Source organism: Osmerus eperlanus, chromosome 9 (assembly GCF_963692335.1).
Source record: "Osmerus eperlanus chromosome 9, fOsmEpe2.1, whole genome shotgun sequence".
Taxonomy (NCBI): domain Eukaryota; kingdom Metazoa; phylum Chordata; class Actinopteri; order Osmeriformes; family Osmeridae; genus Osmerus; species Osmerus eperlanus.
The window spans coordinates 13,639,863-13,748,494 of record NC_085026.1 but is presented as its reverse complement, the minus strand read 5'-3'; the positions used below and the strand labels follow the sequence as shown (position 1 = coordinate 13,748,494).

Sequence of the window (108,632 nt, the reverse complement as noted above, 5' to 3'; positions counted from 1 at the left end):
TATTTGACGTATGAAGTAAACATAATAACTTGAGCATACTCCACTCAGACCTTTCAGTAGAACTTCTGTTCCGTTTAACCCATGTGGCGACGTGTTGTGTTATCATATATTTAGTTTCTTTCTGAAAGTCTTTCTTTTCCAGCAAACTTGTTTCCTTCAGTTTGATTTGGCTGTGATTGTTAGCAGCAGGACTTTACACAACAAACCAGTAGTGCTGGGATTCATCAGGCTGGCGCCATCTAGGGCGTCCAATTTCTATCTCTCACTCTTTTTAACCCCTCCGTCTTCTCTCTTTCATAGACATTCTTTATTAGGGACTCTGATGGTGCTTCTTGATGTGTGCCTGCCTGTTAGTGTGTTGGTTTCTTGTTTGTTCCTTGTGGAATGCTGATTGTCTGTTGACCCTGTGTGGAAAGAAGGATAAAAACAATGGTGGTTTTGTCAGTTGTAATGGCGGTCACACGGTTGTAGTTCTTACTATGGTCCCCACGTCTGGTCGCCTGTTGTGTTTAATGTAGGAGACACTAAGTTTCATTCAGGATGGTTACCTATACAGTATAAAGAAATCGCATAGGAGCAGCTTCCATGTAAAAGCTAGGCGTCTAAGAAGCACACAGACAAATCTTAGTCCTCATCCATTTAACATGAAGGATTCCTACATTGGAAATGCTGGGTTTAACAGTACAGGTAGCTCTGATTGGATACATTTGCTATAGCACATTCCAGCTCCACATATCAGTTTTCTCGACTACATTGTATACTTTTTGACCATTGTGGCATTTAGCGTTGTCCCGGCTCTTCAACTCCTGAGTCTGGAAACATGATCAGTTGTTATCATAAGAATGCAACCAACCGACTTAACAGATGTGCCCCCTGACCAACTGAAAATCCAACTGTTAAGTTGGATTTTCGTAAAGAGTAAAGAGCGTAAAGAGCACGGTATGTGGTCTGTGTTCTCCAGGAGCTTGAACAAGTTCCATTACACCTCAGCCTGCAGTGTTGGGGGTAGAAGCTTATTTGAGGGGGAGGTGCTCATGTTGCAAGGCAAAATGATTTATGCTCAGGCTCTGACCAGAGGTTGGCAGTTCATGGCTCAGAAGAGGGAGAAACCTAGAGGCCCATGTCTAAAAGAGAAACCATCTCACCAAACCTGTATGCTTTATATTATTGAGGTGCACTTGTCTTATTCGGGGTGCCTACGAGGCCAGGGATGCTGGGATCTTTCCAGTACATTTGCAACTTTTTTTTCTTCTTTAAAAATTTATGGTAATCATTTTCTTTTTAGCAATTCAACATTGCGGTTGTTTGTGGAACAAAAGAGGTCTTTGTTCCATTTAGATGGGTTTTGGCTCTCCAGGCAAATCCAAAACATGCATTCTTACATTTCTGCGCAAAACCCTGGAAGCTTATTAACAATAAATAATAAGAAACTAAGTGTTGGGGACAGTGGAGTCATTATTCGTGAAGTGTCTTCAATTACTCCTCTGCATTGCCAAGTTGTAGTTTAAAGTTTTCCTCTGAAAAACACCCTGGCTTAAAGTTTGACAGTGTTCACAAGGGAAGCAGAATGAGAAACAGCCAGTATCAATGTTTGTTTTACTCTTGATTTTCTTCAGACCCTGTCTAGAGGGGATGGAAGACAGGGAGAGATAGAATGGATTTGATGGCCTAGCTTCTACGGTATAAAAAATACAAATACTACATAGGCTAAGGACACATTTTAATGAGACACTCATGATGATAAAAAAGACTATCAGCCAAAATAATTAACTTGTGTACGGTCGGTCATATCTCGTTATTTTTGTGTCTTGAAGTGTGATAAGACAGCACATGACAGGCTTGACAGAGAGGTGGTCACTCAATCTTGTAGTGCCCCATCTCTTCCAGTAGCAGATGCTGTTTAGGCACTTATCATGCACCAAAGGGTGAAACACTAGGTCAGTAAATCTTGCCTGAGCACCATGGGCCCCAGTGACGCCTGGCCTGGCCTCGTCTAACTAGTCTAGATTAGTGTCAGCAGGTCCTAATGTCATTAGTTGCAGTTGTAATGCCAAGGGAGTGATTCTATTAGCAGGGGGACACGATGCTCCAGAGAGCTCTTCTAACAAAGCTTACATTGACCTGAAACCTCACTTTCTCTCAGACTGGACAACAAGGACAGACGGGGAAGAGAAAGGCATATTTCATGTTTACTACGAGGCCCGTAGCAGGAAGACTAGGCTCCCATGGTTGGTATGCTGAGTGGTATGCTATAATGAGTGTAGAGTGGATCCGAACAGGTAGAGATATTCACTGGTAGAAGAGATTAGTCTGAATATTATTAGAGTTGGATAGCAAGGTAGTCAGTGTTTGTGTGTTCTGGGTGTGTGGGGAAAAGAGTGAGAGAGACAAAGAGAGAAAGCATCCAGTTTCCAGTAACTGAAGCTCTCTCTCTCTCTCTCTCTCTCTCTCTCTCTCTCTCTCTCTCTCTCTCTCTCTCTCTCTCTCTCTCTCTCTCTCTCTCTCTCTCTCTCTCTCTCTCTCTCTCTCTCTCTCTCTCTCTCTCTCTCTCTCTCTCGCTCTCTCGCTCTCTCTCTCTCTCTCGCTCTCTCTCTCTCTCTCGGTCTCTGTGTCCCTCATCCTGTGCCTCTCCCCCCCCCCCCTCAGGTGTTCTCTAAGGAGGAGATGCACCCCCTGCTAACTCTGACTAGGAAAGTGACACTTGCCTGAAACTTACTGTGGTTACTCATACTAGTGCCCTCAGTGTACAGTAAGAATCATTTGATGCTGGGATATACAGAACAGACAATAGAGGGGGGTGCATAATGGTGATTGAGTTATTGTCCAGGAGATGTAACTTAAAGACCCAGCATTTGCCTCTTCAGCTGTGCTGGGTGTTAATTAGGCCAAGCTCACCATAAAAGCATGTATTTAGGCTTAGACAACATTATTGAACTACAGGGACTGTGTTGAAGAGTTACCGATTGACTAAAGATTATAAAATTAAACTCATCTTATATTATTCTTTGAACCCACACAGGCTGCTAAAAACGTGCTTTTTTGTACAGCTGAAAATTTTTCCATTCATGTATTTCTAGAGTGTCGTTAAATACTGTCATTCAAGTTAGGAAAGAAATGTTACAAAGTTTGGGAATGTTAGGACATGTTTGGACAAAACCCAAACTTTGACTTTGAAAAACGGTTACTATTACACACACATTAGGTGAAAATAACAGAAACAATGTATGTTAGTGGTTCACTTAAATTACATTGGTTTATTGATTTCCCAAATGACGTCAATTAAGGAAACTGAGTTGGGAGATCAGCCAAAGTCCTCTCTTTGGATAAACATTTGAGCACTTACTATTATTTTCTGTCACTATGAATGTCTACGCGTCGCTTCAGGCTCTAGCCTAAAAATAACCTCCTTGCGGAGAAACAGAATAACGTAGAATGAATACAGCTATTTTATTACAGCTGATAATTATAGTCTAGATTGTTGTTTGGACTGAGAAGCTATAAAAACAGGTGAACTTGTAGAATTTGTGCTGAGAAAGACACGACACGAGCAGAAGCGGGGGCCCCCTCCCTTTTCTACTGGCCATATTTCGCCACAAAAACTAGAATATTTTATGGATTTTGCAACTGACAAGTCCGGCACCAACCCCTTCTGGCTTGGTGACTCTGATACACTAGTGAAACACTCTTCACCCATCTAAACAGAAGATGCGACAGGCTTCCAACAAGAAGAGCACAAAAAGATTTGAGAAAATGTGTGAAATGTGCCAATGTGTTTAATGAGTCTCAGAGAAGTTGCAAAATGACGCTACCGTCATACCTTTACCCCCTGGTGATAGGGCTTTCTGTTCAACTGGTTGTTTTACGTGTTAACAAAATACTGCTAACAAAATACTGCAGCACTATCATCAGCAGTCTGGTGACCTCAGTCTCTCTGCTACGTCACACGAGCAGGGCTAAGCTCAACAGGGTGGATTGAACAGCCTTTGTGACGCAGGCCCGCTGACAGCTTTGGTTAGGGTTCGGCCTGCCTACTTTTAGCACTGCCTTGTACTCAGACGCAGAAACGATAGCTTCATGCCAGCAAGACTTTGATATGAGCCGGACCTCGGAGAACAGAGAATCAGAGAACCAACAGCATTTTAATGTGGTAAAAAGAGGTAGAGAGTGTCCATGGAGACCTCTGTCTGGTTGTCTTTTTTTAAAATCTATCTATCTCTCTCTCTCTTTCTCTCTATCTCTCTCTCCAGTTCCTCCACTTTGAGGCATGTTCATTATTTATCATCTTGTTAACGAGCACTCTGGTCTTTTCAAGTTGAGGGCCGAGGGGAAGAAAAGGGGGAAAGACAGGAGGGAAGATTGGTGGGGGTGGAGAAGGCGGAGGGGGTAAGAACAAGCTTGAAAGGCCTGCTATTTTCAAATTACTGCTTATTATTAAGATGGTGGTGGTGGACGAGTAATGTTTCATAACATTACTCCACCTCATGATGAGGTGGAGTTTTAGCCTACAGCCACTGGGGAATTCCTTTAGAGAGAGTGGGGCAAAGGGTGCGTAACGTTGGGTTTAAAACTGAATCCTTCATCTTATATAACTTGCTGTACGCAGTTAGCGGATATCTGAAGACTCGACTCATTCCCACCCAAATCCCACCCTCCTAACACACCTCCTAACTAACTCTAACTATTCCCAAGGGCTTACCTACATTTTCCATGCTTGATTCTTTGTTGTTGATACTGACATTCTATGGGAGACAGAATTTGATACGGCTGAGGTATTTCTGTGTATTGAGCAGGCAGCTGTAGGCCTTTTTTGTCATAAATACCCTGATACCTGGACAGGAAGGGACCGAACTGCTATAACATTCTTGTCCACTGGTTCCTGTTCACTCATGCTGTTTCATAGGGGTGTTAAAACAGATCTGTCACTGTTGAGAGAACATCGTAAGCCCACACAGGGGCTTTGTCAAGCCATCTTGTAGATCTGTAGAATGCTTGAGGGACTCAAAAGTTGAAGAATACATCATTTAACAGCACAAAGAATGAACTGAGAACTGAGAACTATCGAGCAGCAATATCTGCATTATCCAGAACAGTTCCTTTTTATGATAAAGCCTTACAGAATTATTTAGTTGCAAGGTTCATTGTCATACTTCCCATGTGTATAGCCAGACCCTAACCCCTGTTTGCCTGTATTGATTTTATGTGGACACATTACACCACTAAAGTCTGCCTGATTGGCCTATTAGTTAGTGATGCATTAAGGCACATTAACATCAAGCTTTTATTATCCACTTATTCACTTACATGCAGCGTTCCAGCCCCAACCCCTACATCCCAGCTCCCCTGCCCCAACCCTCTAGCCCCCACATCCCAGCCCCTCAGCCTACATCCCCCAGCCCCCAGCCTCCAGGGGCCCACAGCAACAACAACATTCAGAAGGAAGGTGGGATACTATGATGATTCTAAGCAGAGTTACAGATGTACTTAGATGTTGTCAATAATTCTGCAGCACTTGTCTCTGAACGAGTGTCAATATTTATACAACCATTAACACAGTCAATACAGGACTGAACATTTGGGTGCACAAGCTTTGTGCTAATTGAATAGTTAATTGAATAATGAACACTATTCAATGTGATTCAGACGTGCAGGCACACACACACACACACACACACAATCCTAACTGACTGCCGCCTCCAGGCAGAAGCTGATTTAGGTTAATGAATGGTGAAACGATAGAGGAGGGAGAGGGGGAGAGAGAAAGGAAGGATGGAGAGAGGGAGGGAGCCTGAGAGGGAGGGCGAGAGGTACAGATCTAACTGAGGCCTGCTGAGTCTCCCTGTGTCCCAGTCATCGATCGTGTGTGTTTGTCAGGCAGGGCTGCTATGGGATCATCAGGCTTCTTTACTTAATGGGCTGTGGTCCCCAATTTGGCCAGGACAAGTTTGGCACAGACAGTGTGTTTCTGTTGCGTCTGTGGTTTTGTGTGTTCACCACTGACCTGTACCAGATACGTCAAAGCGTGAGTACACAATAATTGTATCTGGCTTGAAAACTAGGAGGATTGCATGAATGAAACATTAATAAAATCGAAATGCGTAAAGAATTGTGTGGCCTAAGAATTGTGTGGCCTATGTATAAAATGTCATAAAAACATAAAATAATTACATCTTGTCCACCGTTTTATACTGGACAGATTAATGTATATATCTCTACATCTTAACTGGATTTAAGGAAGGCAATCCAAAATGGCTGTGCTCCAAAAGTACTAGGAACACTTCTGCTTTTGTCTGTCTGTCTTTGTCTCTATCGGTTTGTCACTGTTTATGTATCTCTCTTTCTATCTCTCTTACTTTTTTTCTCAGAGATGAACCTTATAGTTTCACTCCTTTCCCCCAGTGCTGGCTCTAGCCCTATTAGTTCTGGTAACTTATGTCTGCAAAGTTTGCATTCCATCTGTGCATCTTCCCACAGTGCCCATCAGTTCCTCTCGGCAGAGACAATCTCCCATAGAAGACAGCTGGACAATCACAATCAATGCCACTTCTATTGCTATGCTACATGATGCAAGGGATTATCCTGTTAGCTCCACAGCTAACGACACTAAAACCACATAGGCTAGCGGTCTGCCGCTTACACCTGTTGTGGTCTCTCTGGTGTGTGCATGTATATATGTAGACCATCTGTCCAGTCGGGGAAAATAATGGTTTGTTTGGACTTGCTTTACTCCCTGTTTTACTCCCTGGTGCCTTTCGTTAAAACAGGGCTTTCAGACGGTCCAGTTGGACCTGAGCGGGGGTCGCACTGTCCTCCTGTGAGTGAGGGGCACATCATGCTTGTGTTCTACAGATGAATCTGGGAGGCAGGGCCAAATGAAGACAGGGCCAGACTTATATTTCAGCATCAAAGCCATAGGGATGAAATGAAGGTAATTTGTTTGTCCAACTTTCACACTATTCGTTGACAATACCTGAACGACGAAATTACTGGTCTTCCTTGTATGTACTAGACTTGTTCCGGCACATTCAGGGAGCCCTGGAATGCCAGTTTCCCCTGGAGACCCATCATCGACTGATGATTTATCGTCAGATTTCCCTTATCAACTCTCCCCCTGCTCTCTCTCTTCCAAAGTTATTTAAATGTATCCATGAAAACTGAGTTTCATGGCTCTGAGATGGAATAAGAGCTGAGTTGTGATGGAGGGATGCTGAATGGAGGGATTAATTAGTGAAAGTCTACACCTCAGTCCTCTCATATTTCTTGGTTTATCAGTTTAGATCCTGTCTTTCCTTCCAGTCCTGTGTTTGTATTGAAAAACATATCACGCTTGGGGGGGTGATGGGGGGGTGGGGGGTGGGGGGGTGAGGGGGGGTGGGGGTGGTGGTGGGGGACTGGGTGGCTGCTTCAAGGCAACAGTCAGGTTTCTTCTTTCATACTAAATAGGAGAAGCTGCCTAGTAAATATTTAATCATCAAAAAGCAAAGGATGTTGACATCACTCTGTGAAGGCCAAATGGAGCTTTAAAATGAAACTAAATGAAACTAATCCTGAGATAGTGGTTAACATTGTAAACCACATCCAAACAGTACTGACAATACTGTAACAATACTGAAGTCAAGAACAATATCCAGACCAATCTCCAAGACAACTGCAATTTAACCATCAAATCCCTAAAAAAAGAAAACTGGAGGTTAAACAGACCTCAGAAAAGTAAATGTTGTTTTACAACAAAGAATGCACGCACACACACACACGCACGCACACACACACACACACACACACACACACACTCTCTCTCTCTCTCTCTCTCTCTTTCTCTCTCTCTCTCTCTCTCTCTCTCTCTCTCTCTCTCTCTCTCTCTCTCTCTCTCTCTCTCTCTCTCTCTCTCTGTCTCTCTCTGTCTCTCTGTCTCAATCACACACACACACAAACATATGCAATGATTCCTCTGAGGGAGGATAGTTCATTTTGGAAAAAATACACAAACATTTTTATGGGAGCTCATCTGTCGTAGTCTACTGTAATGCCAAGACAAGACTCAGCACTCACTCCCCCACCCCCACCTGCAGCCTTCCCCTTCCTGAAATCAGCCCCCTCCTACAGCCCCCCGCCTCCCTTAACCCACTGCGCCAAAGCCCAAGTGTGTGACTCATGCTGATTCTGCCGTGTCTCTGATTACTTAAGGAAGGAAATCTGAATTTATACTGCTGTTGCTCTGATTTACAGCCAGGAGCTGGACAAGCCACGGAGGTGGAGGACGAGCGGGTCAACTCAGCCACATCTCCACTGAACGGAGGTTAAGAGCAAAGAGCCAGCAGTTGGAGTCAAAACACACTGGGTGTCGTCTAAACACAACACCTGATGTTGGGAAAGGTCAAACATGTATAGACGTTGCCAATGGTCGTCAAACCATTATGGCGTGGACACCAATTACTTTCCACCACATTTCTTGTCAGCATGAAGGGATGACTGTGATTAGCATACTTTTTTAGAATTCTGACCTGAATAAGTTGACCATTTTTCTTCTCTGTTGGTGGAAGGTTTTATGTCAGTGAGAGGCAGAGCTTCCACCATACATAAACCCACGAGGGGAGTCAACAAAGTGTTGGAGAATCAGGAAGATAAATCATTAAGATCTTCTTTCCGTGATGCGGTGTGAGGTTATTGATCTCGTTTGGTTTCCTGTTGTTTTGTGGCTCCTCTTTAGTATCCAGCTGACTAACTAACCATAGCCCTAATGAGCTGGATCTGCAAGCTGTCTGTCAGGCAGGCACTCGATTGATGGCAGCCTGGAGCGTTAGCATTGGCCACATTAGCCCTTACAGGTCACAGAGCAACATGTGGTTTAATGAAGGTGTGGTCAATGACTGGGTCGAAAATGAATGGAAACTTTGGAGACAAACAGAAGGGTCATTAAGTGTTCTTCAACGATGGAGATACCATACGGCTGCCTCCGCTTGTGTTAATTTACCTGATCTCTCTGTTGGAGAATGGGCTGTTAAGGAAGGAGTAAAGCTGAGAAACATTATGACAAGAGGGAGAACCACTCAGACACAAAACCCAGAGCAAGACTTCACCCTGAGAATTCCCAGGTAGCTCATGTTTCTTATTGACCTGGGTTGATTACTATTTGAAAATACCGTCAAGAACTGTACATCAGCATTTTCATCTGTATGGGGTGATCTCGATTATCTTAGTCAGTGAAGGGAACACAATGTACTTGTCTCATAACATTATGTAAATTACGCCTCAAGCACTTCTACCTGGTCAGAGCTTTTTTTAACCTTGAGCTTCAGTCCAGCAGCAGGTGAAATGTACTCATAAATCTTAGATGGAGTTAACGGTTTATTATTGATGAGGAGACAGAGATGATACTATGAAGACAGATAGGAAACAGGTACAGAATGGAATTCTTCTAGTGACATCATCCTGCCACCTCCTGTTAATGCAACGTTAGGAAGACAGATACTGGTCACTGAAGAGCGTGTAGGAGCATTTGCATGCCCTCAGCCTCTATTAGACATAACCAGTTAGGAGCTGACAGTGACAATATGTTAAGAACTGCATTTCCTGGTTCTAAATGTTTAAGGCATATTTTCCGGCACAGATTTGTATTTATTTATAAATAATTAGAAGCTCCCTTTAAGAACACTCTCCATTCGTAGTAATATCAGTGTATCAATCCAAGCACGATCTGGGCCTGGCATCTGCTGTGAATTGTCATAATTTCTCACTTGTCTCATTACTGTAAATGACACAAACTATTCTTCTCCAGTTTATTACTGTCTCTCAGGAATAGCGGCATTTGACTGCGTTCTGACAGACCATTTTTCTTTGTGTAAATGCCTCTTGAATGTCTTTCCCTCTCCGCTGTCCCTGTATGCTGTGCTAAGTGTTTGGATGTGGTCCACCATGCTGCCACCAGGCAGCATGACACGTTATACTCACAGTAATGACTCCTCTAACACTGCTCTTGAGTGTAAGCATCAATCTAGCTGGAGAAAGACATTGAGAGAAGGGGGTATGGGAGGGAGAGAAAGAGGGTGTGTGTGTGTGTGTGTGTGTGAGAGAGAGAGAGAGAGAGAGAGAGAGAGAGAGAGAGAGAGAGAGAGAGAGAGAGAGAGTGTGTGTGTGTGAGAGACAGAGAGAGAGTGTTTATGTGTGTGTGAGAAAGAGAGAGGCAGAGAGGGTGGGGTCATCTATCTTTCTATCTGTCTAACTTTAGCAAACACCATAGCTCATTTAGCCACTGCAATGTGTTTTACAATGGCTCCCCTGATGGCAGTATTGATTAACTCTACACTCAAGTTCTGTTTCTCCTGCGGTGGACATTTGAGATCGGGGAGTCAGGTGGCTGAGCGGTGAAGGAATCGGGCTAGTAATCCGAAGGTTGCCAGTTCGATTCCCGATCATGCCAACTGACGTTGTGTCCTTGGGCAAGGCACTTCACCCTACTTGCCTCGGGGGAATGTCCCTGTACTTACTGTAAGTCGCTCTGGATAAGAGCGTCTACTAAATGTAAATGTAATCATCTACTGAGAGCTCTGAGTTTTACAGTTTTTGCGGCCTAATTGCATTGAGCATTGCATTGCATCATGCAAACATTTCTGAATGTGTGCATGATTTCTCTCCAAAGCACATTCGAGTTTTGACTCTCCCGAAATGGGTAGGCACACTCACACACAAACACACACACACACATCCAACTTCTGCTAAGCTGGTCGGTTGTCTCTGTGTGATCTCTTCCATCCCCAACTGAGCCTTGTTCAATATTTCAGCAGTGACACACTGAGACTGGCGTTTCTAGACCGAGCGGTACAGGACTAAAGTTGGCAAGGAACGACACAAAGGGATCGTATGCGTGTCATAGTCCAACAGAACACAGCTTTTTTGAGTAGTTATGTGTGTATGTGGGTTTGTGTATCTGGGCTGGTGTATACTGTAGATTATGTGTGTGGGTGTGTGTGTTTGTGTGTGTATCGTGCTGCATGGGTGTGAGTCCAGAAATAATGTGGTGATCCAGATCTGACCAGGACGATGACATCAGTAGGACAGAGATGAACAGCAGTTTCTCTAACTCATGGCTAGACCGTAGCCCCTCCCCCTTTCCCTGTTCTACCTTCTCTATCTGCCGTCTCTTTTCCTTTCCTGCTTTCCTACCCCTTACCACTCCATCTCAATTCTCTCTCTGCTTCCTATACCACCTTCTCCCAATGTCCCCTCCTCTCCTCTTTCCTTCCTCCTCCTCGTCCACTTTGTTTCCTAATGATGGATTGCTTTATCCTGCCTGTGCCCGTGCCCACCCTCAACCTCACCCCCCTTGCTTGATGGAAACTGAAACATAAAGCGACATTAATATCTGGCAGAACGACAAACTTGAAGAACTCCCCTTCTTCAGAAATGCATCAAATACGTTCCGGATGAAGAACATTTTTTTTTTTTCACTTAACGAAAGTAGCTTTCTGACCTGGCACAGCATAGGAGCTGATGTCTGTGAGAGACATCCAGGATTAGCCCTCAGACTGACACCATTTGCTTAACGATGACTGAAGACAAAAATGGAAACTTCTTAATTTGCAATCTGTCTGTAGTTAACATGGTCTTGTATTGAAGACCAATGAATGTGCTTGCGTCTAGATGTGTAGAAACGTAAACTGTAGATCACTGGTGTTCCCATTAGTTTGTAATAAACCTTCATCCCTCTGAAGGTTTCATTATAGTGTCCGAATGTTCTCTTCTCTCATTCTGCCAGAGGACTACCTTAGAGTTCGGACAAAAAGCACTGTAAAGAAACAAAGAGATACACACACACAAGAACAAACACACACTCATACTCTTATACACCCTCTAAAACTCTCTTTATACTGTCTCAGTCCTATTTTTTAAACTACTCTCTCTCCATTTCTCTCTCTCTCTGTCTCACTCTGTCTGTATTGCTCTCTCCCCCACTTCCTCTCTCTTTCTCGCTCGATATATTTCTCACTCCCTCTTTCTCTCTCCCTTCCTACCCCCTTTTCTTTCTCCCCCAGATAATTTTGAGTCAGGGCCTGCTGTATGGATTTGGCCCAAGGTGCTGTTCTCTCCACTCTCCAGACCCTTTCAGTCTCCATCTCTTCACATCCCTGTTTTCACTTGCCTCTCCTCACATCATTTTTTCCCCATCTTTCACAGCCGTCTTCAGATACCCTCAGCGTTCTGCCATTTCCCTCGACAGTACTCCATCCTCTGTTTGGGTAAAGTCTCCTCCAGAATTGTGGAAATGGATCATTCCACAGAGATATCCCCATCTAATGGTATAAGCATCCGATGTCTTCGACATTTTCCCTAGGTTAGAGCTTAACAAAGACCAGCAGTGTGTGGCCAAAGGGAAATTAATTCCAGCCATTTTATTTGGCTCAGTTGTTGCCCTCAGAGCAAGACCCACAGTGTTGTCTTAACCCACGCGTTTCCACGACTACCTCTGAGGTTCAAACCCCTACACACACATTTACATTTTACATTTAGCAGACACTCTTATCCAGAGCGACTTACAGTAAGTACAGGGACATTCCCCCCCGAGGCAAGTAGGGTGAAGTGCCTTGCCCAAGGACACAACGTCATTTTACACGGCCGGGAATCGAACCAGCGACCTTCTTATTACAAGCCCGACTCCCTCACTGCTCAGCCACCTGACTCCCCACACATAGACTGGGGTGAGTTTCATGCAGTGAGGTGACCCGTTATATCAGTTGACCTCTTGTTTGTATAATCAGCACAGTGTCATGTGATCTCCACCCTCCATATGTAGTCTCCAGAGGGCCAGTTTAAGAGTGCATGTACAAACAGGAAAACTGATCTGCTTGGCCTTTAGCTACCTGTCAACAGAGTCTACAAAACAAGCTGTTTAACATGACATTATATTCATTTATTCAACGTTATTCATTTATTCAACCTTTATGTTTCACAGAGAAAGAGTGAAAATTGAAATAAAGAGACGTAGGTGGACACAGAGCGAACTTGTGAAAGAGACAGAAATGGGTTGACAGAGAGGCAGAGAAATAAAGTAGGATAGACAGAGAAGATAAACAAGACTATGATATTGGCTTCAGTGAAAGTGTACAAAGCCCCTTTGAAGCATCTCTGTTTGTACAGTGTTGCAGAGTACAGCCTCTCCAGCAACTCACACTCAGGGGGGCCAAGTCTTCACCCCAGAAATATGATAAAGAGGCTGGTGTCATTTGGTCCAATTTATTTCACTCTCACTGATTAATTTGGCTGCTATCTTAAGCTCAAAGCACACAGCAAGGAACAGGCACACAGAGTAGTATTCTGGGACAGTGAAAATCCATTGGAATTTCATAGTTTTGAACAGTGTGAGTCACTGAATAAAAAGAATGCGACGGTTGCTTTGGAAAGTACCCAGAATTTTTTTTTTTATCCATGCTGCCTTTCCAGCCTTTGGTCCTGCATTACCAATCCCAAGAAAACAATGATTTGTTGGTTACATGTGGTTGAGTTGAACATCAGCAACACCGAGTCTGGATGGGAGGAGACAGATACTGGCAGGCCCAAACAAGCCTGTCTGTCTTTAACTCTTATTAAATTAAACATCAATGAAAAAACAGTTTCCTGTTGACAAGGACACTTGTGTAGCCTGACAATGATAATCAAGTCAGTTAAGGGATGTAGAGTGATGCAGGGACAACAGCAGACAGACAGTCTCTAGGATTATTGTGACGTAGGATAGACTATTTCTAACTGGTTCAACTGTATATACTCATATGAAGCACACACTGTACACCTTAATGGATGATTGGCTATTCATTTCGGCACTTCATCACATCATCACAATCCTTTGTTTTGTAAAAACACTTTTGAGGTTCTTGCTGTTTAACTGTAACTTGTCTAACTACATGCTCTTATTGTTCTTCCCTTTGGGACTTATTTGGTTTTCACAATGTATGCATCATGTTTGGCTACCCGCAATGTTTGGGGCTATCTCGTTGTTATGATCAGTGACCTATGCACTTTTGTAAAACTCTCTTGGAAGTCGCTTTAGATAAAAGCGTCTGCTAAATGCATAAATGTAAATGTAAAAAAAAAAAGAAGCCAATTGAGAATTACCTCTGCGCACCGTAATATTCACAACAGAGTTTTTAGCCCAATGTTGGCCCTTTAGGGAAAAACTGTAATTATCAAAATACGTACAAACCTGAAGTTCTACTGTCTGTGAGATCATAGTTGTGTTGAGGTGATGTTATTATGGCCTGTTCCCTTAGGATTCAACACAGTAGACTTCGACCTGAATGATTCTGATTCGACATTATTCTCAATTGGTGAGACAATGGAGCCACTGTAGAGGTGAAAAGACTGGAGTCTGGCAATCAATAATAAGCATGTGAATACAGAAAAACTGTTGTTTTCTATCCATTTCAACGCATTATGTCTTCAGACTGCTTCAGACCAGGCTTAATGAAATAACAGGACTTATTTCCCCTCTCCATACTTAGCCAGATCTGATAGGAAAGTTATGAAGTTGAAAGCCATATGCAGAACTGGGAAGATGCCAGGAACACTGATGTGCTGCTGTTGAGCCTCCATGGCTGTGATAGTTGATGCATGGCTCAACTTTCTGTCAGGGTGTTTGTACAGTGCAATATGTATTTATGTAGGAATGTGAATTGGAAAAGACAAAATGAATGAGAATACTGTATGATATCCAAATGTTATCCAGATTGCTTCCCAATAGAGATGTCCACATCCAAAGTCTTGGATTGACAGGATAGCAAAGTTAAATTACATTTAAGTAGAAACAACGATTCAAAAATATCAACAAAATGCCATACCTCAGTCAACAGTGAGTAATTTTAAATCTCTGAATAATTCAATTGCAATACTATGACAATTGAGCAGATTATTATTATTTCTCTTCACATTCTCAAAGCAAAATTACACTTGTTTAGTTAGACAGATCAGTGGTTGTCATGTTCAACCCATTGATAAATTGATAAATGACTGTCAGTCTTGCTGTCAAAAAATGCTCATCTGCGTCCTGTTGTTGATGGTGTTGGGTCCAGGAACAAGGTGATCCACAGCTTGCAGGGTCGGGCCAGGCCGGTCTCTCATCTCTCTCAGCCACAGTGGAGCTCATTTACAGATGGTGGAGGTGATGCTCTGTACCCTGGATGACGTAACGCAATGGAACATGCTGTGAGTGCTAATGAATGGGAGCCTAGATGTCCTGGGTATGGGAGAGAAGCTTTGTTGTGGTTCTCACCTCCTCATCAGTTCACAACCCATGTGTGAGGGAAGTACAGTGTCTGGATATCATGAATGGGTAAAGGTCTACTCAGCAAATCCCTGTCATCTTCGGAATACAGAATTCTGCATGAGACTAGATGACAATTCAGTAATGCACAAAGGACCACACAAAACCTTTTTGAATTGTTCCATTGTTCCGTCTGTAGATTGTTGGATATAGACAGAGTGGTGAGTCTCACACACACACACACACGTACACACACACACACACAAGTCTCTCACCTTCCCGCTGCAACATTTTCACAGCAGGTTTGTCGCTGTCTTGGGAATCAGTATCAGGCTTCTCAATGAAAACACATTGTAAATCAAACCCGAGATATTGGGTGAATTGAAAAGGTTATCTGGTTGTTGGTGACGGTGGTGATGATATTTGAGGTGGTGATTGTGATGGAGGTGATGATGATGGTGGTGGTTATAATGGCAGCAATGTGAGATAAAGTCTAAGTGTGTTCTCCAGAAAGCACACTTGGTCACTGCACAGAGTTCCTGCAAGGTAGAGATGAGATGGGCCCTCACTATCAGACACATCATGCCTCTTAAATTAAATCATTACAGAGAAACACAGACAAGGTTTCAATACTCAAAGACCTCTTCTGTCATCTTTCGAGCTCTCCTCCTTCTTTTCCTCTCCACTACTTCCTCTTTGTCAGTTTGCAAACAGATAATTTTTTGTTGTCTCTGGTCTGTATGAAATGTCACTTGAAGGCAGGGTCGGTAAGGTTTGCAAACACAACCATTTTTGCTTGGGTTCGAAAGGATTCAAACCAAACTAGACCACTCACTCCCTTCAAAGCCACTCGCCCAAAACACATGAATGTGGTGTTTGACTTCTGCCGGGTGGTAGGTCTGTAGACAGACAGGTATCCCATGCAATCATTGCATTGACGTAAAGGCACACCACAACAACATTACCAACCCTGTCTTTCAGAAATCCGGAGACAAAGCATTAATTCTGAAGCCTACTAAAAGTAATGATGCTGTGGTAATTGAATCCTTTGATTTGATTTGAGATCATCCTGAGATATGGGGGCAGTCATAGGGAGGTCAGGGTGGCACCATAACAGGAGACCCCAGGCAATGGGGTAGAGGCTGAGTGGGAGGGGTGAAAGGAGGCAGTGTGTGGGATATAGGAGGCAGAGTGAGGAGGGAGAAGTGCTGGGTGAGGAGGCAGTAGGGCAGGGGTTGGGGGGAGAAGGGCAAGGTGAGGGGGAGAGTAAGGGATGGGTAGTCCTGATGTGAGGAGGCATTGTGTGGTATGGAGGAGGCAGGGTGAAAAGGGAGAAGAGGCTGGATGAGGGTGGGGAAGAGGCAGGGTGAGGGTGCAGAGGGACTGGGTGAGTGGGCAGAGGGACTGGGTGAGGGGGAGAGGGACTGGGTGAGTGGGCAGAGGGACTGGGTGAGGGGGAGAGGGACTGGGTGAGGGGGGAGAGGGACTGGGTGAGGGGGAGAGGGACTGGGTGAGGGGGAGAGGGACTGGGTGAGGGGGAGAGGGACTGGGTGAGGGGGGAGAGGGACTGGGTGAGTGGGCAGAGGGACTGGGTGAGTGGGCAGAGGGACTAGGTGAGGGGGGAGAGGGACTGGGTGAGTGGGCAGAGGGACTGGGTGAGGGGGGAGAGGGACTGGGTGAGTGGGCAGAGGGACTGGGTGAGTGGGCAGAGGGACTGGGTGAGGGGGCAGAGGGACTGGGTGAGTGGGCAGAGGGACTGGGTGAGTGGGCAGAGGGACTGGGTGAGGGGGCAGAGGGACTGGGTGAGTGGGAGAGGGACTGGGTGAGGGGCAGAGGGACTGGGTGAGTGGGCAGAGGGACTGGGTGAGGGGGGAGAGGGACTGGGTGAGTGGGCAGAGGGACTGGGTGAGGGGGGAGAGGGACTGGGTGAGTGGGCAGAGGGACTGGGTGAGGGGGCAGAGGGACTGGGTGAGGGGGGAGAGGGACTGGGTGAGTGGGCAGAGGGACTGGGTGAGGGGGGAGAGGGACTGGGTGAGTGGGCAGAGGGACTGGGTGAGGGGGAGAGGGACTGGGTGAGGGGGAGAGGGACTGGGTGAGGGGGCAGAGGGACTGGGTGAGTGGGCAGAGGGACTGGGTGAGGGGGCAGAGGGACTGGGTGAGGGGGGAGAGGGACTGGGTGAGTGGGCAGAGGGACTGGGTGAGTGGGCAGAGGGACTGGGTGAGGGGGGAGAGGGACTGGGTGAGGGGGGAGAGGGACTGGGTGAGGGGGAGAAGGAGAGGGACTGGGTGAGGGGCAGAGGGACTGGGTGAGTGGGCAGAGGGACTGGGTGAGAGGCAGAGGGACCTGTTAATGCAACGTTAGGAAGACAGATACTGGTCACTGAAGAGCGTGTAGGAGCATTTGCATGCCCTCAGCCTCTATTAGACATAACCAGTTAGGAGCTGACAGTGACAATATGTTAAGAACTGCATTTCCTGGTTCTAAATGTTTAAGGCATATTTTCCGGCACAGATTTGTATTTATTTATAAATAATTAGAAGCTCCCTTTAAGAACACTCTCCATTCGTAGTAATATCAGTGTATCAATCCAAGCACGATCTGGGCCTGGCATCTGCTGTGAATTGTCATAATTTCTCACTTGTCTCATTACTGTAAATGACACAAACTATTCTTCTCCAGTTTATTACTGTCTCTCAGGAATAGCGGCATTTGACTGCGTTCTGACAGACCATTTTTCTTTGTGTAAATGCCTCTTGAATGTCTTTCCCTCTCCGCTGTCCCTGTATGCTGTGCTAAGTGTTTGGATGTGGTCCACCATGCTGCCACCAGGCAGCATGACACGTTATACTCACAGTAATGACTCCTCTAACACTGCTCTTGAGTGTAAGCATCAATCTAGCTGGAGAAAGACATTGAGAGAAGGGGGTATGGGAGGGAGAGAAAGAGGGTGTGTGTGTGTGTGTGTGTGAGAGAGAGAGAGAGAGAGAGAGAGAGAGAGAGAGAGAGAGAGAGAGAGAGAGAGAGAGAGAGAGAGAGAGAGAGAGAGAGGCTGCAGCTTCAGCATCACTGGAATGCATCACAGCGCCTGGGTCGAGGAGCTGCACTAAACTGCGAGCGCACGTGAAACCAACTGATTCCGAACTGGGAGCGTGTTTCGGTTGTTTCCCCAACTGCATAGATGTGGACGTAAAGGTGGCAGAAGAAGCTTCGTTCCAGGATCCTATGTAGACAAGTCATGGATTATTTTAAACCCAACACTTTGTTTCAAATAGCTTTCAGCGTCTTGATAGGTAAGCAGCTGAAATTACGCAATTTTGCATGAAGTATGATCAACCGAGTCACGAAGGGAATAAAGTCACTTTCTGAAATATTGATGCGGTTTAGCCATTTCTGGTTCATATTTCTGAGTTCAGCACAAACTTTTTAAAAACTTGATGAGAAAGTGAATTTTTTCTTGTGATTATTTTCCTGAAATGGAAGGAATTCCGTCTCATTGTTCTCGCTCCATCAAACTCACGAGTCCCAATTCATTAAGAATCCAGCGTGAAACCAATAACTTGAGGGCCGTGTAATTCACCCAAAATACACCCTTTCCTGCGGGAAATTGCTATCGATTTCAAAACGAATTTCTCTCCTCAAAGATATTTTAGTGCTTGGTCAGTGGGAAAGTGAGAAAAACCATGTCCTACTCGCACCAAACGTAGGACACACAAACAATGTTTACGCTTCAATATATTACATCTAATCTTAATCTAAAAGCCTACACCGATAAAGTAAAAAGGATGTGCCTAAAAAGCAGTTTAAAAGATTTGTCCTTTGAAATGCGCCACTTACACTTCACACATTCTCAGTTGTTGTCTATCATTTCAAATAAATAAAAAGGGATAGTTTAGAATGTTTGGGTGCCAGACTTTAATCACCAAGGATGTGCCTAAAAAGCAGTTTAAAAGATTTGTCCTTTGAAATGCGCCACTTACACTGCACACATTCTCAATTGTTGTCTATCATTTCAAATAAATAAAAAGGGATAGTTTAGAATGTTTGGGTGCCAGACTTTAATCACCAAGGATGTGCCTAAAAAGCAGTTTAAAAGATTTGTCCTTTGAAATGCGCCACTTACACTGCACACATTCTCAATTGTTGTCTATCATTTCAAATAAATAAAAAGGGATAGTTTAGAATGTTTGGGTGCCAGACTTTAATTAAATGTTTTACTTAATTTACTCATTCATGCCTGAAGTTTATTCAATTTAATTGGATCTGAATACAACCATGAACACTGATTTGTTGTCAGCTCGCCTCTGCCGTGCTACGGTTGCCTGGTTGCAGCTGCACGAGCGCTGCCAGCATTGGGCTTCTGTATCTAACGCACTTCCTGCCATTAAATGTATATTTTGACAAACTGTATCAAACTGTCTTGAAAAAAGCTAACAACATCTAATTGGAAAGGATGTAGGCTTATGGAAAGGATGTAGGATGTGACTTAGTTTAAACTAAGTCACATATATGGACAATTAAATGTGAGTTATATACATGTGCATATTGGTTCTATTATGGACACAGTGGTGCTCATATCAACACCTTCACATTCTGAAACATAAATTTGAAGTTGCTATGCATTTAAATATATCAAAGGAAAACACTAAGAAACACTGAATTCAGACATGAAAAAGGACAAACTATGAGCTCAATTGGCTCAAACTCCTCACATGGAATTGATTATCTCCTATCCTTCCTTACATAATTCTAACGTTTAGAGAAGTAGGCTTCCTGTATGAATCTCAGATCTTTAGTATGCAGCCCGGCAACCCCACCATGGCTAGCATAAAACCTGGCAGCAGGAAACTGCTGTGACCACAGACCACCGGTGTTGCCATACAGTACGGGTTTGAGTGAGACTGCTCCTTTGTTTGGGGTCAGACTCTTGCTTTTAGTAAGATTGAAGAAAACCAACACAGCAACGAGGAAGGACCTTACAACCTGATTTGAGGTTACAGTCGAGCGGTAACACAATCATTGATCCATGAGAATACGACTCAGTGGAGATGCTCTTCTTACGTAAAATAATGAAGGGGAAGGATTCAGTGTCTTGGAGTGGATTGTGTTGTAGGCCTCTAAGGGTGTGTAATGGAAGAAAGCAGATAAACTTAGCGAATTGTCATCTCAGCAAGAGTATTTGTATTTGACGAGGGCCCATTTGACCCAAGTCTGGTGTATGTCCATGTCTGATCTAGTGGTGAAACTAGCTGGAATCAGAAAACTACTCAATCACTCAACTCTTTCAAACTGCATTCTCCTTGAGATTTTCATTTTATTTGATCTCTACACCCCCTCTGGTTTGCTGGGTCTCTCTCCCTTTAAGCACTTCTGTGTAAGTGTTCTGTGAAGAGAGAGTACCTGCAATACTACCTTTCACATCCATACACACTTTGAAAGGCCACATTTACATTTAGTCATTTAGCAGACGCTCTTATCCAGAGCGACTTACAGTAAGTACAGGGACATTCTCCCCAAGGCGTTGTGTCCTAAGGACACAACGTCATTGGCACAGCCGGGAATCGAACCGGCTAACTTCTGATTACTAGCCCGATTCCCTAACCGCTCAGCCACCTGACTCTCCATTTAGAAAGATCAAATTAGATTATTTTTCCATTTGTTGAATTCAGTGGAGATAAGATGACCAGTAAAGCAAAGCAAGTCTACTAGGCAGTGTGGCACAACTGTATGATAGTGTTACTTAGAACTTGAGGTCATAGGCCTAGACTAACCCTGCAGTGACTCCAGTCTAAAATGTGGAAAGAGTGGGCTGGTTAATTGATTGCGTTTGGCTAACATGGTATTGATTTTACAGAAGCCCTGAGCTGCTCGTTAGCAGACTTTGTACTAATGCAGTGCGTGATCTTGCCCTAGCACAGTCACATTCTATTGACACTGAAGGTTTGTCGTTTCACTGAAGTGAGGGCTTTTTGGAGAGTGCTGTAGGTGTTTGTGGAGCGTATGAGGTGGCTCTGAGGTTAAGACGTATAAGCCTGACAGTTGCCTCTCCTCCTGGGTTAATGGTACAAACGGTTCTGTGGTTGGAGTTTGGAAGAGCTACCTGCTCCGTGCCTGTTTTGTGGGTTCTAAATGGACATGCCTCATTTAGGGACAGGTCTCCTTCTATGATTAGGTTATCTAAGAATGTCATCTTCTGGGACTCATCAAGGGACTTTCTTGAGTGTGTCTCCCTGTGGGAAACATGTCATTTTCTGGGTATGTCTATTTGGAAGTCACTCTTCCTTTGCAAGGTGTGACTCCTTCTCTTCCTGCTGGACATGTGTTAGATGTTAGATCCAGCTCTAATTTCTGCTCTAATCAGTGTCAGGTCTCTCTTCTGACAGAATGGCCAGCTGGATCACTGCCATGGCCATGATGTGGGCTTCACAGAAGAGTCAGATGAAGAAACAGCTGTGTCTCTGACCCAGCCAAGGATGCTATGTGCTTTAGCCCCAGACCACTAAATTGTGCTAGGTGGCTTTCAGGCTGTGATTGAACTCATTGTGTATTTTATTTTGTCTTATCTGAATCCTTTTGGCACTCTGAGGACACATTACTCAGTGAAATCACAGATGGTCTTTGTTCATCTGAAAAAACTGTCGAACGTTTCATTTCACTGATGTGCTCAATGTAAAACACTATGAGGAATGGAAAACACTTCTTCTTCATTCATCATAGTGAGTTAGGCCTTTTTTTGTTCAGTGTTACATTTACTACAGACAGTACATACATAAGTGTGTTGTAAAATATTTGAGAATATTGTTTTTATACTCAGAACACAGAAATACACGGTAACAAATATATTTTACGTATTTTTCCCAGAAAAACAATGTACACAGTGTACATCCCAACCAACACAAAGTTGCACATACAGTGGTCTACATACAAAACAACAGAATAGTTTACTGTATAGTGTATACAGTTACATTATTATTATTTTTCTTTGTATTTGCCGTAATGTTATGGCGTTATTTTCTAGGACCATGTTCATGATTTCAGTTTCCTGTTCAGGAGACAGAAGACGTTCCCGACCACCTTGCGTTGGTAATCTTTCAGTTCTGCCAAACAAATAGTAAAATACTGTAAATACTGTGTAGGAATACAAAGTAGGAATACATTTTCCAAATACTTGAAACATACTTTATTTTTACAGTCCTACAGAACAGTCCACAGGCAATACTGTACTACTGTACTCATTGAGTACTGTATTGATATGCAGTAGGCCTACTGCAATTTTGTAGTGAGAGTAGATTTCTTACCTATTCTCATTTCGGAAAGTCCGGATGATGGATGCTACAGTGTACCTGCTCAAATTTGTCGGTACTCTTTGCCCAGCCTCCCTCATTGTTAGACCATGGTTGTCTACATGGTCAACCAAAGCGGCTCGGATCTCCTCAGAGATTATGGTCCTTGGCCTTCTTCATCCTCCCCGTCCTCCTCCTCTTACTCTCACTCCTCTGCCTCTGTTTCCAATGTTGGCATCCATTGCTCAAAAACAGAAGAGGTCACCTGTTGCCCTTTTATGCTAAAGCTCTGATTGCTAATTGTAAAACTGTGTGACAGGTGTTTGTGCCAAATGCAGAGAATTGTGTGTAGTGTTTTGAAAAAAGTGTGTTTTAGAACTGCAATTTGAGTGTAAAGCAGGAATTGTGCTTGTAGTTTAGCAGAATTGGTTCATGGGGTTGGTGCATGAGTTACCTGTTGTGGTCATTGTGTCTCAAGTACCAGTATTTGTGTGTAAACAATTGAGAAAAACTGTAATTTAGAGCAATGGAAATAATCAATCTTGATTGGCTTAGCAGAGAGAGTGTAGAGGGAGCAGGGTCTGTTTCATAGCTCAAATATACATCAGCACACCACTGCGGTGGCTATTGCAGTAGAGAAAACAGACCCAGATATCAGAATGTTTTCATTATGACTTGAGGCCAGGATTGTTTGGTGACGACATTGTTCATAAATTCTTTCATAATTTGTGATGATAAGTAAGCAGTATTTGTCTCGCTGCTATCTAAATATACATTTCTTCTCAAAGGACCAGCAGTCAAATTGCCAATACTTAATGAGATTGAGTAGTTAAGTAAACTCTATTGGCACATACTCAGAATGTGTTTGTATGTGTTTGTGCATGTTTTCCTGCACTCATGTGTTGATTCTTAGTTCCAGGCTTGTGTCCCTGCCTCTTTCTCCTGCAGTATGAAACGTCTGTGGTCAATGTTTGGGAAAACAACTGAGGGGTTTAGGGTCCATATAGGCATGAACCTCTTCAGACTGCTTTGTCACATGTGGAGAGCAGAATAGTTTCATAGCAGTTGTCTGGCAGGGAGGCTTGGCTCTGAATGAAAACAGAACGTCTCAATGATGCTGAGGGGACACAGAAAGAACCGAAGTGGATTGTCAAAGAAACCTGTTGACTTTTAGGGAAATTGTGTTTGCAAGTCTGTGCAGCAAATGGTGTATTTTCATATTGATGCATATTGATGCATATTAATGCCTATATTCAACATGCAAATATTTTTTGGGTATTGTCAATTGCAAACATCTATACAAATCTATGTTTGTTTTAAGTGAACTTGAACTACAGAATTTACATTGTGTAGCTGTATAGATGCAAACATCTATACAAATCTATGTTTGTTTTAAGTGAACTTGAACTACAGAATTTACAGTCTGTAGCTGTATAGATGCAAACATCTATACAAATCTATGTTTGTTTCACTTAAAACAAACATAGATTTGTATAGATGTTTGCAACTATACAGCAGCTCAGACCTGATCACAATACAAGAAGAAAAGTCTTCCACCGTGCCATGGGTTCCAAATGTACATGCTATCAATGTAAAGTATCAAGAAGTAATTATCATATAAACATTGAGACAGAAGAAAGCAGACAGACAGACAGACAGACATATAGCAACAGACAGACAGACAGGCAGATAGCGACAGACAGACAGACAGACAGATAGCAACAGACAGACAGACAGGCAGATAGCGACAGACAGACAGCAACAGACACACAGACAGACAGATAGCAACAGACAGACAGACAGACAGACAGACAGATAGACAGACAGACAGAAGGAATTAAAAACATTCATACAGATAGATAGACAGAGACAGGATGTGTGTGAGAGAATGTTGTGGTTTTTCAGCGTAAAAGGAGAAGTACAGCGGCCAAGCAGACCTTAGCGAGCGTATCTCATTTAATCCAGACCAAGCTGCAACCAATTAAATGATAAATTGAATTATAGGGCTTAATTATTTTGGAAATGCCAGGAGCCTGCTTCATGAATGGGCCCTCAGAAGTGTTGCAGTAAAGGAGCAGTGTTTTAGTTTTACAGCAGTTCACATATATAGGCCAGTCTCTGAGTTTCTTCTGGACCATGCTGTTCTGACCAGTGGGGCAGAGAGATACTAGCAGGTGCCACTGTCCTGTTACTTTGTGACAATGGAAAAACCAGGGGCTATACTTGCTTCACCATCCGAGGATGAGCGCATAGTGTGTGTGTGTGTGTATGTGTGTTGGTGTAACAATTCTTGGTAAAACCAAGAGTCCCCACAGGGGACTCACAGGGGACTCACTCTATCCCATAACAGGGGTTATAGGATAGAGGTTAGGGATAACACAATTTTGAATTGGACTGAATTGTGGGTCTTCACAAGACAGAGTAAAAAACGAATGTGTGTGTGTGTTTCTGTAGCGCTAGCTCTATGTGTTCCTGCAGGCCCAGCATATGAGAGGTACAGGTAGAGCTACTAATATCACCAGCCCTACTGAGCGTGACAAACCAGGACAAAACCTATTTCCTCTGAGACTGGATATATCCTGTGTGTCACTGTCCTGTCTGCCCCAATCCCCAGATTGTGATGTCAGATATCTTGTTAGACAGATTGATCTGGTGAACAGCATCAATTTTCACTCTGGACAATGCTGCAGGAGTGTTTCTGCTTGTTGATTGGACGAGGGCAAAGGTGCATTCAGAAGGCACTAAACAAAGATGATTTTTGTGAAATTGAACACGTTCTCCCGAGGCGGCTTCTCAGACTAGTCCGTACCTACTGTGGCCTGTACTTAGTGTGTTCTCTGTTGATGATATCCTAAACAACGGACCAGTAACATTTTCCTGGTCTGAAAGCAGTTCATCTGGAACAAAGACAAAAATAACACCTACAGCATAATTGTGTGTGGTGGCAAGAGACAAGGAGCCAGCTAAATAGACAGGCAGGCAGAGAAAAAACAGACAGACAATTCGAATTCCGGTGGAATTCGTTTTGGAATTCATTCTGTGTTATCATTGGTTGGTCTCTGTTGGTTCAGTCTTCCTTGACTTCCCATCGGCGGCTTGAATGTCTCTGGCAGAGACCCTAACCCCATTCTCAAGCACATACATTGAAAAGGGTTTGTTAGTGTCTCTGCCTTGAGAATTTAGTTGGGGTTAGACCAACAGCATGTTTTTTTCCAACCTGTTATTAGAGCTGGTGCAGTTCTACATTGATGGAAAGGATAAACATAATTTTTGGATTGAAGGATAGAGAGGGTTCCGTAATCAAGCAGCCAATTACATAATCACAGAAAACACTACCATTTGATAAGTTAACTCAAACCAGCGCAATTCAAACACCCTTACGTAGCAAACAATTATCCATGTGTAAGCACTAACAAGCAAATATACTCAACAAGCAATCAGGGGTTTGGAATTAATACAAAGGTAAGCTCATCTGTACTTTGAAATCATGGATGCAAATATCAGAGGAAGAGGCAGAATTGTCAGAATGAGAGGAGGTGGACAAGGGAGAGGAAGAGGCAGAGGAAGAGTAAGAAGAACAACAATCTCAAATGAGATCCATGCCACACCATAACAGAAATCCCTATGACAGAACAACCTTCTCCAAGCCATGGAAGAAGCTTGTGGGGACATTACTCTGGAGTCATGTCAGGCATGGCTCAAGCATTCAAGGGCATTTTCCCTGATGTTTGGCTAGAGAAAACATTGCCTGTGATGTTGAGGAAAATCTCTGGCCTGATCCTGGTCAGAGAGAGGATGCTGACCCAGAATGAACAGTACTGTAGTGTACTCAAGCCCTGTTACCCAGATAAAAATTATTTGTTTATTTCCTTGTTTTTCTTAGCCTTTGTTACCCAAATTACAATTTACAGCAATGAATTTGTGTTGTTGACTACAATAACAGTACTACTATTTGCATAATGTGACCGCTACAGTAACAAGAGCTCAACATGCAATTTCTGTATAATGTAAATAGAAAATAAACAGCCTGTAAGAAGGACAATTGCAGTATTTGTGAGTTTCATGATTTACCTCATGTCAAATTCATGAGGTGGAACATATCTAAAATTCAGGGACACATTATAGTCAATGGTTCTTAAAAAACTTTTTATAATAGTGTTTTCAATTCCTAACATCAGTGTGTAAAGGGTATTCAGAAGCTTGAATTTATTTGAGGGCTTTGTGTGTATTTGAAGTTAGATATATACAACAAATAATATGGTTTTGACGACAGTGTTTGATTTTGGATCAAAAGTCAAGGGTTTGGCCAAAACAGTGTAAGTATGAAGATGTGTGTTTAGAGTTTGGAGAAAACACAGTACACATTCAAGAAATGTGTCTTAGCAACTGAGAAAAACTGTATTCCAAGGTCAAGAGCTGAGGTTTGCTTGGATTAGAAATAACTGTGAAATTAGTATTGCTGCCAAAGTGACGGTCCAGAATACAGTATTTTAACCCATGACACTCCACTCTTCAGAGGATGATTCTACCCTGCTGCTGACCTCTGATTCAACCATGTAACACTCAATTAGACAACAAACAAATGACATGTGAGTGTGTGTGTGTGTGTGTGTGCGAAAGAGTATGAAGCAAGCATAACATACCAGTTGTGTTTAAGAGTTAATGGGTGAGTGTCATTGTAATGGTGAGGCTGCTTCTGGATGATTTGTCAGTCCGCATTTGTCAAAATGGCTAAGGAGCTGCACAGATGTGTATGTGTGTGTAAGAGAGAGAGGTAGAAAGATAAGGTGAAAGGTGCGTGTGTGTGTCCTATGAATCACTCTTTCCTGAGTTCCAATCCTAGCCTGAAAAACCATAGCTGGTTTGTATTCAAGGTCAAACAAGCTACTTTACTCTTAAAACCTGATTGATGCAAAGATGAACACAACAATTATGTGTATATGAAAAAAAGAAGTTATTGTGGTTCCAGCTGAAAACGGCACAAAGGCAATCAGTACAGGGATAAATGTTTCTGTTCAGCTCAACCAGTTGAAGTTGCTGATCTTCTGACAGGTTGGCACAGAAACAACTGTGGGATCAGTATTTTCGAAGAAGCAATTGAACTGTTGATCCAAACTAGCTTCTCTGGACCTGTTAGGCCCTTCCTGATTTGAGTTGTCAAGCTGTCTTTGGAAGACAGAGATCGTCCATCCTCATTGCTCTCCTTTAATTACCCTTGCCTTATCACCAAGGTAACACTCCTCTCTAAAAACTGATGCAGATGTTTCAGTGATGCTGTGTGTGTGCATGTTTGTGTGTGTTTGTGTGTTCATGTATGTTTGTTTTGTAGGCGATGTTGCTGTTGGATGAGCAGGTTCCTACTTGGACCTGGTGCTGAGAGTTCAAAGCTAATGAAGCTGAATCTGAAGCTGCAGACATGCTGGTGATGTTCTTTACTTCAGTGTTAGTGTGGAGGAACTATAAGTTCTCATAAAGGGCCTAAAAAAGGCAAAATAACTCATTATCATAGATTACTCACTACAAGTTTATTGGTTTTGTTTTATGGAGGTGGGACCTTTGTAGTTATGGCGTGCCAAAACATTCCATGTGCTTTCAAAGGGTTCTCAAATAAATGATACCCGATCATTCCGTTCCTGTTGTTTTGTGTTGTATAATTGTATTCTGTTAGGTGTTTTTTTTTCTTTCCTTTTTTTAGCAAAAGTAATCAAGTTATAGCTCTGGGTTTAAGCATCTGCAGCACTCGCCCCCCCCCCCCCCCACCCCCACCCCCAACCCCAACACACACACGCTCGTCTCCCCTAGTGCCCTAGATCTGGTCTAGTGGTCTGATGGTGGTGTTTCTGCGATCCATTTTTCTATCTCTGCCTCTTGTACCATATAATTGTGCCTTTGGGTTTGGAAGATGCTTTTGATTACTTAGAACTGAACATATTTGCGAGTGATTCATATAAAGCACTCTGTTCATCCAGTCCATTATTCGGTCTGGCTATGGCTGCTCATTGAAATACCGAAGAGAGCAAGGAGGACAGGAAGCTAGCTGGAGGGAGGTGTGTTTAACATTTAGGCTGACGTCAGCTGTCGTCATGCCACTGTGCTGCCATCTGTCTCCTAAGCTTAGTCTGTCTTTATTCATCGTCTTCTAAAGAGCGTTGTGTACATCTGGGTGTGAAATGTGCTGTGTAAAAAAAATAGTATTTTCCATCAGCTCTGTCAGTGGGATTTACAGTTTTCTGTACCTTGAAGGAAAACCTAATGTTAGTCTCGATCTGGATGCAGGATGTAGCTCAAAGGGATTTTCAAGGCATCTTTTTTTGCAGAAAGGGTCTAAAGAAAATGAAGAAATAATATTGTGAAGTACATTTAGATTATTTCTAACCTATGGGGTGGGAGTTGTGAGGTTGGGTTCCAATACATGTGTTTACAGTAGTTTTTTTTTTATCAGACCTCCACAAAGTTCATGGAAGGTGTGAGGAAAAACAGCACACATGCTATCAATTAAATACTTTCCAACCCTGAGATGCACTATTATCAAGAGTAAACAATCCCATTGTAACCTGGGGTTCTCTGATCTCTCTGATCTCACCCCTTCAGGCTCTACCTTTGAAGTTTGACTGGATTTGGAGGTTATGCGCAAGTGAGTGTGTCCGTCAGATATGCCATTCTTCTCCACATTCCTCATTCTGAGAGTATTGTATAGACCACAGCTCCATCCAGTCCATATATATAGGTAATTGTCCAAATCAATTTTTTTGTGTGTGTGTGAGCCAGTGTCCTCTCTAGTGGATGAGGCAGTATATGTATCAAACAGGTGCAGTCAAAGGAGATTAAATAGTGAGAGGAGAGGAGGAAACGAGAGGAGAGGAGAGCAAGGATAGGATAGATAGAAGAGCAGTTGCGAAGTGGTGTTGGCTGGTAGGAGCAGTATTGCAAAGAAAGCCCAGCTGTCTTTCTGTCAGACATCTGATGTGCTCCTTTGCCTAAGAGGACCACAACAGCTGCACCTGCAGACAGAAACCAGACACCAGACACCCATGGATTATAACTCACACACACATACTCTGGACCAGTATCAATATTGCTCTAACTGCTCTGCTTAATGAGCCCAATCTTTCTTATCTCAGAGAATCTAATCTTACACTCCTGTAGAGATATTTCACAATGAAATGAAAAGACGTTGCAAAGTGGTCAAATAAGATAAAGACCAGGATTTGACAGAACTTGGTTTGTCACACTTAACTCATTTTGTCAAATAGTTCAGTAACTAAAATATTAAACAAACCAAATGTTTAGCAAATGATAATATGGTCGACATTATCCGATCGAATGAGTTACCAAGACTGATTTCTCATTTAATGTGCAATAGAAGCAAATACTCAAGACTCAATGTAGCTACAATGTACAATACTTAATCCAGAATTGATTGTCAAAATGAACACCCAATCAATAGCTTTCCATTGACATCATGAAGATCACATGCTTTCTTGGGGAGGCTTGCAAGTACATTCTATTCTGGTATCTTGTGTTGATAATTGTCTGTCTCCAGGCTTGGGTCTCAATCTTTTTATAGGCAGCATCACCGTATCCGGATCCCTTAAGAAGGCACCATGTCCTCTTTGTGTTCTGGTGGGCATTCAATCCTCATCAAAGTCTGTTGTTATCAATCAGCCTTCAATAATATCACCACTCCGGCCCCACCCATGTGACCCAGCCGGACACAGCTGACAACAGGCTGCCCATTGTCCTGCTGCCCCTCCTCTGAGATATCGGCATGACGCAGGACCCACGTTGGTGTGTTGATGGTGTCTGTTGTCTTCTGACCCCCTCTTTATGATCTTCCTGTCTTTCCAAAAGAGAGAGAGAGAGAGAGAGAGAGAGAGAGAGAGAGAGAGAGAGAGAGAGAGAGAGAGAGAGAGAGAGAGAGAGAGAGAGAGAGAGAGAGAGAGAGAGAGAGAGAGAGAGAGAGAGAGAAAGGCCCACTAATGGTCAACCACCCCCAGGGTGATGATGATCATCTCATGTTCGGTTTCCGGTCATGAAGACAGTCCTGTTTCTGTGCGACCATGTTTGTCACACTCTCAAGTGAAATGAAGGCGTTTCTAATTCTGTCAGTCTTTTCCATAATTAGCCTTATCAGCTCAGTAGATTTATAAAATAATTATTTCTGCTGATCTCCTTATTTGGGAGCCCAGATGTAAAGTGTACAGAATGTGTAGCCTGGGGCTTTAAAATGATCCGACAGGGATGAGAAAACATGAGTGTGGCTTCATTGAGGTGTTTATAGTTGGTGACATTTTCCTACGCCTCCAGGGCTTTGGGAAACTGCTAACCCTCTCAGCCCAAATATTTTTCCCTGGAGATGAAAATATTCTTTGTTGTGCTTATTCTCAGCTGCCAACTACTTCTGTTCACTTCGGCTTTTTAATAGAAGCAATCTTTTCTTCATAATACTATTATTCTGTTTCTGTTGTGTGTTTTATTATCTTTCAGTGTGTTGATTTATCTGGTTTTAACTAGTCATGCTGACGAAGCCTCCATGGCATCCAGGGTGAAGCTCATTCAATTAAATTCAAGTTCATTGTCATATGTACAGGATACACAAGTATACAAATACAATGAAAAGCTTTGTGCCACTGAGCTACTTACAACAGTGCAGTTTTTAATAATTAAATAGATAGTACCGGACAATAATAACAACAAAAGATAAGATAATAATAATAATTAATTTAAAAAAATACACAATACTCACTGACCAATGTAATGAAACAGTGAGGGTAGGCAGTTGCAAGGTGATTATAATCATCGTATCGTAGTGTCAGATGTAGAGAAATATGACATCCTGAATTTATGTTTGTGTGTGTATCTGGCAACCTGGTGCCAAACATTACATTATAAGCAGTTTGAGGGGTCTTTAGCTTGTCACGAAGTTGCTGACCAGCTTTAAAAGCTGTGGCATTTAATAAATTATTATCATAAATATGTCTTATTCCCTAAAAATGCTCAAGGTAACCCAATAAAGTAAAAAAAGGTTGTTTGAATATCATGTCAATAAATACAGTTTTCCCAAACAATGTATACTCAATTGAACAGGTTTAAACTGGTTTATGAGCCAAGTCATAAACCAATTTCATGCAACTTTAAGGAACAAATACTGAGTTAGCATTACAAACAGCAATGAAGAGGTCTGTCCTCTCAGACAGCATGAAGCTGAACCAGGAGGGTTAAAGGTAAACTAAGCATTGTAAAAATCCTACCCAGTAAATGGAGCAAGTACCCCGCAGGTCTGAGATGTAGATATTCTTCTTCTTTTCAGTGCTTGTGGGTATTGCAGCACAGATGCTCAGCCAGTGATTTAAGGTTGAGCAGCTGTTTGTTAAGTCAGTGACGTCCTAAGTTCAATCTAAATGTACATTTTAACTGAAGCAGCTTTATGCTTATATATCGGGACAGGCCCTATGATGTTCATGGTCTGACTCAGTCTAAATGAGATACAGCAGACCAACAGGTGGCCGACCCTGGAATAGCGCTGACCTTTACGCTGCTGACCATCTGACTGTGCTCCACTGTGCTATCAATACGATTATCATCAACTGCCTTTCTTTTTTCTCTCTGCCCCTCTTTCTCTCTTTCTCCATTCTCTCCCCTTTCTGTTATTTTTGCCAATGTCCCCATCCTCTTTCCTTTTGCTCTCTCTTTTTCCCTCTATTTCCATCTCTCTGTTTGCTTCATTGTCTTTGGTCCACCACTCCCTCCCTCCCCTCCCCTCCCCAGTCAGCAGCTCCTGTCATGCTTTACTGGACCGGTCCTTGGAGGAGAACTTTCCAGACCATTCGCTGCCTCCTCACCTGAACCCAGAGGATGACAGCCACAGTAAGACTAGATACATCTCTATAAAACTCTTTTGGTTTGTGGTACAACCTTTTATAGAGATTAGACCAACATTTAGTTTTTGAAGTTTCTTCCATCATTACAAGGTTTTATGAAACTCTTTTTATTCAGTTCCTACACTCTCCATACTACACTGTTTATATTAGCTTGGCCAGGGTCACTTTAGAGTGTATTGAGAAACACACACTTGTCAAAGTGAGTCAAAGTGTTTCCTCCAAATCGGCAGGCTTTCTATTAGCCTAATGGTGGAGACTAGGGTTGGATGTTTTTAGAGTTACAGTTTCAGATTATGGTGATATGGGTATATAAATATTTCACTCCTGTCTTCAAACAATTATTATACCAACCAAGACCCCATCGTCTGTTTGTTACTGGTTTTAAACCAAAGCAAATACAGTTGTCAGACCGATTACGGCATCATTCAGCGCGGCAATAAAAATGTTTTGGATTACATATTTCACCCAACCACTTCCCATTGACATATTTTTGGTTCCTCCCGCAGACCTTCCTTTGGCTTGCTTATTAATGGCCTCTCCAATTTCAACGTCACATGACAAACCCCCAACATTACCCAAACCCTTTCCTAGCCTCCCATCCCCTGAGGTCAATCCCTGGGTTTGAAAATATTTTTATGGTACGGTATCTAGTTTAATTTGTTACTATTCAGCCTTCTGTTCAAACAGTCTATCCTGCCTTTAACTATTTAAGGTATAGCACACTTCCTTCAGATACCATAGGTTTAATAGTTTAAAGGAATAACATAAATGGACGATTGGATGATGAATGAATTCATCCAGGCGGGAGACTTGGGTTGTGACGGATGAGTGATGGGATCTCAGCCGTGCTTCCCAGAGCTCAACAGAAGGGCCTGGATTTCAATGAGGGAGGTCGAGAGCAGAGGAGGAGATGGGGAGGGGATGTGAAGATAGAAAACATGCTAGTGACAGTAGATCATGGTTGTCTTCATACTGTTGCCTATTGGTATCCATTTTATGGCTTACTAACTAAATGAAATCAAGTGTATTGTACTGTGAACACTGGGCAGTTATCATATTAATCTTAACTCCAGTTGAATTAAATGATGGAAAAATCATGGAGAATGATAACACAAAGAGGATTTATGATCGTCCTGAGATCTTATTTAGTCACTGGTGTGACACAGCCCCTAACCCAGCTCTTTGGCCCCGTCCAGCAGCGACCTCCTGTGATTTTGAGACCCCCTGCGCCTGGACCCTGTCCAATCACAGTGTCCGCAGCGACTGGCGGGTCAAGTCACCACGGCAACAGAGACCAAGTTCGCAGGTGGCCTTGAGGCCGGTCTCCGATCACTCTGAGGACAGCTCTGATGGTGAGAAGGGGAGGAGGAAGGAGGGAAGGAAGGAGTGCCTCATAGTGTCGTTTCCCACATTCTCTCTATTTGTCTTTACTTCCTCCCTCCTTCATGCCCATCACTCGCCTCTCTCCTCTTCTTTTCTTTCCCCCCTGATACTTCCTTTCCCAACTCCCTCCCTCCCTTCTCCCTCTCTCCCTACCTGCCCCCCCCTTTTCCTCATGCACTCTAAGAGGTTAGTTACTGTACACTAACCCTTATCTTTTCAATGTTTCCCTTAGGCCACTTCCTGCTTCTGAGCCCCTCCTCTGCAGCAGAAGCTTCTGGAAGCTGTGAATACCACCTGACCAGTCCAGTGATGCTAGGCAGTGGCCCGCTGTGCTATCTGCATCTGGCACGCTATTGGTCAGGTCCCCGGGTGGGAAACTTGTCTGTCCTGGTTAGGCCTGCCCACTCAGCTTCAATCATCGGCTCCTCTGGCCTAAGGTCCAGAGGACATGATGGTGGCAGGTGAGCATGGCTCAACTTACTTACTCATCCTCTTCATGTCTGTTTACTGGCACTGAAGGCAGAGACACCTTAAGCCGTTCAAAAACCTTTGTAAAGACAAACTCCTGAAACCCCTCTGAACCCCATTGGCCAAGCTTCGTAGCTCATAGCACTCTGATCACGCAAATCCTGCAGGTTATCTTATTATTATAGTAAGAATGATCAAATATAAGGACATGCTATTTTTCTTGGAACTCTTTTGAATTCTGGTAAATCTCCATTGCGGACAAGGCCGAGATCAGAGAGGGTTTGAGTTAGAATCTGTGGTTATGGAGCACTTAGACTAGTAGTAGTCTATCTGTACTTAGTGGAGGTTATTGACTCAGTGTCTGTGACTGTTTCCTATCATCTCTACTGATGGATTGAAGTGGCTGTCTAGCAGTACAGAGGTCCAGCTGTAAGGCTTTTATATGCAGAGCATGTCTTGACATTGGGTTGGCTTGACTAAAGAGATTTGACACAATCTTTATGGGCCGTGGTACTTTGTAGCAAAGGTATTGCATGGATTTCATTTATCCAGTAGCTCAAAATATCTTACTACAAAACTTGACACAGAGATAAGAGCGTCTCCTATATGTACCTATTGTTGGACAAATGTCCTTAATATTGATCTGCTCTAATGTTCAACTTGAAGCACTGCCATTCTGGAACAAGCTAAAAGCATTCATGTTTCTAAAAGGGGACCTTTGAATTGAAAATGAATATAATTGGCCGGGACAGAAGAGAGACGTATACTGGCCAATGAGGTTAGTTTGCTGGTAATAGGAGGAGTAGAGAGCATTAGAGTTTTGGGTGGCAGGAACTGCAGGACTCTGGGCCTGTATTTATCAAGCATCTTAGGGCTGGAGTGATCCACTACTGTTCCTCAGCTGTGACATGCTGCACCTTCTGTAAAAGGTCTGGAGCCTCTAAGGTACTGTACTCCTGGAGCGGCGGGTTTAGCGTTTGTACTGTAGAACCACGAGGTTATCGAGGTTTATCGTCAAGATGATCTGGAGAATCTGGATGGAGAGACTGATTCATCATTTTTCCTCCTGACTTGGGGGCCACATGATAGCTCACATTTGAGAATATCATTTTGTATTATAACTGCCATTACGCTCAAATTATTTTTGGCCCAGATTACAGTCAGCCTTTATTCAACATATAATCATTTCAGCACACCAACTGCTTTTCGAAAGGCCAATGTTACTCGGGGAAAGAGGGGATAATTGTCTTATTAGCAAGGTAACATCTCTGAGCAACAGTGAAAAGCTCTCCTGCAGTTTCCCCCCAGTCATTTGTCTTTGGGTCCAATAGAGCGTAGAGCTTAACTCAGCTTCTTTCAGGCAGGTGTGGGGCATACTTCAGCAGTGTATATAGGCAGAGGTTATTCATTAAAAGGCTTTTTACCAGTTCTAAAGTAATTATATGAGAAGTGCGAACAGAGCATATAGTTCAGTGTCAAACCTGCATTACTGTACTTTACTGTCAAACGTCACTTTTGTCCTGAAGAAGCGATTGGAGATGGACTTTTGCTGTGGTTGAGGTCACACATCCCATTTAGCTCTCTGGACGTATGGTATATCACTTCTTATCTGACTCGGTTCACACTGAATAATGGGCCTTGTGGAGCCTCCTACTCTTCTCAGGGACCATTAATACCCAGCGGTGAGGTTTAGCACTGTTAGTCCTTCCTGACAGACCGACTGATAAAAGGATTGTGGAGTTGAAGGATTTCTCGGTTCCCAGGGAAAATGGTTTAAGACTCTGCTACTCCCACATAAAGAGAGCTCATGCCTTCTACGCTGCCTGTCGCTAGGTTTAGGGAGAATTTAGCTTGGAAGGGGGGTAACTAATATTTTAAATTTGGCACTTTCCTTACACAGTACATTAATAACACTGCTTTTGGTGTGACGCACAATGCAGTAATATGCAATGACCACACACTCTAGACAGTTTCATATTTTAGACCTGATAAACGCTCACAACCTAACATGTAATGCAACAAATCAAAAGAAAGGAAACTAAAATGTAGTTAACTGTCTCTTTAAAACCTCTCTTGTGATTGATTGTGGCAGAGAGCAATGGGAAGAGCTGGAGGCTGAGATTGGACGAGTGGAGGAGCCGTTCCAGGTGACCCTGCTGTACCACTCCTGTCTGGACAGGGAAGTAGCGAGCATGGCCCTCGACTCCCTGGAGCTTAGGGACTGTGAAGTGGGTGAGTTCACTTCCACTCCATTTTATTTAAATAACATTTAAATATGCTTCTTGTCTTCTATGAGACAGGTGTCCGCTGTAATAGATGGGTTAGTTGGGTTAGTCAAGAGCAGTTGAAGCACTCAGTTCCATCAAAAATAAAAATGAAGTATACTAGAATAACTATAATCCTTAGCATCTAACAAAAGGATTGTCTGTGAAATTTCCATAGATTATCTTGTCTTCAATCTTCATGTCATCGTCTAAATTAAAATAGGATCTGCAACTCAGGAACATGGAATAATAAAAGTGCACTGTCTGTCTTTGCCTGTCTGCAGATCACCATGATCTGGATCTGGAGTTGGGCTGTAATGCAAGGTCTTTTCACTGTGATGAAGGAGGCTGTATAGACAAAATGAACGTGTGTGATTTCCACAGTGACTGCCCTCTAGGGGAGGATGAGGGCATTATTTGTGGTGAGTACTGGCTTCGACTTTACAATCTTCCTCAGTACATTTACATTTAGTCATTTAGCAGACGCTCTTATCCAGAGCGACTTACAGTAAGCACAGGGACATTCCCCCGAGGTAAGGAGGGTGAAGTGCCTTGCCCAAGGACACAACATCATTTTGGCACGGCCGGTAATCGAACTGGCAACCTTCAGATTACTAGCCCGATTCACTAACCGCTCAGCCACCTGACTCCTCGCTAGTGTATAGGTGTCCAGCATGTTATAGAACCAGGAAATCTAAATGTCATAATATAAAGTAACCCTCAAAACAAGTAATCTTCACAAAGTTGACCCATGACATTACGTGATATTGTGTTTGAGAAAAACACATTTTGAGGCAAGTAATTCCGCCTTTGCACCATAAATACACATCATCAGCTGATTTACTTGGATGGAATTAGATAATTTTGCCTTTGAGTGAATTAAGTAAATGAATGTGGTGTGGTAATGGGGAGTGCATGAGAGAGAGGTGTGTCAGGCCAGAGGGGAGCAGGCTCTTAGTCTCCCTGACAGGAGGCTTGCTTCATGCATTTTCTGTATTAAAGTTTAAGGCCGTGATAAATTGTTAATCCTTTGACTGGAGGCTGTGGATTAGACCAGCAGAATAAAAAACTTTGCCTGCTTCTGTCATGGTGAGAGGACAGGAAAGGAAAGGAAAGGAAAGGAGAGGAGAGGAGAGGAGAGGAAAGTAGAGGAGAGGAGAGGAGAGGAGGAGAGAATAGAATAGAGCTGTGATTTAGGTTGGAGTTTTCCCAAAATTGGAGTTCTTAGGTTTTTATGTGTTTCTTAATGTTTTACCCAGGTCTCTCTCTCATTAGAGGATAAAACTGAACTCCTGCTGCTTTTAAACAGTGACTCACCTGGATGCCGTGTCGCCTTTCATTTCCTCCTCAGATGCTCTTCCAATTGGTTCCCGCTGTTCGTTTGAGGCGGGGCCCTGTGGGTGGTCAGTGACCAATGAGCTCTCCTCATGGAGGACGGTCACCGGGAGGGAGCTCACGTATAGTGAGGACATGTTGGGAACAACTCTTCACGCTTCACCAGGTTTGTGTGTGTGTGTGTGTGTGTGTGGTGTGAATGCATTCATATGTGTGTTCCTGTGTTGGTGTGTGTGTATTTTGTGAAGAATGCTTTGTTTGATGGAATGACATAGGCTCAAACTATCTTTCCACGTTTGTCATGTTACTCCAATAATGGAACTCCATGTTTTCATATCGGATGAAGCAGGATTTTCATTTGGATCCAGGTTTTTTCCAAACATCAGCAAAGTCAAGGAGCTTAGTCTAGAATGATCCTGGGAGGCTTGCAGGAAATACGACATTCCTGGCGACTCTACATGAACTGTCAATGATTAAGCACCAGTCCGGGACCGTGGCAGTACAGTGCAGCACTGTGCAGCCCAGAGCGAACAAAGCATTGCTATGTGATAACCACTTTCGCTGTTAAATTGATTGCTATATTTTGAGCCCAGGATTTCACTCTCCATCCTGTTGATCTCAGTCCAAATGGGAAAGTGTGGCCGAGACCAAACAGGATTTACTGCTCCACCTCTCAGACCCTCCCACTGTTCCTCTGTGTGAGCCCCATCAGTCATACTCCTTCTGACAGCTGCCCTACGTCTTAATAAGCCCCCCCTCTGTGCTGCGTTTTTTCTGTTCCCCAGGGCACTTCCTCTTATTTCAGGTCAGAGAGAATAGTTCCCAGCTGGAGGCCTTCATCCAGAGCTCATCCTTCCCCCATCCTGTGTCCAGCACCGATTGCCAGGTAAGTGGATTAACCATCAACTTTCCTCAGTGGAAGAGACGCACATCAACATATTTGCTCTTTAAACCCAGAAAGTTTTTTTTCACAATAAATCATTGTGTGTGTTTCCAGCTCCATTTCTCCCTGTACCTCTACGGGGACTTTAATGGCACGGTACAAGTGGCCATCATCGATAATGACACTGCCACCTCGCCTCTTTTGTGGGAGAGATCCGGGCGCTGGAATGACAAATGGCAGGATATCACCCTGCAGCTGCCTGGACTTCACCATGGGTATTTGGAACATAATCATCCGTTTGATAACTAACACGTGAAATTTGATGGACTCTTTAACATCAATTCCTCAAAAATAGCTTTGCAGCTGATCCAGTGGTATTTTGTGACCTGCCTTCTCTGTTTTAACAGGTTCTACATCAAGATGGGTGCCACGTGGGAGCCTGGCTCTCAGGCAGACGTTGCTCTGGATGACGTCACCTTGGGGGCGGCGTGCTTCAACACAGGTACAAACAGCTCTCCTCCATGTAGCAGAGGTGATTCGGAACAGTGGCCGTGACTTTAAAAGCCCACTTGCTTTTGACAAGATGGTGAGAGGTTAGGGTTGTGAAGGTTTGATTCCCCCGTCTGGGACACATGGAACTGACATTTCCCAGATGATGTCTGAGTGGTTCATATCCTTGACTTCAACACCTCCATGAGGTCCATCTGTGGAAAAGGGCAATATTTAGATGGATATCCTTGTCTGATAGTCGGTAAATAGTAATATTGCAGATCTGTAAAAAAAAAAAAAGACAGCAGACTCTTGCTGAAACATCTGAAACCAGATGTAATGTTCAGTGATGCAGATGTTTTCTGATTTTTTCTAACTGGTGAGAAACCAAGTTTGAACATTGCTCTCCTGGGATTTAACCCGCAGCCCACAATTGGCCATAAAACCCTGCATCACCCATACCATTAGCACGCCAGAGGAACATTCTAGAGTTCCCAGCAATCAACAATCACCCATCCATCTATGGAACAAATCAGCAGTTTGATTCAAGAGACCTGACCAAGCTGATATGCAACATATTATATTGCATTTCATAATCAGGGATATAAAGAGGTTTAATTGAGGAATTTTATGATGCATTTATTGGTCAGATAAATACATATCAGTTTGGTGTGCTAGGGAGCAGGGGGTCTAGGATGTTAGTTAGGGTACGTATTTGGTAATAGTGTATTAACGTATAATGATGGCTACAGTTGAGTTTACGCCAGATGAGTTTAAGCTGGATTACAGCTCCTATTAGTCATATCCCTCCAACACTTCCCATATCACTGTCAATGTCCTCTTACTCCTCACATCCCTGTCTCAATAAGATCCCTCTTTTTCTCTCTCTCTACCCCTCCTCTCTCTCTCTCTCTCTCTCTCTCTCTCTCTCTCTCTCTCTCTCTCTCTCTCTCTCTCTCTCTCTCTCTCTCTCTCTCTCTCTCTCTCTCTCTCTCTCTCTCTCTTTGTCGCTCTCCCTCCCTCCTCTTTCTCTCTCTCCCTCTCTCTCTCTCTCTCTCTCTCTCTCTCTCTCTCTCTCTCTCTCTCTCTCTCTCTCTCTCTCTCTCTCTATCTCTCTCTCTCTCTCTCTCTCTCTCTCTCCCTCCTCTCTCTCACTCTCTCACTCTTTCCTCCTCCTCTGTCTATCCTCCTTTCTGGCCCCCTCACTCTTATCTCCTCTCAGCTCATCTTTCTTTTTAACATCTCAGCTCTGGACATTAAGTTACTCCCACAAACTAAAAATGTCTGCTTCAAAATCCACTGACCCATCTCCTTGTCTCTCATCCTCCACCCTTCCTCCTCTGATGTTTTTGAAGACAGTAATGAATAAAAGAGATGAGGAGAAGTGCCTGCATGCATCTAACTTAGTCAACATTTCTTTCTCTCTCACCTCATCTCCTCACAGATCTCAATTCCCTGCTGCTTGGACACAAGTTCTTCCATGACTTTGACCTCATGGGTGATCTGGACTTTTTCAGCCCTCTTCCGGAACCTTCTGCCTCGGGTAGGCCTCAGACTTGGCCTCTGTTTCCTTGAAGAATCTCCTTGTGATCTCTGTCTGTAGCTGTATACTTCTCTCTCTCTCTTTTTTTTTCTCTCTATGCATACCCAAACACACACACACACACTATATCTTATATTTTTTTCCCTATGTGACTGTACATACCAGGTGCAAACATTAATGTAATTTCCTCAGAATTCCCCAGTAGATGTGCTTATATGTCTGTAACTGTGGTTGTAACTGTGGTTGTAGTGTGTAGGACAGGATGTTGAGTCACTGGTGAATGACTCTCACATGTCTGCCTTCTTTCCTTCCTGCCATCCGTTCTTCATTCTCGTTGCTTCCTTCCTTTCTCACTCCTTCCCTCCACTCCCCCTCCTCCACTACCTCTCTGTCCCACAGAGATGTCTCTGATGACGTGGCTTTTTACATCATGTGGGGCCAGTGGCCCCCGGGGGCCGACGCAGGCCCAGTGTGATAGCGCCTACAGGAAGACCAACGTGTCCGTCACACTGGGGAAGGATGGCCCCTTGAGAGGGGTGCAGATGTGGAGGGTTCCCGCCACCAACAGATACATGTAAATCACTTTTCCTTCTATTCCCAAAAGGAAATGAGGTGGTTTGTGATTTGAATATGGAGGCAATGTATCATCTGTAATCATTTATTTTTTAATTGATTTTATTAGATGTAATCAAAACAGATGGAAAGGTTTGACAACCAGGTGTGAGAATGTGCCACAAGTTTAGTGTGTAATTGATTTCCCATGTGGGAAGCTCACAGGAGACTGACTTGTGTCAGGTGTTAACAGAAAGCTGGTCAGTGAAGGTTGATTGAAAAATCCTAACAGCAGACATCCCTGGAATAGAGTGAGCTTACCTCCCTGCAGTTGTTCTATTTGTGTGTGCGTGTGTGCATGTATGTGTGTGTTATACTCAGGCAAAGTAAGAGGTCTATATAAGTTTACCAGTTGCCTGCCTGCTGCCTAGCTTGGCTCTCAACTTAATTTGGAATATCCAGAGATTTAGTAAATCGTTGTTGTAGATAACATGAATTAGCCCCTCCACTTCAGCATCAGCTTCTGCTATCAGAGAGGGGACAGTCACTCGGTTACGCTCATTTTTCTACTTTCTCCACTGTTGTCTTGTACATTATTATTCAAGTTGGGTTTGTAAAGTATGCTTTTTTGTGTTGCCTTCTTGGCTAGTGTCACTTGACAAACGTATCCCAATGTGATCGGACGTTCCCTGTATCCAAACTTATTTGTTCCATACTAGCCTGCAAATTCTTAGTGTTAGGCTTGCCTTCACAGTAGCTTGGGGATAGAATTAGGGCTAGGGTTGAACCCATGGTTAGCAAAACACCACCGTGGCCTCTGGTGGTGCACGCTCCCACTGTGATTTCCCATGTCATTTCCTCCACAGGATCTCGGCCTACGGGGCAGCAGGAGGCAAAGGAGCCAAGAACCACAACAAGCGCTCCCACGGAGTCTTCATCTCCGCCATCTTCCCTCTGGAGAGGGGGGAGATGCTTTACATCCTGGTGGGGCACCAGGGGGAAGACGCCTGCCCAGGGGTGAGGAGGGGGGAAGGGAAGGGGGAGGGATGGGTAAACAGGGGCACAGAGTGGGGCAGAGGAATGGAACATGTTGTTTACATTTGAATTAAACAAAATGAATACATGTAAATGTAAATGTTGTGTTTCTCACTGGATATCTCTCGCCCTCCCCCTCTCTATTATCTTTCTTTGTTCCGTTCTATCTCTCTATCTCCCCCTGGTCTGTAGAGGAACCCCCTGACCCAGAAGATCTGTCTTGAGGAGTCTTCTGTGATTGAGGAGGGCCACACTGGAGACGGCTCAGGCTGGGCGGGGGGAGGAGGGGGAGGTGGGGGAGCCACCTACATCTACAAGGTAAGAGCAAAACCCTTCATGTGAGTGAGGCTAGCAGTTAGTCATACTGGGTGGGGGAGAGACACAGTAAACTGGACGTGCTAAATAGATCAACGGATTACCAATGAAGAATCTTGTGAGAAGAGTTTAGACATCATCGTAGGAATGGTGAACTGCATGAAATGTGCTGCAAACCCTTCTGGAGAGTTCCTCCAGTCCTGCTGGCGCCTATCGACCCATAAAGATGCTAAACAGATAGCCATAGCTTTAGCAGATGTAATTACATGCATCAAAGAATATCTGCGGGGACGCTTAAGGGATTCATCATAGTCTAGTACAGTGGGCTGGTCCTTATATCTAAATATAGAGCTGTGTATCAGAGGTCAGATTTCACGTAAACATTTTGCAGTCATGTGGAAAGATTGAAACACCCTTTAAACTAGTCTTTTCTAACTTCTCACTGTAGGGGAGAGAACTTGAGGTTTTATATGTGTGTGCATGCATCAGTCCTTGTGTTTGTCTGTCTATCTGGTTTGATGGTAAGTGAGATGTCAATAGAATATTATTTGAATGTACACCGGGCATAACCAAAGTTGTGTTTGTGTCAGATGGAGGGTGCGGTGCTGGTGCCCCTGTTGATTGCGGCGGGGGGCGGAGGCAAGGCCTACATGGAGGACCCTGACAGCAGTCTAGACCAAATCCCCCTGGAGCAGTACGAGAACGACACCAGCGCTAGCAGCACCAACGGAATCACCGGGGCGGCAGGTACAGGACCCCTGTCTCTGCTTGCAATGCACCTCACCTGAAGCGTCACCTTTAGCCCTTCTGGTTAGGAGACATGCCCCTGTCTCAGCCAGCAAGGAAGGGATGGGCAGTTGGGAATTCTTCCTGCCAGCTTGTTCTCCAGTGCTCTTTATCTGAGGAGGACATCTGGACACATGGATTAGACCAGGGCTCCCACGGCACTTGGTCTCCAGCAGCCTTTACCCTGCATTCCTGAAATGATACCATGGAACCCTGAGGGGACACCATCACGTGTCTGTAGATCCCTGGTCTCTAAAGGACGCCAAGCATTCTCGGTGTGTCTCTCTGGGTGTGTAGATCTACCTGCTCTCTGAGACAGCTGGTGTTTACCTCCTTGTAAGTTTAGGAGGCCCCCTTCGAGACTACAAGGAGCCTCCTCAGAACAGACGGGGCGGCGGTGCTTCAGAGTCAGACGGGGCGGCGGTGCCACAGGCTCTTCTGTCACCAAGGATACTTGTAGTCTAATGCCGCCTGCCACCTTAACACAGACCAGCAAACACTAACAAAGGCAACTGTCAGAGATATCCCAGGGCTGTTGGTGGATGTGGGCATGAATGTTTTTTTGTTGGTGAACATGCTCAGTGTTGATCGGGTTAGGTATGCGTCTAGGTCGATCGTAATCCTGGCTCCATGAGCCCTAGCTCTGTGCCCGGTCCTGACCCCTGAGAGGAGGACATATATGGCAGTGAAGAGGTAGTCCTAGCCCTGGAGGAGTCTCATGGAACATTCCACCTAAATCCTCCATCACCAGCAGGCTCTGGATATACGTAGCACCTCTATCTGCTCATCTTACTCAAACACGTTTGTTTACTGAGGTGTGTGTGTGTATGGTAAAGTTTCAAAGACGTGTGTGTGCATGCTTATGTGTGTCTATGTGCATCTGTGTGTGCTGCAGGGGGAGGTGGAGGCTTAAAGGACACATCCAGCTACGTGTGGGCTGGAAAGTCTCTCATGGAGGGGGCTGAGGGGGGCTCACCATGCTCCCAGGCCCTGGCTAAGCTGGAGTGGGCCACCTTTGGGGGTTTTGGCGGTGGAGGGGGCCCCTGCACAGCCGGTGGAGGAGGAGGAGGGTACAGAGGTGAGATACTTCAATATTCGTCTTTTGTTTCAGCATTATAACCCTCTGTTTCTCTTTCTCTCTCTCCCTGTCTTTTTCTCCTTCCATCTCTCTTTATCACTTCATCTCTGTTTTTGCTCTCATTTAACTTTCTCTACCCAGCCAGAGCTCCGTGTGTGTGCAGGGCTTATCGGTGAATCTCACAACTCGGCGCTCCTCTCGAGCAGCTACCAATCCGGGAGGGTCAGAGAGTCAGACTCTCACCATCTCTCCTGCTTAGAGCTATAAGCTGAAGTAGAGGCACACTTACTACATACTGACACTATAGTGATTAATAAAGGGGAGCTTGTTTAGATTCTCAACAAAATTAATTATACACCCATTATTTCTTATGTATTTCTTAGAATTATGCTTTATTTAGATAATCTCAGAATGTAACATAATTGGATATGTTAAGTGCTTTAGTATTCACCAGCGATTCTAAACCTGTGGGCCACTAGTGGTCCAACACGGGTGGGCCGCCAAACCAATGAAAACTAAAGTATGAAAAATGAATACATATCTAAATATTTATATATGCTGGTGGTAAATGATTATGAAAATTCTTACCAATTATAAAATGACATTTTGCCTTAAATTCATGACCGTAATGTCATTGGCATTAATTACGCTTGACACGTTGACGAAAGACCAACTGACATTTCCGAATCACTTCCGCATATTGCATAAGCCAAGTCAACAACTTCCTGTAGCGAGCAGTTACAATCAACAATGTACAAAAGAGTCTATGTTGCTGCCCTTTAAGCAAGAGGGAAAAGGGGTTCAAATTGTACGTTTCCAGCTACATTGACAATTACGCATGTAAGGTTTATCTAACTCACACAGTCAAATTAGCTAGCTAGGCTAGCTCTAGCTATCTAGGATTTGAGCAGTAACGTTAGCTTGGCTAGCTAGCTAACAATTTTTGGCTACATTATAATTACCTCAATTATCGGTCATCTTGCTTGCTAGTCATTAATGTTAACTCACATAAATAATTGGTCTGTCATATTTGTTCCCAATGGATAATCTGGGAGAAAAAACATTCTGGAAAACGGGAGAGATCTCCATTAATGAAAGAAAAGTGTGAATGGGACTTTGTGTAGTCACCATACGTCTGACTTGAACGGTTCTTCATCTCAGGTGGAGACGCAGCGCTGACAGATGACATCACATCAGATGGTCAGGATGGAATCTCTTTTGTTCATCCCATGGGGGAGATCTTCCTGCAGCCTTTAGCAGGTGAGATTACACAACCAAGAAACTCAGACCCAAGAGTGGTGTTTCTACCAACAAGGTTCAAACCACACAAAGATACTCAGAAGTCTGTGTGTGTGTGTGTGTGTGGGGGGGGGGGGGGTGTAGCGGGGAGGGGGGGGTGTGGGGTGACCACCTGATTCTCATTATTTAGACAAGGAGGGGAAAGGGGTGGGCTAGTTGCTGTGGACACTGACTTCACTAATTCAGGTCCTCATGGAACTTGTTACCATTGGCGCCACTGTGTCTGTTTATGGGCGGATGTGAATGGATAGACAGCCAATGATTCTTCTTGCCAGCACGACAATATAATTTATTGCACAATTATGAGCTGACAATACTCCTGTGGACTGAAGCACAAAGCCAGGCTGTCTGTGGGGACTCAGACACAGACTAATAGATTTAGATAATGTTGTCTTCAAATTTGTTTGTTTTTTGTTTGCCGTCAAACAATTATGCAGCTGGTTTCTTTCTGTGTTCACATATAAGAAAGCATGGTTGACAAATGAAATTCAGTATGTGTGTGAAAAATAAAGTCTCAAGGTTAAAAATAAAACATTTGAAAAGTAAAAAAAAATAAGTCTTGAAAGGTTAAAAAAAAAAATTTGAATAAAAGTTTTTACAAAACAATATTCCAAAGATAAAAAACTATTTGTGAAAAAAGTGCAAATACTACCTTTTTACTAAAACACTACACACAACAGGTAGTAGTAATGACTACTTTTTACTTAAGTATATGTCAGAGCCTATACTTGTTTACTTTAACTTGAGTGAAAAAGTGTAGTCAGTACTTCAACTTTTACTTAAACATAAGTATCTTACCTTGACCTTGACCTTGAGTATCTGTACTTCTACTTGAGTGAAGGATGGGTGTACTTTTGCCAACTCTGGCAGTGAAACATAAATAACCCAGCCCTGCTTTCCTGTGCTCTGTCTCTCAGCCATGGAGAGCCACGGAGAGTGTGAGATCAAGGTACAGCTCAACTGCAGCCACTGTCAAACTCAGAGCTGCAAGCGGGACGATGACACCAGACTAATCCTCTGTCTCTGCCACAATGAGGAGGTCCTAGCCAGCGACAATGTGACCTGCACAGGTGACTTTGGTTGCACTCAACCTGTAGCTACACAAACCTTTTTTTGCCTTTGGCAGCAACCTTCCTTGGTCAAGTGGTTAAGACTGTAAAATGAGCATTGGCCTTCCTATTACCTGCAGTAGGCCTTGTGACCTCATGCTAACCCTTATGTTACCTCACACTGTATGGGGACTGCACAGTGCACACACATTTATTTTAAACTTGGGTCATTTTCATTTAAATAAAACTTAAATAACAATAGAAAAATGCTGGAACCCTGTCCTCTACTCTTAACATTTTAGCTTTGCCCCCCCCCCCCCAACAGCATCCCAGGGCCCCGCCCCTGACGGCCAGCTATCGCTTTCGCTGATCCTTGCAGTGGTGGCGTCAACCGTGGTGACGGGCATCGTGCTGACCTGCGCCAGCCTCACCCTCAGTAAGAGACTCTTCCAGATGTGTGTCGACTCTGTGCCCTCCACCTTTCATCGCCTCTGACCCCTGAACTCTGACCCTCGGTCTTAGACATAGAGACAGACTGTTACCCCTGACCCTTGGCCTTAGACACACAGATACAGACCTGACCCTTGAAGCTGTTGTATCAAGGGAAAATGTTGACTGACCAAGTTATTTTGAGTATGTACAGAGTAAAAAAAAAAAAAATCAAAGAGGCTCTTTACATTACAAATGTACATTTCACTATACAAGTTGTATTCTGTGGAATAAGGATTTGCAGTGAATTTTTTCAGTTTACATTCCACACCCATTTTTGGTTGTGCACACATATTGAGTATAGTAGGGGCAGGAGAATAATGAGTCTGACAGACTGATGCCTTGTTCTAGTATACTTTGTTAATGTGGGCCATTGTATCAAACTGTTAGCATATACAGTACTAACAGCCTAAAGGGGTGTCTTGGCATAGATAGGTTTATAAGGTGGGGAGTGGATTGTCGTTCTACCATGGGAAAATCCCACTGGACTAGATTTGGTAGGTCAGCATTAAGCAACACAATCACCCTGTGTAACAGACTTCAGCTGGGAAACCTGTGGAGAACAGGAGAGAAACATGGTCTTAGAGTGTCAAAGTGGATGTGCCACTTTTCTGTAGTTCAACATGGAAAGGGCCTCTGTCCCCTGTTCCCCGTGTCCCCACCAGGCGCTATTCTTATCCTGACAAGGGTTTCAACATGGTCTTACTTTCAAACAGTTCCAGAACAATATGGTACTTATATAGAGTCCTGTGGTTCTCAAATTACTGTTTGTTTTTAACTGAGGGTGAAACGATGTTTCATTGTTGGAAAGCTTACTGCTAATAGTTGCACAATAAAACTGGTTTAAGAGGAATGATTAGGGAATAACTTTAACAGACTGCTATTAACCTGTTATTTGTAGATTTTTAGTTCCAAAAAGGAGAGGTCAGCAAGTCTGATAATAATACTAGCCTATAACTTTGTCTTGACAGGGAGAGAAGTCTATAATGAGTGCTGCTATGAATATACACTTTATGTCTGCTTATGTTTAACCAAATACCTTATCTTATTTGTGTGTTTTTTGTAAGACTATAGGACAGTGAGGGATTAGGTGATATTTCTCTTTTGGATGTCCATCAGTTGCTGTGAGAAATGGGAAGTCCTTCACTTCCTTCTCCTCCTCCACCTCCTCCTTTTCCTTGTCATTCCCTTCTGCTCGTCCTCTTATTCCCTCCACCCCTCTAACTCCTCATCCTCTTTCTTCACATCTTGTCCTCTTCTTTCTCCTCTACTTCTCCCCATCCTTCCCTTATCCCCACTAACCCTGCACCCCACCCCCCTACCCTACCCAGGGCTCTCCCTTCCCCTCTTCTGATGCAGGAGTGCTTCAAAGCACCTCTCCCGCCATCTTAGAGTCTTAATAAAGCACAGTTGACTCAGTCCAGGGTGAACTGTACTGTAGAGCCCTATGGAGATGTGAAAATGGCTGACTGGCTGGGAACAAGTCCTCCCACGTCTGGTCTTCAGCACCCATCAGCTGGTAGAACTGGGCTTTGGAGGAGGAGGGAGTCCAGCCTAGAACCTTACAGTATCAGCTTAGCTCTTACTGAACCCAATCAACCAACTTCTAGAATACTGTGATAACATATCGCACATGAGGACAACAATTATGGAATGGTTGTCAGTGTTTGTTGCTGGAGTTGACAGAACCAAGCATAAACCCTTTGCCCATCCATTGCTGGTTTGATATCCAGATATGTAGAGTTTGACTTGAACACTAACTGTACCAAGCTGTGCCACAACTGACTGTGTAACTGTGTATGTTTCCTAATGCTGAATAAAACCCTCCTGTAACACTAAGCTAAATTGCGGAGTGACAGTTCCTCCAGGCAGTGTTGTCAGTACACTACAGGATATGACACGCACACATGGAGTCTGCTCCCAGAAGCATGTTGTAGCTGGAGCTGAAGGGCTTGATGTCTCATTGTGTTTAATCATGTGTCATCAATGACCTTATCATTACCACAGTGTGTAAGTTGTAAAGACATTATAGGGCCCCTGCAAAACAGTAAAACACCCATACATGCAATGTATACACACACACTCTCTAACACTCACACACACATTCCTGGAGGAGGTTAACGGTGTCTCTCCACCTGAGCTCTCCCCCATGCAGGGTGGTAGTCTGTGTCCGGGCGCCCTCCCCTTCCTCCCCCTCCTCCCCCCCCCACCCCACCCCAGTCCCGAGCGTCTGCACCAGCGGCTCGAGCGGTCGGCAGTGGGGACCTCTTACCTGCACGCAGCGCCCCCTCCCCCCTTGCAGACTACCAGCCTGCATTGGGGCTGCGGGCCACCTCCACGGAGGGTGAGTCCTCACTCACTGGAACGGTCACTGGCACTGGCTTAGCTAGTCTCTGGAGCATGGGTCAGGGGCTGGAGGCTAGGATAATCCATTCAGCTCCACACAGCTGCCGAGTTAGAGAGTTGATGCATCAGTGTTTTGGGACGATAAATAAAAAAAACATAGTAACAAGGTTTCCCTTTCCATCTCCTTCTCTCTCTCTCTGGCTTTAATTCTCTCTATTTCCCTCGTCTTTCTCTCTCTTCCTATACCCCCCCCCCCCCCCCCCCAGTCTACTATCGGAAGAAGAACCAGCTCCACGCGGTACGTATGCGTCTGCAGAGTCCGGAGTACAAGCTCAGTAAAATCCGCTCCTCCACCATCATGACGGACTACAACCCCAACTACTGCTTCGCTGGCAAGGCTGCGTCGTTCTCCGAGCTCAAGGAGGTCCCTCGCAAGAACATCACCCTCCTTAGGTACAGACCCATGTGCAAACACACACGCTCACACATACAGTATACACACACACACACATTCACACACAGACAGAATCAGAATCAGAATTTGGTTTACACAAACACGGAATTTACTGTGGCAGGAAGGTGCAAACTTAAACATATACGGATCTTAATACAGACACACATACTTGGAGTTGTGATGGTGATTGTGTCTGTGTTTCAGAGCTCTGGGTCATGGTGCATTTGGGGAGGTGTATGAGGGCCAGGTGCTGGGCATGACAGGAGAGAACACAGCCATGCAGGTGGCCATCAAGGTCAGTCTATCAACTATAGAGCAGGCAATAGCATACTAATAATGTGTTTGTGCGAGTGTGACTGGTGTGAATACATGTTATGGGTTACCTTTCTGCTTCACAGACCCTTCCGGAGATCTGCTCAGAGCAGGATGAAATGGACTTCCTGATGGAGGCGTTGATCATGAGGTGAGCTGGAACGCGCTGGAACGCGCTGGCCCCCCTTCACTCCCCGCAGCTCGCTGTTTAGACACGCGCACTTCATTACTCAATACAACAATACCTGTACAGGACAGATGAGACACGGACGTTCATCACGCTACCACTCACTGGGTCTGTTTACTCTATTCTTCTCCTTATTTTGTTAACGTGTCTCAACTGCTCTTTACTGAGAGAGCAGCTGGTCCTCGGCAGAGCTAACACTGGATTGTTTGCTACTTCAGCTACGCAGATGAGCTGACACTCCAGCGTGAGTTCCATAACTGCATACCGTAGCGAAGCTAATTTCCAAACATGAGCTGTCATAGGTTCCCAACTAAAGGGACCTCGGTAAAAGCAGTCACGACAAGGCCCCCTTTCATGGGGTGAGCACTTACTGAAAAACAAACACTCACCTCAGAACATTAGCTAGCACTCATGGAGTGTGCGGGCAGGCCACAAATCCTGTTAGTAAAGGGTCAGTCTGAACTGTGTGGAACACGAGGAACAGGCGGACAGTCCTGTGACGGGCCCCTGGAGACTCGTATTCCTGACTCAGAGAACTGAATCAGCGCAGCACAGATTTTGGAAGGCATTTGCTAATAGTATCGCTATGGAGCCGTCAGCAAAACGCACACCATTAAATGTGTCCCAGCTCTGGATTCTGGCACACACACTTATGGCCGGATCTTGGTGCACAGCAATGAGCTATGCAATACCTAGAATCCTAAAAGTTTTGTCAAAAAAGAAATCTGTGTAACTGGATATTGTGAAAACTATGTTCTACTTTTATTCAAATTGGCCTATATAACTATTGGCTATAGTTTCCCACTCCTGCTGACAGGAAAATGGCTTGAAAAACTTGAACATGAATGTGCATTGTGACTCCCTGAGATAATCTTTGTCCGTGTATCCACAGTAAGTTCAGCCACCTGAATATTGTGCGTTGCATTGGAGTGAGTCTTCAGATCCTGCCCCGGTTCATCCTGCTGGAGCTGATGACTGGAGGAGACATGAAGAGTTTCCTCAGGCAGAACAGACCCAGAGCTGTACGTCTCCATAATGCCTCTTAATCTTCCATCATTCTGCAACGCAGAGTCTGTGTCTCAATCCAAGTCATCCTCTATAGTGTACATCTCTCTTTGTAGAATATTGTGTCAGGGCAAGGGGTGTGTGTGTCTGTGTGTGTGTGTGTGTGTGTGTGTGTGTGTGTGTGTGTGTGTGTGTGTGTGTGTGTGTGTGTGTGTGTGTGTGTGTGTGTGTGTGTGTGTGTGTGTGTGTGGGGGGGGGGGGCTTGTTTAAAGATGATGGTTATGGTTAAAGTGACGGTTCGGGATTAGAGATAACACGATTTTGAAAGAGACCCACAAGAATAGCAATACCAATTTGTGTGTCTTTGTTTACTATGTGAAACTAATCCTGTGTGTCTGTCTCCAGGGTCAGTCCTCGTCTCTCACCATGTTGGAGCTTCTCCACATGGCCAGAGACATCGCCTTTGGCTGCCGCTACCTGGAGGAGAACCACTTCATACACAGGTTTCAACTCCTCTGCCTTATTACACTTCATCACCATGTTTCATCATTCATTATCAGGAGTCAGGTGGCTGAGCGGTTAGGGAATCGTGCTAGTAATCTGAAGGTTGCCAGTTCGATTCCCGACCTGTACTTACTGTAAGTCGCTCTGGATAAGAGCGTCTGCTAAATGACGTAAATGTAAAAATTATCACCATGATAAAGCATTAGCACACCTCTACCTGGGATTTGGATTGATTCTAAAGCTTGTTTTAAAGTCTGTTTTCTGTGTCCAGAGACATAGCTGCCAGAAACTGTCTGCTGACCTGTCCAGGCCCTGACAGAGTGGCCAAGATAGGGGACTTTGGAATGGCTCGTGACATATACAGGTACTCTAACCTATACCTGTCCATAAACAAACTACGATAACCTGTAATCAATATACGTACAAACACATGCAGCATTTAACAATCTGCACAATGACACCTTGCCACATTGCAATTTGCACTATTTGTATCTTTTGTACTATTTGTATTTTTGTACTATCTGTATTTCTAGATTGTAAATTATGGTTACTTTATATATATATATTTTCTAAATCCCCTTAGTATTAGCTAGACTTTGTTCCTTTTGTATAGTTAGACCACATATTTAAGTTTTAAGATTCCTATATGTTTAATGTATGCACCTTCCTGCCAAAGTAAATTCCTTGTCTGTGCCAACTTTCATGGCGAATAAAACCCTTTCTGATTCTGATTCTGAACAGCACCGCCTCAGCCATGAGACTGTTTTTGTTGTTGGGTGAACCCTGTTTGACAATGTGCTGCCTTGGTGGTGTTAATGCTTCTGTGCAGGGCCAGTTATTACAGAAAGGGTGGACGTGCCATGCTGCCCGTCAAGTGGATGCCTCCTGAAGCCTTCATGGAGGGCATCTTCACCTGCAAGACTGACACATGGTAACCATGATGCTACATAGACATTATAGCATCATGTATTCAGGACTCAGTAAATACTATGTAGAGTATTCCTGATCTCTGACCACCAACAGATTCTTCAAAAGATTCTAAGTTTGTTGAGTGCCCAGCTGGGCTATGAGTATGGTGAAGTCACTGACCTTCGTCTCCCCCTACAGGTCATTTGGAGTACTGCTGTGGGAGATCTTCTCCCTGGGCTACATGCCCTATCCCTGTAAGACCAACCAGGAGGTGCTGGAGTTCGTCACCAGTGGGGGCCGAATGGACCCGCCTAAGAGCTGCCCTGGCCCTGTGTAAGAACAGCTTAGAGCACCATCACAGCACAGCCACAGTATAGGGTAGAGCTATCAGGGGATAGGAATGGATCAATGGCAGAGCATTAGACTGCAGATTAAGAAGTACCAGGTTCCAATCTGCCCTGTTCATTGTTTTGCATAAAAGTGTCTGCCAAATGAATACATTATTATCGCTCGGTAACCGATCAGACACCATATCAGAATTGTGATTGTTTTGTTGTTTATCTGAGATGATGCACAACCATTAATTACAGTGACAAAGTACTTATTCTTAGATAATACAACCGTTCAGAGGTTGCTGTCCATGTCTTAAACATGGGTTAGGGTTAGGCTGAGTGCTCTACATACTGGACTGATAGCAGTTGATGAGGGAAGATTGTGTCTTTCCACCCCCGTCTGTGTTGCAGGTACCGGATCATGACCCAGTGCTGGCAGCACTGCCCCGAACACCGACCCAACTTCTCCACCATCCTGGAGAGAGTCAACTACTGCACTCAGGTACCCTGGTCTTCTCCTAGCGCCGCCCCACTGATAGACAATACAGACACCACCTTTGTTCCCTCTTTACCTTCTCTAACCTTCTGCTCTTCAAACTCCCTTCTTTATTCTTCCCTCCCTTCCTTCCTTTTCTCTCTCCCTCTCCCTACGTCTGTCATCTTACCTACCTTTATTAATTTCTTCCTTGTTTATATTATTTCCTCCTTCTTCACCCATCTGTCCCATCCCCCCATCCGTTATCAACTTTTTCCTCTTCACTCCCTCCCTCTCTCAGGACCCAGATGTGACAACCACGCCCCTGCCAGTAGAGTATGCCCCCACGGTGGAGGAGGATGGGAGCGCAGCACTCCGTCCTGAGACCTCCGGCAGCCTCACTCCTCTTCTAGTCTCTCATTCCTCCTCACAGGATCCCTCCAATCAGCTGGGCGGCCTGGGCCTTGGCACTGCCCCGATGCCCCTCCCCCAGCCCCACAAGCCCCGCCTTCTCCTCCAGCGGCCACAGCAGCTTCCACAGGAAGTGACATCATACCGTGAGGCCTTGGAGCCTTCTTGGGCAGAGCCTGTGCCAGCTATAGGGGCGTGTCAGGGGGCGTGGCTCCACCACCGCCCTTGCTCCAGAAGCTCCTCCTCCTCTGGAAGCCAGAGGCTGAAGAACAAGACCAAGAACCTGTGGAACCCTACTTACGGGTCCTGGGTTCTGGAGAGCTTTGGCAGGGGAAAGAAGGCTCTGGCCCACACCCAGTCCATGCCCCTGTCCACCTCGTCCTCCACGTCCACCCCCCAGTCTGCCACTCCCAACACTGCTTTAGAGTGCCCTGAGCCTGGGTGGGATGGATCCAGCAGCGTTGATGTCTCAAACCCCAGCCCCTCTCCCTCTTGCCAGGCTCTGTCTGCCTCCCAGGCACCTACCAACCTGGCCTCACGGAAATGCCCTACAGGTGGTGCTACTGCAGGCACAGTGGTTGGCATGGACCTGGCCAAGCTCCAGAGCTTCCCCTGTGGGAACGTCAACTATGCGTACGACGAGCAGAGCTACGAGGCTGAAAGCCTGCCCCTAGTGGTGCCCAAAGCCCCAGAGCCCAGCTCCAGCTCCTGTACCAGCACCATTACAGGCTCCGCCCCCAGCTGCTCCTCAGGGTCTGGGCCTGGGTCAGGCTCAGGCCTGGGGTTGTCTCTGGGTCTGGGCACAACTTTGTCCTGTATGCCCAAGCTTCTCCTGAAGCGCCACGCCAGCTACGGACACGAGGACGTGAGAAGGCACACGAAAGCTGAGAAGCCCACCAGGGACAGAGACTCTGGCTTCTCTCTTTCTGAGGACCTCAGTGTCACTCCCGTTTAGAGCACCGGAACATCCCACCTCAGGGGGTAGTAGAACGCTGGAACAGATTCATTCTAGAATATCTGATTACTGGGGAGTTCTAGAACACAGCCATCACTATGGTAGCAGAACACTGAAACACATCCCTTACTGGCGTACTAGAACACTGGAGTAGACCTAAGACTGGTAGCAGAACACTGGAACATGCTGGAATTGGTAGGTCAGGATCCATGGTTCTGCCTCTACCTAACACTGGGGTTTTAGAACATGGAAACATGCTGTAGGTAACACTGGGGTTGTAGAATGAACCCAATACTGTGGTAGCAGAATACTGGAACACACCCTAACACTCCACGCACACACAGTTAAAACCTACAGAAGATGGCAGAAATAGGAACCAAGTGATTTTGGCCCTATTTTTGTCAAATACATTTTCATGTAGCTGTGATGCTCCTGGTTAAAATATGAATTTTGCAGTCATTTTTGTAGATCTGTTTCTCTTTTCTTAGTTGGTGTGTATTATTCATTGAGTACTAACTTTAGGTATTTTTTATTCAAATATAATCATAATAATTTACATTAGTCGTTTAGTTAAGTAAATTCCTAGGTAAACCTGATCGAATTCAATTTGAAATTAGATTAGAATGGATTTTAAACTAAACAGATACCCTAGTTATGTGTGTGTAAATTGGACTAACTCATGACAGTTGTAGTGGTTTTTACTTCATTTCGAGAATAGCTATGTATGGATGTTTTAATGACGATGTCTTATAGTTGATCACTGCCATTGGCTACCGTCTGTCACTCTGCTGCAGGCTGTGCAGTACTTCCTTATACTCAGCAGGGGGCAGCATTTAAATCTGATGCAGTTTACTGTGGATTGCTTCAGGTGTAGACGTGCCGTTTTCTTTTCTTTTTTTTTTGTTTCTTAGTATTTATGTCCATCCTGAACATTATTTTTTTGTTTAAGTTGTACTGTTTGTGTTGATAGTCAATTTTAAGAGGACTTAATGTAATAGAAAAATGAGATGAGGATCGAGAAGATGATGATGGTGATTGGTAACGGTGATGATGATGGTGTAAATTACAGTGATTATGATGATGATTTGGAGGCATGCAAATGTCCACTGTTTAGGACTCAACTTGACGGGCAAGTTGCCTGGGGGATACTTACGGTCAAACAATGTGACCGACTAATCCTGACATACTGGTTTACCTGCTCTGATACGGTCTGATCACAGCCGTACTGGTTCACCTGCTCTGACACGGTCTGATCACAGCCGTAGGTCTTGGTTGGAGGCTCTTTGTGACGCACGCTGGATTCACACTTTCCTACCATTAAGATACAACCTCCTACCTTTATTTGACTTAATTGAATTACACCTCATGTTACTGACTCACTAGTTGAAAGTGGTGTGCCTACATTAGAACAAATGTTATGATATAAACTATGCAATATATTTGTTATGTACCTCACCTCTACCCCAAATAAATAAATATATACAGTAGATCACCTGTGTGTGAATGTGTGTCGGCCTGTAAACAGTACTGTTCAACTTAATGCAGAGAAGAAGCAAATGTTTGTACAGTATATTTTATTATCACAATTCAGTATGTCCCATCAAAGCTATCTCATTGGGATATAAGACGGTAGTGTTTTATTGTGAGGTTATTCATCAATCACCAGAAGACTAAAGACTATCTGATTCACTTTCATTAAGACACAACATGGCCCCTGAAAACCTTTAACTGTCACATTCAGCGTAGGTCTTCTACATGTGGCGAGGGAAGAAATGAAAATATAATCCATATTAGTTTGATTACAGAATTAAAGATCTATCAATCACACCTTGAAAATGTCCTTAAAACCATTATGTTCACATGAGTGTCAAACTCAGGTGCCCTCCACCACACTGACATACAGTACCAGCACTGCAGCAGAGCTAGGATAGCACCACCAGTCATACACTGCATACTTAAACTAGGCTATGTTAAATTTGTTACTTTAATGATTACATCTAAATGACAATTGGGGGTCACATGAAAAAAATCCCAAGGTTAGAGGTTGAGAGAAAGTGAGGAGAATGAGACACGGTAGTGGAAATTGGCATTAAAACAGAGGTGAATACATTTATAGTTTGGATGTTTATTAGGTTTTTAGACCAGTGGTTAAGATCTAGACTTTATGTATTTGTGAATATGAATGTAATCTGGCAGAGGAGCCTTACTCAAAATCAAAGAGTTTGACAGCTGATTAGCTATAGCCTACTATGTACTGACGGGTAGCATTAGCTACTGTACCGTAAGAAAACTAAACTAACAAAAAGCTATCTTTTTACTCAGTTAAACTAGAGGCTATAGTTAAGAGCTTAATTTACCGAAAGAGGATGATTCAAATATTTGGATAGTGGGGCTGACAGTCTTTTAAACTCGATGGAGTTTAGTTTCAGTTTTTTGCTCTTAATTGAGTGAAGCGGCCACATCTGTCAGACCACTACGACCACGGGGAACCAAACAGGCCTGCGTCGTTGATTTATGAATTTTGAACCAGTCAAGTTGGCAATTATTGGTTAAAGGTACAACATTTACTCTTAAGTTGTGAAAGCCAGTGTATTGAATATCAAGGTGATAACATACCTTTTCAACTTATAAACAGCTATACTATTTTCCGTATAGGCATAGGAGTCATAATATAAGGCTACCTGGGCCTATACTCCATACTACTGATAATAAGGGAACCCTTAAATAGATAGAAAGAACAAGAATCCAGGGCTTGGCCATGTTAGAGAAGTTCAGTGGTCAGGGCTCTACAATACAACCGCAACCTCTTTTTTAACCTCACTCCTTCCAGAGGACACAGAGACAAGAGTTGTGCTAGGGCAGATACATACAGTAGTCTGCCAAAGGTTTCAGTCATAGTCACAGTTTTAGATGGATCTGGATGGTTTCTGGTTGGTACAGCTTGATCAGCTTCAGTGGTAGACATGTGCTCTTCCATCCCAGACGTTGTGTTTCACAGGAGTCATCTCTCGTGTCACACTACGTGTCAATTCATGAACTCCACTAGTTCATTCACTAGGCTTTTTTCTTGTAACTAGTATTTTTTACTAGTCACCGATCCCTGAGCGCTGGCGCCCTCCTCCTTGGCACCTGCTGTGTTGACAGAGCCCAGGGTGAGGATAAGGTTGTCCAGTCCCAACAGGTAGCCATCTTCACGGTTGCCTTCCTGCCAGGGAACATGGTGGTTGAGCGTTTGGCCCTCTGGTAGCGCCGTGGTCTTGCCGAAGTCAATAAGCCACACCTGAGCTCGTTCAGTGTGGTCGTGGATAAAGAGTAAAGAACTGCCAATGACCTTGGAGATGGGCAGAGTTGAACGGTTGTCATTGTTGTTATAAATAAAGACATTCTCGAGACGTGTATTGTATTTTATTATACCTATTGTATCTTTGACAACAGACTTCAAGTCAGCCATTTCCTCACCTCATGTTGTTTAAAGAACTCAGATGTCTTCAGAGCTTGCTGAATCTCAGTCAGTCTGCTTAAATATGTGTCCTGTAGAATATTGATATGGAACATGCTGGACGTCATATATTTTAGAGATAGAGACAGTACATAAACTTCTAGATCTATTTTGCATACACTTGAACTTATCAGTTAACACATGCTCATGTTACTGTAATGATGCGTGTACAGTTCTGTGTACCTTGAAAAACAGCTAATTGAATTATTGACAGGTGATCTTAGTTTGCTCATCCAGACCAAACATTTACCAGTTTGTTTGAGATTTGACTATTTGGAAAACTGTTTGTCTAGAGCCTGTCTTAGGTGGCACATGCTAATGAATGCTGTGGAAGCCGACAGATCCCGTATGTGTGTGTGTGTTTTAGAGACAGCATATGTGAGGCTGCAGACGTACACTGATGTGTGTGTTGTCTCCCACAAATTCCCTGAAGACCTTGGTGACGTCCTCCGAAGTCCGCGTCTTTTTGAAGGTGGTGCAGCATGTCCCATCAGCTTTCTGTGAGGGCAAAAAGAAACAAATCAGTGTGTGTGTGTGTGTGTGTGCGTGTGCGTGTGTGTAAGCTTACAGTATGTGGTCCAGCCTACCTTGATACCCTCTATCCTGAAGCCCAGAGTGTGTGTGGAGCTGAGAGTCTCTCTCCACTGCATGTAGCGGGGCTTGGTGACTGCCCTCTGCTGGGCTTCCTGAGAAGTTGGGGCCTCTGGGTCCACCTCCAGCATCTTCTCATACAGGTCCCTCCGTAGCTTGGGGCGCTCCCGCGCTCGCACCAACTCATCCTCCAGGTACGTCCTGGACAGGGAGCGGACAGAGAGAGAGAGAGAGAGAGAGAGAGAGAGAGAGAGAGAGAGAGAGAGAGAGAGAGAGAGAGAGAGAGAGAGAGAGAGAGAGAGAGAGAGAGAGAGAGAGATGGTAGTGAAGACAGGCAGAGGTAGAGGGAATGTAGATATGGAGCAACCTTAAACTGTAGGTATACAGTACAGTATGGGTTAGTATCTTATAATGTATTACGGTACATATATATACATTATAGACTTGAGAAGTGACAGAAGAAAGTCCTGTGAGTGTAGTATGGAGCACACAACACGGCAGAGAATGCTGCTGTTCTGTTTGAGTGTCTGTTTGAGTGTGAGAGAAGTCAGTTCACTCTTTCACTGAACTTCCGCTCTGAAAAAGAAGGAAGCACAGAGGAGACTCCGGGGGACACAGCTTGTGTTTGAGTGTGTGAGTGTGTGTGTGTGTGTGTGTGTGTGTGTGTGTGTGTGTGTGTGTGTGAGTGCAGACGTGCATGCATACATTTGTGCGTGTTTGTGGGATTGTGTGAACGATGTGGAATCCAGATGTGTGTGCAGTGTGAAGTGTTTTTCTTTTTTGCTTTGTGGTCGTTTTCTTTTTTTTTTTTATCTAAGGGGAGCCTCCAGGGACGCCCTATGACTGCACTCATTTGCTTGCTTGTGATTGTGTGTGTAAGTGTTTGTGTGTGTGTTTGTGCGCGCGTGCTTGTGTGGTTCAGCACAGGAAACCTGCGGCTCAGTACATTGTGTGTTTGTATTCACGTATCATAGATCTATAACAACAGGTGCTCGCAAACAGCAGCTAATACTCTGCATGTTCAGACAGTTACCTTATTAAGGCAAACATTCCCTGTGTTATTTAGTAGTCAACTATCTGTTACTACTGTTGTCACACTGTTTGGTGTGTGGCTTATATTATTTTGACAGGAAACACACAGTAGTTATGTGTAATAAAATTTGATAAAGATGACCTTTTAACTTAAAGAAATAGTGTGATGTCTGGATCTGATTAATAGGATTATTTCAGGGATCACGTCATCATACATATTCTTTTAACTGTATCCACATGCATTTAGCTGAGTGCATGGAAGATAAGCTATATAATATAACATATATCACTTTGCAGTTTCATTCCAAATTAAGTTTTAACGAGTTGCAATCATCGTCTTTCTAAACTCTCTGTGTGTCTCTCTCATTGGCATCCTACCTCACTCCTATCTTGCAGTCCATGACGCTGGGAAGGTCGAAGGAGGCCAGCAGGTCGGTCATGTGAAGGAAGGTCTCTCCGTCTTTCATCACCACCCCGCGGTACCCTGGAACAAACGCCTGCAGCACGTCACCACGGAGACGCTCAAAACACAGCTTCTCGTTCTCCGAGAACTTCTTCAGAATGGTGCCGTCGTCGCCAGCCTTGAAACTGCCTGGAGTAGACAAACAAGATCAATTTAATGGGAGTGTTTATGCTATTGATTGCAAACAGTCTGGGACAATCAAGCAGGATGTTTGTGCACGTGTGTTTTATTACCTTTATGTCCAGCTAGCTGCACCCAGGACAGTCGTTTCCTCTGGGAGGCCACTAAGGGCCATTGAACGATGGTCTTTATCTTCCACCATGGTCGGCTGTGCTGAGAAACATGGAGGCCAACAAAAGCGAATATGAACCCCACATCCAGTAGCATCCAGCATAATATCATACACAGGAGGACACAGTTCTCTGACTATTCTTCATCATATAGACTCTGAGGGATTAGGAAAATACTGACATATTTTAATTCGGTCCCATCCATCTCTGGGGTTCTTCAGTTTTAATCTGATGTGTTAGTGATCATGTCTCAGGAGAGACCTCTGTGTTCTTTCCACACTCACTCAACATTTGACTAAATCCCAGTCTTTTGATATCCTTTGAAATCTCCATATCCCTACGGTACCCCCCTGAATGACCAATGTAGCCACTTACACCATGCTGTCAGCAACATGTGTTTTTTACACACGTACACGTACACACACACGTACACACACACACAACTGACAACATGTTTTTTTCACAGACAGAAAAAAAGCACTGAACACCTGCTAAAGAAAAGTACGAAAAGAGTACTTCATCCCTCTCTCATGTACAGGAAAAAGACCGTTACCACGCCAACAAGGCTTCAGTCAGTGGAAAGCAACATGGCCATTTTTAAGTCAGTTTTACCTCTGCTGTCTAATCTTCAACTGAGTATGCATAGGAAACAAAGGAGGCTTATTGCTGTGATTAGCCTAAAACAGGAAGTTGAACCTGTTGCCCAGTGCACTGTAGTGAATACTAATTCCAAACACACACGTAAAAACATACATCACAAACAATACATTTGACAATAACACACAAAACAATAACACTATCACATGCACATGCACACTGACTTAACGGTGACATTCTAAACAAATACCAGGTAGCATTGAAAGGCTAGGCGATATGCTCCACTTGCTGCTGTTCACTCGTGGCACCACTAGCCTCCTGTGTGGGTGTCGCTTCCTTACAGGCCTATAAACAATCTCTCTCTCGCTCTCTCTAAAATACAAAACCATAAACATCATCATCAACATGTTTGAAAAAATTGAGAGTCAAATGTAGAAAAAACTGAAACATCTCCATAGACAAAGCTCAAGCTTCACCCCAGGAACAAAAAAACACTTCATTCCTACGGTACCCCAGTTTCAACACAGAAACGTTGTCCTTTGTACTTATTGTTGACATTACACATGACTTTGAAAGAGAGTATGCATCAGCCACACCTCTCCTACACTACGACAAGATTGGATACAGCACTACAACACCTAATTAACAAACATCTAATAGAGCAGTGCAACACCTCACTAACCAATTTGTATCAAAAACAGCAGTAAAACACATCATTCTTGTGCCAATAATGATTGCTCTGAAAATGTATATTAGTGCTGTAAAATAACTTTAGTAAAAAATGTACAAAAAAAAATTCAAGTGAGTCCTGCCCCAAATCCTTATTTGTGTGTACACACTCACTCAGGCTTAAGACTCAGCCCTTGACAAATATTGAACACATTTACTGTACACAACCACCACAGTCAAACAAAGTATGTTGAACTTGCATTTTACACTTATGTAAAAATTGATGTGTGCATTGTTCCATCCAACCCTGTCCACATGCACTGTCATGGGAACACTTTCCTGTAAGTGTAATTTGTTGAACAAAAAACTGGACAGCAACAGCCTCAAAGAAAAAACAGCCTGTGGTACTTGAACTTTACCAGCCTATAATTACATAACAGTCACACTGCCCGGAATAGGATACTGACAATAATATGATTCACCCAAGCAGTTTGCTTCTCTCTCTATGGAACTATGGAAGCCGAACAGATAATGGATTCTAAACGGATCTGTTAGTGTGATGGTACGTAAGTCTAATGGACTCCCGAAGAGATGGAATGTCATAATGCTTTAGTGATTGTGGAAGCTCTATAGATGGAGGGGTTCTAAGGTCTGCCGTCCTTAGAAGTGTCTGTCTAGACACAAGAAACACTGAGAGCTTTGACACTCCCTATCTCAGTGACACCCAAGTGTGCCACTGCTCAATTTCTCACATTCAATGAATTCATCATCACTTTATTACACATGCATGAGTTTATCAGATTGCTTCTTAGATGACATAATGTGTTATTTATTTCTGTATTCATCTTGATCATTATTAAACATGTTTGGTATTAATGCAGTAGGCTATGTTCAGTTAGGTTAGTTAGAGTTAGGCATGACAACCTTTAATATAGTGGGTCATTGTGACAGTACAGAATCAGGATTTAAAACTGAAATATCATTGTGGTTTCAAAGGGCGTGATGGTGGTGCGTGGGTTGCTTTCTGTGTGTGGGCTGATTGTGCATGACCAGTGACTGAAAAAGTCAGACCCCACATGCCATGTTTTCCATTTCCTTTAACGCTATTTCTACATGGCTAACAGTCAAAGGCAAGAATGAGGTTTCAGGTTTTGATAGCACGATAACCTTGAATTTAATGGGTCTTTGGGACCATACGGAATCAGAAATGTAATTATCTTTGTGGTTTTAAGGGGCATGGTGCAGGTTTTGTGCACACCACGCTCATTTGCTACTTTCTCCATTTGAGCTTAAAAAGTGTTAGACTCCACAAGGCACTTCCTTTTACTCTATTACTGGGTGGCTAACACAGTCAGTAGAGGAGAGGTTTAAGGAGAGTTTAGCTTCCACAGGGCCTCTGTATTGACCCTGAGAGCTGAAGGGGAGAGGGCAGGCAGACCGCTGAACACAGAGTGAAGGAACTGGAGTGTGTACACTGCAGCCCGGTCTGCCTGGCCATGTGTGTTCAGTCTGTTTAAAGGAAACTGACAGCAGCAGACCTTCTATGGAGGTAGCTGAGAGGAGAAGTAGGATTAGAGAAAGGCAGGCCTGCTTCAAACAATTACACTTGAATGTGACTTGAAGCAGGATGTGATGATGGACTGGAAGAAGACAAAGACTATATTGACATGTATCAGACATCACATGCATCACTCTGTGATGTGCCTTAAAGTGATAGTATGTTTTATTATTACCATCAACATGGTAGGTGCTTAAAAGCGGTTTAACAAGTGTCTTACCAATTGTATGTTCTGTGTGTGTGTGTGTGTGTGTGTATTGGCTATTATGCTGTAAGCGCCTGATGCCCCCTCAAGAACTAACTAAGAAACGTTAAATTTGTAAAGACATTTTCCAGGTCCTCACAAGTTCAAGTGCTATTTCTAGCGAAGGGATGGGGGGGGGGGTCAAATAACTTTAACATTAGGGGTTAGTGGCAGGGATAGTTAGGGTTAGTGGCTAAGGTTAGGGTTCAGGTTAGGTTTTTGGGTTAAGGTTAAGTTTAGGGTTAGGGGTTTTGGAAAATGCAAGTGTGAATCCCCACAAGAAACTTGTGTGTGCGTTCTATTTTTGTGGGGGTTTCGAACATGAATACAATTAATTCATGAGTTTTTTGAACAAATTAGTTTTGTATGTTTATGTAAACATTAGATCTTGGTTTTACTTCCACATCAATCACAGCTGGAGTAAAACGCATACCCCGCTTGATAAGAGAATCTTGATCTACAGAATCCTACTGTAGATCACGCCTCCAGTGTATGTAATTGTTACTAAGATATAGAACGTTTATGCCAATGTGAAACGTTCTAGAACGGTCAACAGCTTAATGTTCTGATTCCGAACATCCAATAAATACGTGGAAATCAACAGTAACATAACTGGCCTGGCTACTCTGGTTTCCTCTAGATATGCATCTCTCAAGGAGAGCTATGCATGTCTGAAGATTACCACACAAGAGGAAATGACCTTTTAAATATCTCACATGATCACAAACAAGGCAGAGCGTCCAAACAGCAGCTAAATCTGCCAAATTCTCAGTGTTCACACATCATGAGTAATTAGAAACACAGAAATCTGCTTGTTGTCTCCTCGATGTTTTAATTCTGTGCTACTGCCTGATCATGGATTTCATAATTTCTTGTCTTTTAAATTAAACAAAGGCCATGTCAGACCACACTGTGTTATATTCATTACTGTGTGAGCCATTGTACATATCAGAGATTAAACAGAGGGCTGTTTAGACTTGTGCCTGGTGAGTCATATGTCTAAGGGTGTGGAGGTAGGACACTACAAGCTTATAAAGCATTCCCAGTGTTTTCTCCAACTACCCATCACGGTTTGAGAGCTCTGAGGAGTAGGAAGGGATTGGTGCTAATAATCAAGTATTCCTCTGTAAGAATCAAGCAAGTCCACCAAAGCAGTCTTAATATGTCAGTACTGTACTTTGACAATTTCACCATACAGTCAGTCTGCAGTAAAGAGGCTCTTCGTGCTACAGCTCTTCCACTGTTGATTCTCAGTGAACCACTGAAGCACATCTCAACAGGCTTCATGAAATCGTTGTTCTTAATAATAACTTTGAACTATTTACTCCACAAAATGACTTATGGTCTGCATCTTTTCTCAAGGTTTTGCAACAAAGTTAATATAATAATATCATAGAATTATATTTGCATACAAACTAGTTTTAAAATAGACATATAATAAGTTGAACATGAACACAATACCTCAACATCGAAAACATGAATAAAAGGAGCAACAGGTGTATTATTTCAGCAACTTGATTTATTTGTTGATGTGCGGTCTGACCGTATACATCTTTACTAACTATAGATAATTATCACAGAATACAGTCTACTGTCTACATCATTATGAAGAACTGCAAAACTTGGTAGGCTGCAAGAGCTATACTCACTTCCCCCGTGTCCCCTAGGTGATCAAGCGTGATGATGCCTCTGCTCTTCGTCTCGTTGTCGCTTAGGACATCGTCCTCGGACTCCACCAGTGACGACCCTGTTGAGGAGATGGAGGAGTTGGACATCTTCCGTCGCAGCGGGCCGTCCACGTCCCCCCAGTCCTCTTGCTGCATCTCCCGGGAGCAACCACCTGCCTCCGGTGTGATAGTGACTTGCGGTACTCGGCGCACTTCTATAATCGTCTCATCTTGTGCTGAGCTTAGAAAAGGTAGCTCTGCCGATGGGCCGACCACTTGATCCGCCATCTGAGAGAGTTCATCGCAGATCTCTGTTGATCTGCGGCTGTTTTTGCGCTCGCAATTGATCCCAGCCACAGAAAGTCCAGCCTCTTTGGAGGTCTTTCGCCTCTCCTTCGGCATTTGGTTGTGGTGTGTAAACGTGCGACTTACAGCGCAACAGAATTGGATATTAGTCTACCCAAATAAATCAGTTGAAGCGCTCTCCCTCAAATATAGTCATTTCAAAAGTCTACAGTTGTATTTCTATTTTGTCGTACTAAGTCAAAGTCATAAGCTCTCCTATTCTGCCTAAGCATATTCCTTGAGTTGTACGAGAAAACGCCTCTGACAATCATTGCTGGCCGCTATCAAAATGCTGACGGTAGATGTTGTATGGGGAAACCCTCTCCATGTGTGGCGCGCACATGCGTCAAACGCCTTTCACTATTTAATTACATCCGCATATGGCCCTCAACATATCATCCTGAGTAAAATCAACTGTTTTATTTGGACTTTTTGTCGAGTTACTTCCTTATTCAGTTTCAAACTTCTGCACTCCCCAAACCTATCTGTGCGCGGCTGAGTTTACTTTTACAAATTATGCTTTTATATCGGCCAGAGGACTGTGGTCTTTTGTAAAACAGTATTCTAACGACATATAGGCCTACAATACATCAACTGTCAAAAGTGTTGAAGCCCTCACTCTTGTGCTATGAACATTTTTACAAAAGAGTGAACTTTTAAATACATTATGCCGCCAGAAACGTAATGATAGTGATAGATGATAATTACATTTCAGTTTAAATAATTTAAAAATAGAAATGTATGGACTTTTTGACATGCAAACCAACAACAGCAGTGACTAGCCAACTAAAAGAGATGTTTCCACTCCATAACCACAGAGGGCGTCTTTCGATTGTTAAACCAGGCCAGACCCTGGCCTAATCCCAGTCCTTACAGAAGGTGGCGATGATTCAATATATAAACCTTGCAATCTGCCATCAACGTTAACCGAAGAAGCTGGCTAACAACGTTTGATAGTGGGTAGACCAAGCAAGCTAGTACACTTGTGTAAGGGGGCGACCTTCTAGTTTGGATCTGTTTATCTTCTCCCTGTAGTAGGCTACTGCATTAAACCAGCACAATGTTTGCTGTCAGGAGTGCATTGCGCCTCGGCTTCAGAATAGCTGCGCCCGCGGTGACAAGACGAGGATGCGCTTCATCAGCTATCCCTGTGGACGACATTGTCAACGGTCTTACAGAAGAACAGATTCAGGTAGCTAGCTAGTAACTAGCGTTAGCTCCATACAGTACCCCAGCAAGCAGGGGAAAGTTCATTGGATTCACTAGGTCGAAGTATATTATGTTTTTAGTGATAAACCCTCATGCAATATGCTACAAATGTCAGCTGTATCTTTTGGAAAGGGGATGTTCAATATTAAGTAAGTTGTCAAGGGAAGCATACTTTTAAATCCCACTCACAGTTATGACCATGATGTAACTGAGGCTAGCAAGTCTACCTAGAGCTGCCATGGCTAGTCGAGCTAACTACGCAGCTTGTCTTAACACAGCCAGAAGTTAGCTAGCTCTATATATCAGTATGATGTCAGAGCGAGCATTTTGCTAGCTGGTTTATAGCTGTTTTTACATGTATACTGCTGTCTGTAAAGATGTTTGGTAACGGATACAGACGAGAAGGTATGACATCTGTCGATAGAACAGTTCCAGACAAACATTGACAAGCATGGCCAGACGAAAATAATGGAATGGACAGGATGGAGAGCAGTTGCAGATTAATTGAAGGAATACGGGTTAAATGGGGTCAGGTCCCACATGACATCCTGCGGAGATTGGAGGAAGGTGGTTGCTTTCTGCAGTCTTGTGATTGGTAAACGTTTATGTGACGCGTCTATCTACTAACTGCAATACAATCTAGCATTAATATACACAAGCTCCAATGTCGTTTGTCCCAGTAACTGGGTAGTAGAAGACCACAAACATAAGTTTAATGGATCTCCTTTTGGGACTACGTGTATGGATCATGTTGTCCATTCCTTCCTTGTGCAGCTCAGAGAGCTGGTGAGGAAGTTCTGTCAAGAGAAGATTGCACCTATAGCAGACGAGGTTGATAAGAGCAATGAATTTCCAGGCATGCGAGTAAGTTGATAATGATGCTGTGCTGAACCTGGAATAAAAATATTAATCCTAAATGTAACATTTCTGGATAGTTTTTCTTTAAATACTTGATTTAGGTGTTTAAACATTAGCAACTTCATGTTGATGTCAACTCCAGAATGTATTGTGCTCTATGCCGATGCCCAAGTCGACACTTAGCTTATTCCTCTGCAGACCTTCTGGAGGGAGATGGGTGAACTTGGACTCCTTGGAATCACTGCCCCTAGTGAGAAATCCTACTTTATGGGCTACAGCTATTTCTTTCTTTCCTCAGTAGTTACCATGCTTATCTAGAAGTTGTTTAAGAAATGGTCATTAGATTTTTAAAGATATTATACATAATGTGTTCAAGATTCTGATAGTAGTTTGTTCTCTTGCAGTGGAACTTGGTGGGACAGGGTTGGGCTATCTGGAACATGTGATTGTGTTGGAGGAGATTTCTCGTGTGTCAGCAGCTATTGCCCTCAGCTATGGAGCACACTCAAACCTGTGTGTCAATCAGATGGTGCGCCATGGCAACCAGAAACAGAAGGAGAAGTACATGCCCAAGGTAGGACAGTGGAATTCATAGCACACATTCCAGTCCACCTAATTAATTGTGACTTTGATTAGCCAATTCAATTAAGGGAAAAATTCTTATTTATAACTCGAGTGAATTGAACCTGGACAAATGACTTATGCTATGTAGAGTCTCAGTATTTCCTAATGCGTTACTCAGGTCTTCACAGTACAGTGTCCATTTGCACGTGTGTTGTCATGATTCTGTTCTTATGACAGATTTTGTATCCTGTGTTGTCACCCTGCAGCTTATGACGGGAGAGCATGTAGGAGGCCTGGCAATGAGCGAGACCAATGCCGGCTCTGACGTGGTCAGCATGAAGCTGAGGGCCAAAAAGGAAGGTGAGGGGGCCTCCATTAATCCTAATTGATAGCCCTCTTCCTCTGCACCTCCTCCTTGCTTTAAGTGTTGACCAAACTGCCCACAAGCCTCAGAACATTTAGGAACCTTCAGGTCTATTGGGACAAAATAACATTGTGGTGCTGAATAGTAGTTTTCTAGTATTCAGGTTGTTAAAGATGTTTGAAGGAAAAACATCTTTACTTACAGTCTTTACTCAGCACATATGGCCTACATGGTTGGGAACCCACCCCCTAAAATCCTATTTAACCTACTGCAGATTCCATCTGTGTTTTTCTATTTGTACAGGGGATCACTATGTACTAAATGGAAACAAGTTCTGGATCACCAATGGGCCAGACGCAGACGTTCTGATTGTATATGCCAAGACAGACCCTGAGGCTGTAGCCAGAGGAATCACAGCGTTCATTGTAGAGAAGGCAGGTGTTGTTTAAAGTCCCTGCTTAGACTCTAGAAAGCCTTTTCTCCTTTTAGAATTTAAGTCCTGTGCTAAAGCTGTGTGTGTTTCCTCCAGGGTATGCCAGGGTTTAGCACAGCCCAGAAGCTGGACAAGCTGGGTATGAGGGGCTCCAACACTTGTGAACTGGTTTTTGAAGACTGTAAGATCCCAGGTATGTGTGTTTATTTTGTTTTGTCTGTGTTCATATTTCCGTTGTTCTGTATAACAGTTTAATGTCCCCTCTCTTCAGAGGAGAACGTTCTCGGCCCTCTGAACAAGGGTGTTTATGTGATGATGAGTGGGCTGGACCTGGAGAGATTGGTGCTAGCAGCGGGACCTATCGGGTAACTCAGACATTCATAACCTCTCTGGGCTTCTCAAATTCATAGACTTTAGGTTAGACTAGAGATTTTAGACTATTGGTTATCAATAGAGACCCGAAATGTAAACTTTGTGTGTGTCTACTGACATGGGTATTTTCATCGTAACGGTCTATGTGCAGCATTATGCAGGCGGTGCTGGACTTTTCCATACCCTACCTGCATGTGAGAGAAGCCTTCGGGCAGAAAATTGGACATTTCCAGGTGAATTCAATAAACTGTAGTTAGTTTCAGTTGATTTTAATTCTTAACCCTTGTGCTGCCTTCGGGTCACATGACCCAAAGGTTCATAACGAACCATCGTTGTGTTTACCCAATACAAAAACAAATAAAATTGGCTCACAATGACTGGTGGGTCAGAATGACCCGAAGATAACACAAGGGTTAATCTGACTATTGAGTTGATGTCATGTGTTCCAACTGTCTTTCCTCTCCTTCGCCACCAGTTAATGCAGGGCAAGATGGCAGACATGTATACACGGCTTAGTGCTTGTCGACAGTATGTCTACAATGTGGCTCGAGCCTGTGACAAAGGACACGCCAGCGCTATGGTAAATCTTCTCCCCAGACCAGTCCAGATGGAATAAATCATTATTGATGTGTATCCAACTGGCTTTCACACACACAATCTTTTATAAAGGACACTGATTCTGCATGCTTTTAGTCTGGCCCTGTACTTCTCCTCTGACCAGGTGTTTGTTGCCTGTTGATCTGTTAATCGAACCCTGCTGTCATTGCAGGACTGTGCCGGGGTGATCCTCTACTGTGCTGAGAATGCCACTCAGGTGGCGCTGGACGGTATTCAGTGTTTAGGTGAGTACCAAGCTCACCTGCTCTTACCAAGGAATACCCAGGGAAAACTGACTAGTGTCAGATTAATGTTTACCCTCTTTAGAGCTACATCCACTTTTAGCAATGTTTTGGTTTAGTTTTATCAGATTTGATTGTGTTTGTGGCCAGACTGTTCACTCGGTTTGTAAGGAGGTTTTCTCTATCCTCCTTTCCCTTGTTGTGTCTCCCTGCAGGTGGTAATGGCTACATCAACGACTACCCCATGGGCCGTTTCCTTCGGGATGCCAAGCTGTATGAGATAGGGGCAGGTACTAGCGAAGTGCGAAGACTCATCATTGGTCGCGCCTTCAATGCCATGTATAAGTAGACTGACATTGGCTGGATTGGTTGGCCCTGGGAGAACTCACAGACTGGCAAGACCTCTAGATACAGTACCCAGAGACAGACACACACAAACACACACACACACCCAAAGGCCTTACATGCTTACTGCTGTGTTGATGGATGGGGTTGGGTTTCCTGAAATGTTCAAAGCACTAAGATGATATGATATCCACTGTTATCCTTTAAATGTTAATATCTGAGGCTGTGTATTGTCCATATCCTTATGGAGTTTAATGCACACCTGAAGGGTTCATTTCCTTATGCTTGAGAAGATCCTGCTGAGATGAACCTGAACCCCAGAGGCTAAGTGTTTGAAGGGCTATCTGAATTATTATAATATAACTAGTGAATATTAATAGAAAATATGGTGGAAAATATATGATCATTTCTTTGTGTCTGCGTTTTGTCAGTGTATTCTACTTTGCAGGGACATGTACCTGTTAATGGATGAATCCAGTAATATAAAGGTTTCTGATTGTAAATAATACTGCAGTCTGATCAGCCAGCTTATAACTGTAAAAGGAATAAATTCTAAAAGCTGCTTTTTGAAACACAGTGAATCCCTGTTCAGTTGTCATGTTCAAAATGTGTCTAAAAGAAGTAAGGACTAAATCTGTGATCATTGATATTTAAACACCCACTCTGAGATTCTGCCACTTCTGGTGTGTCTGGGTAAATCAGAGACAAAAATTTAGTACTTGGTCTGTTTCTGACTAATACAATTCATATTCTATAAAATCAGGTTTCTTTGATTTTAGAAGCAAATACTGAAACATTAAAACCATGGAAAACTGCCTTACAATGGAGGGAAGTCCTTGAATCCCACACGTTTTAATCATTCAGAAATAGTTTTTTTTAACCTTGATGTATCTACGAAAGTTTGATTTATTTCTTGTGTAGAATAAAATGATTGCATTTTGTTTGTGTTGTGGATGCATTTGCTTTTTTAGAATATCCCTGAACACCTATCACTATGTCATCACCTCTCACTATGTACAGTGTCACAAAATACATTTTTAATTTTATGCTGGTGTGAAATAGCCTGATATTGACCAGACCAATTTCAAGAGGTGTATTTTGATTTCCTGTGGGCTCAATGGGCACAAACCAAGAACCTCTGCATGCAGTTGGATAGAATTGGATAGATACAGAGCCCCCCAATCTCATCTTGGTTGTTTATGAAAATGCCTCAACAACACTCCTCCTACAGTCATTTTATTAAACCCGCCCCATATCAGATAAACAGTTGTGATTGGCCAGGCAGTTTCTATGCTGGGTTGGAAATCTGTTTGAATGAGGAGGTTGGCCAGACCTATCTTCCAGAGCAAATTAAACATGAGCTTACAGAGATTCATCTGGTTCCCTGTCTAGGTGAGATGAAATGGAGATGTGTTATAGAGCAGCATGCTCACTCATCTGCCCCTTTCCCTCTCTACCATCTCCCTCTTTCACTGAGCTCTTACACTTTTTCTTGCATGATTCCTCACTCCCTCCTTTTCTGTCCTGTTTCCTAGCACTCTCTGTCAGTGCACCCTTCTTTCACTCATGGACCTGCCCAGCCCAGGGTGTCCTTTGTTCCTGACTGCGAGCTGTAGTAGGAAAGTTCACAGGAAAGCTCACTATGCTGAACTCTGCTCCTCACACCAACTTCCTCCTGCAGACCTCATTTATAGACCATTGTGGACTGCAGAAGTCTGATGAATTCCCCTTTTTACTGTAGATGGTGCTATGAATAGGCACTAGGTGGGGAATGAACCATGCAGCATATCGGTCACGTCAATGAAAGCAGCTACCGGAAATCTATGTTTGGTCTGTGACATCTAGTTTTACAAGCAAGAAAAATATAAACCAGTGTTTTCCATGTCTTACTACACATCCATTGCACTTGTCCCAGTCCCAGTTCCACCTGTGGAGTCTGATCTCTGGCCAGTCAACTGATCAATAACTAAAAAGTTGCAGAATCAGTTTTTCAGTACCAATATGCCTCCCCCTATCACGATGTGGACAATATCGCACGCAGGGCAATAAGTCATTCTTGTGATATGGGACTGTAGCCTACACGAGAGGATCATGTCCGTGGCCCTTTAAGAAACTCCTCCATGTTTTCGCTAGCCTACATGTGATGCGTCAACAGTAAAAGCGGACGATGCTGTTATGTAAAAAAAAAAGTGAAGTGTGCGGAGGTCTTTCAAACCGCAGGTAAATTTGCTATTTTTCAAATATATTTTACATAGCAATACTATTCTAACGGAATATGCAAACAGTATTTTCTTTGAATGTAGTTAAAGTGTTCCGTTTTTCGCAATTTCAGACAGCGCTCGAAGCTGGATAGATCGCTACGCAACTCAAACCGAACAGCCCGCTGAATGTTTTCTCGGGACTTGCGGAGCCTCCCTGGTACACCTGACCGAGTGACCGATCACAGTTATTACACATTTAGGACAGTTGTCCTTTCCTTTTTACCCCTTTTCAGTAATAACACATAATCACACCCTGAAGATCTTCTGTGAACTTATGTCATCGTAAACGAAAGAGAATTTACTTAAGGGTGGACTTGGCAGGTGGCTCGCACCTTGGGTGAGTATACTAGCCTGTTGGTTTTACTAGCTCATCACACTATCAATCTAGCCATCACAGTCAACCAATCCTCCACAGTCACCTACATTATTTCATTAAACATTAAGGAAGCTTGTTTTTATTATGATGTAGGCCCCCATCTGATTTCACAGCCTAGTTTGTATGCATTGTAACATTGCAACAAGGTGAATCCATTGTAGAGCTATCTAAATCCGACATCATGCTCTTCCAGTTTAGGATTACTACTCACCTGGACATTACATTTCAATGACAAAAACACGTGTAGTTATACGATTGCACTTTACATAGTCTGAATATAATCAAGTTATGCCAGCTAAGTTTCTTAGTTATCCCTGCTAAATTGCCTACTGTATTGGCAGGTATGAATGAGAAAAAAGAGGCAGGCATTAGGATAAAACCCTCTATACACTAAATCATGGGTGCATTTTGTCTACTCGTCTTGTCCCTTTCTATATCTGCATCTATTTCTCCTCTTATTCCTCGCTATTCTCATCCCTTTCTCCTCGACTCTCCTGGATATGACTGATCAAGTTGTCACTGCTCAGATTCTCTTTAGCAGATATCAAGGACAAGCACTATGAAAGTGCAAATGGGGCTATGCATGTAAAGGTGAAATGGCAGTAGTGGTGAAGTGGTCATGTTTCATAGAGGAAGTAGTTACTTTATAACTGTTGCTTGATTGATCCAGTAGATGACGTGACACGAGAGTCAGTTGTCAGGATTTAGGCCTTTGGTGTGAAGATGGATAAGGAAAAAACGTGCTGGTATTATCTGATATTATTTCCAGTTCAAAGCCACAGGGTTAGTTCAAGGCTGTTCATTACAAACAAACATGGAGAGAGAGAAGCCTGTTTTTGGCCTCACTGAGCTGTTTTCTGACAGTTCTGAACTGTGGTGGAAGGTTAGAAAATACAGAAGAACATCTGTGTCCATAATGTATTCATTACCGGAAGATTTGTTCTGAAGTGACGTACAGGGGGGATTCAAACTTGTTGATCTGCAGTCCAATGCTTTACCACCAAGCTACACCCCGACCCTGATGTTTAACATAACAAAATGATTTGTCAGTCTAGTAGAGAGCTGCCAGTGAGAGAGGGCTCAGCTGTCTGTAGACCCACAGCTGCTGGGGATGTGCAGATTACAGCAGGAGCTCCTTGTCTCTGTTATCACACTGGCGTGTATACGGGTGAAAGGACAGTCAATCTTTTTTATGAGTGAGACAGAGCTCATGCGCTGACAAGACAACATCAAACCTTCGCTGAAGAGCACACAACACATGGCACCAAGTGTCCTTCAGGGTGACAGATGCTAAAAGGATGACTGAAACCAGGCACCTCCCTTGTGGAGAAAATACTGAGGAGTCTGCCACAGTTTTTATGACAGGACCATTGTTCATTTGGATCTCTGAGAGGCTGTGCCTATTAACAGTCTTGTGTTGAGAAGTAATTTAACAAAAACTTTTAGCTTGATGAGATTGAAAGTACTCATTGTATACAGTACGACAAAACGAGACTCTTTAATTGACAATTTCTCTCTGTTGCCTTCAGTCAATTCACTGTTGATGTAAATGATTTATTGATGTGACAAGAAAATAAATTTAAATATTACCCAAGCAAACATATAAATAATAAACCACAATGAAATGACTCTGAATCTAAGACTGAAGAAAAACAATTGTAGAGTGGTAATATTACAATAGTCTAAATTTGTCAGTTTCCCTCTTGGTTTCAATCTCTCTCTCTCTCTCTCTCTCTCTCTCTCTCTCTCTCTCTCTCTCTCTTCTTTATCGCTCACTCCCGCTCTTTTTCTCTCCTTCTCACCCTTTCTGTCAAGTTTCCCTGTCATCTAGCCCAAGTGCCTCCTCTATTTGAGAAGGCAACTAACTAGACTTCCTGTGTCACCTCTGATCTGAGATGCTAAGCTTGTCATCTTCAAACCGGTACTCAGAAGTGTACAAATGTCTACGGTCTATTTGTGTAATAAGACATAAAAAGCAGTGTTTTGGGTGCTATCATGCCTGTGATGATTTTATCATTGTAATATGCCATGCCTCATTAGTGATGGTAACTAATGGTAACCCCAAGATGGTAAAGTCTGTAGGCCCCAATTGCAACTGACCATATTCTAATCCGGTTTGACTGTGTTTAAACATCTTCTCAGGACTGGGCCCACACTGTCAACAGTGTTGTATGCTGTGATGTAGCTGGTCAGGCCCCCAGCAGTGGGTCTACTCAGCTTACAGTGTTTTCACGCCTCATTAAACTCTGCACACAGCCCTTAATTACACTGTAAAGTACCTATTGATGGAGCCAATTAGCATGTTTCAATTTCAGTGTGATTTTACTCAGATGCCAACACATGATTAAAAAAAATTACCAATAGATTTTTGACACGTGGATGTCTAAATGTCAAGCATTTTTTTTTTTGTTAAATGTTAATGCTCAAGCCTGTGTATTATTGCAGTAACGTGCATAATCACAGAATTAAATGCTTCCCGTGTATTATGTCTGTTAGCCACAAGCTGAGTTCTGTAGTTCAAAGCGTCCAGTCTAAATTGTGTCATACCCACTGTGGTTGGTGGGCTTGTGTTGTGTGTGGTGTGGTCACTGGTCACCAGAACTGGTCAGAGAAAATGAGATTTCAGCGAACTCCCAGAACCTGGGTTGAAGCTTGTTTTCTAGACTTGGATCCCTTTCACACCTTGAAGGTGGACAGTTTCAGAATCGAAATGCCGAACTATGAGCAACGAAGGATCTAGATGTGGTTTGGCTGTTAAATCGAGATAGTGATAATTTAAAAAAAGTGTTAGGCTAATTTCTAAGGCATATAGTTGCCTAGATTAATAGTTAATGAACCTTTATGAACTGTCTTTAACACGTTAAAGTTTTTACTCATTTCAATACGAAACGCCTCTGTCTGGACTCGATAGTGTTGCTTGATGTCCCGGCGCAACGGCAGTCTCGCGAATGTGAATACAGCGCATGAATATTATCTCCAGCATGCTACTTCGGAAGTAGGTCACCGTTTTACCGCTGTACAAATGTCTCAGCTGAATGTGGACCACGATTTCTTTATCAATTAATCGACACTCTGATTTTTGGAAGCTTGAACAGAATTAAGCGGAATTCAAAACTATATGAGAAGGCATAGGACGGGGCGTACGGTAGGCTAAATGGGTAATAATATCTTCGTTGCTTGTGGCTGCAGCATCAGTAGGTAGTCTACTAGTGAGGGTGTTGGATTGAAATATTGTGATAACTGTGATTTCATTATGCTTAGAAAGCAATGTTAATACGGGCAGTTTTTAAAACGCCTGATAGTCTGCTTCCAGAGATGCTACATGTAGACCTGTTAATAATTCGATGGTCAACTCCTTGATGAACTGATCTTGACTTATTCTCCTGTATCATACACATCCTGTCCTATTAACCCAGATATAGTATCCAAACCGTTTAGTCGCTAATTGCTTATGAAAATTCAAATTCACTGCGCGCTCACTGGGCCGTTAAAGGACTTAATCAAGTGTTAATGGTCAGTAATTCAGGCTCGCGCAACCTCGTGCTCATGGTGGTCTTGGTGATGATGGTTGAATTAATGGGGTAAACAGTTAACCTAGCTATTGATTCGAAAGATAATTCTGGTTCTGATACGCCCAATGCAAAATTGCAGGGAAAGTCCATGCACCCCTCTTCTCACACACACACACATGGTTATTATCGTATCATGATGAGGGTTGCGGTGTCCTTCTGTTCTCAAGTGTATTATTAGTTCGTACACCAATCATGTATTTGACACAGCAGCCTGGTCGTTCAGCCTAAGAACGCAGCTGTTTCTCAGTCACTCATCCGACTTTTAACAATTGAACTTGATTTCAACATTTGTATGATAGTTCTGGAGCTCTAGTGTGCATATTTATTGGTAGAGGCTATGCCATTACGAGAGTGGGTCCTTCCAAACCACATACGCTACATCCACATAACTTTGACGGCGGGATGATATCTGTTAAATCCAGTCCTGCCAGTTGCTGATAATCGATACTTTTTCTGTTGTGCTGTTTCTCCATTAACACCTCAGGCGAAAGCCTTCTCAGAGAAGTCTCTCTTCTCCTCTTTGTGTTTACAATTCAAACCAAACAACTTGATTTGAAATCCATACATGTCTTTGTGTGCTTCTCCCTCTGTTCTGTCTCTAAATTGTCTCTTTTATGAATGGCCTTTCATGGTTGAGCGAATCAGATGGATATAATGGCTAGTCTACGGTAGTTCTGGAGGAGTCTGCCAGCCAGCTGACCATTATCATGCATATTTCATTTAGGTCAAGAACATAATAGTTCATAACTAAATAACGTTTCCAAAGCTGGAAAGGCTTGCTGATAAGCTAAGTTAATATAAACAAAAACATTCACATACCCAAAGTGCAGGGAATGATTTTCATAGTTCCTCATGGTTTTGTTGTGATTGTGAGTTTGGGGAAATTTTAAGGGATAAGAAGAGGCCTAGTTGATTCACTGTCATCTGTTCATGTTTTGAGTCATAGTCTCTGTTGGCTCATATTGTGAGCATCAGTAAAGGTCTGTTTGGTGTGGACCCAGGCCAGGAAACCAACTGAAGTACAGTACAGGTCACAAGAAAAAAACTCTGATTCAAAAGCTGCCTGGTTCTCCTTTTCTTTTACAAGATGAGGCATTTGACATTACAAGTCTTGTAATGTAACTCAACAAATAAATAGCTGAACCTGTTTCCCTGTATGTGGGAGAACATGAAGATGAACCTTCCATGGTTCATCAGATCTTTAGAATCCCTGACCTGCTTACATTTATGAGGAGCACAATCTCTTTTTGCGAGCTCCTTTAGACTACTTGTCTCTCCTCTTCTCCTTCCCTCCCCTCTCTTCTTCAAAGCACAGAGCAACCTTACGGTGAGACTCCAAGGCTCTCCCAGATTGAGGCGTGTTCACATGGAAACTAAAGAGGCAATACAGTGAGAAGTGTTTACGCTCCCATGGTTAAATGAAGCAGCACAATGAGTCACTTAAGCCTGGTAGAATAGCCTCCAAGTATAAGAAAAAGATGCTTCCTTCTGTTCTTTATACGGTAGCCGACACGACCCGTGCAGGTATAACCACCTTGCAAGGCTGTCAGTTGTTTTGTCAATGAAGAAGAGTGTCTTTCTGAGTTGAAAGCCCCCCCCCCCCCCCGATCTTTTGACAATGAAGAAGCCTTAAACCACTGACCTTGATGCTCATAGAAACACACTTGTTGTTAAAGGGCTTCTAGAGGCATTTAATGTTTAATCCTGTCAGTTCCCAGCTCTGTGGGAAACCACAGCCCTCTGGAGATTAGCTTGGTTTATAACAGTCATAATAGAGTATGTATGGAGACAGACTAATGATATCAATAGGTTTGTATGCAAGCATTTAGGCCTTCCGGGAAGTAAGACTTCAGCTTAGCTGTCCTTGGATCGCATGCTATATAGGCTACGCTGTGTTTACAATGTTATTCTCGTATAACAAGCAAGCCCAAAAATTTGGTAATCATAATGGTCATACATTTTGTATTACAGTCATTAAGCAAATTATTTTCTCAGTCAAAATGTGTCTTCCTTTATGTCTCCACAGGGTGTGTGGTGCTGACTACATTACCCACAATGCCCAGTGTCAGATGGACTTCCTGATCAGCTGTTGCATTCAACCCTGGGAGTAATCGGGCGGGGCCTCTGCCACATGCTAAGGCCATGGGCGGAGCCAACCCTGACATGCCAGCAAAACGAGGGAGGCCTCCGAAGGTGAAGAGAGGCAGGAGGAAAGGGAGTAAGGATATGAGAATGCAAGAGGAGGAGTCAATTAAGGAACCAGGGTTGAGTGAGGGGGAGACCTTAGGCTGTCGTGTCCTTCTCACTCGTCTGGAGGAGAAGCGGGCTGTGGGTGGCAAGGACGGGGGGAGGAGAGGAGGGAGAAAAAAGATTCAGACCAAACCCTCCAAGTCTGTACAAAAGACCTTCACAGCCAATCAGAATGCACCAGAACCCAAAAAAAGCAACCAATCAAATGCCTTATTTCCCACGTTACCTCCTCTGGAGCTACGCAAACGGAGACTGGCCTCTCTCAACGCAGAGGCTGTCAACAGCCTGCTGCTGCATAGACAGGATTCTTCGGGGCCAACGCTCACCAAAAAACGTATAGAGAGACAGGATTCCAAAAACGATCCTAAGACAAAGAAACCACATTCAGGAAGTCCTCAAAAACACAAACGAGCCAAGATGGAGGAAGCGGGCTTTGACCTGGCAAGTTTGACCACCCCCACCCCGCGTCGTCAGGCTGGGCTCATGGCAACAGCGTTGCTCAGGCTCTCCAGCACCCCCCGCAGTGGGAGATGCCGAAGTGTCAAGCGTAGGTGTGAGAAACAAGTCCACTCCAAGCTAGAGAAACAACAGGTCCGACACCAGCCTCTACCCCGAATGATGTTGGTACAACGGTGCTGCGGTCTGTGTGACAGGGAATGCAGCCAGGAGGGGGCCCAGAGGACAGGGCCTTCAGAGGGGCAGGGGTGCCTCCTGCATGGGCCACAGAGTTCTTCTCTCAGGCTTGTGAAGGAGGAACAGGCCGAGATGGACTTGACCCCCACATCCTGCTGCCCCTCCTCCCAGGGAAAGTGCAAGGAGCACTGCCAATGCCTAGCCCTACTGATGGACCACAGGAGTTACCAGGAACCAGAGGAACATTGTCTAACCAAGGGTTACCACCTTCACCTTCACTCCCCCCATGCCTTAGCCTACCCTGCCTTAACCATTGGTCCCCACACTCTTCCACACTCCCACCTTCGTCCCTGCTTTTCTGGTTACTACATCCACCTCACCCACCATAATCCCACCTCACCTCCCCACAGCGCCAACCCACTGCCTTATCCTCCTTCCACCATGTCCTCTATCACACTGTGCCCGGAGGGAGTCCACAGTCAAAGGCTACTGCCCCAGACAGACCCTGAGCCCTGGCTCCAGCCCCAGGCCTCAGGGATCCCCCAGTCTGCCTACTGCCCCTCAGTAGGGGTTTGTTACAGGGAGGCCTGCAGGACTGGTGGCTACACATACACTGCTGTACCAGCCATCCCAAGCAGCGGGTGCTCTCAACACGCAGGCTGTCCCAGCTGCTGCCACCATATCAAAATCGGTGAGTCGAGCTTCATTTTGGAACTTAATATTTCCCACGGTTTACATTCTGTATCATTTTACTCCTATGCGATAGAGTGAAATATTTCAGGACATTGTGCTGATCACGTCGGACATGAGTTTCTGAGGCCTTGGTAACCTTTTAACTTTGAATGACAAACCAGCAACAATGGGCTGAGAATAGTCTTGATTGTTGACCTTTTAATTCTTCTGTTCTGGAATGTTCTGGAAGTTTCTGAAAAATTCCACACAGGCTGATAAGGCAAGGTCACCCTCTGTAGTATTTCAGTTTGTACACACACACGTCTAATGTAAATTCTGTGTTTGTGAGAATGTAGGCAATGCATGTGCTCTGTATATGTATTCAGGTCCACAGCTGAGATGACCTCATTAGGCAGCATGATTACAGGCAGGTGGCGTGGTCTGAGAGCTATTAGCAACAGGAAACAGCTGTTTAGCAGCTTCTGATTGGCTGGTTAGCTGCCTCTGAAGTGACACTATTGAACTCCTGTTAGTCACTACTGGAAAAGTGCAAAGTCAAACTGATAGTCACTACTAGAAAGATGCAGGAGGATTGACCTCCTTTTAGTTAGTTTCCGTATTTCAGTCACGTATATCAGTATGTATTTCAGTCAGTGATTGGTGGGTAGGTTAGTTAGGTTTGTAGGCTGGAAAATATTCTTCAGGTCTCTCATGGAAAGTTTTTTGTTATAGTGTGTAAGTTAGTGTGTCTGGGATAGAGATTCACCAACAACTCTGGCTCACTTTACCCTCTCCACAGAGGACTTCTCTTCATCTTCCCTGGAGGTCTGTAGTGCCCATGCCTGCTCTGCCCACCGGCCCCTCTCTGGCTGCCCCATGCCCACTGTGCCTCCCCCAGCCCAATCAATTCCCCACCTCAAGACACCACTCTCAGACCCCAACCAACCCCAGGCTCCATTGCGGGTGGGGAGGGAGTGTCCTCAGAGTGCCAAAGCACCTAGTGGCTCGCGGTCTGCCGTGCGTGGGGGTGTTTCCCCCACGTGTTGCCCTGAGGTGAGAGACAAGCATCGCTCCAGGCCGGCCAGTGCTAGTGGACATGCCAGACAGGCCAGGGACAGACCAGGCCAGGTCAAGCAAAGCAGAGCAGGCCGACAGAGGGAGACTAATGGCTGGCTGCCTGTGGGGAAGCCCTTCCAGAAGGAGGTCTTTACTGTGGTAGGTGGAGAGGACTGTCTAAGGATATGTACTCATACCTTCACAATACATACAGATACATGGATAACAGCCATGAACAGCAAAACTGCCAAGTCATATGGATGCATTGATAAGAAACAACACAAATTGACACTGTCAACATTCCTAACATACTGATAACTTGCTAGGAAGGAAAACACAATGCTTGCTTGTCAGGAAGCAGTTCTAATGTTCTTTTTCAAATCGTTATCATTTACACCGGTGATACTAGAGTCTCTAGTATTTGATTAGTTAAATGACGACTTCCAGGGGGAAGAGGCTCCTGTTTTGAGGAAGTGTTTCGAGGGCGTCCAGCGGGATGGTGAGGTCATCAGGGTCAGAGACACCGTCCTCTTACGCTCCGGCCCCAGGAACAAGTCCCTCCCCTATGTGGCCAAAATCTCTGCACTCTGGGAGGAGTCTGAGTCAGGTAGGCTCCCCCTCTTCCTGCCTGATACAGCAGCTCTCAGACTGTAGTCGAGTTTTCGTCAAGTCTATGAGACTATCAGAACTGCGTTTGACAGAGTGTGCGTGTGTTCCCCAGGAGAGATGATGATGAGCCTGTTTTGGTACTACCGCCCAGAACACACACAGGGAGGGCACAATCCCAGCATGCATTGTGAGGTAAGTGTTCCTGACCAGGAACCCACCTGGGTTAGAATGTCATTGTGATCTCATTCAGGCCTTTTCACAGAATGTGAGGAAATCTGGAAGAAACCTTCCCCCCTCTATGTTGGTCCGGAACAGACTTCCCCTTGTAAATATTCTGCCGGAAAACAAAATACTTTTGTTCACAGTATGGGATAACAACCAGCCCGGCAAATCAGAAGCTTTAGAGGAGATCACAGCTAAAGCTCTGCTCTGCTAGTCTCCACTCTCTGTCTGTCCGAAAGGATTAAATGAAAATTAAAATATCTGAGAGTTTGATTTCCTAGGACTAGAGGGGAAATACAGAAGCTTTCAGTGATGTTATCAGAAGTGTAGGTTAGCTTTCTGGTTCATTTCTCCATTCATGAATCTCTGTTTTTATACTATGATCTGTCTCTCCTCTCCAGAATGAGATCTTTGCTTCCCGTCACCAGGATGTAAACAGTGTGGCCTGTATTGAAGACAAGTGCTATGTGCTAACGCTAGCCCAGTATTGCAGGTGAGACAAGTGTCATGAACATGCTAACAGATTCTACTCACTAGTAAGCTAGTTATTTTCATAATGAACATGATACAGATCAAATAGCTTTATTGAAATGTGTACTTGTATGTGGTTGCAATGGAGTTGGTGATTATTAAGGGAATAAAAAAAAATCTAAAGCAATATAGATGATTTCCCCAAACCTGTGTTTTGATCCAGATTCCGTGCCTTGGTGGCGAGTCGTGGAGAGGGTCACCCTGGTCACACCTCCCTGGTCCCACCACCCTCCTTCAACCACACTCTTCCCGACCCACGTCCTTTACCCCCGGACGTCAACCCCAACCTTGTGTTTGTCTGTCGTCACGTCTACGACTTCCGCTATGGACGGGTCCTGAAGAACCTGCAGTGACGAGGACGGGTGAGGTCGGAACTAGGATGTACCTGTTGTAGGAAGCAGGTGTGGACAAACTAATGGTAGCTCGGCCCTTCCATGCCTGTGAGAACCCTCCAGTGAATGATGTGACATCCTGCAGCGGTGGAGGTCATAGAACAGCTTGAGGATGTTATGGGAAGCCCAGTGGCTCTTGGATGAACCTGCTGAACTGAGATCTCCATGGGAATAAGAGAGAGATGAGATGTCATCCACCTGACAGAACCTCCAAGGATCTTGGTGGAGCAGAGGAGCGGTATGTGAGATCATCTCCTGATGATCCAGATGAGGTCTGACTCATCAAATTCTGGGTTCAGATACAACAGCCAAGGCACTGATCTCATAACCGATCTCTGCTAAACAGTTTTGGAAGCAAACAGCAGATTCCACTTTAAAACAGTTGTTGGCTGTTGTACAACTGTAGTGTCTGGTGAGGACCACATTGCCACAGAACCAGGGAGATGATTCAGTCAAGAAGGGGAGCCGTGTTCAGCACAAATAACTTGTTCCTGTATAGCCGTTTTGAGAAATTAGGGATTCAATGTGCGACCCATGATTTTGCATAGTCATCTGTATACATTTTGTTGACCAAATTTATTTTGAAAAATGTGTTTCTATTTATGACAGAATGACTCAATTTAGCATTTAGATGAATTATTTACTCACAAGTGATCTTCTCTCTGGCAATGGTAATTATTTATTTCTATAAGGAGAAAAATGTATTTATTTATAAGTGTGTCCTGATTTTGTGGAGACTTTGAGGCAAGTTATCCTTGAGTAGGAGTGGTTCAGGTTAGTACAGTCCTGTTTAAGTGTCAGAGTTGGAAACCAAGGAACCAGTAGTAAGAGAAGCTAAGCCACTGGACCAAATTCCCATGCCCTTGTCCTCCTAAGGTTATCACAAGCCTTTTTAGTTTACCCAACCTGAACTGACCAATACAAGCAGGGTTTTGAACCCATTACCATGCATGCTCTAGCCTTACACCCAGCAGGTAGAGATTATGTTGAGGTCTAGACCACCACCGTCCCCTGTCTGAGTAGCTCTCCAAACCCACCTGTCTCTCATACGTAGGCCTTCTGTATGTATGAAAGGGGCCATGTGTGTTAGGGCAGGGAAGGGGAAAGCCAGGCACAACCCATCAGGTTTCCAGGATGAGACTCACTGGTTGAACTTCTGTGTAGAAGATTGAATCAGGGAGTGAGAGAGATTTCTATTACGCCTGTCTCTGTGCCTGTCTTTACTGGACTGGGAACCAGTAGCCCCGTTTTAGCGCTAAAGTATATCTGACATGCCTTTTCTGGACTGCTATTGATTTACTAGTGTTGATTGGTGTGGTCTCTGAGCATTGCTACGATGTATGTACCAAAAAAAAGTTATGAAGGGGACTAAAGTGTCACAATGAACTCATTCCAAGATTTATACAAATGTTTTTGGTTCGTTTGAGGTTATGGAGGATCTAGGAATCGTTAGAGATATTATTCAGAGCACAAAGTATTTGTATTATTTAATATGGACGTGTGTAATATAAGACCATATTTAATTGGAATAAATAATATATGAGTTGCTTAAGTGATATCATATGTTTTGCTTGAGTCTTCTTACATTCTCGAGATAAAAACTGGAAAGGCTTTTCTAAAACCTGCAGTAATCCCTTTCCATCACATGGTGGCATGCTGTATCCACAGACAGTACTTGTTTAGCAGGTAAGAGGAAGACGCTCAATATATTGAAGGTAATTTAAATTTTTCCACCATGTTAAATTGTCAATATGGAGTTCAAGATACATGAAACAAGAACATTTTATATTTAGTATAATAACCTGAAAGTGTCAACTAGAATGCTCTAGTTAACATATATCTGTATTGGGGTTTTTTTACAAACAAAAATCACTGAGTAACAAAAGCAATACGATTGACATTCATGACAGGCTCACGTGGTGAAAGTCAAGCCAAACTACAGTAGATGGTTTCTACACATCTACCTCTTAATACACAAACGTGTAATTCTCTCACTCCTTCTCCTCTTCAGTTCCTTCTAGAAGATGATAGGAGCCACTCGTGTCATTGAGCTGATTGGCTGAAAGGAGTGAGTGTCCATGTCAGAGACGGAGAGAAAGCAAGAGGGAAAGACAGAAGAGGAGTGTACACCAGGCAACGCAATCATCAGAGCTGTTATGAATATGCATAAGGCTCTCCTCATCATGCAATCAGCTTGGGGGGAGTGTAAATGTCATGGCTACATTTGCATGCCTATCAGCAGGCATGGGGCTAAGAGCCTGCGGAAGTGGAAGTTCTTCAAGTTTTGCTCGTGTGTGTGTTTGTCTCTGATTGTAGCGACTGTGTGTTTGTGTGTCTGATTGTAGCGACTGTGTGTGTGTGTCTCTGATTGTAGCGACTGTGTGTGTTTGTCTCTGATTGTAGCGACTGTGTGTGTGTCTGTCTGATTGTAGCGACTGTGTGTGTGTCTGACTGTAGCGACTGTGTGTTTGTGTGTCTGATTGTAGCGACTGTGTGTGTGTGTGTGTGTGTGTCTGATTGTAGCGACTGTGTGTGTGTCTGACTGTAGCGACTGTGTGTTTGTGTGTCTGATTGTAGCGACTGTGTGTGTGTGTGTGTGTATGTGCGGTTTATCCTCCTGGGACTTTGGTTCCGTCCATATGTCTGTATGTTTATATGTGTGTGTGAGCTGTATCCTGTTTACTACCACCACCTGACTGCTATGGTAATGATAGAATAAAATAGTATACGTTTTCTGGTATCCAGATACATACACAAGCTCTTCCGCACCTGTTTGCAGACTTAACTGCTTTCTCTTGCATTAAAGCATGTCATAGGATAATGTGATTGAAATATTTTTGTACAAATCAAATCTTTCTGATTTGTTTTCTTTGGTGAGTTCTAAGAGTCAAAGCCTCGACTGTCTTGTGATAGCAGCTGTAACTGCGCATCAATTAAATTCTAAGATAACATAGTGTCTCTTTAATAAAATGTGATTAGCTGCAGTGGCTGACAGTAGGTTTGATATAACGTTCTGTTCTTGGGTAGACAAACACCCCAGCTGTCTAATGCACACAGCGGGACAGCAAATTATGCGAAAAGTCTGCAGGCACTCAGAAAACACCTGTGAGGTCACTCTCATCTCAGACTGCAATTTCGATTTCCATGTTCTCTAAGATATTTTTAAAACTCTGGAGTGGAAGAAAATTGGTCTGTGTAGATTGATACATCTGTGTGACTTGAGGTGTGGTCAAAGAGTAATGAACCCTTTAAAACAAAATCAAATTCACAACAAACTTCTCTGTTGAGTGAGAAACTTTTGTTTGCTTGGAATTAAAATCGTAAGGCAGTTGTTATTGTTGCAGTGAGGAAGCTTGTTCTGAGAGCAGAAACCGCTAACCTCAGTATATTGCTCACTGCAGGAGTGAGGGAGGTAGAACATGATGCTGTGAACAACCCTGCCTCTGAATCGAGGCATCAAGAAAACAGTTCAGCTTGCATTAATAATTGTGTTCGTTCGTTCGTTATCTGCCGCTTGTCCGGGGGTCGGGTCGCGGGGGCAGCAACCTAAGCAGGGAGGCCCAGACTTCCCGGCCACTTCCACCAGCTCTTCCTGGGGGACCCCGAGGCGTTCCCAGACCAGCCGAGAGACATAGTCCCTCCAGCGTGTCCTGGGTCTTCCCCGGGGCCTCTTCCCAGTGGGACGTGCCCAGAACACCTCACCAGGGAGGCGTCCAGGAGGCATCCTGATCAGATGCCCGAGCCACCTCAGCTGGCTCCTCTCGATGCGGAGGAGCAGCGTTTCTACTCTGAGCCCCTCCCGGATGACCGAGCTTCTCACCCTATCTCGAAGGGAGAGCCCGGACACCCTGCGGAGAAAGCTCATTTCGGCCACTTGTATTCGCGATCTCGTTCTTTCGGTCACTACCCACAGTTCGTGACCATAGGTGAGGGTAGGAACGTAGATCGACTGGTAAATAGAGAGCTTCGCCTTTCGACTCATCTCCTTCTTCACCACGACGGACCGATGCAGAGCCCGTATCACTGCGGACGCCGCACCGATCCGCCTGTCGATCTCGCGCTCCATTCTTCCCTCACTCGTGAACAAGACCCCGAGATACTTGAACTCCTCCGCTTGGGTCAAGATCTCCTCCCCGACCCGGAGATTGCACTCCACCCTTTTCCGGTCGACAACCATGGCCTCAGATTTGGAGGTGCTGATTCGCATCCCAGCCGCTTCGCATTCGGTTGCGAACCGCTCCAGTGAGAGCTGAAGGTCGTGGCCCGATGAAACCAACAGGACCACATCATCTGCAAAAAGCAGCGACCCAATCCTGAGGTCACCAAACCGGACCCCCTCAACACCCTGGCTGCGCCTAGAAATTCTGTCCATATAAGTTATGAACAGAATTGGTGACAAAGGGCAGCCTTGGCGGAGTCCAACCCTCACCGGGAACAAGTTCGACTTACTACCGGCAATGCGGACCAAACTCTGGCACAGGTCGTACAGGGACCGGACAGCCCCGATCAGGGAATCCGGTACCCCGTACTCTCGGAGCACCCCCCACATGAGCCCCCGAGGGACACGGTCGAACGCCTTTTCCAAATCCACAAAACGTGTGTATACTGGTTGGGCGAACTCCCATGTACCCTCCAGGACTCTGCCGAGGGTATAGGGTTAGGGTTAGTTTTTAGGGTTAGGGGTAGAGGTTCAGATCGGGGGGGCCGTTCCTCCCAATCACGCCCCTCCAGGTCTCACTGTCATTGCCCACATGAGCATTGAAGTCCCCCAGGAGGACGAGGGAATCTCCGGGAGGAGCGCTTTCCAGCACCCCCCCCAGAGACTCCAAAAAGGGTGGGTATTCTGAGCTGCCGTTTGGTGCGTAAGCACAAACAACAGTGAGGACCAGTCCCCCCACCCGAAGGCGGAGGGAGGCTACCCTCTCGTCCACCGGGGTGAACCCCAATGTACAGGCGCCGAACCGAGGGGAAACAAGTATTCCCACCCCAGCTCGACGCCTCTCACCAAGGGCAACTCCAGAGTGGAAGAGAGTCCAGCCCCTCTCAAGGAGACTGGTTCCGGAGCCTATGCTGTGCGTCGAGGCGCGGCCGACTATATCTAGCCGGAATCTCTCTACCTCGCGCACCAGTTCAGGCTCCTTTCCCGCCAGCGAGGTGACGTTCCACGTCCCTAGAGCTAGCTTCTGCAGCCGAGGATCGGACCGCCAAGGCCCCCCTCCTTCGGCCGCCGCCCGTCTCACACTGCACCCGACCCCCATGACCCCTCCTGTAGGTGATGAGCCCGCTGGAAGGGGGTCCCACGTTGCTTCTTCGGGCTGAGCCCGGCCGGGCCCCATGGGAAAAGGCCCGGCCACCAGGCGCTCGCCATCGAGCCCCACCCCCGGGCCTGGCTCCAGGGTGGGGCCCTGGTGACCCGTGTCCGGGCAAGGGCAGCTGGGAACCATTGTTGTTTTTCTTCATGGTGAGTTTTTTGAGCCACGCTTTGTCTGGTCTTTCACCTGGAACCTGTTTGCCTTGGGTGACCCTACCAGGGGCATAAAGCCCCCGACAACATAGTTTCCAGGATCATTAGGACCCGCAAACCCCTCCACCGCGGTAAGGTGGTGACTCAGGGAGGGGTAATAATTTTGTTTTCGCCCAATTTGTTTTCTTTTCAAAGAGGACAGTAAACTTGTCTAAAAAAAATTACATAAATCTGGTCTTCTGTATATATTGTATATATAATGTATACCTCTAGCATACACAATTTACCCTGAGAGTCCTTCAGAAGCCAGTCCATCCCAACATTAGTCTAGCTCTTCTCTGTGAGAGGCCATAAGAAGCAGTCCATTATCCATCCTCCCCACTATTATGTTACTGTGACAAACCTGGTTGAAATGAAACATTAACAGGCCCTTCAGATTAATGAATGATATATCTGGGTTATAATAGATTACTTTCGCCCTCTTTCTCGCTTTCTCTTGCTCTCTCTCCATTTCAGTCCAAATCAACAGTTTTTTCTTCACCTGCATTTAACTCTCTTCCTCAGCTCTCCTCTCAAGCTAACCCCCCCCCCCCCCATCTCCCTCATCTCTGTGCTCTAACTCTGCCTAATCTTGCCCCAGTTTCAGGTCTCTGAAGCTCTCTGCACCTTCTCTTCACCTCTCATTATTTCAGACCTCCCCTCCCCTCCCTGGCCACCACATGAGCATGGCACATGTGGTGGCCAGCTCTGCTCAGTTGCCACCAGTTGATGTTGCCTTGCTTGTAGTTCTCTATTTTTGCTTCATCCACCACTGTCACAGTAGGCATTACAAAGAAACATGATTATGTTGTTTATAGTTTGTTTTGAATGGAGATGACTGTGGAATATGAGACTGCAGAAAACTACAGAAAAGGTTCAGAAATGATTGTGCGATTACAAAACATATGAAAGCATGTGTGTGTGTTTATATTCCACCTAACTCTCCCCCCTGCCAAGTCTTTGTTGTTGTTTCGCACAGGCTGATAATGTGTCTAAAATGTGTTGCGTGGGCCATGAAGGGGGCAAGCACTCAGATATTATTAGATAGGTGACCTTTATTTTTATTTTTATCTCACCTGGGCTGGGACTGACACAGGGCTTTGTCTCTCAGGTCTACTCCACCCACATACACTCTCCTTGAGATGAAGAGGGAGTGAGGACAGGGATCTCATCAGAAAGCTTTTAGCTACAATACAAAAGTATCACTCTGTCTTAATAGATGACCATAGAGCTTTATTTTTATTTAATGTTTGGCCAATACACTGAACAAACAGTGCCAAGATTTAGGTAAACAACACACAAAAACACACACCAATTCAGACCAATACATTTGTAGACCAAGAAGGTTGTGGACCCTGACCTGAGATATACAATGACAAAGACAGTTGTTGTTTCGGATTTCTACCATTTGGGGGGCTTCAGCACCATGGACAGCGCAAGGTAAAAGCAATAATATACTTATTAAAAAAAAGCATAATTCAGTGTTACTGTATTAACAGCTGACTTGGAACACCCATCGACAAATAATGGCATAATGGGTCTTCTAATGTCACAGAGGAGCACTGGATTTGTATACTAGAAATGCGTTATGACCTTTTAGATAAAAAACATTTTTTGCCGTCATCAGTATCACATTGATTCCACGTTGAATGTGATGTGCCCTTCTGCAGCTTTAGTCTCTCTCTCTATTCAGTGAAAAGAAAGATGATTACTGTCTGATTGTAAAGGGGTGATTCACACCCTCCATGTAACAAGCTCTGGTGCTGCTTCACATCCAAGCAAGGTGACCGGTCTGTGCCCTGCACCGTTAACAGCACATTGAGTGGATCACTAGAGACCATTCACAATCTACTCTGTTGTAAAAATGTGCAACGGCGTCAGATGAATATCAAACTCATGTAATGAGCTATTTATTCTGTAACCAGGAGTGGAGATATATATTAAACGTGCGTATAATTTATGGATTGGGAACTTTGAACCTTGAACAAATGTGTACAGAACACATTGTCCACTTGTTGACTGCGTTTTGTTTCCTACAGATGAATCTAATTGGATCCAGTGAAACATTTCTAAAAGATGTGAGAGCTCATTTTATAATTTAAATTACAACCAAGGTTCAGTTTCTGAACGTAATAGCATTGTCTTAGTACCCATACAAACCATGACTGATTTAAAACCTGCATTAGGAGAACGTTTGGGGAGACACCTGGTTGATGATGATTTGCTTCTTGATATCCAGTACTTCAGTATCAGTGCTCAACCATTCTCTGCACTTGGATAAATCTTCAATATCCAGATAGGTATCCCACTCTGGTGTTAACTTTGGCATTCAGGTGCACTCAAGGGATGGTTATTTGTCTCAAATGTCACACTGCTTCTTGATCTTAGAGAGTAATCCAGACAGTTGTTAAATAACACCTAGATGAATAAGGAATCTTTATCAACAATGTGTTTCCATAGCTACTCTCTTCTTCCAAATGTCATCACTGGTGTTCACCATAAAGATATATATAAAATGTATGATCAATATGTTAATCTACAGATGCATTAAGCTCAACAGTTTCAGCACAACAATTAACATGGGATGTTATTATATTATATTCACAGACACAACACATTTGACACTAGCGAAGATATATACTGCATATAATACAAAATATATACAACTTTTTGCTAAATCAATAAGAACTAAGTTTACCCTGTTGTTGTTTGAAGCATACACTTTCACAACAAAATAATTTACATGCAGACATCTCAGAAACCTTTCCTACATGCAGAACAGTTCAGCTATAGAAATGACCTGTCTTTAATAATATTGTAACACTGCTTTTAGAGGAGATCTTTAACCATTGGTTTTCAGGACAGGAATATACTCCATTCTTTACCAGGCCAAAGCAGGACATGCTTCAGGTTTTAGCACCTGATTTACAGTCATCAGTGTTTTCTGTGGCCAGACAGACAAAAGCTCACAGGGAATGTATAGAAACTCAAATTTGACTCCAACTGACTTTCTGACCAGACTAAGGTCCTGTCTGTAGCAGTCTACAAGTCCACAATAGCAGTCCATGGATGTCTTCTGTTAACCAACCCATCATGTATACCATGTCAGCTCCAAGGATACCTTCTAAGGTCCTCAGTAGCTGTCCTGAGGTATCTTGTTACCAACGGCAACAGGGATGTCCACCATTGTTGAGGAGGTGTTTAGGCGTGGCAGTCTGTGAGATTTTGTAAGACTGCTCTGCCCCTGAGCCCCGCCCCTGAGGCGTGGTAGGAAGTGACGACATAAGTAGGACAGGAACTTGCTGTGAAGAGAAGCGTAGATGAAAGGGTTGTAGCAGGCGGAGCTCATGGCCAGCAGGTGACAGCACACCTGGATGAGGTTGACGTGACTCTTCCCCAGGATGGAGAAGTCTGGGTCCAGGTCACGGATGAGGTTGACCACCTGCAGGGGGAGCCAGGAACCGGCAAAGCACAGCACCGACACCAGCAGCAGGACAAAGGTCTTCCTCCTTCTCTTCCCCCATGTCTCCTGGCTGCACCTGTGACTGGCAACCAGGTCAGAAGTCGTCCTCTGCCTCAGGTGATGTGAAATGGCACAGTAGGAGACAGACACAGCTGCCAGAGGCAGGAAGTAAGAGAAGAGTAGGAGGAAGCAGGAGTAGAGGAGGCGTCCGCGGTCCTGGTCGGGCCAGAACTCCTCGCAGATGGTCATGCTGAGGCCCGCTGCGCTGAGGTCCAGGTGGGCCGTGTGCAGAGCTGTCGGGGCAGAGAGCGCCAGAGAGCTCAGCCAGATCACCACCACGAGACCCCAGCAGAACTGCCCACCAGCACGCCGGCGAATCGGATAGGCCACAACCACGTACCGGTCCACCGCGATGGCAGTGAGAGAGAGGACAGCGGCGAAAACGGTGGCAGGCTGCATGACGGTGACAAAGTGGCACATGAAGCCGCCGAATATCCAGCCTCGCTTGTCAAAGGCGTAGAATGCAGTGAGTGGCACGCAGAACAGGCACATGACCAGGTCGACCAGCGCCAGGTTTGCAATCAGGAAGTTGGTGGTGCTGTGACTCTTCTTGTTGAAACCAATGAGGAAGAGGAGGAGCAGGTTCCCACAGCAGGCCACCAAAACCACCGTTGAGTAAAGGGGGATGAAAAGAGGCTTCAGTTCCAACAGCAGGTCCACTCCAGAGAAGGAGGTGGAGTTGGTGGAGGAGTGAATGGACAGGGAGGAGGTGGGGGTAGAGGAGATTGAGAGGGCATGGAGAGATGTGTCCTCCCAAGAGTCTTTCTGAACATTTACCAGGTCCATCACGGTGCAGTACCTCCTAAACACAGAGGACGTTTTCAATTGAAAGGCAAACAGAACAAAAGAGGCGTGGGAATTTCAGATGGGAGTGTAAATCATTGATAAAGGGCTCATCGTCATCGAGACCAAGTGTCTCAATTAACTACTCAACTACGAACTGTATGGCCTTTAAGATGACTCTGTCCTGCACATCCTATTGTGGGCTTAAAATCTTTTTCATATCACAGTGTCCTGACGAGCCCATTGTTAGAATGATTGCACTGAATTCTGACCCTAGACCTTTAAGTGCAGCATGTGTTAAGGTCAATAATCAGGACTGAACTATGGTCTGCATTTTGGCTGGACTGTCTGCCTTGTTCTGTACATGCACTGGAGACAAAAATGGTCCTGATGGCCCTCAACACACATGTAGACGCACAGACACACACACACACTCATGATTTACCATATTTGGGAAAAAGCAGATTTTGGACAATAAGCAAACTATGGCAGATATCGGAGCTCATACACATCAGCCAATTAAGAGGCACCTCACTGATCTCACTGAGGAAAGTGCTGAATAAACATGAACACACTTATCATAGGGTTCCTGGTTACTCTGCATGAGGCAATTATGGAACCACGACAGAGATGCAGGCACCACTGAAGTGAATAGAGCAGTGATCCATTCATGACTGCAAGGGTTCTGAGAAAGCCACAGCTTAAGAACTGGTCTATCTCAAAATGACAAATAACTCAGTGACCATTTTCGAACAATAACAATGCCGAACCCCGCAGATTCATACAGGCTCCAAACTCCAATATAATCTCACCTAAATTATTTACAGCGCTGCCTCATTGTGCAGTAAGGATAGGGGATCATTAGGGAGAAACAAAAACGTGTGCAGCCATATATTTAAAAACTATCATATTTCAAATATTATGATCAATTGTGAAATCTATTATAGATTATAAAACGTATTAATTCTAACTGATGCTAACTAATAAATATCACATCAACATATCCCTTCCACAAAAAGGCGTATGTGCTTTGCAGAATCTAATTGCACTTCAACAAATTAATAATCAAGTAATTTTCAATTTTTTTGAAAATCTCTCTTTAAAAAAAAATTAGTTTCCAAATCGTAATTGTGAAGCTGCAGTTCTAATCTTACCTTGAAGTCTTAGCAGGACGTCCAACTAAATATGCCCAATCGGACACCGTTGCAAAATAAACTTGAGCATGAACGTCCTTGTGCTTGCTGCAAAGCGTCTGTACTGCTACTAGGCAGCTCCGTTCTGTTTATTTTCCAAACTTCGTCTAAGAGACAAGAAAAACTCAGGTTATGCAGATAGCACAATACGTCTTGACAGCACAGACAAGTATTACAATGTCTGCCAGGTTTTGTCTCAGTTCTAAGCAGGTGGTTTCAGTTGGTGATAATAATCATCTTCTGGATAAAGCATTTGCTAAAGCCAAATGTTCTTCTCGATGCACACATTTCTATTAAACCTAGGATTGAATGACGGAGGCTTTGAAGAGGTAAGCGGTGAGGGGCGTTGGGAGAGGGGAGGGGGTGCGCGGACGTAAGTCAGAAAGACTTGGAAAATACAACTCTCGAACAAAAATCACAAGAACGAAACAAAAGGTGTTTATAATGTTTTTACTTTCGAATAGCTACAGAAAGCTACAACCAGATCCGACAGGAGACCAAAATTGAAGGCATATCAGATTTTCTTACATAATACAATTATATCATGATGACAGTATAGGTTACTGAACAAAGATAAGCACGAGGAGCATTATTATTAGCTAGCGTCTTAGCATTACCACAGAAAGAAAGCGTACAACAGCTTCCAAGCTCCAAAATGCTCTTCTATTAAAATACAAGAGTAGGCTACTAGTGCATTTCACAACAGGTGCTTTGTCGCTTCACCTTTTTGACTCTCAGTGCTACCTCCTAGCGGCAACGTCGGGGTTGTGTAGTAGAATTTGATTATTTCTGGGGTAGAGCAGGAAATTACAGGAAAAAATTACAAAAGGAGGGCTTTTCCAAGTAGGCTACTGTATACTATGGCCAAAACGTATTCTTAGTTTCCTTACCTTTTTCGTTTTGTTTTAAACCCTTCCATCTCTTCCTACTTGTTCGATGCAGGTACATATCGGTTCAACGGAAACTATTTTCACTAATCTACAATAATTACAGCAGGGTTAAAAATACATATGGTTTGACAACAAAAATTACAGTTTAGCCTTATTAAAGTAATGGTGTTTTAAAATGAACATTTGAACACTATATACCTAACAGTCATGCAAGTTTAGCAATGATATGTCCAAAATAATCACTTCTAAAATGATTCAACCACAAACAGATGACACATGAACATCGAGATGAGGGTAATACACACTGCTTCCCAACAGTCCTGCATAACAACAATTACATTGTGGTCCCTGTGCATTCAAATGTCTGAGCACCAACCAGTAGAGCCTTCATCATCATCTTCCTCCCAGTCTATTTCTCCGGTGTTGGGCAGTCGTCCTCCATTACTCTGCGGGTGCCCTCCCCCTGCTCCTGCTCCTGGGCTTCGGCCTGATGGGACTGTGCTGTGGTGTCTGGACCAGGGCTGGTCTCTGGCTCTGAGGTGCCATTTTCTCCTCGGTGGGAGGGCAGGAGAAGGAACTCTAGCTCCTCAGCGCTAATGGCAACTTTCTCTGGCAGCAGCCAGCGTTTCAGGTGCTCCAGGGCACTGGGGATAGAGGAGTGGAAAAGGGACACGGAGGGAGGAGAGAAAGAGAGAATAAGAGAGAGGGAGAGAGACAGGGGATGTTACTAAACATATGGTTCTACAATGAGGCAGTCTCCTAGTATCTAAAATGTTCAATTTTACACCATATCTGGGTATTGAGCTGTATTAACAACTTGAGGAATACATGGAAATAGATACTTCATTCAGTCATGGGTACGGATCCTACTAGAGGTAATGGCCTACAGAGAAATATAACAGAATGCAGTGCCAGGTCCTTCCCACTGCTCTGTCGCTCCTCTGACCTGCACCCTACTCTGTTGTCGCCTGCTCACCTGCCATCAATTTCTCCCCCCTGGAAGAGCTCAGAGGTCTGGGCGTCATGGAGGAACCGGTCCCAGCACTCTTTCTTAGCCTGTGACAAGGAGCGCAGCATCTCCCTGGATGTAACCTCCGAGGATTGGCCTTTCAGTCTCTTCAGGCGGTTCTCTGGATGACACATTCCATATTTACAATTTCAGGATATTAAAAAAAGGCCAGGGTGATGTAACATCACAACGAAAATTAAAACAACAACAATTAAGGAAAAATAAGTGGAAGAAAGGAGTGATGGAAAGAAGGGGCGATGACGAGGAAAGGAGAATGGAAGATTGGGTAAAAGGGAAATAGACGGTGTTAAGGCAGAATGGAGGACATTATATTTGTAGTACCTAAACTAGCAATGTAGATATCGGAATCCTCCATGGGTTCCCATGACGCGGCAGAGATACCGTTAGACTGCGGTCCGATCCGCAATGAGGGATGGAACGAGTCTGTGAACTGTGCTTGGGCCTCGTCACCTTGACCTGCCTCCTCAACGTCAGGCAGAGTCGAACAGATTTCAGACCACAGCTCCCCGCTGGACCTAGCCTCCTTGTTCTCGAAGTCGTCAATCATAGTGGTACACTCAGATTCACCTTAATGAATGATAATGTCATTATTAAGGAGACGGGCAGTCAAAGGTCGACACTTAAGTGGTTTTCAAGCTAAAGACACACTACAGATAGATTGGAAAACGGACGAGTATTTTATACGATACTGTGTTTAGTAAATTTATACGAATGAATTGAAATGGACAGATGAGTTGCACGAACACGCAAATGCTATGCCACTGCTAGCATTGCAAGCTATAACTAGTAGGCTAACAGGGCTGTGTAGGTAGCCTCAGAACATTACTTAGAGTACACTTTAGGAGCATTAACAGCATTGTCTTACCTTTCTGTCAAGCCAGTGCCGTTTACATTTATTCCAGAAAAGAAAGGATTTGATTATATAAACTAGCTTGCTAGCTAAGTGTGTCCATGGTCATGTTCTTCAAGGGAGAGGCTGTACCGAGCTAGGCTTTGTTATGACTAATCTGATTGGCTTGTTTACCTGGCTGTCAAATAATGTCGGGATTCTATTGGTTTTTTTCATCTTTTAGGTGGTTAATCTAAATGTGATTGGCTAGATACGATGAGGACGCGGAAATCTGTCCCAGTTGGGGCATTATTTGGTGGTGCAGCTACCAAGGTAAAATATTATTTTATGATCTTTTGAAGTTTGGCATTTCTTACCAAACTCATTCTGATACATTACCTATTAGATGCAAATGTTTGACAACGTTGCATGTGAACCTAGTTTTCTTGGTTGATTATATGTAGGCTGCAACAGCGTTGGCTTGGTGGCTTCAACATTATGATAGTGTGGCTATCTAGCCTTACTCGCATTTTGATCCATATCATTATCAGTTGGTAAACTATATACAGCTACTTTTTGCATTCTGGAAGTGTTAATTACAGGTTGTGGAGAGTAACAGGGGTTTCTGCTGTTTTTCTCTTAAAGTTAACACTAGGTCTTATATACACACTACATTCTCAAAGGACATTAACCACCTATTTTTGGATTATTAGTTTTGTATAAATATCTGACATTGTGGTTGTCTGTGTGTTTGTTAAGGGAGGCAAGGTGTATGTGAAATGCACTCAGCAGTATTGCGTCTGGCTGTAGTGGCAGTCCCCATGGGTGTGCTGTTGTCCAGAACCATGGCCTGGATGTCCAGCGGCAAGACACATCCTGAACTCATCAGTCGACTTCGGGGTAAAACCACACAGTATCTCTGGAGCCACAGAGCTTAGAAACACACTCAACGACAGTACATGTACATATATTATACTATTTATAGCACACTAATATAATAATGCAACTCTTTATGACATTGTAAACGCATGTTCATCCATTGTTGAGAATTTCAATAGCCAGTTCAGTGCAGTTTAGGGCTGGGTTGAGTTTTTTTGTGAGTCGTGGAGTGGTTTTCATTGATCACCTTTTTAGATCATGGAGTGATCCGCAGTGATTGTGTGTTTGATGCCATGCTGGCCACAGACAGGGGAATCTACTCTGAGGACTACCCTTACTCCGACTCTCCTCAATCTATTGGTAACTTTCTTACAGTGGCACACTTACTTACCCTATAACTTGTATGAGAACACTGCAGTTACTCATGTCACACCATTGTAACATGTTTTGAGATAGTCTCACCAGAATATGAGTTAGAAAATGGGAAGCATTCTGATTCCCTTTGTCTACCAAGGGTACAAGGCAACAATCAGCGCTCCACACATGGTAAGTATTTTACCATCTAGAGCGAGCCACAACATTTACATGTACAGAATGAACACATATGTTTGCATATGTGGACAAACTGCATATTTTCAAATTCTCATCTGTAGTCTTTTTCAACCAGTGGTCTGGGCAACATTGTCCTTTTAAACGAGGAATGGTTATGAATTATAATATGGCATTATAATTCATTACATTATGGAATTGTCAATTACATTGACATCAATTAAGTTACTGAATGTTGACTTGTTCTTCCCTAGCATGCACATGCTCTGGAGGTGTTGAGTGACAAGCTAATCGAAGGGGCCTCAGCCCTGGATGTGGGCTCTGGGAGTGGATATCTCACTGCCTGCTTTGCTAGGATGGTATGTTAGGATGTGGTATGAGTCCTGAATGCATGTTGTAAATTATACTGTACCTCTAACCTACCTCCATAATAAATCTCTATATAAATAATAAACAGAAACTAACGTTCTGTTTTTGTCAAAATGTTTATGGTTTCATGCAAAATGCATGATATTAATTGTGATTTTGCTTCAGTTCTACAAGCACCATTAGTTTACAAAGTGATAAAAGATTATGATTTGTTTATTTAATCATTTATTTTGCTCCGCCAACACAAAATAGTTCCACCACTGGACTGGGACTGGACTGTTGCTAAGCAACAAACACATATTTTCCTGCACCCTACCGTCTAACGCTTGTTAATGTCAGTGAAGTGATTCATGTTTAGACCCAGTGCTGATATTACTAAATATAAGTACTCAAGGAATACCCTGTTCAATCAAATTACTTGTTCGGAACAAACTGTTGTATAATCTGCCTCAGTGCTACCCTGCCTTGTCTCTTCCCTGACATTCCTCTGCCCCCTTCCCTTAGGTGGGGTCCTCGGGGAAGGTGGTGGGAATCGAGCACATCAAGGAGCTGGTGGAGGCCTCTGTGAGAAACGTGCAGGCAGATGACCCAAAGCTACTCTCCTCAGGATGCATTAAACTTGTGGGTGAGTGAGTCATGTGACCTTGGTAAGAGTATATTGACCTTCAGATTGACTCACCTGACCTCTGTGAGTCCATGGAGACCAGCTGATGGACAGTTTGTGACAGCCATGTACCAGTGTCTGGAAGGATGCAGGCAACCACCAGAAGCAGACACTTCTCTCATGGCTTTAATAACCTGAAAATGAAACTAGTGATGCTCCAAAATGAAATGTTTTGTCTGAAAATAAAAATTCTGAATGCACATGGCTTAAAACCCAAACCAAAAATGACTACATTGTTTTTTTGGGTATAAAACACAGATAATCTGAAAATAGTTTGAGGTTATTATAGCACAAATGTTAAAAACAATTTATAGAAAAATGTGTGAGGTGAAAATGGACAAACCAAATGCTTTTGCTATTTTTGCCGGCTGAAACTTCCGTGCATCCCTAAATAAAAGTGATTTCTACTGAATTAAAAATGATGTTTTATATTATTTGACTAGATTGCATCATGATATTTGTTTTGTTGTCATGTTAGTGGGGGACGGAAGGTTGGGCTACCCTGAAGGAGCACCGTATGACGCCATCCACGTTGGGGCAGCTGCGCCTACACTCCCCAAAGCTGTGAGAACCCGTGTTCCTGCCCACCACTACACAGAAACCGGCCTCTGCATGGATCACCAACAATTCATAATGCTCGAACAATGGTCAAAACTGTCCCTGATGTCCCTGAAACCGTCCCTGAAACCGTCCCTGAAACCGTCCCTGATGCTTCACACTATTAAATCTGTGTACAGTGTGTGATTTGCAATATTAAACTCTTCTCCATTCCCGCTCCTTTGTGTGCCCCTGTATGCTTCTGGCAGCTCCTGGAGCAGCTGAAGCCTGGAGGGAGGCTGGTTCTCCCGGTGGGTCCAGACGGGGGGACCCAAGTTCTGGAGCAGTACGACCGCCAGCCAGACGGAACCTTCCTCAGAAAAGCCCTAATGGGGGTCATCTATGTTCCCCTCACAGATAAGCGACGCCAGTGGCCTGGGTATGTACTGTACAGACTGATACTGACATTCAGAGCAATGTGTTATTGACAGGTGTCTACCTTTTTATGAGCATTGTGGTTATTTCTGGCCTTTGTTGATCATTGCACAGTAGAGTTGGTTCCCTGATTATCTGTGTATGTGTGTGCGTGTGTGTGCACGTGTGTTTGTTCTCCCCCCTCAGGGGTGAGCTCTGATTGCAGTGTGGTTGCCCCTGCAGGAAGTGGTGCTGGGGCTGCAATTCTGGGGTCCCATAGGACAGTCCAGTCTGATGCATATCAGCCAGAACATGCCAGCAGCTGCCTGCTCTTCCCTGCCTCTTTGCCTTTTAGCATCTCTGGGAAGACCCAGGACTACGAGATGAAGAGAGAAGCCAAGGACTGTGGATTTACAAGTTCATCGGTTCATGTTATGGACTTTCAAACTTGCCATGTGTTAATCATCCCTTATAGATTATTGTCCGTTGTCTGGTAGTCTGAATGTTTTATTCATCTGTGAGGTGAATGTGGAGACAGACACCTGTGTAATCCTAAAGGATCCTGATCCCAGTGATGGAAACAAACAATAAGGGAATTATATAGTCAACGCTTACCAAGTGATGTAAAGCTGATGCATGTGTACAATGAATAAATGTATTTCAATTGCTGCTGTTAATCTCAGCATTCATAGTCTAATCACCTAATCCTAATTCCCTTGTATCACTACAATAGCAGAACCACCTTTGTTGATGAGAAGTAAATGTACTTTATTTTGGGAAAATATTCAAATGAACTTTGACTATTACGATATTGTTTATTAATAAAAGTGTAAGAGAATTATGATGTGCTTATTATGATAAAGTGTGAATGTAGTGGCCATGACACATCTTTTTTGAGTCAGATTGTTTTTTTGCCAGGCTATTAACTGAAGACTACATTTTGACGTCATCATCTAGCGTCTGAAAACACCAAGGACCTTTGGGAGATGCATGTGAGTGTCCTGACTCCCACTTTCAGTGTACATACTTTATCGCTTACCATACAAAATGAAGTTTTAAGGAACGTCTTAGGGAAACAGTTAGATTCAGTCTTTGGTTTTTTCCTTCGTTATATAAAAACAAATGTGTATGGTTTTCAATACAATCAGCTAGATTGTATCCAGCCAAAGTTGTCCCTTGGACGCCGTCGATGCACCCTGCCTAAATGCAATGCTACAATCAATGTGAATGTGAATTGGAAAGTGACACAGTATAATGATGTTGGAGTCCGTCACAAAATAAACGCGTTCCTTCTATATTCACGATCGTACAGACAGCAGACACCAATGACAAAACAACAGATGGAGACTATAGAAGCCACCGATGCGGCAGGGAAAAACATCTCCGAAATCACTTCAACGACCAACGAGTACGAAGTGACTGGAACTGTTAAGCGCAAAAGCGAAGAGGGGGTAGAAACGGAAAAAGACTGTCGTGGTAAGAGACGGAGAGGAGGTGGTGGTAAGAACATGAAACCAGGGGAGAGGTACATCCCTCCTCCTCAGAAGCGAAACCCCACGGTAGGCTTCAGCCAAGAACACTTCGATGAAACCTCGTACTATTTCGAAGGTGGTCTGCGAAAAGTGCGACCTTACTACTTTGACTTTAAAACTTACTGCAAGGGCCGCTGGATCGGGAAGAGTCTCTTGGAAGTCTTCAACAAGGAGTTCAGAGCAGAATCCCTGGATTACTATAAAGCAGCAGCCAAAGAGGGCCGCATCCGTCTCAACGAGGAACCAGTAAATGACTTGTCGATAACACTCAGGGTATGTTGCCTCGGAACTGAGCTTCCAAGAATATCATTTAATGTAATACATCAATCATAAATTAACGTAAATCGTGTAGTGTCTCATAATATGTTCCAACCCTTCCCCAGAACAATGACCACATGAAGAACACAGTTCATCGGCATGAGCCTCCGGTTGTGGGCCGTCCCTTGAAGATCCTGGAGGACAACGGGGAGGTTCTGGTGGTGGACAAGCCTGCTTCCATGCCGGTGCATCCCTGCGGACGGTTCCGCCACAACACGGTGATCTTCATTCTGGGGAAGGAGAGGGGGATCTCAGGCCTCCACACCGTCCATCGGCTGGACCGGTTAACCTCCGGGGTGCTGCTGTTTGCTCGAACCCTAGAGGTGTCCAAGAGACTGGACAAGCTGGTCAGAGACAGACAGGTGAGACTCCCTTCCTTTGAATGTCTCTTTTCAAACTCCATCCTGTGACAGAGCTATATATTTGAATACACCTTTTCAAATACCTTTTCAAATACCTTTCCTTTGCAGCGCTTGAAGTTTGGTGTCCTTTTCAAACAAAATGGCTCACTTGTTCTGTGGAATGTCTCGCATGGCTCACATATTGAGAATTGTAAATGGCAAGTGTTGTGTGTGCTCTCCCCCACAGCTGGAGAAGGAGTATGTGTGCCGTGTGGAGGGGGAGTTTCCCGAGGCTGAAGTGGTGTGTGAGGAGCCTATCCTGGTTGTGTCCTTCAAGGTGGGGCTGTGCCGGGTGGACCCCCTCGGCAAGGATTGCCGCACTGTCTTTCAGAGGCTCAGCTACAACGGAAGCACCAGCGTGGTTCGCTGCATGCCTCTCACTGGGCGCACACACCAGATCCGTGTCCACCTCCAGTTCCTAGGGTTTCCTATCCTCAACGACCCCATCTATGGCTCCTCGGCATGGGGCCCCCAAAGGGCCAAGGGGGGACTGGTTGGGCTGAGTGACGATGAGTTGCTGAAGGCTCTTCTGGAGGAACATCGCTCCAAGGAGAGCCTCCACCTTCTAGACCTACCCGAGGATGCCAGCAGCCTCTTGCAGGAGGGCATTATGGGAGTTGGAGTTAATGGAAAGGACCTACAGAATGCCTGTGATACTAGCTTGGCCAGGCCTGATGAGTCTGGGGGATGTAGTTCCCAAACAGAGAGAGATGTCAGCAATGAATGTACAGAGCATCAGACACATCCAGTACAGCCTGTGTCTACTGACTGTACCCTGAATGACATGCGCCCTTTGCAGGGTGCAGGCAGGGATGGACCCTCGTCAGAGTGTGCACCAGCACTCCTCTCAGGCCCCAGAGACAGAGACCCTCTGTGTAGTGAGTGTAAGATCACTAGGCCGGACCCAACCGAGAAGGAGCTGATCATGTATCTGCATGCTTTACGCTACAAAGGACCGGACTTTGAATACCAGACCTGCCTACCTGACTGGGCTAAAGAAGATTGGGTTGATGACTAGAGCTCAACTTAATGTCATGTTGTAAATACATATGTAATATTTTATCAGAGTCTGGCCCAAATTAACACTGAGTGATGTTTGGTACATTGAAATTGCACATATTTTGGCCCTCGAAGACTAAGAATTAGAACTACAGTTGTGAGGGTTTTGTTTGACTTTTCCTCATAAGATGTACTATAATCAACAATTACATTTGACATTTTTTGGGGGGTTTCTATCACACATTATTTCTGATGTAATTTTAAATCAAAGGGAATTTTGTTCAAACAAAACAACCAAAATAAAGCTGTAACCAGGAAAAATACACTTTATTTTTTTACTTTCCACCTTGTGGAAAATGTACAGCATTGTGATTCCTTAAGTCTAATAGTGGTTGCAACCTCATGTCATCAATATGAAGCTGTGTTATTCATTCCTTGAAGCAGAATGTTTTGCTTAGTGGTTAAAAACAAAAGATCATACAAGAGTACTACATGAGAAAGAAACACCTTAAATAAGTGAGACAACTTGCTTCAAATGTCGCCTGTAGACCTACTACGAAGCAAGTTCGATATGCCAGAGATATATTTTAGTAAGCTGGCTTCACTAAGCTTAACAACTGCAATCACGCTAAACAGTGTCACGACAGTGGCTATCAACTTGTTAACTCAACCCAGGTTTTACCAAACTTTTGCCGTGAGTGTGTTCATGTAAAAGGGGCTACCAGAGCAGCATATTGTACAGAATATGAGCAAACTATAATATTAAACAAATGATACATTTTAAAATATAATCCAGGCTAAAAAGAACACAGTTGTCTCTGCCAAAGGCAAGGCGGAAAGCTGGTAAAAACTTGCCGACTAAGTTAATAGGCTTACCAAAATTACAGCCCCATCATTAAGGCACATTATTACAATAGTGTATTCCATTAATCTGTTAAAAGGTCTTTTAAAGAAAATAAAGAATATATACAAAACATAATTCAGACCGGTAAATAGGCTTACTTATAAGCAAATCATTATACGGTCAACAAGTAAGTAATACGGCTTCAGTGCTTTAACCGTTCTCTGTTTTAGGATAATATTGGTAGTCTATATACACTTCAAAGATACTCATCATGGAAAGCCAAGTGTTTTGTCTGACTCACTATTCGTGCACCGAGGTCAGGGGATATTCTAGAAACAATGAAGCAATTGGTTGTTCAGTAGGTGGTGCTTTCATACGTGTTGTTCTGTTATCTCAAACAACCCGCTCCGGGCAGGTTAAGTGTGCAGCATAAGTTACCGTTGCGATCTACCCTGGTAAGAAGCAAACCACTGTCGTGAAACTGAAAACCCAGAGTTACACCTGAAGTTACCTCGCTAACCCCAAATCCTGCTTCGTAGTAGGCTCCTAGTTAAGACTTTACATCAACACTGAAGACCAATTACAAATGTATTGAACTTTACTGCATAAAATACATTTACCTTGCATACTTAACCATCACACAGAGACTTCAGTTGCCATAGAAAACTGCTGTCATTAAGAGTTGGCACGTGCTGCACATAGAAATACACCATTGTGTGGGTATACTTTCAAGAAAACACATGTTACATTTGAGCTGGATGTGCAGTGGAACAGAATATTCTCTTTTTAGTAACTGCATAACATTAATGCTACATATCTTAGCTCTGACACTGAGTAAAACACCAACCTGGGGTCATTTCTGATTGACCCTGTAGTGAGGTCCACAAGACCACACGGAGCCAACATCTTGCCACACCTGAAGAGTGATTCAATCACATCAGAATCAGCCCTTGTGACACCCTCAGTATGCTGATTACCCACCAAACGCCGATGCAAAGGAACCATAGAATGGGGGGGGGGGCCTCCCCAATCTACCTAATCAGCCCTCCTGCTAGCTTGCAAGCTTCAAAGGGCCTGATTTAGACAACACGTCTCCAGCGACCATTTGCTATCCGTTTCGGCGGCGATTTGAACAAAGAACATACCTTGATCAGAACTTTTGAGGAAAGTCTTGAGACTTCACCTTTACCACAAGAGTACAAGGTGGAGAATTATGAGAGGGATATTTGTGTTATGTTTGTTACTTTGTTTTAATGTTGTGTTCACTGAAATCTTGATTCTAGTAACAACTCCTTCTTCCTGAAAGATAACCACGTCATTCTTGGTATCTACACGAAGCTATCATAATAAAACAATCATTCAACTATATTTTGTAACTGTACCAAGATGTCCAGAACAATATTTGAACCATCGAATGAACCAGCCAGAGATCAGATCACACCTTTGGTAGGTGTGAAGGAAGGAGGGGGGAGTTGAGAACCCAGCTTCCCCCAATCCACATCTGACCCCAGACGGGTCCTCCCTCGAACTGTATAAAGCCCTAAGATGACCATCAATCTCTGACTCCAGCGAAACCGACCATGGCATGAACGCCATCAGGATTGGCGTTCCAAGGACGTCGCCAAGCTTCTCCTGAGATTCAACTTTATAGTGATCGCGACACTATCTGGACGTTTCAACAGAAGGACCAAAAACGCAATTCCAAATGCGACTTCACTGAGATCCCGCAGACTCAGTCACATGACCCAGCGCAGCCGCGCTGTGACTTCAGATTCTTCAAATGGACCTTTGGCGCAAACCGCCCTCAACATCATTGATCAACCCCTGATCAAACGTAACTATGGCTAACGCTCTTTCCTCCTCGACATGGCATTGGCGTTTGCTCTGTTTATGATTTGTAAGGATGTAATCACTGACTGTACAATTTCTGCCTTTCTTTAAGTTAGACCATTTCATTCTGTTCATTGAAACCAATCTCTCATATCAAACCCATAATCCAACTTTTCATAAGATCTGTTTACCTTACTTGAATAAATTCATTGTAAAGATATTTTGACGTGCGTGTTCACTGATGTTACGATTGGCTCTACTCTTAGAACGAATTCATTCCTTAAGATTAGACTGATTATTACGAAGGCTATTATTTAAATATTATTCAATAAGGTTTCCTCTATCCCTTTAACAATAAGAGGTGGTGCCCCCAAGAACTACATACTTTATTATAAATTAAGTATTGCTAATCTTAAACGAGCAAACCCCGCTACATAATGGCGCCCCGCGTGAGGCTAAAATAGATTGAAATGAGCAATCGTAACTTTTGTGAAACGAACTGTTAAAATAGAGCGAGCTCTAACTGTATGTAGCACCATGTATTTAATACTACTGTGCCTGGGCTACAGTGGCTGTGTGCGTATTCAATTGTTTTTCGTGAAATAGCTGCTAGTGTGTGTGTGGGACCAGCTAGCTCAAAGGAAGCGGCTAGGTTTGACCGGAGGTACGCGCGTGCTCAGAAACACCGCTGCCCCGACATTTACGTTGTAATCTGCCTCGGCCAGCTCTTCACGGAAAGTAGCATAAGAGCCTTTATTATAGCCTCTATTTTAATAGTGTAGCTATTTGGTTAAGTGAATTAACCAACCAACTAATACGTTGGTGCACATGTCTAGTTCAGGGAAACAGACAGTAGTGCTTAGTCCTGAAGGACTTTTGTTTAGAAGCAACTAAACAACGCAGTTCTGTACACGTAACCTACCGCCACCACGAGTGTGTGTGTGGGACCAGCTAGCTCAAAGGAAGCGGCTAGGTTTGACCGGAGGTACGCGCGTGCTCAGAAACACCGCTGCCCCGACATTTACGTTGTAATCTGCCTCGGCCAGCTCTTCACGGAAAGTAGCATAAGAGCCTTTATTATAGCCTCTATTTTAATAGTGTAGCTATTTGGTTAAGTGAATTAACCAACCAACTAATACGTTGGTGCACATGTCTAGTTCAGGGAAACAGACAGTAGTGCTTAGTCCTGAAGGACTTTTGTTTAGAAGCAACTAAACAATGCAGTTTCTACACGTAACCTATTATGCCGCCACGATAGCTTGTCGAAAAAAGCATTGACTATTCCCACAGCTAACTGTGTTTTAAAATAACAGTGGTTGCCAAACTAAAGTTACATTATTAGATGCAGTTCATCAATGTGGTTTAGTTACGTTGACTTCAAGAAGCTACTTAGTAACTATAATTGTGTAAAGTATGTACTATAATTACCTTGTACCTTTATTTGTTATTTGTGTACGTCTTTGGCAGTCAATTGTAACCATAACCTAAATGAGTTTATTGAAACTAGTTTGATTTAAAAAGATTGGAAAGCCGACAACTTTTCCCTCATCTAGACCCCTAGTCACAAAGCTTCAATTGCTACGGCCATTGTAAGCCACTTCAAGTGCCTCTTTTTGTTTCAATAATTTCCTCTCAACCTTTTTCCTATGTCATGTCATAGCTTAATCACTCATAGCCATGCCAATGTCTGGGGAGGGGGGGTGACATGCTGTTACGCTGCTGTGGTCTTTCTTCTCTTGTCTTCATGTCAACAGTTTCATCGACGACG

At 44.0% G+C, this 108,632-nt stretch overlaps 8 protein-coding genes across 13 annotated transcripts; 5 read left to right on the top strand and 3 right to left on the bottom strand.

Annotated features, from left to right (window-relative positions):
• Positions 1-18,296: 18,296 nt before the first annotated feature.
• On the top strand, positions 18,297-56,762 carry ltk (leukocyte receptor tyrosine kinase). Of its 2 annotated transcripts, none has more exons than XM_062470255.1 (29): positions 18,297-18,535; positions 32,294-32,392; positions 33,606-33,758; positions 34,022-34,250; positions 36,350-36,489; positions 36,806-36,943; positions 37,873-38,022; positions 38,642-38,742; positions 38,854-39,014; positions 39,147-39,241; positions 40,673-40,771; positions 41,171-41,345; positions 42,190-42,340; positions 42,551-42,676; positions 43,264-43,420; positions 44,355-44,537; positions 45,699-45,797; positions 46,754-46,906; positions 47,211-47,321; positions 49,987-50,173; positions 50,379-50,469; positions 50,573-50,637; positions 51,566-51,695; positions 52,084-52,181; positions 52,454-52,546; positions 53,012-53,113; positions 53,290-53,424; positions 53,835-53,925; positions 54,200-56,762. In XM_062470255.1, the coding sequence occupies exons 1-29, from the start codon at positions 18,481-18,483 to the stop codon at positions 55,262-55,264; spliced, it is 4,632 nt and encodes a 1,543-aa protein (XP_062326239.1). In that variant the 5' UTR covers positions 18,297-18,480; the 3' UTR covers positions 55,265-56,762. The 2 variants fall into 2 exon arrangements, with proteins under 2 accessions (XP_062326239.1, XP_062326238.1); XM_062470254.1 differs by having other exon boundaries at positions 33,603-33,758.
• Positions 56,763-57,534: 772 nt separating this feature from the next.
• Positions 57,535-66,548, bottom strand: itpka (inositol-trisphosphate 3-kinase A). Its single transcript, XM_062470257.1, has 7 exons — positions 65,857-66,548; positions 61,083-61,182; positions 60,765-60,978; positions 59,351-59,555; positions 59,160-59,261; positions 58,724-58,795; positions 57,535-58,595 (listed from the first exon to the last, which is right to left on the bottom strand). Exons 1-7 carry the CDS (start codon positions 66,274-66,276, stop codon positions 58,338-58,340), a joined length of 1,371 nt encoding a protein of 456 aa, XP_062326241.1. The 5' UTR covers positions 66,277-66,548; the 3' UTR covers positions 57,535-58,337.
• A 582-nt stretch (positions 66,549-67,130) lies between these two features.
• On the top strand, positions 67,131-72,144 carry ivd (isovaleryl-CoA dehydrogenase). The gene is made up of 12 exons (XM_062469695.1): positions 67,131-67,411; positions 68,203-68,292; positions 68,485-68,536; positions 68,691-68,860; positions 69,117-69,210; positions 69,518-69,648; positions 69,744-69,840; positions 69,919-70,012; positions 70,171-70,252; positions 70,495-70,599; positions 70,789-70,861; positions 71,074-72,144. The coding sequence occupies exons 1-12, from the start codon at positions 67,280-67,282 to the stop codon at positions 71,205-71,207; spliced, it is 1,254 nt and encodes a 417-aa protein (XP_062325679.1). The 5' UTR covers positions 67,131-67,279; the 3' UTR covers positions 71,208-72,144.
• A 1,200-nt stretch (positions 72,145-73,344) lies between these two features.
• bahd1 (bromo adjacent homology domain containing 1) lies at positions 73,345-85,350 on the top strand. Of its 3 annotated transcripts, XM_062469833.1 has the most exons (8): positions 73,345-73,423; positions 73,536-73,801; positions 79,439-80,986; positions 81,767-82,182; positions 82,471-82,630; positions 82,745-82,824; positions 83,256-83,347; positions 83,549-85,350. In XM_062469833.1, the coding sequence occupies exons 3-8, from the start codon at positions 79,555-79,557 to the stop codon at positions 83,736-83,738; spliced, it is 2,370 nt and encodes a 789-aa protein (XP_062325817.1). In that variant the 5' UTR covers positions 73,345-73,423; positions 73,536-73,801; positions 79,439-79,554; the 3' UTR covers positions 83,739-85,350. The 3 variants fall into 3 exon arrangements, with proteins under 3 accessions (XP_062325817.1, XP_062325819.1, XP_062325818.1); XM_062469835.1 differs by lacking the exons at positions 73,345-73,423; positions 73,536-73,801 and adding an exon at positions 76,759-76,835; XM_062469834.1 differs by lacking the exons at positions 73,345-73,423; positions 73,536-73,801 and adding an exon at positions 76,846-76,985.
• Positions 85,351-91,854: 6,504 nt separating this feature from the next.
• On the bottom strand, positions 91,855-93,589 carry prlh2r (prolactin releasing hormone 2 receptor). Its single transcript, XM_062469551.1, has one exon. The coding sequence runs from the start codon at positions 93,587-93,589 to the stop codon at positions 92,414-92,416; it is 1,176 nt and encodes a 391-aa protein (XP_062325535.1). The 3' UTR covers positions 91,855-92,413.
• A 1,607-nt stretch (positions 93,590-95,196) lies between these two features.
• ccdc32 (coiled-coil domain containing 32) lies at positions 95,197-97,719 on the bottom strand. 2 transcript variants are annotated; one of them, XR_009931349.1, is made up of 5 exons: positions 97,565-97,719; positions 97,021-97,266; positions 96,646-96,799; positions 95,670-96,313; positions 95,197-95,637 (listed from the first exon to the last, which is right to left on the bottom strand). XR_009931349.1 is itself a non-coding variant. In XM_062468975.1 (4 exons), the coding sequence occupies exons 2-4, from the start codon at positions 97,244-97,246 to the stop codon at positions 96,079-96,081; spliced, it is 615 nt and encodes a 204-aa protein (XP_062324959.1). In that variant the 5' UTR covers positions 97,247-97,266; positions 97,565-97,719; the 3' UTR covers positions 95,197-96,078. The 2 variants fall into 2 exon arrangements, 1 of the variants encoding a protein (XP_062324959.1); XM_062468975.1 differs by having other exon boundaries at positions 95,197-96,313.
• Positions 97,720-97,771: 52 nt separating this feature from the next.
• Positions 97,772-101,316, top strand: pcmtl (l-isoaspartyl protein carboxyl methyltransferase, like). 2 transcript variants are annotated; one of them, XM_062468973.1, is made up of 9 exons: positions 97,772-97,861; positions 98,288-98,428; positions 98,663-98,767; positions 98,922-98,953; positions 99,211-99,315; positions 99,830-99,950; positions 100,468-100,553; positions 100,796-100,965; positions 101,184-101,316. In XM_062468973.1, the coding sequence occupies exons 2-9, from the start codon at positions 98,308-98,310 to the stop codon at positions 101,218-101,220; spliced, it is 777 nt and encodes a 258-aa protein (XP_062324957.1). In that variant the 5' UTR covers positions 97,772-97,861; positions 98,288-98,307; the 3' UTR covers positions 101,221-101,316. The 2 variants fall into 2 exon arrangements, with proteins under 2 accessions (XP_062324957.1, XP_062324958.1); XM_062468974.1 differs by having other exon boundaries at positions 101,148-101,287.
• Positions 101,317-102,265: 949 nt separating this feature from the next.
• On the top strand, positions 102,266-104,513 carry rpusd2 (RNA pseudouridine synthase domain containing 2). Its single transcript, XM_062468971.1, has 3 exons — positions 102,266-102,745; positions 102,856-103,152; positions 103,379-104,513. The coding sequence occupies exons 1-3, from the start codon at positions 102,266-102,268 to the stop codon at positions 104,207-104,209; spliced, it is 1,608 nt and encodes a 535-aa protein (XP_062324955.1). The 3' UTR covers positions 104,210-104,513.
• Positions 104,514-108,632: the final 4,119 nt, after the last annotated feature.

Coding starts and splice junctions, on each gene's coding strand:
- ltk (XM_062470254.1), top strand. CDS start 18,481: ATGGATTATTTTAAACCCAACACTTTGTTTCAAATAGCTTTCAGCGTC. Junction 36,944..37,872: donor GGATGAGGGCATTATTTGTG/GTGAGTACTGGC, acceptor TTTCCTCCTCAG/ATGCTCTTCCAATTGGTTCC. Junction 40,772..41,170: donor TCCGGAACCTTCTGCCTCGG/GTAGGCCTCAGA, acceptor TCTGTCCCACAG/AGATGTCTCTGATGACGTGG.
- rpusd2 (XM_062468971.1), top strand. CDS start 102,266: ATGACAAAACAACAGATGGAGACTATAGAAGCCACCGATGCGGCAGGG. Junction 102,746..102,855: donor ACTTGTCGATAACACTCAGG/GTATGTTGCCTC, acceptor ACCCTTCCCCAG/AACAATGACCACATGAAGAA. Junction 103,153..103,378: donor AGCTGGTCAGAGACAGACAG/GTGAGACTCCCT, acceptor TCTCCCCCACAG/CTGGAGAAGGAGTATGTGTG.
- ccdc32 (XM_062468975.1), bottom strand. CDS start 97,246: ATGATTGACGACTTCGAGAACAAGGAGGCTAGGTCCAGCGGGGAGCTG. Junction 96,800..97,020: donor TATCTACATTGCTAGTTTAG/GTACTACAAATA, acceptor TGTGTCATCCAG/AGAACCGCCTGAAGAGACTG. Junction 96,314..96,645: donor GGGGGAGAAATTGATGGCAG/GTGAGCAGGCGA, acceptor CTCTATCCCCAG/TGCCCTGGAGCACCTGAAAC.
- bahd1 (XM_062469833.1), top strand. CDS start 79,555: ATGGGCGGAGCCAACCCTGACATGCCAGCAAAACGAGGGAGGCCTCCG. Junction 80,987..81,766: donor CTGCCACCATATCAAAATCG/GTGAGTCGAGCT, acceptor CCCTCTCCACAG/AGGACTTCTCTTCATCTTCC. Junction 82,825..83,255: donor ATCCCAGCATGCATTGTGAG/GTAAGTGTTCCT, acceptor TCTCCTCTCCAG/AATGAGATCTTTGCTTCCCG.
- itpka (XM_062470257.1), bottom strand. CDS start 66,276: ATGCCGAAGGAGAGGCGAAAGACCTCCAAAGAGGCTGGACTTTCTGTG. Junction 61,183..65,856: donor ACCTAGGGGACACGGGGGAA/GTGAGTATAGCT, acceptor CATGTTTCTCAG/CACAGCCGACCATGGTGGAA. Junction 59,262..59,350: donor TCAGGATAGAGGGTATCAAG/GTAGGCTGGACC, acceptor TTGCCCTCACAG/AAAGCTGATGGGACATGCTG.
- prlh2r (XM_062469551.1), bottom strand. CDS start 93,589: ATGGACCTGGTAAATGTTCAGAAAGACTCTTGGGAGGACACATCTCTC.
- pcmtl (XM_062468973.1), top strand. CDS start 98,308: ATGCACTCAGCAGTATTGCGTCTGGCTGTAGTGGCAGTCCCCATGGGT. Junction 98,768..98,921: donor CGACTCTCCTCAATCTATTG/GTAACTTTCTTA, acceptor TTGTCTACCAAG/GGTACAAGGCAACAATCAGC. Junction 98,954..99,210: donor CAATCAGCGCTCCACACATG/GTAAGTATTTTA, acceptor GTTCTTCCCTAG/CATGCACATGCTCTGGAGGT.
- ivd (XM_062469695.1), top strand. CDS start 67,280: ATGTTTGCTGTCAGGAGTGCATTGCGCCTCGGCTTCAGAATAGCTGCG. Junction 69,841..69,918: donor TGAAGACTGTAAGATCCCAG/GTATGTGTGTTT, acceptor CCCTCTCTTCAG/AGGAGAACGTTCTCGGCCCT. Junction 70,013..70,170: donor CTAGCAGCGGGACCTATCGG/GTAACTCAGACA, acceptor GTCTATGTGCAG/CATTATGCAGGCGGTGCTGG.